Source organism: Lygodium microphyllum, chromosome 1 (genome assembly GCF_053477565.2).
Source record: "Lygodium microphyllum isolate KBCC chromosome 1, Lygodium_microphyllum_v1.1.10, whole genome shotgun sequence".
NCBI classification, from domain to species: domain Eukaryota; kingdom Viridiplantae; phylum Streptophyta; class Polypodiopsida; order Schizaeales; family Lygodiaceae; genus Lygodium; species Lygodium microphyllum.
Genome location: NC_141135.1, coordinates 124,469,193 through 124,613,371, shown reverse-complemented (window position 1 = coordinate 124,613,371; position 144,179 = coordinate 124,469,193).

The following is a 144,179-nucleotide window of genomic DNA, read 5'->3' as shown; positions in this document are numbered from 1 at the left end:
TTTGACATTGTATGGATTTCTGAAAATTGTTCACAAGGATTGCTACCCAGTAGAACTTAACAAGTCTATGTGCCAATGGCAAAACTGTCCTCGAACACGTGAATGCAAAGCTGGTTATGAGATACTATAGATTTTTCTAAACATGGACCTCATGTAATTTACTTAACAAGCAATATAGAGAACTTTGGCATCAAAAATTCGATTTCTTCTTGTTAGCCTCTTTCTTTGCTGCAACTTGAACTCCGTGTTCAACAACTCTTACACGATCTCTACGACATTTCTGGTGAACCCGACATGAAAGCGTTGCATCAATTTTCAGCAAGATGGGAGACTCCCAAGAAGAGATGACAGATGACAATGTCATGAAGCATCTATTTCAGTCATTTACAACCTATATGCAGCAGCAAGCTCACGCGAAACGTGATAGTGATGCCATGGATGCCTTGAAAGCTGTCCAACAAGAGATGAAGCAGTTCAACTGCCAACAAGTTTCAACTTACCTACATTTGTATGAAGAAAAGATGAAGTTTTTTGGGGTTTCTCAAGACGTTTGGAGCCGCTACTTCTTGCGGATCGTGGTTCGGGCGCTTGAAGTCCGAATTTCAAAAATTCAAGGAACACATGCTGGTTGGACAGAGTTTAAGAAGGCATTAAAAGATGAATATTTCCTGGAGGATACAGGTCTTATGAACCACAGGAATTTCTTAGCATGGGTTTCTATGCCTTAGAAGGGACTTTCAATTACCGCCCTTCTACGAGAGTTTGAGAGCCACTATGATCAATTGGATGGAACTAAGCAGCAAGCTTTGGAGATGCAGAAAGTGGAATTATTTTTACAAGATGCTGATGTTGATTTACAGGAAAAGTTGGATGATCTTTTGGAAGATCAAGCTACCAATTCAATTTTAAAGACTGAGTGGAGACATGTCATTGATGCTGTGAATGTGCTTGTTAAGAAGCAGTGCAAGAGGATACGATTGCATCGTAATACATGATCTGCTTCTGAAAAATCCTTGGAGACCTCTACTTCTACCCCTGCTGCAAGTTCTATGCCTAAGCCTACTCCTTCTGTTGTAAATCCACCAGTTCCTGCTGCTCCAGTGCCCTTATCCATAGATAATGTTATTAAAGGCTTGGCAGATTTGACGATAGAGGCAGCCAAAGCTGAAGCTGGGAAGTTAAAAGAGCAACTTATGTCAGTACCTGCTGTAGCACCTACTCCAGTGACTGCTTTTCCAGCTGGCCAAAGAAAAGGGAGACGATGTATTTGGTGTGATAGTACAGAGCACCAAACACTGCAGAGATTGTGATGCTTTTCAGGAAGCGCATAAGAAGAACGTAGTGTTTTGGGGATAAGATGGGAAGATATGGTTGACAAAGATTGGTGCTCCTCTTGACACAAACTTTGGTAAGGGAGGCATGAAGAAGCTCGTTGATGATATGGCTGTGCGATCAACTTATGTGAGTGTTAGAGGAGATGCTTCAACTTATGGAGTCCAGCTTGAGCAGAAATCTGATGGAGACTCTGCTTTATGGTCCTCTGCCTTGGAGATAGTGAGAAGAGGGAAAGTACAGGTATCCACTATGACTTGTGTGGGCTCCAGCATTCGAGGAGAGATGGGATGGGATTCTCCTATTGACAGGTATTCTATTTTTGCTTATATGGCGAAAACATAGGGTTTAGATGCCATGGTTGAGGAAAAGAGAAGAAGAGATGAGGAGGGTCTCAGCACCTCCAAAAAGACTAGAGGGCTGACTTTCTTTCACCACCTGTTCACAGCTCCACCTATGATGAGTTCTCCAGCTCAATCAGGTCCTGAACAACCTATGGGAGACAAGCAGATGAAAGAAAAGAGACAACCAAGAAAGGAGCCAGGATTCAAGCTCTTGTCAGACCTTGATATGCAGACAGATATGAGTAAGATTTTTCATGAAAGAATTTTGAATAGTGAAGTCACTTTTACTGTTGGTGAAGCTCTTGGGATTGCTAGAAGAGAAATACGTGATCAGATGCAGGATCTTTTGCGGAGGAAACGACATGCAATGGAAGGACCTACTTTACAGGGGTTATGGCATGGAGCTCTTGGGGAAGAGCATGAAGATGCAGTGATGGTTGAGAATGCATCTGTCAATCCCTAGTTGGAGAAAATAGTTCAGCCTATGCAGTATGAAGATGATGATACCCCTATCCTCATTCATCGCAACCATTTTTCACACAGTCATTGGGCTAGAGCAACCACTGAGACGGTGGTAAGGATTGGAGAGAAACAGTTTCCTTTGGCTGCTTTAGTTGATCATGGTTCTGAGATTAATCTTATTGCTCGAGGTGTTTATGAGAGTGGCAAGTGGCCTATGGATGCAGAGCATGGTTGGCGCATGAGAGCAGCCAATAATACTTTTGGTGATATGTATGCTCCTTGTTCGAGCATCAGAATTTCTATTGGAAATGTTGAAGAGGATTATCATTGCTTTGTTCAGGATTCTTGCTCTTATCCGATTATTCTTGGACAGCCTTTCATTACAGAAGCAAGAATGGAGACGAAAGTGATGGATGATGGCTTAGCCTATGCACGTATACGCAGTAAAGATGGTATGCGAGCTGTTTAGTTTAGACTGTTGGAGTAAATCATCCGAGAAACAGGGACTCCTTGCGTGAGGTACCACTACCTGCGAAGGAGTTGGATTTTCATTAGGTACCACTGTCTTGCGAGACGCCAGTGGTACGGAGTGGAGAAAAGAGGAGATCTCACCTCCTGACAGCCTGTCTTTCTCCACTAATTTTTATGGTTTTTCTTCAGATAGTTCAGTGAGTTATCAGAAAATTTCAGATTTGTATAGAGCTGCCAGGCAGTACATTGGTCGTAAGGAGAAAGAGTTGAAGACTGCACGTATTTTGCAAGCAGAAGAGCATGTGGATGGGCTGTATGAAGGAACGTCTTATGCAGATACATTGTCTGAGATGGGAAATATGCTAAAAACTGATGTATGTAAGGGTTCAAAGATCATACATGTGCAAACCTTGGATATGTATCAGGAAATTTTTGATTTTATGCTGAAAACAGAGATAGAGGCTGAGAAAACTCAGCAAACCGAATCTATGGCTGATCTTGATCAGCTTTTAGAGTTGTAGAGGGCTGAAACCTTTCAGCCAGTAGAGTTAAATGCTAGAAAAATTCAGCATATAGAGTATGAGGCTGCATCATGGCAGTCCATAGAGCAGAGGGCTGAAACCATTCAGTCAACAGAGTTTAATGCTGAAAAATTTCAGCATACAGAGTTTCAGACTGCACCCATGCAGTCCATAGAGCAAAGGGCTAAAATCTTTCAGCCAACAAAGTTGAGAGTTGCTGAAAAATTGCAGAAATTGCAGCAAAGTAAAGAGTGCCTGACTGATGCCAATGTTGACACGAAGTATAAAACAGTTGATAAGAAGGTTAAGCCGGTTGCAGGGCTGCTTCCTCCTGATAGTGATGAGCAGATAGAAAAAGCTATGAAGAAGCCTATGTTGATAGATCCTACAAATATTGGACATAAATTTACTGCTGAAACTCTTGTTGAATTGAAGATTGGAAATGATGATTTCTTGCTTCCAGTGGAAAAGGAATGTTCTAAAGAGATGCTTGGACGACATGGTAAGGCATTTGCTTTCTTTCCTCATGAAATTGGCTGCATTAGTCCCAAATTGGTTACGCCTATGGTCATCTTCACTGTCCCTCATGTGCCATGGAATATACGTCCTATACCTGTGCCTAGAGCACACTTGCCAAAGCTGATAGAGTTGCTGAGTGAGAAGATTAAGATGGGAATTTTGGAACCCTCTTCTGCGCCCTATTCTAACAGGTGGTTTACTGTACCAAAGAAGAATGGTACCTTGAGTTTTATTCAGGATATGTAGCCCGTGAATAGAGTGACAATCAGAAATGTGGGAATAGGTCCAGTTGTGGATTAGTTTGCTGAGGCTTTTGCAAGATGAGCCATCTATTCCCTAGGTGACTTGTATTTTGGTTATGATCAATTTTAGCTTGCCTTGGAAAGTAGGAATATTACTACTATGCGGACACCTATTGGTCTTGTGAGGATGTGTACCTTGCCTCAAGGTGGCACCAACTCAATTGCTCATATGATAAATGCTATGCATAGAGTTCTACGAGACTATAATCCGCAGTATACCATGCCTTTCCTAGATGATGTGCCTATTAAGGGTTGTGCAGAAGAAGAAAAGAATGAGAGTCTTGATTTGCGAGGATGTAGAGAGTTTGTGGTTGAACACTTGGTTGCTTGTGAGCAAATATTGACACGATTAGAGGAGGTGAATTTGACTCTTTCAAGGCTGAAATCTGTCTTTGCTGTTAATGAAGTCATCATAGTTGGGCATATGGTTGGTTATTATGGCAGGAAGCCTTCATCTGCAAAGGTGGATGCCATAAGCAGGATTGCAAAGTATTGCTCGACTACTTCAGAGGTGCAGAGATTTGTGGGAGCTTGTGTATTTTACATGATTTGGATTCCTCATTTTTCTCACATAGCAGATGTTCTCTATCAGCTGCTTCGAAAGGGACAGAAGTTTCATTGGGATGAGAAGCATTCGAAATCCATGCGTAAACTCAAGAAGCTGTTGCAGTTAGCTCCTACTCTTTGCAAGGTGGATTATCAGTGTGGATGGCCAATCATGTTGACAGTTGATACTAGCCCTATTGACATAGGTTGGGCAGTGGGACAGGATGATGCTGATGGGAATAGATATGCAATCCATTTTGGAGCTAAAGTTCTTAATGAGCGACAGAGAAGATATCCCCAGATTAAAAGAGAGTTGTGGGGAGTAGTCAGTGCACTAAAGTGTGATAAAGGGTATTTTATTAGTGCTTCAGTTGTTGTGGAAACAGATTGTTTGCCGTTGCTTGGCATGATTACTAGCTGTTCGACTCTAGATATAGCAATGCTTTGGTGGATTGCCTACATCAAATCATTGAATCCAAAATTTCGAAACATAGCAGGAAAAGATAATCCAGTGTGCTGACATGCTATCCTAAGTAAGAAATGAGGACGAGGAGTCAATGCTTGCAGAAGATGATGAGACAGAGTTTGCAGCTTCTGTCCTTGTTCATGATTGTCATGTATCTACTGTTGAAGCCTTTATTGAAGAACTCTATGTTGGCGAGTGGCTGCAAATTGGTCAGTATCTGAGTTCATTGACTCGAAGAGCTGATTGGACAGATGATGTATTCAAGAAAATTAGAAGAAAGGCTTATGGGTATTTCTTGAAAGATGGTTTTCTTTGGAAGCACCCAAAGAAGAGAGGCGGCCTACCCTTGAGGGTAGTTTGTGAGGCAGTGATGCACATACAGATTATGCGAGAGTTTCATGAGAGTTCTTGGGCTGGACATAGAGGTGTGTGGGCTACCTATGAGAAAATCAAAGAAAGATACTGGTGGAAAGGGATGTATAAGGATGTATCCCACTTTGTGGAGACGTGCAGGGACTCTCAGCTCTACTCTTTAGTGTGGCATCGTGATGAGTTGCATCTGACCTATCCGCTATGTATGCATTATAAATGGGTGGTTGACTTGGTTACTTTGCCAGTGGGACTTTGGCAGATGAGATATCTTGACTTGGCTAGGGAGGATCTTACAAACTATGTTGAAGGCAGATCTTTGCAGATGAAGACCACCACTATAGTATGTAAATTCTTGTTGGAAGAAATATTTTGCAGGTATGGATGTATAGGCAAGATTACAGCTGATCGTGGAGAGCTAGATGCAGATGAAGTTAGAGATTTTTTCTCACGGCTTCGAATTAAGTTGGCTCTTACTACTGCCTATAATCCAGAGGGGAATGGTACGAGCAAAAGAGGACATCCACCGATAGTTAAGGCATTGGAAAAATCTTGTAGAGGTCGGATTGGTGATTGACCAAGATTACTACCTTTTGCATTGTGGGCAGACCGCTCTACACATAGCATGACCACTGGATATATGCCTACAGAGTTGATGTATGGGCAAAAACCTGTCATGCCTACAGAAATCTATGCTCTCATGTAGAGTGCTCTTCCATGGCAGGGGAATTTATCAATGGAGGAGCTTCTAGCTCTTCGGATTCGTCAACTAGAGAGAAGGGCAGAAGATGTGTAGCTTCTTGCAGTTGATCGTTTGAAGGCAGCCTAATTCAAAAACAAAGATAGGTTTGATTTGAGGCATCGCTTGAGACCTAGAGCCATAAAAGAGGGAGATTGGATTCTAGTCTACGACAATAGCCTAGAGAATTAGCATACTAGCATGAGAAAAATGGTTCAAAGATGGTTTGGACCATATGAGGTGAAACATGTTTTTGACAATGCTACCTATGAGTTGGCTAAATTGGATGGGATGGTATTGAGGGTGCCCAAAGCTGGAAAACGAGTCAAGATTTTCAAGAGAAGAGAAGATGAAGAGTATGCACTTGAAGCATTGGCAGAAGAAGAGCAGGTAGAAGAAAGTCTACCAAAAGAAGTAGAGAATATGGATGATGAAGCTGATGGAGAAACATGTCTACCAAAAACTGATGAAGGACTTGACCTGTTTGTGGACTTGGAAGATCTTGGATAGTTGGCTCATCCGGAGGATGCGTAGGTTTAGAGGGGGTGGATGTCATGCTGCTGCGCATTTGAGCCGTAAACACCTCCATTTTTGTTGTGCATCTGTGTTATCTTTTTGTGTGTGTTTCTGTTTGTGTGCATGTTATGTGTGTGTCAGAAAAATATGAAAAATTGATGCCAAAGGACATTATTAAGTTGTTAATTTCAATGATGAACTCCAAGAAAAATGCAGGATACCGTGGAATCGAAGGAAGGCTTGGGAATTCGCTGTGGATGCTGCAATGAAGTGATTAGCTGTTCATCATTTGAAGCTCATGCTGGTTGGGGTTCTCGACGAAATCCGTATTTGAGTATATTTCTATCAAATGGGCAGTCACTACATGAGGTTGTAGTAGCTCTTTCAGTGAAGAGACAGGATAGAGCTGTTGGTATAAGCCCAAATGATGACATTTGTGCAGAATGTGGTGATGGGGGAGATCTTGTTCTTTGTGATGGATGCCCAGGAGCATATGACATAGAATGTGCTGGTCTATCCTGCATACCGGAGGGAGATTGGTTCTGTTCTCTCTGTCAAAACAATCTTGGGGGAGATAAGAGATAAGTGTCTAGAACAAGTGTAAGCTGTTTCAAAAGTTGGAGGGAAAGATCAAAAGCTTAGCAAACTCAAAATAGCCTTACCGATGCTATGTTGAGATTGGGGGTGCTCAAAATTCAAAGGGAAAATACTGTACAATGGAAGAAAAAAAAGCGGCCGACTCTGCTGACACACTGGGGGGGGGGAGGATTGAAAGGCTGGTGGCCATCAGAGCTGCAGAAAACTTGGCATATGGTGGAGTGAAGGACTTGGACATTGGCTCACTGTCTTCGAGATGTACATCCTCCGAAGGACTTCTATGGTGGGCATTGTTGATGTCTGCGACCAGAACAGGCCGCCAGGGTACAAGGGAACCGAGTAACGAAGCAGCAGGATTTTCTTATTCTATTTTTTTTAAAAGTCAAATACAAAACGGGAAAGAAGGATAGACAATGAAGGTGACGATGGATCTCCGTTGAAGGCATCAAAGATGAAGCTGTCGATGAATGATAATACAACAAATTGGTGACAAAGGACAAGAGACAACAAGATGGCGTAGCAGCAGAAGAATGAGAAGACCGGTGGAATTACTGAGACGACGAGCAATAGCGCATGACAAAGAGTAAGCTCTGTGACATGGAGATGTTCAAAGATTTTCAATCGAAGAAGACGCTGCAATTAGTCCGAGGAGATGGAGATGCTGCAACCAATCGTAAGAAAAGGACGACGATTGCCAGCATGGCCATCGAGCTTGAAGTTATGGCGATCCTATTATGAATGAAAAGTTGTTTCATTATCATAAGAATGGGGTGGCAAACCAGAAGAGGGACTTGGGGTTCTATCCTGTGCAGTGGAAGGTGGTTGTGACTTCAATTGCGACCAAAAAGTTATCACCAACTCTTCAAGCAGATAACCAGGTAGCAAATCTTCAAGATTCAGCATTGTCTTCTGAGCGTTTGGTAGTGCAGTTTCTAGGTGTCGTGTTATCCAGAGATGATTCACAGGCTGACTCTTCTAAAAGTCCCATAGCTGAGCCCTATTAGTCAAAGGGGTGGCATTGAGCTTCTTCATCCCACACTGCTATTGATTTGTACACTATATAGAGTCATCATGTGGCAAGGCATGGTAGCAAATGAATTACTGGAACTAAGATTTCGCCTTACTGATGTTGGTACAGAAATTGGACCCAAATTGGTAGCATCCTTAGCTAATTTTATAGGTTGCAAAATGAATAATGAATCACATTTGGTCATGTTCAGAGGGGTTGCTGCCCACAGCTTCATTGTTTTGACATTGTATGGATTTCTGAAAATTGTTCACAGGGATTGCTACTCAGGAGAACTTAACAAGTCTATGTGCCAATGGAAGAACTGTCCTCAAACACCTGAATGCAAAGCTGGTTATGAGATAGTACAGATTTTTCTGAACATGGACCTCATGTAATTTACTTGACAAGCAATATAGATAACTTTGGCATCAAAAATTTGATTTCTTCTTGTTAGCCTCTTTCTTTGCTGCAACTTGAACTCCGTGTTCAACAGCTCTTACACGCACTCTACGACGACATCACTGGTCATTATGACTCTCACATGGCTACTGACTCATGACTTATTATATTCACACCTATTTACAGTTGGCATAGTTATAGCACCAGTCGACTACTGTAGTTGGTTATTCATTGTTTGACTTAGTAGGCCACTTTCCTTTATGTTGTATCTTATCTAAACTTTGTGTATATTGTAAAGTGTGTGGAAGAAGAAGAAGGAACCAGCAAGAAAACGCTTTGGCCTCCATCTCTCTTCTTGTCTCTTCAGTGAGCTTCTCCTTGTGCATTCTGTGTGTGTTCGGCGCATGAGCAAGTCCCCCCACCACACAATTCTTGACATGGTATCAGAGCTGCGCCACTGAGAGAGGCTGATTTTCGAAGGCTCAAGTGAAGGAGAAGAAGCAAGGTTCGAGCAAGCATGCCACGTGTAACGTTCTAATTTTATTTTCCTCCTTTCACATGTGAACTACTTCTAATAGGGCATAGGGATAGTTTTTTAATATTAAAGGTAAATTTTTTTCCACTCTCCTCTAGCCGACTGTCGAGATGGAGGAAGAGGGGAATAGCAAGAGAGGCCAGCTCCTTGCTGGAGCTAGCCTATATATTTGAGAGGGCATAGGCTGAATCTTATCCCCCCTATATATTTGAGAGGGCATAGGCTGAAGAGAGGCCGCCAGAGATCGGGTGGAAGATGCTGTGCGCCGTCCTATTGCAGAAAGGGAGAGAGTGAGTCTCCTTGTTCAACTTGTGAGGGAGGGAGTGATTGAAGATATGGATGTTGCCGGAAGTTCTACAAGGGAGAGGAAGAGGCGTGAGTCTGATGTTGTGGAATCATTGCTACCGTGAGTTGGAGGAGAGAAGTCGAGCTGATCATCGTTAGGAGATTAGTAAGGGAGTTTGCTGCCATCATCGACGCCTTTCTCCCTTCCACGTGGAGCTTCAAGAAGCCTTGGAAGCTTCCAAGGTTGGGCTTTCCAAGCCCCGTTTCCTGTGCCTCTTGATACCCCCCCTTGCATGATTTAAATCTCCCTTAAACCCCCTTCCTATGGCTTTTTTGGACTACCCCCTCCCCCCCTCGAATTTCCTCCTAAGGCTCTATAAGCCCTTTCCCTCCCAAAAGAAATCAGACCTTAAAGATCTTATTCCCCCCCCCCCCCCCCATATCTTAAACCCCTCCTTAGGCCCCTTCCTGTGGCATCTTGAAACCCCCCCCCCCCCCCGACTTAAAATTCCTCTCTAAGGCTCCCTTAGGGCCTTTACCCCCATAAAAGGATTTTAAACTAAAGTGGTTTTTTCTTCACAAATTCCCCTTAAGGGCCCCAATTAGACCCCTTTTTCCCATGTAAAAATGAGACCTACTCACAGATGGTTTTCACAATACCCCCTTTCCGGATTTTAGACCCCTTTTCGTGGTTCTTTCCTCCTCCACACACCCATCCCTTCAAAGTGTCTCTACGAAGGGAAGCAAAAGGAACTTGTAAAGGACGATGGAACTTAAGAAGGAAATTTGCAAAGCAGCATCTACGATGGAAAGGTTACACTCGCAATGCCTCCTAAAAAAGCCCAAGGCGCAGCTGCGGGAGGATCATCTCCCAGCTTCCACGTGGACATCTCACCCCAAGCCTAGGTTTTCCTTCCTAATGTTTATTTGATGTTGTTGTAATTCAATTATGCAAGGTTAATTGTTGGAAATAGGATATATTTTTGTCCTAAATGCTCACGATAGAGGAACTTAGTCATTAATAGTTTCAATAAAACAAACAAAATAAAGGAAGCATAAATGCATTTCTAGTAAATAGCTTTATGCATTGAAATGGAAAAAAAATTAGATTAACATCCACTAAAATAGTATACTTCATTTAATCCTCGAAGTATCAACTTCATATCGCACTATTGACCCATATCCTCTTCAGAATGAATTATCATGGAAAGTGCAAGGCATGAAAAGACTCTGACGATGCATAACTCTAGGAAATTATCGTTTGTCGGTTGCATAAATTATCAAGTAAAAGGTTTCTTGTTTAGCATGAATTTTGTTCGCAAAGCTATAGGAAGATTAGTTGGAATTAACCTAACCTATGCATGACGTTAAATCGATAAGTTAGGATTGAGAAATCAATTTACGCGTAGACAACGAATCATGTGGAAATGATCACGTAATTATCTTCTAGAGTTAAACAAATTGGCATAAACCTAAAACTCCTAAACTACGGAGTACTCGTTTAGAATGAGTTAAATTCCAAGAAATTCACTAGGAATTAATACATAACCTAATCATTACGTAATACTAAAATTGAAACTCCTATACCCTAAATACTTGCCCACTTTCACTGAAATGTAGGGACAGTGAAACATATTTGGAAAGTGAGCTAGGGTTTGTCCCTAAGAATCTTACAAGATGGAACTTGGAACCCTAGGTCTAACAATGTCCGCCTAATCTAATCAGGAACAGATTGTTTCATGACTCCGTTCAATGAGTAGAATAAGTTTCATAGTTCGATGCAACATTTGTGCAGCAAGTGCGGAGTCATATGATCTTGTGATTGGATCACAAGGGAATGGCCAAATTCTCGCAATGAGGTAGGTAGGTCCTTACGTAAGTTATCTTGCAAGAGGATAAATAATCATCCTAATTTAGTATCTTTCTTGAGTAAAGAAGATTGCTTGGAAGCAATACACCACAATCAATAAATTGAAATAACCTATGAACTTAAGGTTTGACCAAGTGAGGATAATAGGGTATGCCCTAACCCAGGATATAGGGGATCTTGCCAAGTTGCAAGTCATCCCGGATTAAGTGCTGGACGCATTTTAAAGGAAGGATTCATTCCTTAGTAGTTTGCCAATAAAAACGACCAATGGATATGTTTGTGCTTGTTACAGATTTTAGAACACTGTTTGGCTTTGTCTGATCAATGAACTAAAAGATAAATGGATGTCTAATACTTTAGGTTGAAGACCTAAAGGGAGAGGCAGCTTCAGTTACCCCCGACTGCCTGATTGACCCTAGCCAAGGGGGTTGTTAACCGTGCCGGGAAAGTGGACCGAACCCGCTACGAGAGGTCTCTCTGTTGAGCACTACTTAGAGCAGGAGGACGGTTGGGTGCCAGGGGGGCTCTGGCCATAAATTCCTCGCCTTCCGGGCCCTGCACAAGAGGCTAACATGACTCAGGATTGGATCTCGAGGCCCGCATACTAGTCTACGGGCGGAAACTTGGATTAGTGATCCCTGTGGACTGCTGGATAGCCTTCGGGTGGATTGTGTATAAGACTATGGACTGGACTTTTTGTATTTCAAGATAAATATGATAATCTGTTAATAAGGAACTTGTTTGACATTGTTTTTCTATGTCAAGTGATATGATTATGTGAAAGAACTAGTGCCTAAGGGGCTTGATGCTAAAATATATGCTAGGTGGTAGGAAGAAGTGCAACTCAGCCAACAACAACGGAGGGACTTATTTCAAGAACCTCAGATGGAATATCCTAGCACTACAAGCAAAATATCTAAGAACGTGTCTTATGTGACCATTCCTTTAAATCCATTAGTAATGGCAAATCCAAATGTATGAACTATACCTTTAAATCAATACACTTCTATTCTCGCCTATATGATGCAAATGGAAATGCCTTCTATGCCGCAATCTCAATCCCCTCTTGATGAAGCGAAAGTAGCAAATATTATTGCAAAATCTGTGGGAAAGTTGGAGGAATTATGAGTGCATTTCAAGCACCTTTGAAAGATATTTATTCGATAACAACACAGTCTTCTAGTACACAACAATCCTTGAGTAGCTCAACTCCAAACCCACCTAGATCCAATATCTAGTGTGGTGAGTGTCATGGGTATGGTCATGTGGATATAGAGTGTCTAATGCCTTTGAGACTAATGCTTTACCATCCACCATTTTGCACATTTCTCCTTAAGGTAAGGCATCTAGATACAAATTGTTGGCACAAGATAGGTCAACAGCAACAACAAGCTCGTTCAATGCAAATAAATTACAATTACATGGATCGTAGTAATGTAACTTATGCGATTGGACCACCTAATCAACCGTTTAGGCTGAGAAGATTTCCAACCCAAGTTAGACCCCTAGTACCTCAAAATAATTACAATAATGATAGAAACATAGAAAGAGATTCTCATTTTTTGGATATATAATTGTTCTTTTTATAATCCAATGGAGCAAGGGGGACCACAACAGCCTAGGGGACCAATAATTTGTTATCGACGCCAACATGAGGGTCATATAGCTACATATTGTCCAAATGCGCATAAAAATCAGGACTACACTCCTCTATGCAGGAGATGTAGTGGCGAAGGGCATTACGAAGAGGATTTCCCTAAGGGAGAAGATAAATAACCTAATGACAAGGGTAATCAAAATTTTAACGAACCCTCAACCTCATCTGCAAATTTAGTTGAAGTAGAAACAACAAGGCAATATAATGAAGCTAGGTCTAAATTCATACACCATAGGGTGACCTTTAAGACTGACCCCATGATTGGTATGGTTACTAGATCGCAAAAGCAATAACAAGAGGAGCAAGGTCTGGAGGAAGAAAGTTTACAATTAAAAGAAGGAGCGAATGATAAACCTAATTTTACAATTAAAAGAAGGAGCGAATGATAAACCTAATTTTACAATTAAAAGAAGCAACGAAAGATAAGTAAAAAATGACCAGTTAAGGACCAAGCCACTTTTAATCAGGTTGTCAAGCCAACTTGCCAAAAATGACCAAGCAACTTTTAACTAGGTTATCAACCTAACTCCTAAGAGTTATTACACTGAATATGTGATATTGATAACTAATTTCTATGATTTATCTTAGCCTTCCTTAGTATTTACGACACTCGTTCATAGTAGTCTAACTAATCTAACATCAAAAACTCAATAAGTTTACTTAATCTTGCACTTCGTCTCTATCTCTATACTGGACACTTAAATACTAACCCTAGGATATTTATCCCCTCGACAATTAACTTAAAAGCATAAATCCAATAGCTCTATCTAATTCCTTTTATTATCAAATCAACTAACATTTCTCAAAGCTATAAATTCTAATTTTCTTTTAAAGACATTTTCATTTTCCAATATTGGTATGACTTAATACCTCATCCACACTTTTAATTTGCATAAAGTTCAACACATCATATTTTATATTAATAATGTTGAAAGTAATAACATCAAAGAGTAACTGGAGTAGATGTTCACATAGGTGTGACAAATCGTGGAGGTGACGCAACTCCAGCAGAATGACGAGATGGAGACACCGCGTCCATGTCTCCACAGCAACCACCTGAGCCATGCTCCCTTGCACCGCCATGAGAGCGAGGAGTAGCAACTATATCCCGTGCCGACCACAGACTCTTTGTAGTAGCCAGGGACAAGTCAGCTAAGGATGAGATGTCCTTTCTTCGTAGAAAGTCATGGAGGGATATTGTACTTGACAAGGACTATAGGCCACACACTGTAAGAAGTTAAGCACAGACCAAATGGGTTCACGCCATCCATTGCATGATCAAGCTGAAGATTCCATCGCTCTCGGGAAAAGCATGGGAAGGTAGAGTCAATGTGGCTCCATGCACGTGAATCCACTGATATTCATTGAACTCCATCTGTGGACCTATTTTGCGCATGCCACGTTGTCAAGCTCTCCATGCTAGACGTACAAAACATGTGGTTTATGCGGGGAATAAGCGGAAAGTGTCTAAGAACTTTTTGAGGGATGGTTTGCCCTTGCAAGTCGTGTCAATACCTGTGAGCACCACACTTTTGACATGTCTCCATAGTCTCATATTCTCCTCAAAACAATATGCAATCCTTGATACATGCATGGATGTTGTTGTAGTCCATGCTAAGCTTTTGTAAAACATGTCGTGCATCATCAGAAGACTCAGACATGGTATTTGCATGTTGTAATATATGATATTTCAATAACTTGAAAAAAATCATAAAACATCTTGAAAAATCACAAATGTTTTTAATGATATTGTCGAAAAAAAATCAATGAAGCATACGTACAAGGTAACTAAACAACTTGGTCACACTCGCATCGCTCCACCCGTATTTTGCTTGCACACTTAGGAGTGCAAGCAGTGTCTTCAGGCAAGATACTTGGCACCCATCATATAATGGTATGGATGCTTCCTCTCTAAGCGGATCAGAAGTCTCAACATCCATGGGAATCAATGCATCGATCATTGCCTCCATCTCACGCTCCAAGATTGTAGGTAGGTCGGGAAGGCTGCTTGTCTCCTCTAGTATTGGCGGTATAGATTGGGCACTACCTTTAAAGTGGTGGATTGGCTCAAGCACTCCATCCATTGCATGCACATGAACTCTTCTAATTGGCCGCAAAGGGTGCACTCCTCCTTGGGACGAGACGTCACCACCCTAGATAGAAAATTTGCCAGCCACACCTAATCTTCTTGTATATGGTATTCAATTAGCTTGCGAGTACAATGTATGATTGATATTAACTTTTCTTACCGTTTGCTGAAAATCCAAGATCGCCTGATGAATGATCTCATATTGAAACTTGCCGAAGCATCGTACGTGTTCTATAGACAATCGACGTTTTCACGTCTAATTACTAGCTTGCATTGAGAGCAAGGACATGGGACACGCTGATTAAGATACGCCTCATGATCTTGAACAACAAGACCTTCATCGTTTTCCATTTTGTCTACGTTACGACAAATAATTTGTTTTTGTTATCATTCTTTTTTTCTTTCTTGAATTGTTTGAGAAGGGATTTATTCTCTTGTAACTTAGCAAAAAATAACGTATGTGAAGTCTCCACCCACCCACCCATAGATTCACATATATATGTCGGAGTGTTTCTCGTCTTGTGGTGTTGCATCGGACCTCGTCATCACTCTCTCTTTGTTTTTTATCCATTCATTATCTCCTCCCCTTACATCTCTCTCTCTTTTTCTTTCTTTATTATGCTATAAGTATATTCCCTCTCTCTCGTTCCTTCTTATTTCTTCTCTTCCTCCCCCTCTCTCATTTTCTTTAACGATCACGACTCTGACTACGACGAAGACCACGGCCATACTATGGCTACGACTACGACCAGGACCATGACCAAAACTACGACCACGACTATGACTACGACGACCATGACCACGACCACGACCACGACCACGACCACAACTATGACCATGACCATGACCATGACTACCACTACCACTACCACTACCACTACCACTACCACTACCACTACCACTACCACTACCACGACTATGACCACAACTACAACCACCACATTTTCCAGTACCACTACCATGACTACGACCACTATAATAAACAAGAAAAGAAGAAGAAAAAAAAAACAACAACAACTACTACTACTACAATAAAGAAGAAAAAACTACTACTACTACAATAATAAACAAGAAAACCAAACACCAATAAATAAGAAAAGAAAAAAAAACGACTACTACTACTACTACTACAATTAACAATAATTAATTTCCTTATCTCTCTTCCTCTCCCTCTCTCATTTCCTCTCCCTCCCTCACCCTCTCCCTCTCTTTCCCTATTAGGTTGAATGTTTTTTCTCTCTCCTCTCTCTCTCTCTCATTTCCTTTTCTCTTTCTCTTCCTCTCTCTTTTCCTCTCCCTCCCTTACCCTCACCCTCTCTTTCTCTCTTTCCCTATTAGGTTTAATATTTTTTCTCTCTTCTCTCCCTCTCTCATTTTCTTTCCTTTTTTTCTCTCCCTCTCTCATTTCCTCTCCCTCCCTCACCCTCTCCCTCTTTCTCTCTTTCCCTATTATGTTTAATTTTTTTTTGTAACGTGTCCTCTACTATCATCCAGGACACGTCTTAGCAGTCCATCGGAAAGGATGTCTAGAAAACTCCGCCTGGCACTCCCATGGAATGTTACGAGTTTTGCGATCTAGGCCTTCCCGCGTCTGCCACGTAGCGGAAGTATCCTGGACATTCCCACCTAGGATGGACCGGAATTAGGGTTTTCATGATTGGTCATTAGCTAACAGAAACTAGCATCAGACCCGAGCGAACTACTTTACGTAAAAACGCCAGGTTCGAAGCAGATTCACGCTGCACTTGGTTCAAGGAGAATGGGAAACGAGAGGGATGCAAGGCTCAACCTCTTTGCCATAAGGCATAGTCCCATTCTGTTCCTCCTTGAACTCTCTTCATTTGAGGTCTGAATGCTCCTCTGTTCGGGTCACTATAGGACCAAGTTTTTTTACCCCTTGGTCTAGCTTGCACCTCCTGAATTATAGGCGCCGCTCGAATGAGTGCATCCTGAAGATCTGATGGACGCATAGATTCGAGACGGGTATTTACGAGTGGATTTAAGCTCGCACAAAATTTGGACACCTGCTGCGTCATGTCCATCTGTGGCGCATACTTTAAAAGTGAGAAGAATTTAGAGTAGTATGTGTCAAGAGTGAGTCCTAGCTGTTTTAGCTCGTAGAACTCATTCATTTTCTGCGTACGATATGCAGGTGGTAAATATCTTCCTTGCACGGCTTTCTTCAACTTCTCATAGGTAACGGACCCCTCTGAAATACCTTGATCCCTGCACCATTGCTTCCACCAAAGTCTGGCTTCACCTGTGAGCTTTAACTTGGCGAGCATGGCCTGATTGGTAGGGGCAGTACCAACTGCTTCAAAGTAATCCTCCATGGATTCAATCCAAATTTCAGCATCAGTCTGGATGAATCTGCCTCTTCCGTCAAACTCGGGTGGCTTTATCTGCCTGAGGAGGAACTTTTTCTCTTGGGTCATAGCAGTACTTGATGTAGGAGGCAAATTTGGGACCTGTACCTGGGGTTGTGTCTGGATAAAAGTTTTCTAAACATTATTATATGATAATCGACGTTAGCTTATCTTTCATTTTTAGTTCAGCTATCTCGTAAACAATGTAGCTACTTAACTTTTTAACAACTCTTATGCACAGCCAGATATTGATAAAAAGAAGTCTTTGTTTGTATTTACATGGGCATAGCATTTTTGAATACATGTTTCGTGTGATGATAAGCCAATCATTACATTCAGTTTGGGGAGAACAACGTTATATTGCATTTGTCTACAGGAACTATGTAATAATAGGGTTTTGGGTCATGGATCTTTAGGAATCGATAGTTCATTGGAAGTTCAGGATACCCTTTCCGTTGGAATCCATACTTCTCATGGTGGCCCAACATTTTAATCCTGTCGGTTGGGATTACACGGGTTACTTCCTCATATACATATGAGTTCATTTCAACCCTCCGACCTTGAATATGTAAAGTCGAATTTACGTGAGCTTCCACAAAAATGAACAGCTTCACGACTTTCAAGTCTTCCAACCACTTGATCCTCTTTAGGTTGGTCTGTCGATAAGCAAACCGGTGGGCGGCTATATAGTAGATTCCTGAAGACCCAGTCCATCTTCATTCTATGTATAAAGGTGATGGATTATAAATCTGCTCCAGGATGTTCATCATCCCAATTCTTTGTCTATAAACCAGAGAATGCATTGCAGTCATAAACATGACCCAAAATACCAAAAATTTGTTCCACGCTTCATAACTCTCCAAGACAGCATTGAAGGTAAGGAAATGTTTGGACAACAGGAATTTCTTTACTTCATTTTATTGAGATCTCATAAAAACAATTCCGTTGTTGGTCGGCTCTGATACCAACTGTAACGTGTCCCCTACTATCATCCAGGACACGTCTTAGCAGTCCATCGGAAATGATGTCTAGAAAACTCCGCCCGGCACTCCCATGGAATGTTACGAGTTTTGCGATCTAGGCCTTCCAGCGTCTGCCACGTAGCGGAAGTATCCTGACCGTTCCCACCTAGGATGGACCGAAATTAGGGTTTTCATGATTGGTCATTAGCTAACAGCAACTAGCGTCAGACCCGAGCGAACTACTTTACACAGAAACGCCAGGTCCGAAGCGGATTCACGCTGCACTTGGTTCAAGGAGAATGGGAAACAAGAGGGATGCAAGGCTCAACCTCTTTGCCATAAGGCATAGTCCCATTCCGTTCCCCTAAAACAGCATAAATCGGGTAAGACGTAACTCTAGGTCATCATTCTCGTTATTCATTTTGATGATCATCCCGCTGTTCTTCGAGATTTTTGAGAAAAGTTCCTGACTAACCGAGACCACCCAGCCGTAGGACGGACCCATGGCCCATCCTTCGCACTTTCCTCAATCTGTTTTAGTTATGTAATTATCTGACACATTAATTTGACATATAACAATCAGCTTCTTTAATTAATCCTGTTAAGCACTGGTTCCTTCACGTAATCTTATCACGTGACATAGAAAAACAATATCAAGAAAGTGATTTTTTTAACATTTCATCATTTTATCTTTGAAATACAAGGAGTTCTGCCCGTAGGCTTGTCCATAATCCGCCCGAAGGCTATCCAGTAATCCATAGTGATCACTATTCCAAGCTTCTGCCCCTAAACTAGTATGCGGGCCTCGAGATCCAATCTCGAGTCACGTTAGCCTCTTGTACAGGACCCGGAAGGCGAGGGATTTACGACCAGAGCCCCCCCTGGCACCCAAGCGTTCTTCTACTCCAAGTAGAGCTCAACGGAGAGAGCTCTCACGACGGGTTCGGTCCATGTTCCCTTCGCGGTGAACAACCCCTTTGGTTAGGGTTAGGTAGGTAGTCAGGGGTAACTGAAACTGCCTCTTCCTTCAGGCCTTTAACCTGAAGTATAGGTACTTATTTAATTTGTAATTCATAATTCAAATAGAGCCCTAAAATCTCTAGCAAGCACAAACATTTCCATTAATCAACCATGTTGTTTGGCAAACTGCTAAGGAAGTGTTCTTTCCTTTTGAGTGTATCAGCACTCGTTCCCAAGGTGTCTTGTAAATTGGCAAGATCCTTTACATTTCGGTGTAGGGCGTACCTTTATTAACCCAACTTGGTCAACCCTAAAATTACTTAGATATGTTAGTTTCAGTTTTACAACTTTCCTTATTTAGAAGGATATCCAAAAATACGTCCTTTTGCAAGATAACTTGCGTAGGGATCTACCATCCTTGTTGAGGGATTTTACCCTTTCTCCTTGTGAATCAATCACAAGACTAAATGATTTCGTACTTGCTGCGCAAGTCCTGCGATGGAATAATCCGTTTTAGCTCCTTTAAGCTGTCGGGCCTAGGGTTTCTTTTTTTTAAAGAACCTTAGGGACAAACCCTAGTTCTTTATCTTTACGAATTTATTGACCCTACAATAAGGAAAGTAGTCAAGTGCTTAGGGTATGAATATTTCTATGTTTAGATTGGTTTAGTTATCTTTTGGAAGGTAATATTAATCATCTTGTCACGGTTTTGCTATCCTTGTGACAATTTACTTTTCAGTCAATACAGTTCAATTTAAACTTCCGTTTTCCTTACAGATGAACTCATGCCAAATAACAACATTTGCCTTGCTAAGATGTGCAATTAGCAAAGATAACTTTCTAGTAATTTGAGCAACGAAAGAAACCTTTCATGAATTTAATCATTTACAATGACTCGTTGTGAAAGGAATAAGACTAATGGTGCAAGATATTATTTCTACACCTTTAGGACTAAAATATACTACTATAGTAAATGGATAACCTTGCTCATAATTTATAATGCTTGACGCAACTCGAAGGAAACTAAGTTCTATTCATTATCATTCATTCAAATAAGCTAAACTCCTTCATTACAAATAACTCGGACAAATATATCCTATCCCTAACAATTTCTCTTTGCATGATCGACTTAAAAACCGAATTAAAGACAATAAGAAAAACCTGGTTTTGGGTGAGATATCCTCATGGATACCGGGAGATGACCCTCCAGTGGCTACGCCTTGGACTTTCTTAGGAGGCATCGCAGTTGTAGTTTTTCGAACGTGGAAGCAACTCTACAACTTCTCCTTAGAATTCCACCGTCGCTCCCTTGCACCATTCGTCAAAAGTAGTTTTTTTGGAAGGCTCCCTCCTTGAATTCGGGGATTCGAAAGGGTGTTTTAGAATCTTTTACAACTAAGACCCATTGAAGCCATGGGGAAGGCTTAATGGCCTCTGTAAGCTTGCACGAACGGAAATAAAAAGGTATGGAAAAGACACAAGGTGCGGAAGCAAACCCCAAGGAAATATAGTAACCGCAAGGATTATAAGTAAGGTCGAAAGACCTTGGGTTAACTTGGAGGGAAGGGGTTTCAATATGCCATAAGGGAAGGGCTAGGGAAGGATTTAACATGGAGGAAAGAGGGGTGGTTCCAAGGGAAACAACAAAAGGGCTTAAGGATAGGGGTTGAGTGAACTTTAAAATCACAGGGAAGAGATTAATCCCAAAAGAAAGGACTTAAGGGTAAAACATGGGGTTCCAACACCCATGGGAGAGAGCCATATAATGTATTTAGACACGGAGGTGTTGTAGGCTTAAGGGATAAGAGGGGTGATAAGACACAGGGGAAAAAAGTAATAAGACCCTTAAGGCCTTCATGCTTTTAGGGGGGAGTGACTTCAAAGTGAAGGTAAGGGGGTTTAGCACGAGGGTGAAAGGGGGCTTAAGGTTTTTTTAAAAACCGGGGGGGGGGGGGGGGTAATAAGGCCGTCAGTTGACGGGTGAACCTGACAGCAGTGACGGGTGCAAACTGACAGCAGGGCTATGGCTTCGATGGCGTCTCCTCCTTCAGTAGCACCGTGGCATCCTCCTCTGTTCCTTCAGGCGGCACAAGCGCAGCTACTCTCTCCCATGGTAAGATCCCCTCACTCCTCACGTATATCCAGCCCCCCCCTATGGCAGCGCCTCCTCCTAATTAAATAGGGAAGGGGAGAGAGATGCTTCCTCTCCAACGTGTCGCGAGGCATGGCCACAACACCTTGTGAGCTCCCACCGAGGAGCTTCCACATGGTTTCTATTCCTCCCCCTCTAGCACGACTGTCGGCTTGGGGGAATAAGGAAAAAAAATTTGCATTTATCATCAAGAAGTTAATAAAATTGCCTTAACATTATCCCCCTTTCCTATAAGGGATAGTTCACACGAGGAAGGAGATTTAGAACTTTACATTTTTCTCTCTTTTTCTATCTCCTCTCCCTCTCTCATTTCCTTTTCTCTCTTCCTCTCCCTCTCTCATTTCCTCTCCCTCCCTCACCCTCTCCCTCTCTTTCTCTCTTTCCCTATTATGTTTAACATCTTTTCTCTCTTTTGCTCTCTCCTTTCCTTCTCTTATTTTTTTCTATCTCTTGCCCCTCTCTCATTTCCTTTTGCTCTCTTCCTCTTCCTCTCTCATTTCTTCTCCCTCCCTTACCCTCTCCCTCTCTTTCTCTCTTTCCCTATTATGTTTAATGTTTTCTCTCATTTTCTTTTGCTCTCTTCCTCTCCCTATCTCATTGCTTCTCCCTCCCTCTCTTTCTCTCTTTCCCTATTATGTTTAATGTTTTTTCTCTCTTTTTCTATCTCCTCTCCTTCTCTCATTTTTTCTCTCTCCTCTCCCTCTCTTATTTCCTTTTGCTCTCTTCCTCTCCCTCTCTCATTTTCTCTCCCTCCCTCACCCTCTCCCTCACTTTCTCTCTTTCCCTATTATGTTTAATGTTTTTTCTCTCTCCTCTCCCTCTCTCATTTCCTTTTCTCGCTTTCTCTCCCTCTCTCATTTCCTCTCCCTCTCTTTCTCTCTTTCCCTAGTATGTTTAATGTTTTTTCCTTCCTCTCTCTCTTTCATTTCCTGTCCCTCCCTTTCTCTCTTTCCCTATTATATTTAATGTTTTTTCTCTCTTCCTCTCCCTCTCTCTTTCCCTAGTATGCTGAATGTTTCCCTCTCTTTCCTCTCCCTCCCTCTCCCTCTCCCTCTCTTTCTCGCTTTCCCTATTATGTTTAATATTTTTTCTCTCTTCCTCTCTCTCTTTCAAATCCTCACCCTCGCACTCTCTTTCTCTCTCCCTCCCTCTCCCTCTCCCTCTCCCTCTCTTTCTCTCTTTCCCTATTATGTTTAATGTTTCCGTTTCCCTTTCCCTCCCTCTCCCTCTTCCTCTCCCTCTCCCTCTCCCTCTCTCATTTCCCTATTATGTTTAATGTCTCCCTCCCTCTCCCTTTCCCTCTCCCTATCCCTCTCTCATCTCCCTATTATGTTTAATGTCTCCCTGTCCCTGTCCCTCTCTCATTTCCTCTCCCTCCCCCTCTCTTTCTCTCTCCCTCCCTCTCTCTCTCCCTCTGGCATTTCCTTATAGTGATTGCTATACCTTCATATCCTTGTAGTGATTTCTAAAAGCATGGATATAGGAATCTCTACAGTTTCATCACTATTTGCATCACCATTTCCATCTTGCTATCTATATCACTATTAGCAATGGTCATTGCTATCTAAGTTGCTATTAGCAATGCAGATAGTAACACATATAGCGATTGGGATAGTGACACGTGTAGTAAATTAATGATGTAAATAGAAATAGTTATAAAGAGAGAAAAATATTTAGTGGTATGGTAGCTTGATCCAAAGCACCATGTACTAAATAGTATTTTGCAAAACAATCACATATTGAATGCAAATCATCATCAAGACAAGGGTAAAAACTACTTAAAACCCCAAGATTGATAACTCATAAAATAAGTACAAGGATGGTGATGACAACTCATAAAATTGTATGGAACCATGGAGAGGAGAGTCCAAAATAAATATGAAAATCTATCTATAAAAATCGCAAAGTGTGATTTTATACAAAGGATGATATAAATATCTAAGGAATGCTATATGGAAGAGGCATGCATGGATCACTAGACCAAAAGAGAAAATGATGTACGCTTCACGAATCCAAGTGCATGCTACAAATCCTTGCCATCTGAAAGCTTCTCCCAACGTAAAGGAGCATCAAACGGACTCTACAAAATAAACAACCAAATATTAGTCCACCATATAATGCATCACAAAAAAATTAATGACTACAGACAAGAGAGAGGATTGAATTACTAGGCTATCGCATGCATACAATCTCTCAATAAGTATAGTGAGACCGTGTCTCTGTACACATCGAGTCTCCAAACTAGTGGGATCGTGGTTGATTATAGAGTACTGCAAAGAAAATAGAATAACATTATTTAGAAACAAGGTTGTTAGTACAAGTATTATTCCAAATAAAAAAGTGAGAAGAACCAAAAGAAAACTTCAAAATTCCACCAAATAAGTCTGATGGTGGCCACTACTCCTAAGATGATACACAACCCTTGCCTCTAATCATGCCCTCGCTTCCTCCTACTACTGCTGCTATCATTGTTCCTTGGAGAGTCTGTGGCCTCCTCCCAAATTCTCTACCAATCCTTTGTATCTAAACATTCAGGCTTTAAGGTGCACTCTTGATTGCCTTGCATGTGTTTGATCATCTACGTGATATGCTTGGGGAAGTTATTATATGTATATCCTCTACATCGCGTGCATTCAAGGCCTGTTTATAAATATTCTTATCTGTGAATTTTCCATGAATAATACATAACCCTTTTCTATTCAATGTGTAAATAACCCCTTTATATTACACCCTTCTATATGTAAAAAATGTATAGAAATGGTATTTTAAAAATTGTGTTATTTTGAACCCACGTGATGCACACATATATTCATGAGTAACTTACCCGAGGTGATATGTATACACACATATAGTCCATCATCCGCCTAGTCGAAAAAAAAATTTGTAATATATCGAAAACTCGTCATACAAAGATGCCACTACATACTTATTGCTCCTCTCTAATATATTTTGAAGCATTACAAAACATCAAATAGTGTAAGGTGTTTGCTAATATCATCCAGGACATGTCTTAGCAGTCCATCAGAAAGGATGTCTAGAAAGCTCAGCCCGACACTCCCATGGAATGATATGGGACTTGCGATCTAGGTCTTCCCACGTCTTCCATGTAGCGGAAGTATCCTGGTCGTTCCCACTTAGGATCGAGCGGAATTAGGGTTTCCTTGATTGGTCATTACCTAACACAAACTAGCGCCGGACCCAAGCGAACTACTTTACGCAGAAATGCTAGGTCTGAAGCGGATTCATGCTACACTTGGTTCAAGGAGAATGGGAAACGAGAGGGATGCAAAGCTCAACCTCTCTGCCATAAGGCATAGTCCCATTCTGTTCCCCTAAAACAACGTAAATCAATTAAGACATAACTCTAGGTCATGGCTTTCGTTATTCGTTTTCTTTGACTATCATCCCAATGTTCTTTGAGAAAAGTTCCTGGCTAACTGTTGAGTTTGGAAATGACTTGTTTTTTGGCTGATTTTTGTTGTTTTTGAGAGCTGAATGGTTGATTTTATGAGATGATTGATTGGTTTGGAAGTGGTTTGAGAGTGTTTTGGATGATATTGATTGTGTTTGGAAGTTCATGATGGTTTTCAATGGAGATGTGATGTTGTGATTGGTTCTGTATACCTTCTGTATAACTTCTATTTTGTTCTGTTTTGTTCTGATTGTCTTCTGTAAGGAGAGATGGATTGATGATTGATGAAGATTGAGATCTTGTAAAATCTTATTGGATAGTTTTTGAGAGTTTGGAATGGTTTGAGTATGAGTTATGAGGTTTTGATGACCTTCTATAACCTTCTGTAGGTCTTCTGTAGAGCTTTTGTCTCTATATTGTAGCTATTCTGGTACTGTACAGTAACTGTTCTGTATGCTTATGTATGTGTTCTATAGAATGTATGTGTAGCTTGGGAAAGTTTTCTAGCCTTGGAAAGAGGTGAATACAAGTCCAAAAGAGCTAAAAGAAGTGAAAGAAGTAGCTGCTGAAGACTCAAGTGAAGACTGAAGTGAAGTGACAGTAGTGAGCTATGAAAGGACAATGTAGTGGCTCTGGTGACTCTTCATATCAGACATACCTCTTGGGAGGGGTATCCACGACCTAAGAAGGATTATTGAGAGTGATTTTGAGAGATTATAGTGAGGATATGATGTATTATTGATGGAGAGAGAGAGAGAGAGTCAGAGATAGCCAATTCTATCAAAACAGAGTGATTGTATATGAGAGATTGAGAGAGAAGACTATGAAGATATTGAAGATGAATACTATGTGATGTATTTCCATTCAAAGATGGTGTATTCCTTTGCTTTCTTTGTTCTATTAATGGATTTTATGAAGATATTGAAGAATATGGTTGATTCTATTAAATCCATGGGAGATCTACATGATGCTACATGAATATTTGTTGTGCCTGGTGTTCTTTTCTTCATTGTGATTATATGAAACATAATAAACAAGATTTTTGATGTTACAAGATAGATTTTACTGCAAGATAATTCCCTTTTCCTTGGTGTTCCTCTTGGGGCTCCATGTTTTTAGTGCACAGCCAGGGAAACTTACCATCAATAAGCATTAGAAGAGGCTCAAAATGAAGAAAATGGCATTGCCAAGAAGATAAGAATTCAATGGATATTTGTAAAGTTCCTTCTTTCACTGAAGAGTTGAAATTTCTCATAATTAGAGCCACTTTCCACAAGAAGTTCATCCCACGATGGCGGAAACACATCACCATCATGATGCATGCTCTATGTGATGGACAGTTTCCTCTTCCCGTTGAAGCAGCAGAAACTTGCATCTTGGTAGCAAACTGTTTGGGGACTAACTGAAGAGCAAAAATAGAGAGAATGACCATACATGGAAGATTTAGCATTCATTGAGAAGTTTCCAGACATCATCAAATGGGAGATTGTGAAGAAGCTTCAAGAGTCTTGGTCTGTGGAGGTTCACAAAGATAGTAAGGAAAAGAGTTGGAATTTGTTCGTGGATGCTCAACACCAAGATACTTGGGATGCTTGGTGTACTGATAATCTTCTGTTTGTTTAATTAGCAACCCACTGGAAGTTGGTAGACAGAGTGTTCTTTACAACATACACTGTTGAAACCACCATAAGCTGGCATTACCATGATGATGGCACCACCATAATGCTCAGACGTATGCATTTTGATACCTTCAAAACCGAATATCTTCCTCTGTGCAGCAGCATGAAAGCAGAATTCAGAGACGTTGAAAGGTAAGAAGTAGAAGAAATGTTGGCAAGACAGTCCTCCAGAGACTGAAGCCTTCTGTTATCCCTCTGTGGAGCACTAACAACATAGTGGAGCCAACCCCGTGATGAATGACGCAATAAAGAGGCAAGCGTTAGAACGAGTCTAGAGGTACGTAAGAAGAGAGAAAGCAAAAATCAAAGCTGAGAACGAGCTCGCAGCAGAAGCCGCCTTTGACGCCCTTGTGGAACTCTTTACAGAAGTCCCAATGGCACACCAAGCCCTTTCTCCTCCTGCTAGAGGTTCACTTCCAAGCCAGATCCATCCTAGAAATATTGATGACAGGCCAGCGAATGTAGTCCCATTGCCAGTTCTTAAGGGAGAGTATAATGAAAACCCCGATCTTCATGTAGCAGAGTTTATGGTAGCATGTGTGGCTAACAATGCCAGAACCCCTGAGCATTGGTTGGCAATATTCTCTGCCACTTTCAAGGGCGTGGCGTTTCAGTGGTATGAGAGACCAGCAACAGGAACTTTTGGCACATGGGACGACCTAAAGTTGGCCTTCCTCACTAAACTTAGGCGTGAAGGTTTTGAAGAGCAGATGTGAGAGGAATTTATGAACCTAAGTCAATCCTCTGGAGAAAGAGTAGAAGCTTATGTCTCACGAATGGAATCCATCCTGAAGAGATGGACTAACCATAATCTAGATGATGGCATTTAGAAGGGGGTGTTTCTCAGAGGATTACAACTAGAAGTCCGTAAGTTTGTGGAGCTGCAAAGACCAGCCACATTGCAAGCTGCAACAGAAGGTGCAAGACTGTATGATGAAGTGGAAGCTAGATTGGTGATGAATCCAGGAAGAGGAGTCCTACCTCCTCTAATGCCAGGAATGATGTACCCACCAAATGCAGTCCCAGGGATTGTCCCCTACCCCTACCAATAGATGCCCTTAGTATCACAGTACAGTACACCAAATCCACAGTGGCCACAATCAATGCCTCAAATGATGGTTCAACCACAACAACAATGGTCCCAACCAATTTCCCCAATGCCAAATCAGCAACAACAGTGGAACCTTACAAACTAGAGCCAACAGTCAACACTTCAAACAGGAGCTCTGAATCAGAATCAGAACAGAGACCCCTCTGCCCCAGCCCAACCTGTTTATGCAGTGATTACAGAGACTCCTCAAAACCCTACTGCCAGTACCTCAGGAGGAGAAAGCTTGAAGGATTACTTATCCAACTCAGTTGCAAATATTAAAAAGGAGTTGATGGATGTGATTACAGAGCAGTTACAGACGCTGAAAGTGAATACCGCTAGCATATCCAATGTTGCAGGAGCAGGAAGAGATGTGATACAGTCAAATACTTGGTGTGGTAAGTGTCATCAAGCAAGCCATTTAGCCACTAAATATACACGAAAACCAACCATCCTTGGAGCCTTCTATTCCTACTGTTTACGTAAGAACCATACAGAGGATATTTGCTCTCTGAAGGAGATGCATGATAGGAGACGAAAGGAAGAAGACGCAAGATTCAACTTGTTGGAATCCAAAATGACAACACAGGATATTGAACCCAAGCCTAGAGATTTTGGTCCTAATTTTGGTCCAAGAAGGTTTCCATCCCAAAGTTACAGAGGAAGACAGTCTGGCGGTGGTCAGAGATCAAAAGTGGAGTGTTACATATGTCGAGAAAAGGGACACATTTCACCAAACTGTCCAAATCCCAGAAGGTTAGTGGATTACAAGCCCTTATGCAGTCGATGCAAAGGAGAAGGCCACACTGCAAAAGACTGTCCAAGCCCAGCCCCAGTAAAAAACAGTGATACTGATAATCCGGCCAAGGCCCAAGAGCCTACCTCCAATTTAGTGGAATTGAAAGTTGCTGCCATCACACGTGCAAAGAAGAAGGAACCACCTATCCAAAAAGAAAATAATCCTCCTACCAGAATAGTGAAGTTCAATCTTCCACCAGAAGAACAGAACTGATTGGAGCCTGACAGTGCCGTACAGAGCACTACACTGCCACAGAGAGTCACAGAGACAGTTGCAGAGACAGGACCAGAGGTCTAGGAGATAGAAGAGGAGGAAGTGCCACAAGTGGCACAAGAAGTCCCCAAGATATCCCTGTTGGAAGAACAAAGGAAAATGAAAATGGGTGTTGCCCCATTCCCTAACTGGCTAGAGAAGCTAGTGGATCCTATTAAGGAATACGATCTAGTTAGAGATCTAGATACCTTTAAACCAAACCTCACATTTTGATAATTATTGATGTTGTCTCCCAGTTTTCGAAAAAGGTTCAAAAGTATACTGATAAGAAGACGTGGCTTAAGGATTGCTCCCTCAACAACAACAAATTCCAATAAAGCTCCAAAGCCTGTCAAAGAAGTGGACGTGGCTAACGCCTTCTTAGATCCGGGTACCCCAGAGACTGGCGTGTGGATAGAAGGCTGCTTCATTGCAAATGCATTGATTGATGGAGGTTCATCAGTGAACATTATGACAGATGTGACAATGAAGGATCTAGGCCTACAAGGTGTGCAACCCACCCAATGGCTCATTAGACTGGCGGATCAGAGCAGAATCAAGCCTTTGGGCATTCTCCCATATGTGAAGACTACAGTGGCTGGAAAAGATTATTGGCTAACCTATCTGGTGGTGAAGCCAAACTCTTATGGTACATCCTACCCTCTGTTACTGGGTAGACCATGGATTTTTGAAGCCAGAGTAAGGACGGATTGGTTCAAATGAACCTTGACCTTGGGTAGAGGACCCAACAAAGTGGTGTTGAAGCTATATGGTTCTCAAAAAGACATGGATCCACCTCCTTGGAATTATCTTCTGACTCCCCTAATGAGGCTACAGATGGAACATCAGCAGACGAAGATGCTATCAAATAGATCCTTCCCAAGAAAATAGTGGCACGTTCCTTAACAGTGGATACTTTAAGCCGACTCCCAAAAGATGCAAAGCCATTATCAATGGGTGAATACTTCCTACCTGAACCAGGAACGATTTTCGAAATCACTTCTGACAGTGAGATAGAAGCATGGATGTACTGCTCTCCCTGTTACATGGCCCTAGCCGAGCTAGAGACAGAGGCAAAAGATGAAACAGAGAGCCTGTTCTTCTCTTACAGAGCTCCTACAAAGACATAGATAGAGCCAGAGCCAGAAGAGGATGGAGATGAGATTGAAGAAGAAAGTTATGAAAACAAGATGGAAGAGTCTATTCCACCTGCAGAGGATACATTTGAAGAAGAAGTTCCAGAAGCATCAGAAGCAGATGAGCTCATGCTATGGGACAGAATGGTGATGGTACCATTTGGTCTGGTAAATGGATATTCTCATATGCAAAATCTTTATAAGAAATGGTTGCAGAAGACCACGCCATCTTTTAGCAGTGGCTCTTGCCATCCTAACCCATCCTTGCCAAAGAAAGATGATGATGATACACCGTGCCAACAAGCACCAGTCTCACAAACCCAACTAGCATCAGAGGATCCCTGTTATGTGATGTTCCTGGACGCGTCATCAGAAGATGAGTCTTCAAGCCAAGAGGTAACTAATCGTGAAACCAAACCCGAAACGGCTCTAATCCCATTTCAACATCTCCAAGAGCAACCTAAGTCTCCACCAAAAGAAGAAGTTGGGTGTAGTGGAACAAAAGAAGAAGAACAATCCAAAACAACCTAAGTCTCCACCAAAAGAAGGACAGGTCCACCAAAAGAAGAAGTTGTTTTGGATTCAGTGGATATAACCAAGTGTAGATCGCAAAAGAAGACCAATCCAAAAAAACCTTCACCATAGAATGGGGGACCTACACTTACTGAGTGATGCCGTTTGGACTCTGCAATGTCCCTGCTACTTTCCAGCGAGTCATGATGGCTGCATTCCAAAATCATCTGCACGATTTTATTGAGGTATATTTGGATGACTTCTGTGTCTATAGTTTGATCCGTGAACACTCGGGGCACTTGGAACAATGCTTTGACCGATACTGAGAGTATGGGATTTCCCTCAACCCCGAAAAATGCATCTTTGGGGTCTCTTCTGGAGTTCTGTTGGGCCACATTGTCTCTGCACAAGGGATATCAACAGACCCTACAAAGATTGAAAAGATTGCAGCTCTGACAGCACCCACCAACCTCAAACAATTGAGGGGATTTCTAGGCCACATGGGTTACTACAGAAGGTTCATAGCCCATTTTGCAACAAAGGCAGCCTCTTTGCACAAGCTTCTGAGGAAAGATGTAGAGTTTGTTTGGACGGAAGAATGTGACACAGCCTTCAACACTCTGAAGCAGTGTCTGATTGAGGCACCCATTCTACAACCTCCTGATTGGACGAAGGAATTCCATGTACACACTGATGCATCTATTGAAGGCTTAGGCACAGTTCTATGCCAAAAGTGCTCCTCGAAGCTGGATCAACCCATCTATTACGCAAGCCGAAAAGTCACTAATAGGGAACAGAACTATACAGTGACAGAGCTAAGTGCTTGGCAATGGTGTTTGCCCTAGAGAAGTTTCGCCACTATCTCCTGTCTACCCATTTTAAATTTTATGTGGATCACGAGGCCCTGTCCTTCCTGATGAACAAAGCAGACGTGAAAGGACAAATGATGAGATGGCTCCTTCTATTCCACGAGTTCAACTTTGAGGTAATTACCAAACTTGGTCGTTCCCATGTTCTGGCTGATCATCTGTCGCGTATCCCACAAACTATAGACGAGGAGCAGGATGATCCAGACCTCCCTGATGCTTCCCTATTCTTGGTAGAGACTGTAACTCCTTGGTATGCAAACATTGCCAATCTACTAGCAACCCAATAGTACCCTCCTGGCATTTCTAGTCGGGAAAGGAAGAAGCTTATGTTAGAATCAGCCCCCTGCACCCTGCTAGGTGGCGCACTATATAAGAAAGGCAAAGATGAAGTGCTCCGAAGATGTGTTGTAGGAGATGAGATTGGGATTGTTCTGAAGGCTTGCCATGACGAGCCATGTGGAGGCCACTTTGCAGGAGAAGCTACAGCGAGGAAGGCTCTACTAGCAGGTTACTGGTGGCCTACCATTCACAAGGATGCCTATGATTACTGTAAAAGATGTGATGCTTGTCAAAGAATGGGGAAACCCACGAAGACAAGTGCCATGCCACTGCAACCTATCCTTCCTTTAAAGACTTTCGAGAAGTGGGGCATTGACTTCGTAGGCCCAATCGATCCTCCCACTAGAAGGAAGCAGAACCGATACATCCTCATATGTACGGATTATGTCACAAAGTGGTGTGAAGCTAAAGCCCTAAAGCGGGACGATGGTAACAGTGTGGCCCTGTTCATGTACGAGAATATCGTCACTCGTTTTGGTAGTCCCTTAAAGCTGGTAAGTGATAGAGGCACTCATTTCATTAATAAAGTCATGGAAGAGTTGACAGAGTTGTATAAGATCCGCCATCGCAAGTCCACTCCTTACTACCCCAGAGCCAATGGCCAAATCGAAGTCACGAATCAAATCCTCTGCTCCATCGTGACAAGGACAATTGCCGCAAATCGTCGTGACTGGGATGATCGACTTACAGAGGCCCTCTGGGCGTACAGAACCTCCCATAAAGCAGCAACAGGACATATACCCTTCCAGCTGGTGTATGGTACAGAAGCTGTTTTCCATGTTGAACTGGAATTACCCTCTTTGAGAGTGGCTATCAAAGAGCGTTTAGGGGATGATGATTCACTGCAACGCCGTCTCCTGCACCTGGAATGTTTAGACAAAACTCGTAGGATGGCTCTACAGTGCATGGAAGCCACGGAAGCCCGACACAAGGCTTACCATGACAGCTTCATCAAGCACAAGGAGTTCAAAGAAGGTGATTTGGTCTTGGCCTATGATTCACGATTTGGCAACTTTCCTGGTAAGCTCCAACAGCGGTGGATGGGCCCATATAAGGTACTTGGTGTCAACCCTAATGGTTGTGTCCAAGTGCAAACCGTTGATGCCTCTGATGATCCCTTCCTGATCAATGGATATCGTCTAAAGAAGTACTTCCCTCCTTGGGGATCTTGACAATCACGGTCACCTGATCCTTTCCCTCGTTGGCGTGGCACTATCATTCTTATGATGCTACTTCTAATAGCCATTCTTTAGCCACTCCTGATGAGGTGGACGCAACCCTCGGTCCCCTCAGCTCCACCTTCCAGCCCTGATCTCTTATCCTCTATTTTTCACCAGCGACAATGGCGAGATGGGTTCTGACAAGTGATATTTCCACCATTCCCTTGCTTAAATTGACAAAAACAAAAGAAAAAAGAAAAAAATATACATATCGGTCATGGGAGAAAAGGACTTAGGTCCCTGTCATACTAACCTATTCTTCGAGAAAAGGTGGAAACACCCTCGGGAGTAGGAGAAAAAAAAAAGAAAAAAAAATCTGTTATGAGAGAAAAGGAAGCAATTCCCTATCATAGCAGGCCTCGTTCCAAGAAAAGGTGGCAAACACCCTTGGGCGAGAACCTCGCTGTGGAAAAGGTGGCACCACCTAGCATTCCAGAAAGTGGATTCATTAATGGATATCCCCAGGATCCAGTTCCGAAGCTGCCTCCCTTGGTACGCTATGTCCTGGGTCTCTCTGCAGAGCGTCTAACTGTCCTCTAGCAGACGACATGTCCTATCCAACACAATGTTCGATTTGATGGCTACCTCCCTGGGTATGCCTCTTTAACAACTGACGACGCAATCTTCATCGACAAACAATTGAGTGATGTGAGCTTTCATCCTAACCGGATGGGGACGTGAGTATGGGTTGCCCTCTGTAACTATCAACAACGAGTGAGACTGAGGGTGGGCCGAGAGACCAGTCTTTTCCCTTCAAATCAAATGAGAGGTGAGAAGTGTGAATGAAGTGTTGCATGCATGGGATGGGCCTCTCAATGCACAAAGCACGATTTGTTTTTGTGCACTGCACTTTAAGGCTCCCTGGCCTTCCTTCTCGCACCGTATGCCGACACAGGGCGGGATGCATAGTTGCACCATCCAATGCGCACAAGGCATACAACCTTTGCACACATGACGGTGAGGATTACATCAATAGATATCAGGAAAAGACTGCTCTCTTGTATCTATTAGCAGAGCGTGTGACAGGGGGTGGGCTGAGTGTGACTGAAGTTTCTTCAATCAATTATCGAGAGGTGAGATTGAGGGACGTTACGACATGTGGAGTCAGGTATGTTCCCGTTTCCCTATGCACACATGGGATGTGTCTCTGCCGTCATCACAGGACACGCCACCCTGTTCTGTACACTGCACTGTAATGCTCCCTTGCCTTCCTCCTTGCACTTATGCCAGATGGGTTGGACACACTAATGCACCATCAGCTGTGCACCCTAGCATACTCCTTCTGCACCATCCCCCTTGTCCATTCCTAACCTGGGTATGAGATATGGGTTTCAATCCTTATTCCTCGAGTGATATTAGTCATGGGGCGAGTGATAGTTCTTTCATTCTATTTGAGTGACTGTGAGTTGAGTGCAACATCCCTCATCATCGAAAAATTTCCTGCGATTCCTTTAATCAACTACTTCCCTGGGTGCTGCCGCGTGGTCCGTGCCATGAAGGACGAGTGCCGAGAAGATACCTTGGTACCTCCAGTAGTCGACAACAATACAAGACGTGCCAATCAACATTGATCCTCAACAACACAGGTCAAGTTTTTCTAACCCTACCACTTCTGTTTCTCAGTAACGTTCATGTTTTAAGTGTGGGGACATTAGTGGATGGTTTGTGGCGTGGTTCTAGGTCGTCCTTGTTGCTCGGTTAACCCTATCCGTTATGGTTTTAAGTGTGGGGATGTATCCCTGCATGTCTACATTGCATACCCCTCTGCATATACCTCAACCTACTAATGCCTCTCTGCCATGACTTGATTTTACCTTGATGGGGTCCCTTTTCACCCACTCGTTCATTTTCCACCCACCCTTGGGGCTGTTCCCTTGCAGTTTTCATTCATTCCCTGATTTTGTTGTCTTGGCATGTGAATGCACCCTACGTTTACCAAAGTCCAAATCCAACCTTATAGTCATGTTCCTCCCTTTGAACTGACCATTTTTCCTTTTATACCAACCCTCATTCTGATGCACGGTTTTTGAGTTATTAATTTTTAAAGCATTTTGCACAAATTAGCTGATTTTCCATGTGAACGTGCTTTTCTTTCTTCAAAACCATGATCTGACATCATAGCCCTAACAACCACTTTCTCCCTGGCATTTTTCCTTTTTACTCTGTGTCATTCCGATGCACGGTTTGTCCAATATTAATTTTTTAGTTTTTTAAGACTTTTTCGTGCATCTTTTTGACATTTTTCCATGTGAACTTGCCTTGTTTGGCATCAGAATTCCAATTTGATCTGACAGACGTGTCCTCCGTGCCTTCCCCCACATTTTTCCTTTTTTCTCCACCCTCTTTCGCCTTCTGGATTTTATTATTATTAATTTTTAAATGTATTTTCGGGCGTATTTTTTGGTGTTTTTCGCATGTGAACCCCTCCTACTTCTGCCAAAACTGTGTTTTTCCATGAGGACCCTGTACCCCCTCTTCCTGCGGACATTTTTCCTTTCTACTACCTGTAATTCCGGCGAGCAGTTCGTCCAATATTAATTTCCGATCCTATTTTGGGATCTTTGTTTTTGGATTTTTCCCACGTGAACATGTCTCATCTTAGTCCAAACTATGTTTTGATGTGATAGGATTGTCAGGCACGTCTTCTTGCACATTTTCCCTTTTTCCTGCACCTCGTTCCGATGCAAGGATCTTCCGATATTAATTTTTAATTACGTTTTTTGACCCATTTTTTGCATGTGACCGCCCTTCACCCCCCGGAACTCCCGTTGCACATTTTCCCTGTCTTCCCCCTGTCGTCTTGGCCACTTTTCATTTTTATGCCATTTTGTTTTGACAATCGGATTGGGAGTTATTAAATTTTCTTTATTTTTATGTGTTTTCGCGCGTCCCGTGCTGCGCGTGAACGCGTTCGTTTTCGATTTTACGCGTCTTAACGCGCCCCGGTCGCGTCCGCGACCTCCATCCCGACGTTTCAGCTCCCTTTCAATCCCATCACGGCAAATGTTTTTACCCCGCCCCGCGCCTGCACGCAGGACGGGGGTACTCTCCTTCTTGGGCCCCTACCCATCCCATGACCTCCTACCCCTACCCCTACCCACCCTAACCCTACCCCGCCCATTTCCACTACCCCTACCCAAACCCCAACCCTACCCCTACCCCTCCCGCCCGTTACCCCTACCCAAACCCTACCCCTACCCCTCCTGCCCATTACCCCTACCCACCCTGCCCATACCCTCCCGCCCATTCCCCCACCCCCACCTTTCCCTATCCCCTCTCCCGACCCCTTCCCCATCCCAACTGCCTCCCTCTCTCTTTCCCTCTCCTTCTCTGCGTATCCCTCCTCCTCCCTCCCTCCTCTCCCGCCTGTTCTCCACCTCCCACTTCACCTCCTCCATCTTCTCCTCCCTCCCCTCCTCCTCCCCTGCTCCTCCTCTGCTCCCCTCCTCCCCTTCCCTTCCTTCCCCTCCCTCTCCTTCCTCCTCGCTGCAGGTCCCTGCCGTGCCCACCGTGCAGCCGCCGATGGCGCCCCTCACATCGCCGTGCCCGCCATTGACGTGGCCGCCGACTTCCTACACGCCGTCGTGCTTCATCCTGCACACTAGGTGCTTCCTGCTAGGCTCTACAAAGCTCTTAGACTGCTTCATGTCGCGCCCCCTGTCCATGTGGGCTCGTCCACGTGTACCTGCACGGCCCCCCTGTCCCCCCTTTTCCCACCACACCACACCCCCTCACTCCCACACCCTCTCCCTAAGCCCCCCTTCGCCCCCCATTACCCCCCATCACCCACATAAACATATCCCCCCCTACCTAAACCCCCTTCCCACTCTAAACACACATACCTCTCTAAACCCACCTTCCCCCCACTGTATCCCATTCCCACCCACACAAGCCCCCCTTTCCACCACACACATACCCCCACCCCCACACAAGCCCAAACTACCCTTTCCCTATCTCTGCCCCCATTCCCACCAAACATACACCCTACTCCCCCACCTAAGCCCCCCCCTTCACACTAAACCCACCTACCCCCATTCAAACCCCCTTTCCCACCACCAACACCCACCCACCCTACCCCCCCTGTCAACCCCCTATCCTACCCTGCTGAAAAACTGAACCGCAGCATCGACGAACCTCACCCAAGCTCGGTTCCTATGCAGCCAACCACCGCCATCCCCTCCATAAACCCTTGTCCCACCTGCTGCAGACACCCTCGAGATGCAGACACACGTGCAAGTGTGTACACGTGCGTGGGGGCTTGTGATTGTTCACGATTGATCGTGTGCGGGTGCGGGAGTTTGTTCATTGGTTGCGGACACGTAGCTGCCACGCAGCTTATTTCTGGGTATTTTTCGAGATTTTTAATACAACACGCAAAACCTTTTAAAAAAAACCATTGAAAATTAAACAACAACCAACATTAAACAACCTTTAAAATTTTGAAAAAAAATATAGAAACATCTAGACAAATTCCTACTAGTTTTGCAACTAATTGCCTATTTTTTCTAACCTGTCAATTTCCAAAAAAAAATTCAAACCATTTTAAAAATTCAACATTCTTTAAAAAAAATACCCAAACACATGAAAAATTTCATTAAAAATGCTAAAAATTTTCAAATTAATTTTTGAAACATTCCTAAAAATTCCATTAACATATTTACTTATTTTTGGCATGTTTTCTAAGCTGAAAAAATACTTCATTACACACCTCAATTCATCAACTTTAAAAAAAAAACAAAAAAACAAAAAAAACAAAAAAAAACCATACAAAAACAAAACTAAAATAAAAATCATTTTTCATCCACATACCCACTAACCCTCCAGCGAAAAAATCCAAATATTTTTGGATTGAGGAGAGCGCATTCTTTGCATTCACATATACCCCTACTAGGTATTTTCCCTTTTATTTCTTATTTTTTTTCAGCTACCCCAAAATCCACAGTTAAATTTTTAAATGAATCCTACACACCACCATGGCACGTGCATTCACGCTCAACACACCATTTTTTAAATAAAAATGAACCAGCCGTTCACTTAGCACGTGCTAAGTGTGCTAAAGAGGCACTTTAATATTTTTAATTAACATGAACCAGCCATCACAAGAGCACGCGCTAGCAAAAAAAGTGCTCCACATCACCTTAATTTTTAATAAATGAACTTGCATTTAGAGACCCAGTCTGGGTATTGAAGTGCGGGATTCGAATTTAAGCACCGATTTAACCTAATAATTGGTAATTAATTTTTTAAGAAGGAACCGCCGTTTTCTTGATAAGGTTTATCACTTAATAAAAATTCACCCATTTCTTCATGATTTATTAAAATGAACCTTTCATTTAAATTAATTTTTCCCTCACTGCAGTTAATTTTCCTTTTTAATGAACTCATTTCATGGGATGGGTATGCGAAGTCTTTGGAGTTGTCAAGTTGTGGTCTTGATGTGTGTGGATTGTGGTGATGTTTTGGTTCAGTGTCTTTGTTACGGTTAAGGGTACGGTGTGTAGTTTTTTTTTTCTTTATTGCCTGATACGAGGTTTTGGGTGTTTGCATGATGCATAGCATGAAGCTTCCGATCGCATATGTCTAGAGATCATGTTGAATTTTTTATAGGCAGTGGTTTGCTTGGGGATAGTTGGTCGAGTCATGTTTTATTGTTTTGGTTGTTCTCTTATCCTTGGTTTTTGTCTGTTGCTTTGTAGGAATTCTCCTTGTTTGTCGGTTTTTGTGGTGTGTGTATAACCATCTGAATGGCGCCTTCTCACGCTCCTCCCCCTATCCAGTATGTCCCACTAGTCAGTAGGGATTACTCTTCCCTACTCACTTTTGAGCCTCTTACGAAGGCGGGACTAGCTGCTTTTGTGGCTACCTCCTTTCCATTGCTTCCAAAGGATCCATCGTTGTGTGACGAGTTTTTGGCCTTTACAACAAGAAGTCGAGACTCGTCCAGGGTATTTCTATGACTTTGACACCTTGAGGCCTAGAGAAGGCTCTTTCTCTTCCCTCCAAAGGTGAACCCTTTGTTACCACTCGCCAGCTTTTCTTGAATGAAGAGATTTTGAAGCTGTTACAAAAGCAGACAAGGGAACTTCTGGATGTTAAGAAGGTGATCAACTCTTCAGGAGTTTCCTTTTCCATGATCACTGATTCTGTGTGGAAGATGGTCTGTCAATTTCTCTAGGACAGGTTTATGCCTGTAAAAACGCCCTCCCATTACTTGTCCAAAGAGCTTTTCACAGCTTCAAGGATGGTGTTGAAAGGAGTCGCTATTGATTGGAGCACTTACCTACTCACTAAGATGGATCAACATTTCATTAAAGTCACCAGAGGCAATGTTACCAATGTCACCTATGGATCGTATTTGTCTGTCTTCTTGACCTACTCAGGCTTACAGAAGAGTGTGCCTCCACCTCCTCCATCAGATCCAGTACCTCCTCCTCCACCTTCAGATGAGTCAGAACCCATTGATATAGAGAATGATGATTCTTCGCCTCCCTTGGTCATACAGCGCAAACACTTGAAGCGGGTAGCGGATAAAGCTCCTTCAGTTCTTCCTTCAATGCCCATTCCTGCTACCTCTGGCAGTGATCTCCCTAGGTATCTTACATGTAATAACCTATTTAGAGCACATCGAGAAGGTTCGTTGGATATATCAGTTCCCTCACTAAACAGTTTAGTCTCGGGAGATGCAATCCCTTTCCTCTATAAAGACATTCAGAGTTCTATTAAATTACCAAGGGTGGCAGCCTGTGTTCAACAGTTGTATGCTTCCTTTTATGAAGAGTTGATGCAGTCTAAGGACCAGTTGCATAAGGCAACATCCGAGTTAGCCTCTGCTAAGGATACCCTAGCAGATTGGTTTAAGAAGATGGAGCAACAAACCCAACTGGTTGCAACCCAAAGAGATGAGATATCTTCTTTGAAGATTCTGTTAACTGAGGCTCAATCAGAGGTTACTAGCCTTTCAGAGGAGAAGAAGAGGATGTCCATAGAAGCGCAGGAGTTCCAAACTCTTTTAGATGTTAAACTTTCAGCCTTACAGACTACTAATGACACAGTGGAATCATAAGCTTCCCAAATCAAGCATTTGCAAGATCAACTAGCAAAGTCTCAGTCTATTCCTCCAAGCCCTCATGTTCCCTTGATCCCTTCTCTCTCACAGCAAGACTTGGATGCTCTTCAAAGACAGGCTACCTTGTGTCCTTTATTCCAAGATAAAGTGGAAAGATTGCAATCCAGAATGGACTTGTTATGGTCTACATTTGAGCAGTTTCAGGAATATGTTCCTTCGGACCATTCTTTCTTTGTCCACTACCAATTACAAAAGTTGGCATTCTACATGAAGCTTTCCACGATGGATTTACTCTTCCAGCGGATGGCTGGAGTGGGGCTTGGTCTACTGAGTTGTTAGATATGATCAATGCCCCACCCTCATTAGGTGCTACCAATGATCCATGGTGCTCAAAGTTGTAAGACCCCCATTATGAGGAGAAGCCAAGTGTGAGCCCGGACATTGGTGGAGTCCTCACTTGTATATCAGATGAGGTCTATGTGACCGAATGGAAAAAAGGTGACCATTGTGGGTCTAATCTTTGGGTTAGACGGAGTGGTTAAGCTGGTAGCAACTCGAGGCGCATTGCATCGAGTTGCGGTGTAAGGGAGTTAAAAGGGGCCCTTATTGTGGGGTCCGGGGGCCGCGGAAGCAGCCCTTGCCTGGGGGATCCCAGGGGGGCCAGCGGCCCCCTGGCGGGGGTCCGGGGGCAACGCCCCCGGCCTGATGGTAAAGGGAATATTCCTTGGAATATTCCTTGGCCGACTAGTGGAGGCTCATATGGTAGGTCGCGACCTAACGACCTTCGCGGGCTATAAAAGCTAAACCCCTTCGCAGCCACCACTCACTCATCTTTCACCCAGTCAGAGTTGTTGTTCTAGCTAGCCTTAAGCTCTTCACCTATCTTCTGTCTAGATTGACATCAAAGCTTCACACAGTGGAAGTGCACAGGTGGACAGAGCCATCTTTGCATCAGTTGTTTGGAGTTAAAGAATTTACTGATTCTCCTCGTATCTGTTGTGTACTCTCTATCTCTTTCTCAGATTCTATTCGTTGGGCCGTGTAATATTTTACATGGTATTAGAGCCCAGGGGTCTCTAGAGATCGGAGAGCATGCAAGAGGCAAAGGCTTCAACAGCAAAGAGAAACTATGTCGACTCCGGGAAGCGGTTTTGGCACATTAGGAAGCGGTGCAGGAGGTGGTGCTGCTGTACTGGCTATTCAAACACTGAGGATTCCTCCACCAACTTTCAGCGAAGGCAAGTTAGATGGTACAAACTACACCTTGTGGAAGTTCAAAATTACAACTATCCTTGATTCTTATGAGCTTCTGGAGACTGTGCTAGGGACTGACGCAGAACCACAGCCTACCCCCAACCCATCAAATCCTAGTGTGATGATTCCTCCGAATGCAGATCTTCTACGAGCTTGGAAACGAAGGAATGCAGATGCATTGTGTGCCTTAGTTACAAGCTGTTCTGACAGTGTTTTGAGTTTGATTCAGCATACAACCAAAGCGTCAGAGGCTTGGAATGTACACAGGATTCAGTATGAAACACGAAACCAAACAAGGATTCAAAACTTGGAGAATCAACTAGCAGCGGAGAAGTTTGCTGAAGGAGAGACGGTTGAAGCATTCATCACTCGGATTAAGAATCGGTGCGACCAGATAGCTGGTGCTGGGATACAAAAGACTAGCGAAGAGCTAGCTCGGAGGTGTCTTCGGATTTGTCCACAAAAGTTTGATAGACTAGTAACTGCCCTTAATACTCAGGTGAGACCTCAAGCTTTGACTTTTTAGGAGTTTTGTGCATTATTAATGGAGGAGGAGTTGAGGTTGAAAGCCCAAGAAGGAAGCAACAATGGAGATGCTGTATTCTCTGCCAATGCAAAAGGCAAAGGTGTTTCCTCCACCAAAAATGATGGTGACAAAAAGAAGAAGGGCAGCAAGAAGAAGTTTCAAGGAGAGTGCTTCTACTGTAAGAAGAAAGGACATGCAATTGCAGATTGTTGTGTCAAGAAGGCAGATGAAAAGAATGGTACCCTTAAAAGTAAAGGGAAAGAGACAGCCAATACGGCTGAAGCAGAGTTGGAATTATTCATGGCGACCATTGAGGAAGTGTGCTCCTCGGCGCAAGAAGAATCTACCACTGACTCTTGGGTGTTGGATAGTGGGGCCTCCCGTCACATGACCAACAAGAAAGGTCTATACAGTTCTATGCAGCCTCTACAAGAATCCATCACTGTGACGGTTGGAAATGATGCTAAATGCCCTACTGCAGGCACAGGTACTATTTCTTTTGTTGCTGCAAATGGTGAAGTCAAAAAGCTTTCAAATGTGTTGTATGTTCCGGAAATCAGGAGAAATCTCTTATCAGTTGCTGCCATAACTGATCTTGGTCATGAAGTGAGGTTCAAGAAGTCAGGTGCAGAAATTATTGATAGTGCTGGCACAATTGTTGGCAAAGGAGAAAGAAGGAACAACCTGTATAAGCTAAGTGCTCTTACAGCCACTGCTGGAGTGGGCAAAAGTAAGCTTTGGCATGAAAGGTTTGGACACATCGGATTTGCAGTATTGAAGGAGATGCAAAAGCAAGGTATCGTTGCTCACCTACCTACAATAACTAAATTGAAGGAACCATGTGAAGCTTGTATGATGGGCAAGCAACAAAGAAAGGCATTTCCACAAGAAAGCAAGAATAGAGCACAGGCTCCTCTAGAGTTGGTGCATGCTGACTTGTGTGGTAAGATGCCTACACAGGCCTTGGGGAGATCTTCTTATTTTATGTTGATTGTCGACGACTACAGTAGAAAGATGTGAGTGTACTTCCTTCGTGATAAGGCTCAAGCTTTTGGTAAGTTTAAAGAATGGCTAATACTTGTTGAGAATGAAACAGGGAAAAGTGTGAAGAAATCTAGAACAGATGGTGGTGGTGAGTTTAACTCAAAGGAGTTTGAAGGCTTTTGCAAGAGCAAAGGGGTCAAGCATCAATTGACGACGCCTCACACACCTCAGCAGAACGGTGTTGTGGAACGCATGAATCGCACCATTGTGGAGATGGCAAGATGCATGCTAAAGGGCAAGGGATTTCCTAACCATTTTTGGGCTCAAGCTGTTAATACTACAGTCTACATTCTAAATCGGAGCTATACAAAGGCTCTCAAGGGAAAAACACCTCATGAGGCTTACACTGGTAAGAAACCATCTGTCTCACATTTCAGAATTTTTGGATGTGAATGTTATGCACATGTTCCAGATGAGAAGAGAAACAAGTTACAACCAAAAAGCAAAAAATGTATCTTCTTGGGTTATAGTGATGAGCAGAAGGCTTACAAATTATATGACCAAGAGGCAAAGAAGATCATCACGAGCCGTGATGTGGTGTTCAAGGAGGAGTCGCATACAGTGGAGGAGGAGAAGGCAAGTTCTTCCACTTTATCATCAAGCGAAGAAGTAGTCCACTATGAACCTGTCTCGAGAGCTATCCCTATCCTTAAGGAGGAGGAAGCATCATCTTCAGATGATGAGGAAAAAGTTCACCAAGATGACATCACCCCACCGGAAAAGCCATTGCCGCGCTGGGTGAAGCAGCTCTATGACCACAATAATCCTATATCTGCATTTTTTTGAGGAGAAGGCAGATGGACCAAGGAGGTCTCAGAGAATAAAGGAGCAAAGGAGGGCTTCTGCTCACATAGTCAATATGGCCTTGATGGTTGAGATTATGAGAGAAGTAAAGGAGCCAACTGACTTAGAAGAAGCACTTGCAGATCCATCATGGAAGGCTGCTATGCCGGCGGAGTATGACAGCATAATGAAGAATGACACTTGGGAGCTAGTGGATCGACCAGCAAAGCGGAAGGTTATTGGCACCAAGTGGATCTAGAAGGTAAAGTACAAGGCTGATGGTACCTTAGAAAAGTACAAAGCTAGACTGGTTGCCCAAGGATTTTCACAAGTTGAAGGGTTTGATTTTCAAGAGTCATTTTCCCCAACTGCTAGAATGACCCCTATTCGCACGGTACTTGCAGTGGCTGCCCATGAGAAGTGGCCAGTGTACCAAATGGATGTTAAATCAGCGTTCTTAAATGGTGACCTCAAGGAGGAGGTGTACATGGCTCAGTCACCAGGGTTTGAGGCTCCCCATTCTGAGAACAAAGTGTGTAAACTGAAGAAGGCATTGTATGGGCTGAAACAAGCCCCCAGAGCATGGTAGCAGCGGATAGATAGGTTCTTTTTAAACCTAAACTTCAAAAGATGTGTCTCAGATGCTAACTTGTATGTTTACAGGGATGGTAAAAAGTCTGTAATGATTGTCTTATATGTGGACGACCTTCTTATTACAGGTGACTATGAAGATATGATCAACCAAACTCAAAAGGCTTTGAGTTCTGAGTTTGAAATGACAGACTTGGGCTTGCTGCACTATTGTTTGGGGATTGAAGTCTAGCAAGAGCTAGGAAAGATCTTCATCTCTCAGAAGAAGTATGCATGGGAGATCTTGAAGGCATTTGGCATGACCGAGTGCAAGGAGATAGCTACACCTATGGAAGTGAATGCAAAGTTATCCGTCGAGGATACATCAGCACTAGCAGACATTGGGAGGTATAGGAGGTTGGTCGGCAGTCTGATCTACTTCTGTAACACCAGATCAGATATCAGTTTTGCTGTTGGTGTTTTGAGCAGGTTCTCAAACAAACCTCATGAGAGTCATTGGAAGGCTGGGATGCGGGTGCTCAGATACTTGAAGAAAACTCTTGACTATGGTATCACATACAGTTTCAGAACTTCTATTGTGGGGAACTGTGACTCACATTGGGCAGGAGACATTGATTCTAGGAAGTCAGTTTCTAGTTATTGTTTCTCTTTGGGTTCAGGAATTTTCTCTTGGATTAGTAAGAAGCAACCAACAGTGGCATTGTTTTCTACCGAAGTAGAGTACAAGGTAGCTTATTTTGCTACATGTGAGGCCGTATGGTTGAGAAGCATTCTATGGCAGGCATATGGGAGTGCAGGATGAAGAACCAACTATGCTGAGATGTGACAATCAGAGTTGCATCGCCATTGCCAAAAATCCAGTGTTTCATGCACGCACCAAACATATAGAGATCCAGTATCACTATGTGCGTGATTTGATGGAGGATGGGATAGTGGAATTGGTCTACTGTCCAACAGAGGAGAATGGAGCAAATATCTTCACCAAAGCACTTACGAAGGATGTGCTTCAAGTTCATCTTCAGAGACTCGGCATTGGGCCGAGGAGATAGTTCACCTATGGGTGGACATTGAGGGGGGGTGTTAGATATGATCAATGCCCCACCCTCATTAGGTGCTACCAATGATCCATGGTGCTCAAAGTTGTAAGGCCCCCATTATGAGGAGAAGCCAAGTGTGAGCCCGGACATTGGTGGAGTCCTGACTTGTATATCAGATGAGGTCTATGTGACCGGATGGCAAAAAGGTGACCATTGTGGGTCTAATCTTTGGGTTAGACGGAGTGGTTAAGCTGGTAGCAACTCAATGCGCATTGCATCGAGTTGCGGTGTAAGGGAGTTAAAAGGGGCCCCTATTGTGGGGTCCGGGGAATATTCCCTGGCCGACTAGTGGAGGCTCATATGGTAGGTCGGCGTCAGCGACCTAACGACCTTCGCGGGTTATAAAAGCTAAACCCCTTCGCAGCCATCACTCACTCATCTTTCACCCAGTCAGAGTTGTTGTTCCAGCTAGCCTTAAGCTCTTCACCTATCTTCTGTCTAGATTGCCATCTAAGCTTCACACAGTGGAAGCGCACATGTGGACAGAGCCATCTTTGTATCAGTTGTTTGGAGTTAAAGAATTTACTGATTCTCCTCTTATCTGTTGTGTACTCTCTATCTCTTTCTCAGATTCTGTTCGCTGCGCCGTGTAATATTTTACAAGCTTCACCTAGTTGATCTTTACAAGCTTCACCCAGTTGCTAACAGAGGTGGTAAGAATGGTGTTTGAAGATTCTGTCATGACAGATACCATGTTGATGTCATACATGTATCTACGAGGAGACTTGTTGATTCCAGATGAGGTGGATATGGCTTGGTATGTGGGAGACGTGGTTCTACAAGCTGTTTTGTATGTCAACCATTTGGAGTTGCGCATAGATGACATGTTCCAAAGTTACTCCTCCAAATTGGCTAATTGTCCTGATAATTCATGGCATACCATGATTGATTCTGTGGTCCTGAATCAAAGACAGAACACAGCCCCTACCTATGCCTAGAGTACTAATCAACTGAGGGTGGATCTCTTAGCTTATCTTTCAAAACATAATCCATTTGATTCTACCTTTTTTGATGCCTATCATAGAAGATCTCTCTTCGGATCTTCTGTTCCTACCCTCCTGTATTACCAACAAATGGCTCACCAATATGATATATATCTTTCCCTTTGTCAATCTAATTCCACAACTATTTTACCTTCATCTTTTCCTCAAATTTCCATTTTTACATACTGCTCCTTTATTGAGGATAGAGTATTTTTCCCTTCTCCACCATGTCCTTCTCCATCCATTCATGTACCTTCTACCTTTCCTATTTATCAGTTAACACCCTTTTTAAGTGATTCCCTCCAAATTTTAGCTATTCCTTCTTTAAATCATTCTTCCTTTTATGATTTTTCCTACCCCTCACTTCATCCACTTTTCCTTATTCCACTTCCCTCTCCTGCCACTTCTATATCTCAACCACCTCAGTTGGTTAGTGACTATGACGGGTTTGATCATCAGATTTCTAGAAGAAGGGGATGGAGCTCGAATGATTCCCTTACAGGACCTCAGATCAACTGGCCAATAATTCCAGGAAAATGGACAGCTGCTAGTCAAGCATATCAAAACTATATTCATTTTGCTCAGTAGTATTTACAGTCTGCATATCCTTCATTGAGATTAACTGCTCACTTTGCTTGGTATCTGGCGTATATGCATAGGCATTCTCATAATGATTCAAATCCTATTCCAAAGTTGTGCATGAATGTCAATGTGAGCATTGATTCCTAGCAGCTGGATATATTGTATTTTCATGCCCTTTGTTTGCCTAGCAGATACCTTGCCCTCTTGGAAAGGATGTGCTGTCTTCAGTTTTTTCAGAATCCTCCCAAAACATTTTTAGATGAATCTTTGTCTATGGATTGTTTCCGAAATCATCAATATTTCAAGAGGGATCTTCTTCATTGATACCTTTTCCAATGTATGCTGGATGATTTTTAATGAAAATCTCTCTTTTTGGAGGAGTCATTCAGATGGTTGTGTTGTATGTAGTGTTTGTGTTGTGAGTTCATTTATGTAAAAGGAACGTGGTGGTTTCCTATTGGATTGGATTTCATGCGAGCTACATTTTGAAGAATTGTGGTGATGGGGTCGTGGTTGGATGGTTGAAGATGCTTATGTAGAAGAAGAAGAAGAACACTCTTATATCCTTTACAAGTTTGTTGTGATTTTTAGTTTGATAAGAAGTGTTAACGTATAAAGGGTTTTCCTTTCGTTGTATTTTTATATCAGATACAGGTTATAAGTTGGGGTCGTGGTTGGCTGGACTATTTTTGAAGAGATATTGAAGATCAAAGTTGAGCTTTTGAAATGAACTTGTATTCCCTTTTTTCTGGGTCGCGAGGATGCTTCCTTATTAAGTATGGGGATATGTTGAGTGTGGAAATGACTTGTTTTTTGGCTGATTTTTGTTGTTTTTGAGAGCTGAATGGTTGATTTTATGAGATGATTGATTGGTTTGGAAGTGGTTTGAGAGTGTTTTGGATGATATTGATTGTGTTTGGAAGTTCATGATGGTTTTCAGTGGAGATGTGATGTTGTGATTGGTTCTGATTGGTTCTGTATACCTTCTGTATAGCTTCTGTTTTGTTCTGTTTTGTTCTGATTGTCTTCTGTAAGGAGGGATGGATTGATGATTGATGAAGATTGAGATCTTGTGATAGCTTATTGAATAGTTTTTGAGAGTTTGGAATGGTTTGAGTATGAGTTATGAGGTTTTGATGACCTTCTGTAACCTTCTGTAGGTCTTCTGTAGAGCTTCTGTCTCTGACTGTAGCTGTTCTGGTACTGTACAGTGATTATTCTGTATGCTTCTGTATGTGTTCTATAGAATGTATGTGTAGCTTGGGAAAGTTTTCTAGCCTTGGAAAGAGGTGAATACAAGTGTAAAAGAGCTAAAAGAAGTGAAAGAAGTAGCTGCTGAAGACTTAAGTGAAGACTGAAGTGAGGTGACAGTAGTGAGCTATGAAAGGACACTATAGTGGCTCTGGTGACTCTTCATATCAAACATACCTCTTGGGAGGGGTATCCACGACCTAAAAATGATTATTGAGAGTGATTTTGAGAGATTATAGTGAGGATATGATGTATTATTGATGGAGAGAGAGAGAGAGAGTCAGAGATAGCCAATTCTATCAAAACAAAGTGATTGTATATGAGAGATTGAGAGAGAAGACTATGAAGATATTGAAGATGAATACTATGTGATGTATTTCCATTCAAAGATGGTGTATTCCTTTGCTTTCTTTGTTCTATTGATGGGTTTTATGAAGATATTGAACAATATGGTTGATTCTATCAAATCCGTGGGAGATCTACATGATGCTGCATGAAGATTTGTTGTGCCTGGTGTTCTTTTCTTCATTGTGATTATATGAAACATAATAAACAAGCTTGTTGATGTTACAAGATAGATTTTCTTGCAAGAGAATTCCCTTTTCCTTGGTGTTCCTCTTGGGGCTCCATTAACCGGGACCACCCAACCGCAGGACGGGGACCTATGGCCCATCCTCTGCACTTTCCTCGGTTTGTTTTAGTTATGTAATTATCTAACACATTAATTTGACATGTAACAACTAGCTTCTTTAATTAATCCGTTAAACACTGGTTCCTTCACGTAATCTTATCACGTGACATAGAAAAACAATATCAAATAAGTTCTTTATTAACATATCATCATTGTTATCTTTGAAATACAAGGTGTTCCGCCCGTAGGCTAGTCCATAATCTGCCCGAAGGCTATCCAGTAATCCACAGTGGTCACTATTCCAAGCTTCTTCCCGTAGACTAGTATGCGGGCCTTGAGATCCAATCCCAAGTCACATTAGCCTCTTGTGCAGGACCCGGAAGGCGAGGGATTTATGGCCAGAGCCCCCTGGCACCCAAGCGTCCTCCTGCTCCAAGTAGAGCTCCACAGAGAGACCTCTCACGGCGGGTCCGGTCCACGTTCCCGGCGCGGTCAACAACCCCCTTGGTTAGGGTTAGGCAGGCAGTCGGGGGTAACTGAAACTGCTTCTCCCTTCACGTCTTCAACCTAAAGTATAGGTATTCATTTAATTTGTAATTCATAATTCAAACAGTGCTCAAAAATCTCTAGCAAGCACAAACATTTCCATTAAATCGACCGTCTTGTCTGGTAAACTGCTAAGGAATTATTGTTTCCTTTTGAGTGTATCCGCACTCGTTCCCAAGGTGTCTTGTAACTTGGCGAGATCCTTTATATTCCGGGTTAGGGCGTACCTTATTAACCCAACTTGGTCAACCCTAAAGTTCATTAGATACTTTAGTTTTCGGTTTATAAATTTCCTTATTTAGAAGGATAATCAAGAATACATCCATTTGCAAGATAACTTGAGTAAGGATCTACCATCCTTGTTGAGGTTATTTACCCTTTTGTCTTGTGAATCAGTCACAAGACTACATGACTTCGTACTTGATGCGCAAGTCCTGCGTTGAAATAATCCATTTAAGTTTCTTTAAGCTGACGTAAGTCGAACCTAGGGTTTCTTTTAAGAACCTCAGGGACAAACCCTAGTCCTTTATCCTTACGAATTTATTGACCCTACAATAAGAAAAGTAGTCAAGTGCTTAAGGTATAAACATTTCTTTGGTCTTTAAATCATTTCCGAGGCGTATTTTTCTCTTCAGCATGGTATTTCTTAGTTTAGATTGGTTTAGTTATCTTTTGGAAGATAATATTGATCACCTCGTCACGATTTGTTATCCTTGTGATAATTGATTTTTTAGTCGATGAATTCAATTTAACCTTCCTTTTTCCTTGCAAACGAACTCATGCCAAATAATAATCTTTTCCTTGCTAAGAAATGCAATTAGCAATGATAACTTCCTATTAATTTGAGTAACAAGGAAAAAAAAACTTTCATGAATTTCATGATGAATTGTTGCTAAAGGAATAGGGTTAATGGTGCAAGATACAATTTGTATACCTTCAGGATTTAACTGAAATATACTACTATAATAAGTAGATGATCTTGCTCGTAATTCTTTATAATGCATGATGCTATTCGAATGAAACCATGTTCTATACATTATCATTTGTTCAATTAGACTAAACTCCTTCATTGTAAATAACTCAAAAAAATATATCCTATCCCTATCAACTTCTCTTTGCCTGATTGATTTAAAACTGATTTAAAACCAAGAAGAAGAAAAAAAAAACCTGGTTTTGCGGTGAGATATCCACATGGATACCAGGAGATGATCCTCCCGCAGCTACTCCTTGGACTTTCTTAGGCGGCATCGCAGTTTGATCGTGAAGGCAGCTTTTGCTCTTTCTTCTGGATTTCCACCGTCTATCTTTCGAGGCAAGAAGTCGTTCAAAAAGTTGACCACCATAAGGAATAATAAGACCTCTAAAATCCTAGCTTCTTCGGAGAGAAAAAGGTTTGTAAGCTTAAGGGATAAAGGGTCTATAGGATATAATCACAGTGGAAAAATTATGTGTGAGCGTGGCTTCATAAACATCTATGAAAGCCCTTGGGATATATTTGGCAATGGAATGGAAGGATTTGGGAGTTTTCAAACCCTAAGGTAAAGTTGAAAAATAACACAAGGTTTTATAGTTGGGGAAAAAGCCGTGTACGGAGTTTAGAAAGGGCTTAGGAGTACACAAAAGAAAAAGAACATATGGGGGTAAAACAGGGGTCAAACACAAGACGAGACTTATGGTTTTAGGCATGGGGATTAAGGGTTTACTCTTCCTAGAGTATGGTGAATTTTAAGGGACTTAGGTTTAATGCATCACGGGAAAAGCTTTAACGTAACCGGGAAAGGGGTTAATTGTACCTCAGAAAAGGGGTTAATGCACCACGTGAAAGGGGGCTTGGGAGTTTAAAAACTGAGGAAGGGGCAATGGAAATTCACAGGAAGGGATATGAGGGGGTGAATGGGAGCTTGATTAGCCCCCCCTTAGGAAGCTTCTACAAAGAAGCTTCCTTTATTACGTGGCAAGAGGGGGGGGGAGACAATTTGGCGAGGGGAGAAAACGAGAACCCTGACGGTGGTGCTATGGAGAAGGAAGCTGGAGGTGATGGGCGGCAGCGACGGCTGGTGGCAGCAGCATCAGGTGGCAGAAATTGGGCAAGGCGGCGAATATGTTCTCTCCTCTTCCTCTCCCATTATCCGTGTGGCCCTCCCTCTTGAAATAGGGGAGGGGAGGCAATCCTTCCCCCCTTACCTGTCAGCATGCATGGCGAGGGAGCCAAGCAAGCTCCAGCGAGGAGCTTGCTGGCTCCTCCATCCCCCCTCACACACGCCAGCTCGAAACGCCACTGTGGGGGCGAAGATTTTCTTTTTTTTTATATCTTTGATATATTACAAATAGACACTAAATAATGAAATATTGGGGTTACTTGTTATCAAGGTTAGGAAAAACCTAGCAAATCTTATGCCACTCATGGGATTTCGACCCTGATAATTAGTCATCTTTAGAAAATGTTGGCCCCTGAGGAAACATATCATATCTGTGGAGGTGCAGATAGACATGATAATTTTCTTCACCATGTTCTCTTCTTTAGTGTATAGGACCCAAGGAGCAAGAGGTAGTTGCAAGCAATCATGAGAGCTCAAAGCACCTCCATCTTACCTATCTTTTTCAAATCCATTCGTGCCTCTACAGTGTCTCTTTTTCCTGTGATATGGTCCCATAATAAGCTGCCCAAATTTTGAAAATTATGCATGGGATCCAACAAATGGTTGATTTGTAGGTGGGTCCAATATGGCAACTCTTAGAAAACTAAGAGCCATTGCATTTTATGGGACCTAAAATGGACTGACATTGGCTATGGCACTAGCGAGACCTCATGCATACGATAGACAACCGCACCACATGGCCTCGCGGGTAAGGAGCATCTAAACCTCACTTTGCACTAAATGCTTATGATGATTTTACGTTTGTATCCAATATGTAGTCCAATGTTCACCTTCCCTTCTCCTCAGAGGGAGATCCCATAACATATAGACATAATGCCTCGTAATACACACATAGGGAAGCACCTCTCGGCTAATTGTCGTGGCTCCATTGCGACTCTCCTACACCTTGGGGATTGGCCCCAAGATGCGTTGCTAACACATATAACATCCGCACAAACTCCACTTTTTCATATTTCAGCATTCCAGGAGATTTTAATTTGCCTCACAAAACTTTCCCCAATGGAAGGACCTATCTAATCCTACAGCTTAGGTTTCCTGTCCTCTCAGTGTTGTCAAAGTTTATCAATCAATTGCAATGCATTCCAGGAGATACCACGTGGCATGCTTGATGTAAGGTGTATGACGATTGTGCACAACCATTTTATGATTAAAAAAACTAGCCATGTGAGATGCAAAAAACAACCCTTTCATGAATTTTAACTAGGCATTACGTACTGCGCAGCTTGAGAGACTAGTATCGAAACTTCAGTGCTACTAGTCACCTATATTTAATTATGGAACGATCCCTAAATGCTATGTACAAAAAGAAAAATCATAATTTGTATCTTTTCAGAAATTAGATTATCACACAAACTTTATCCCCCCCTCACCGTTTAGGTGTTGTTGCGATGCATAGGTGTAAATGGTTGTTTTGTGTCATTTTTTAATGTTAAAAACAATAAATACGTATTATAACACAAAGGATAAGGCCAGACTAAGGCTTATTTAACCTCATGCTTTAACCTCACCAGATATTCACGTACATAAATCTTATTTTTTCATATTTTTTGAGCGCGAAAATTCCAAATTTCTCTATTTTTCACTATTTTTTTCTATTTATTATTCATGAAAAATAGGTATTTTCTGATTTATTTGTATTGGCTTATCCTTTTGACTGAAACTTAGCATTTTCCTTGATTTTATCCAATTTCCATTCCTTTTCTCAAACTCAAAATCGAAAAAAACCACTAATTTCCATTAAAAATGACATTTTACGGGTTTTAAAGAATTAATAACAACTCTAAATCATCACAAGTTCTACATTTCTATAGTTACAACCCTCAATCATGATGCAAAAAAGGTTTAAACAAAAATTCATTGCTTATGAATAACATTTGGACCATGAAACAACAAAAACAATCAAATTTCTTTGTAAAATTGGAGCATACCGCGTGTCTTGGGTGTTGTGGGTTTTTTAATAATTATTTTGAGTAGCCCATAGACTGACCAGAAACCATTCTTCAGTTCTGAACCTCTTTCCTTAGCTTCCACTTCATCTTGAAGCAATCCGATCACAGTCGGACAAGCATTCTTCAGCCCCTCTTCTTCTTGATTTCTTGCACATGAATAGCCTCTATGTAGGAGAGAGAAGGAGGAGAGAGAAAGACTAGTTTTTGTTCTCCACAACCAAGCACCCAATTGAGGAGCGGAGACCGATGATGGGAAGCGAAGATAGAATGTAGATCATGTATCTCACGAAAAATACGCAACCCCTCCTCCCCCCCACGATTTTGAATTTTGGGCTCCCAAAGGGAGCCCTAAAGGGTCACACCCTTTGGACTCTCCTAAAGTCCATTTCCACCTTTGGCCTTTTGGGCTTGGCCGCCCGGGCACTCTCTTTTCCATGTCTAGTGTCTGATTCTTGGTCTAAAAAATCCTGGGCATTCGTCTTGAAGTCTTCCACTGCTGGGCATCTCCCAAGATCTTGTCTCGCATGCCAAAAAATTATGAAAATTCTCTGACCGCCATGTAGTAGCTCTTTTAAGCATTTCTCAGTCGTTGCTGCTTAAAATAGTACTGATTGCCAGTGCTGCCTTCAACGAAGTCTATTTTTTCCCTGATATTCGTAAATTTTGGCTATTTTTAAGCCCTTCTCGGCATAAAAAACTATTTCTCATTGGTGACCACGGTATAGGGTGACTCAACTCGTCGAATCCCACGAATAGATTTGCACAGAAACAAAAAAAAGGAGCATCAAGTTGATACAAAAAATACACAACCTAACACATCACAACTCATACCCTACTCCCTAACAAAACCAAGGCATGAAATCCACGAGGAGTAGGCCTAGCATAATCTGACAGAAAGTCTGAAGCCAGTCACTAACCAACTGTTGCAACACGACCAAACTAAAAGAACTATCAAAGAGATCATCCTAAGTGGTGGTCTGACCTACCTACCTAACTAACGACAACTCAATGAGGAGCTCCTCCTAGGTGAGAATTCATATAGCCTGATCAAAAGGTATTATTATTTTTAGCACATTACTCTTCTTTTAGGTTTTTATTTTTCCATACTGGGGTATGTAAAAAGGAGGAAGTTGAGCATAGTGACCCAAGGAGAACAGGGCATCGGCCTCAGGTCCTCTCTCGGTACCCAAGAATCTACCAAGCCCTCGCAAGGCGACATTGAATCCTTTTTTAACTCTCACTTTTATTTTTGCTCCAACCTTATTTTATTTTCTTCTTTTATGGCAAGATGTCACCCCAAGGAAGGCAAGGTATCGGCCCCAGATCTTGTCTCATCACCACAAACCTACCGGGACTTCACAAGGTGATGAACAACAGCTCAAGGATTTTTATTTCTTTCCTTTTCTATTTTTATAAGGGTTAGAACCCCTTTTTACACATGTTTGTATGTATATATATTGTCTAGCTTCACAACTAGCAGGAACTCCTAGAATGGCCACCTAGCATGTCAACAGAACAGGGTCACTAGAAATACCATCTAAAACATGTCTTTCAATACCTTGTAGGAGGCAATGACTACTCAGACCTCCCCCAAACATAACTGACCTAAACCTGGGACTTCATGCCTTGATTCTCGATCCCCAACAATAAAGAAAATCCTCACCCACACATATATCATTAATTGCTTAAGGCAAAAACTAGAAAATAGGATGAAACCACCTGGAATGGCCACAAGAAGCTTCTTCATAGAAAAGGCTCCCTCCAGCGACTTCATCAACCCGTATGGTGCAATCACTAAAACAACAAAGCATTAAACGTACCTACACCAAACAGAGATAGGGCCCTCTTGGCCTAAAGAAATAACACATTTCACTACAAACTAACTTGCCCTCTTGGCCCAAAGAGATAGATTACTAAAACTTGAAAACAACTGGCCCTCTTGGCCTAAAGAGATAGAATATTAAATCCTGAAAACAATTAACCCTCTTGGCCTAACAAAATTAGAAATTAACTACTTAAAGCAACTAGCCCTCTTGGCCTAACGGAATTATAAAAAAAAGCTCATAGAGATCCCTCCTTGAAAGAAGGTGGATATACGCAAATACACTCCATTCAAAGGGAAAAAATAGGGCTCTCAACCTTAAATTAAATGCATCAAATTATGGCCCATACCTCCTACATATGTAGCAAGAGTCGTACGCATAACATGTATTCTGATCAACCTATGGGTCCTAGATAACAATGGTAGATGGGTCTTGGCTACTCATTGCATTACCCACATCAACCATCGCCTACCATATCATGCATGGTCATCTTCATAAGCAAAATTAGCTAGGACCATAGTTGAAAAAGAGGTCATCTTCATAAGCAAAATTAGCTAAGGAATCCGCAAATTGATTCCAATAACGTGGAATCAGCTGAAGAGATATACTCTCAGATTCATCAAGTAGGGTTATAGCAGTTCGATGATACATACGAAGGAGAGGATTCTGGATTGTATATGTCCTATTGAGTTGTTTTAAGATGAGCTGGGAATCCCCTTTTATTAACAACTGCATAATACCACCTTTCTTAGCAATATTCAATCCCATAATCAGGGCTTAATACTCGGCCATGTTGTTAGTGAATCCTACCCTGAGGTGAGTAGCTAATTTTATTGTAACTCTACATCGGGAATCTCAGATAACTACTCCCATACTTCCTTTTCTATTAGGACCCCTGGACACTCCATCAAAGTATAATGTATACGTCCATAATGGGTTTACATAGCCAACCATCAAGAACTCTGGGCCTATTCGTAATTATGATAGTCAAAGTTCAATATATTTAGAGAATGGACCGATGGCTCCATCGCACCTTCTTCATTAAACTCAACAGGGATTCTTGTCAAGATTTGTAAGCAGTGATGGCAGAAAACTTTAATTTCCCACAAAAAGGTACCTCTTCTTGCTCAATCACTTTATATCCCTTGCTCCACTAGATAAGCCTCCCTTGATGATAACTTTGTGCAAGATATGGGTGCTCCAAATAAGGGATTAACTGTCCCATCAACTAATTTAAGCTCTCCTCCAGGTGTCAAATCAACCCCAGCATGGACCTGCAATGCATTTAACACGTTAGCATACTTAGAAATAATAAGGTTTAATCTTATTAAGATTAATCTTATTCTAAAATTCAACCCCTTGTAGATCAGCTAATAGAATTGTGGACTTATTTTTACCCTTCCAAACTATCTTGTAAGGGCCATCCCATTGAGGTTCCAACTTTCTTGAAAATAGCTCCCTATGTGCATCGTAATATATAACTAACTACCCCTTTTTAAAAGTATATTTCTTTGCTTTCAAATCATGCAACTGTTTCATCCAACGTTTAGCTACCTCCTGGTGCAATAAACTCTGCAATTTGAGCTTGTCCAAGTGGTGTAACAACTCCAAAACGATAGATAAAACCATTTTAGAAGGAAGAAAGGGAAATTTTTTAATTCCCTCCTTCTCCCCCAGTCAACGTCGTGCTGGAGGGGAAGTAGGAAGGCCACGAAATGCACGCTGGCGCCCGTATGGGTGCTGGGGCCATGCGTGCCACTAGGTAAGAGAGGGAGGATCCCCCCTCCCCTCCTATTTAAAACAAGATGTGAGGAAGACGAAGGGTGTGAGTGAGGGCCACCATTCTGAAACACTGAGGGAGAGAGAGAGCTTGATGGAGGGTTTAGCCATCGCCGCTACCACCTCTGCACCGACGAGGGCTACTAAACGCCGCTGCCAATTCTGCCAGTCAAGGGTTGCCAAACCTCGCCACTGCCACCATCATCCACCGTCGACAGACGACCTTATTAGCAGCCCCCCCCTGTAACGTGTCCACTGGAATCATCCCGGACACGTCTTAGCAGTCCATCGGAAAGGGTGTCTAGAAAGCTCCACCCGGCACTCCCATGGAATGTTACGGGACTTGCGATCTAGGTCTTTCCGCGTCTGCCACGTAGCGGAAGTATCCTGGCCGTCCCCACTTAGGATTGGCCTGAATTTGGGTTTTCCTGTTTGGTCATTAGCTAGCAGCAACTAGCGTCAGACCCGAGCGAACTACTTTAAGCAGAAACGCCAGGTCAGAAGCGGATTCACGCTGCACTTGGTTCAAGGAGAATGGGAACGAGAGGGATGCAAAACTCAAACTCTCTGCCATAAGGCATAGTCCCATTCCGTTCCCCTAAAACAGCGCAAATTGGGTAAAACATAATTCTAGGTCATTGCTTTCGATGAACCTCCCGCTGCTCTTCGAGATTTTTGAGAAAAGTTCCCGGCTAACCGGGACCACCCATCCGTAGGACGGACCCATGGTCCATCCTCCGCACTTTCCTCGGTTTGTTTTAGTTATGTAATTATCTAACACATTAATTTGACATATAACAATAAGCTTCTTTAATTAACCCTGTTAAGCACTGGTTCCTTCACGTAATCTTATCACGTGACATAGAAAAACAATATCAAACAACTTCTTTATTATCATTTCATCATTTTATCTTTGAAATACAAGGAGTTCCGCTCGTAGGCTTGTCCATAATCCGCCCGAAGGCTAACCAGTAATCCGCCAGGGATCACTATTCCAAGCTTCTGCCCGTAGACTAGTATGCGGGCCTCGAGATCCAATCTCGAGTCACGTTAGCCTCTTGTGCAGGACCCGGAAGGAGAGGGATTTACGGCCAGAGCCCCCCCTGGCACCCAAGCGTCCTCCTGCTCCAAGTAGAGCTCAACGGAAAGACCTCTCGCGGTGGGTTCGGTCCACGTTCCCGGCGCGGTCAACAACCCCCTTGGTTAGGGTCAGGCAGGCAGTCGGGGGTAACTGAAGCTGCCTCTCCCTTCAGGCCTTCAACCTGAAGCATTTAGATATCTTTTCATCCTTTAGTTCCTTGAGCAAATAATGCAAATAGTGATTTCTAAACTGTTACAAGCACAATCAACTCCAGTGGTAGTTTAATTTGGCCAACTGTTAAGGAGGGGATCCTTCTCTCCGAATGCACCCAGCATTCGATCTGGGATCAATTGCGACTTGGCAAGATCCCCAAGGGTTTGTTTGTTCACCCTTTTTTCCTTGGGTTAGGGTCATACCCTGCTAATCCAACTTAACCAATACCTTAGGTTTTATTAATAGTAAATCGTGGCGACCATGTCGCTCTAATTTATTGATTGATCATTTGCTTCCAAGCAAATACCTAACTTCCCTTTACTTGGCAATTTTTCCCCAAGAAAGGTGATGTGGCAGGATGATTACTCATCCTCTTGCAAGTTAAACTTGTGCAAGAACCTGCCAACCTCATTCCAAGGAATGGCAAAACTTTCTTGTGATCAAACCACAAGGCTATGCGACGTTGCAACTTGTTGCACAAGTGTCGCCTCCATTCCAAGAGATCATTTCACCCATTGAATGGTGTTTTCTGGTCAAAGAATTATGATTAGACTCGAAGTAGGGTTTAGGGTGTCTTCTTACCCACCCCAATCCTAATTGCACTAGACCGACAACGTTCGGTCCTAGGGATTCCAACTCAATCCAAGTTCTAGCACTAGGTCGAATGATCCTTAGGGTAGAAACCCTAGATCATTATTTGCGTGCGCGTCCCATTGGCTCAACTTTCCGTGAAGGTGGGTAGGACCTTTGGGTTTGAGGACTTCGACTTGGGATCCAAGTACGATACTTGGCTACATCTCTAACGTGCCAAGCCCTAGCTAGTACTTGAGGTTTTTATTGAATCGGCTAGTTATGCCTATACGAAACCCTAACAGTCATGATACCACAAATGACTTGGGTAAATTGACCTACTTGTCTTATGACAAGGACAATTCTTTCCTAGAGACGTTAACTTGATCTAAAGGAGAAAACTAGTTGCAACATGTCACAATTCACGTAAGCACGCGATTCATTGCTTCTTTGTACCACTAAATTCCCAATAACCCTAACTTTTCTTGTTAAAATCAAATCGCATGATAAATTCCAGAATAAGTTCTATTGAACCTACTAGGTCTTACGTTCAAGGATCATGCCCGCAATTCTTTTTCTAAGCTTTTAAGATTTCATGCTTTTAATGAACCATGCAGCCTTTCCCTAAATACACTCTTGATGAATGAAATTCTTGCGTGTGACGAATGTGCAACATGCAATCCTTTCCTAACTACAATATAGTTAAATGAAATTCATGCCAATTGAAGCTAGAGTTAACCTATTTCATGCAAGCTCAAAGAATCATTTCCATGCTTTGCTATTTCCTACGGGTGTTAACAACTTTCCCTAATGAATCATTACAATGAAGATTTGCCTAAAAATGGGACATGCGTTTAATTTTTCCATGTCTAGTCAAAGGTGCACTTAATAATTTCGACCTTATAATGATAGGCAATAGGTTTCTAGGCTTATCACTTTAAAATGGATGACAGGGCAACATACTATCAAGGACATTAAATGGATAGACAATTTCTTTATATGAAAAATACCAATGATCAATTTTATGTCATGAACTAATTCTAATAACTGCTCAAATAGTCGATTTAATTCCAGTTGCATTTAACTTGACTAGGTGATTTTGAGCAAGCATAGGGGCTTCCTAATCCATGAAGTTATCGTGACTAATGCAATATTTTTGCGTGGAATCAAAATTAGTAAAAACCTGGACTTGTGGGCTCGGGTAGATATCCACATGAATATTAGGAGAAGAACCTCTCGTAGGCGCGACTTGCGACTTCTTGGGGGCCATCGTGGGCGTAGTTATGGAATTTCGAGTTGCCTTTGCCCTTACGATGAATTTTCTCGCCTTGGTATGCAGCCTTGAGATCTTGCCCTTCTCCCTCGTATGCAAGAGATACCTTCATAGAACTGCGGATCTTTTAGTAGGCCGGGCTTGTGAGACTTGGGCTTGAGGGATTTGGAGCTTTGTGAGGGGGTTTGCGGAAAGCCTCTTACGAATGGTGCTTGCGGGAATGGAGGATTTATGAGCTTCTTTAGAAAAAAAAAACCCCGGGTGGCTAGGAATGGACTTATGGATGGCTTGTGGGAATGGGGTCTAAGGAAGCCCCCTTAGAAGCTTCCTAAAAGAAGCTTCTAGGAGCTTCTGACTACGGACAGCAACCACGTGAAAGAGGGAGAGGGTAATAAGGAAACGTCGTGGAAGATTAGGATGATGTTTATGGTAGCTCGGCTGTCAGCGCTGTAGGCGGCGGCGTCCCTTAGTCCGGCAGCGATTGGCTTCCACGACAGCGGCGTCTCTAGCACGACATCTTCCGAGTCTCTCTACTCCACGCAACACGGCAGCACGACGTCGTCTTCCCAGTCCCCCCTCCTTCGCGGCAGCCTCCTCATGGCCCTTCTGCGGCAGCCTCCTCATGGCCCTTCCGCGGCCTCTCAGCTTTTCCCACCACCCCCATTCTCACCCCTTAGAGGGGGTATTTATAGGAAGGGGGGTAAGGTCTCCCTCCCCCACGTGGTGCCTGCATGGATCCTCTTCCTCCACCTCTCCTATTTCCCAACATAGCCCCCATCCTCTTCCCTTAGTCACGCTTCGGCTGGGGGAAAGAGGAAAAAAAAAATTGAAATAAATCTAATATTATCCTCTTAACCTCCCCCCCAAGAGGAGGTTCATACGAGGATATGCAGGTTTCTTTAAACCATTAGTCGTCGTTTCTGCCACTATCGTATACAATCGCACTGTCCTTAACATAATGCTAGCATTATCATTTGCCCGAGACTTCACACGGCCTCGTAACATTTTCAACGGGAATATTACACCCCCCCCCCCCCCCCCGCGTGGAAGGCTTCTGGAAGCTTAGAAGCTTCCATGGGGGGGCCTTCTTAAGCCCCCTTTTTCCTTGACTTTGGATTCACACACCCCTCCCCGTGTTTAAGCCAATTAGACCCCTTTTTAAGGGATTTTAGGGTTACCCCCTTCGAGTTGTCTTTAAAGGCCCTTAGGCTTTTTCCCGCATTTCAAAAGGTATAGCCTTTAAAGGCTACTTTTTCCCCTTGGAAGTTCCTCCCTTAGGATTCTATACGGCCATTTTCCCTAAGAAAAATTGTCCTTAGCCTTTTCTTCCCCGTATGCAAAATACCCTTGGGACTTTGTTTTTTCCCCACTCGAAAAAGAGAAGAAGAGTGTTGAAGGATTTTTTTTTTAAACACCTCCCTTTCCCACTCAAAAACCCTCATAAGGGATTCCACACCTCATTATTCCCCATTCCTGTGAGTCCTTACAAAGGCAATTAAGCCTTCCCCATGGCTTAATAGGTCTTAGTCGTGAAAGATTCTGAAACACCCCTTTTGAATTCCTGACTTCAAGGAGGAAGCCTTCTAAAACTACTTCGACGGATGGTGCAAGGGAGTGATCGTGGAATTCCAAAGAGGAGTTGTAAAGCTGCCTCCACGTCTGAAAGACTACAACTGCGATGCCTTCTAAGAAAGTCCAAGGCGCAGCCACTGGAGGGTCATCTCTGAGCATCCACATGGATATCTCACCCCAAACCCAGGTTTTCCTTCCTAATTTTTATTTGATAGTGTTGTAATTCAATCATGCAAGGTTAATTGTTAGAAATAGGATATATTTTCGTCCTAGTTGTTCACGATGAAGGAACTTAGTCATCAATACTTTTAAATGAAACATGCAAATTAAGAAAGCATAAACACATTTGTAGCAAATAGCTTATGCATTGAAATGAATTATAAGACTAGATTATTATTCATTAAAATAGTATGCTTCGGTGAAGCCTAGAAGTATAAACTGCATCTTGCAATATTAACCCATATCGCAAAGAATCATCATGGAAAGTGCAAAGCATGAAATGATTCTTACGATGCATAAACTCTATGAAATTATCGTTGTCAACTGCATAAATTAGCAAGAAAAAGGTTGCTTGTTAGCATGAATTTTATTCACGTGATTATAGGAAGGTTAGTTGGAATTAACCTAATCTATGACTGACCTCAAACTGATAAGTTAAGGTTGAAAAATCAATTTACGCATAGACAACAAATCATGTGGAAGTAATCTCGAAGTTATCTTCTAGAGTTAACCAAATTGGCATAAACTTAAAGCACCTAAGCCATGGAGTACTCGTTTGGAATAAGTTAAATTCCAAGAAATGCCTATACCCTAAATACTTGCCCACCTTCACTAAATGTAGGGACAGTGAAATGTAATTGTAAAGTGAGCTAGGGTTTGTCCCTAAGAATCTTACAAAATGAAACTTGGAAACCCTAGGCCTAATGACTTCAGCCTAGTAACCTAAAAGAGATTGTTTCGTGACTCCATATTGTCATAGTTCGAAGCGACACTTGCGCAACAAGTGCGGAGTCATATGATCTTGTGATTGGATCAGAAGAGAATGGCCAAGTTCTTGCAATAAAGTTGGCATGTCCTTAGGCAATTTATCTTACAAGAGGATGAATAATCATCCTAATTTAGTGGTATTTCTTGAGTAAAGAGGATTGATTGGAAATTAAAGACTAGCCGATAAAGTGAAGTAACCAATAAACTTAAGGTTTGTCCAAGTCAAGATAATAGGGTACACCCTAACCCAGGATATAGGGGATCTTGCCAAGTTGCAAGTCATCCCGGATCGAGTGCTAGATACATTCGAAAGGAAGGATTCATTCCTTAGCAGTTTGCCAACAATAAAAATGATCAATGGAAATGTTTGTGCTTACTACAAATTTTAGTGCAGTGTTTGGCTTTCTTTGATCAATGAATTAAAAGATAAATGAATATCTATACTTCAGGTTGAAGGCCTAAAGGGATAGGCATCTTCAGTTACCCCCGATTGCCTACTTGACCCTAACCAAGGGGGTTGTTATCCGCGCCAGGCAAGTGAACCGAACCTCCCGTGAGAGGTCTCTCCGTTGAGTGCTACTTGGAGCAGGAGGACGGTTGGGTGCGAGGGGGGCTTTGGCTATAAATCCCTTGCCTTTCGGGTCCTGCACAAGAGACTAACATGACTTGGGATTGGATCTCGAGGCCTGCATACTAGTGTACGGGCGAAAACTTGGATTAGTAATCCCTGTGGATTGCTAGATAGCCTTCGGGTGGATTGTGCATAAGCCTACGGGCTGGACTCTTTGTATTTCAAAGATAAATATGATAGTTTGTTATTAAGAAACTTGTCTGATATTGTTTTTCTACGTCAAGTGATAAGATTACGTGAGAGAACCAGTGCCTAACGGGTTAATTAAAGAAGTTGATTGCTACATGTTCAACTAATGTGTTAGGTAATAACTAAAACAACCCAAGGAAAGTGCGAAGGATGGGCCATAGGTCCATCCTACAGAAGGGTGGTCCCGATTTTCCGGGAACTTTTTTCAAATTCACGATGGACAACAAGAAGATTGTCAAAGAATACGAACAACAAAAGCGTTGACCTAGAGTTATGATTGAACCCGATTTACGCTATTTTAGGGTAACGGAATGGGACTATGTGTTATGGCAGAGAGGTTGAGCTTTGCATCCCTCTCGTTTCCCAATCTCCTTAAACCAAGTGCAATGTGAATCCACTTCGGATCTGGCGTTCCTACGTAAAGTACTTCGCTTGGGTCCGATGCTAGTTGCCATTAGGAAATGACCAATAGGAAAAAACCCTAATTCAGGTCGATCCTAAGTGGGAACGGCCAGAATACTTCTGCTACGTGGCAGACGCAGAAAGCCCTGGATCACAAACCTCGTAACATTCCATGGGAGTGCCGGGCAGAGCTTTCTAGACATCCTTTGGGATGGACTACTAAGACGTGTCCTGAAGATATAAGTGGACACATTACAGTTGTATCAGAGCCAACCAACAATGAAATTGTTTTATGAAATCTTAATAAGAAAAAGTAAAGCAAATGTTGATGTTCCAAACATTTCCTTACCTTCAATGTTGTCTTGCAGAATTACAAAGCGTGGAACAAGTTCTTGCTATTTCGAGTCATGTTTATGACTGCAATGCATTCTCCGCATTATAGACAAAGGGTTGGGATGATGAACATCCTGGAGCAAATCTATAATCCATCACCTTTTTACATGGAACGAAGATGGACATGTGCTTCAAGAATCTGCTATATAGCCACCCACTGGTTTGCTTACCTAGAAACCAATCTAAAGAGGATCAATTGGTTGGAAGACCTGAAAGTTGTGAAGCTGTTCAATTTTGTGGAAGCTCACGTAAAATCAACTTAACATATTCGAGGTCGGAAGGTTGAGATGAACTCATATGTATATGAGGAAGTAACCCGTCTAATCCCCGCCGATAGGATTTAAGTGTTGGGCCGCCATGATAAGAATGGATTCCAATGGAAAGGATATCCAAAACTTCCAATGATATACCAATTCCTGAAAATCCATGACCCGAAACCATATTACTATACAGTTCTTGTAGATAAATGTAATACAATGTTGTTCTCCCCAAACTAAATGTAACAGTTGGCTTATCATCGCAAGAAATGTTGTATTCTGAAAGGGCTATGCCCATATAAATACAAATAAGATTTCCTTTTATCAATGTCTGATTATGCATGAGAATTGATAAAAAGTCAAGTAGCTACATTGCTTACGTAATAGCAAAATTGAAGATGTAATCAATAACGATTATCGCATAATAACGGTAAGAAACCTTTATCCAGGCACAACCCCAGGTACAGGTTCCTAGTTCACCTCCTACATCAAGTACTACTGTAATCCAGGAGAAGAAGTTCCTCCTCAAGCAGATTATGTTGAGATATCGAGATCCACTCGTGATACGCCAGGGTGACCGTTGTGTATTTATGTCACCGACTTGTCAGTTGCAGATGCGGTTAGTACACCGTCCATGAATAATAGCTACATGACAGCTATCCTTATCTACTCTAGTTCGTGGCTCAGTTAGTATGCCACCTTAGTTAGTTGAGTTTGGTTTGAGACCCATATATAGGGTTCTTCTATTTCTTTGAATGAGAGCTCTTTTGGCTTACACAACTAAGAAGAGGAAAACTGTTTTCAGCCTCCATCTCTGTGTGTATTCCCCCATTGTGCAAGCAAGAAAGCTTCAAGTGAGACTCCTTCCTTCTCTCCCACAATCTTGACATGGTATCAGAGACTTGTTTGTGGTAAGGACCTCAAGAAAGCAAGCCAAGCTCGCGGTGTTCTGGTAAGAGGAGCAGTGTTGCTTTCATTTTCTGTTTTGGGAGCAGATCTCTGTAGGTAGCATAGTCAGAAATTGCAAGAGTGGATTGTCTCAGGTTGAGACACCCTTCACGGTGAAGCAAGAGGGCAGTATATGCTGTTTTTTTAATTTGAGGCCATTTCGGGGCCTGTTTTGGAGGCGGAAGTTTTCTGTACGCACTCAGAAAAAAGCCAGTTTTATGCTGTGCAAGCACTGTTGTACAGGTCGGTGAAAAGTTACTGTAGAAATTGCATCGTATGCCTGTGAGCAGAGACATTGGGAGTTACAAAATCATCATTGGTTCCTGTTTATGCAAAATCGTCACTAGGAAGTGACTGTGTGGTCAAATACCACTTTCGCCAATTTTGCAGATTTGCCCTTGTGAGGGTGAAGCTGTGTTTTTTGCAGTGAGAGAATTTTTTGCAGTGTTCTATAATGGCATCTGATTCTCTTTCACAGATTGTAACCGAAAAGCTTGACAAGAACAACTTCCAGGCATGGAAGTTTAGAATGACGAATTTCCTTATGGGAAAAGGATATTGGGAATTTGTTGCAGGAAATGAAGAAGAACCAGTTCTTCCTGATGTTCCCAATCAACAGCAAATGGAGGCATTCAAAGCATGGCATGAGAGAGCCAGGAAAGTTATGTACTGGCTGTCTATCAGTATTTTAGACTCTATGATTGTGCATATTCAGGATGCAAGTACGCCACAGGAGGCATGGGATACTTTGTCAAAAATGTATAGCACAAATACGCAAGCCAGGAAAATGCAGCTCAAGCAAGAGTTGCATAATGTGCAAAGAGAAAGTATGAGCATCAATGACTACCACATGAAGGTGAAGAAGATTGCAAATGCACTTGCTTCCATTGGGTCGCCAGTGGAAGATGATGATTTAGTTTTTGTGACCTTGAATGGTCTAGGAAAGGATTATGCACAGTTTCAGACATCCATTTCAGTTCGTGAAAGATTTCCTGATTTTGAGGAGTTGATTGCTCTTCTAATTTCTGAGGAGTAGAGAAATGGTGGTGCATCCTCTTCAGGAGGAACTTCAAAAGAAGTTGTCTTCTACTCAAATGCTGGAAGAGGTAGAGGCAGAGGTAGAGGAGGCCGATTTGGAGGCCGTGGTAGAAATCAGAATATGCAGCAAACTCAAGAAAACCAGTCCTATGGAGGAGGACGTGGTAACTCAAGAGGCAGGGGGAGCCAAAGAGGTCATGGTGGATGGCAAAGAGGCCAAAATGCAAACAGTAATGTTGAATGCTACTACAGTGGTAAAATGGGTCATATGGCTAAAGACTGCTATAAAAAGAAGAATGACATCATGAATGGAAAACTGCAACAAGGGAATTATGCATCTTCTAATAGACAGGGTGATGATAGAAATGAGCATTTGTTTATGGTGCAGCACATGAACAATTCTGTGACAAGTGCATAAGAAAGCAATGATGTATGGTATGTTGACTCAGGTGCATCAAACCACATGACAGGTCATGCAGAATCAATGGAGGATGCAAGAAAAATGGAAAAACTAGGATTTGTGGAGATGGTGATGATACTACACATCCTATTGTGAAGATTGGAAAAATTCCTTTGTCTATGCAAGATGGGAAAAAGATATACCTGTCTGATGTATTTCATGTCCCGAATATCACCAAGAATCTGGTTTTCGTTGGTCAAATAGTTGAGCAGGGCTTGCAGTCAGATTTAATCCTCATGGATGCTTTGTTGAGGATATGAAAAATAAAGGTCGCTTGATAGCAAAAGGAAAGAAGAAGGGTAGAATGTTTACGTTGAATGCAGACATGTGTGAATTGAGTGCAGCAATGTTTGCACATGGGACCGGTGTAGTTGCAGATATTGATATCTGGCATAAACGCATTGGTCATGTTAATGTACAGCGACTTAAATCAATGCAGGCCCAAAATATTGTTGCAAGATTGCCAAAATTCAAGGTTGTAGAAATGCATAAGGTATGTGAAGCCTGTCAATTTGGAAAACAGGCAAGGAAACCATTTCCTCCATTGAAATTAATCCACTTTGATGTGTGGACTACTAAAGCTGCATCTCTTGGAGGCTGTCATTATTTTGTCACTTTTATTGATGACTATTGCAGAAAAGTTTGGGTGTATTTTATGAAAAAGAAAAGTGAAAATTTTGGTCATTTCAAAACTCTTAAAGCTATGGTTGAAATAATTTTTTCAATTTACGTGTAGGATATCAAGAGTTTTTAGTCAGTGCGGGATGTCAAGCCAGACGACCAAGATTTTTCAGAGCTTGAATCGGAGACCGGACAAGGAAGTGGCTACAAATTGGCAAGATATGAAAAGGTGGACATTTGAGAGGACCAAAAGGGGTGCCCTTTGGAGCCTTTGATCCCCCCCCCCCCCCCCCCCAAGTTTTATGAAGAGGCATGAAACAAAAATGCAGAATCGTGGAGGAGATGAAGACGTCTGATGGCACCGATTTTTATGCTCCATCCATGAGGATGGAGATTCCTGGCTGTGAGCAACCCATGGAATTGACAATGGGGCTGAACTTCTCTCTCTTTGTTGATCTTATCACTTGTCTTTGCGCGAGCAATGGCTGTGTGGATGAAGAGAACAGATTCTAGTCTTTCTCTCTCCTCACTCTCTCTCTTCTCTATGGGTTATTCATGTGTGCCATCTTGATGGAGGAACCGGGGAGGGAGAATGAAGAAAATGGTGATGGAGATTGATAGAGATGCTGAAGATTGAAGTGCAGCATTGGATTGAGAGAAATGGAGGCTTTGTTTTCTGGTTATGCAATCATTCAAAGCGTCTCGAGTTACACAAAAACACGGTATGACCATTTTTATGAAGAAAATGAAGGATTTTTTTATAGTTTATGATGATAATTATGTTCTTATTTCATGAAAATTTTTTTGTGGGTTGTTTTCATTATGATTAATTGTTTATATAAAAAATATATAGTTTTGCAATGATTTACATGCTTTATTTAATTCTCGTAAACCCGAAATGCAGTTTTTAAGTGGCAAAATGGTAGTTCTTCCGTTTCGGGTGGTGGAAAAGTGTTCTCATGGGAAAAATATGGAAGATAAATTGAATGTTGGTATGCTGAAGTGATTGGAATAAGAAAAACTAGAAAATAGCATATTTTATTTTCAAATAAGTGAAGAAAATAAGGGAAAAAATAGAAATACGGCTTGGAAAAATAAGGAAAAATATAAGGATTGTTTTTGGATGTATGGTAGTAGCAGAGCATGGGGTTTATCCTCAGTTTGCCCTATCTCTTTGTCAAAGTTTGTGATTTATTGCTTTTTATACATGAAAACATGACAAAACGAACCTCTACACCTATGCAACGAAAGCAATACCTAAACGTAGGGGGTTGAGATGTTAGAATGGTGTGATTTTGCGTGCTGATTGTTGCTGATTTTATAATGCATATCATGATATAGAGTCCGTGGTATTTTTTAGTAAGAGGGTAGTAGCACGAGTGTTATATCGGTGCTATCCTTTCATCGCTGCAATGGGTCAGCGAATAAGCATTAAAAGCCTCATTGTGCACAAGCACGTTGCTGATTTGAAAATTATGGTTGAGCACTTTAAGATCATTCACATTGCATGTGCATGAAACCATGGTATCAGAATAAAAAACTTGGATACATAGCACATGTTTTCAATGACAATGACCCACGTTGAGTGTGAAAACGCATCCTAAGCCGTAGGATAGACATTCATTTCTTGGGGGATTATTTGGAAAGAAAACATGGTATCTCCTAGAGATGTTTGAAAGAAAGAGTGGAGTTTGTTCGTTTGTTCTATATGCTGAGCAGTGCATCAAGGGGCTAATCCCTGCGATGTAGGAGAGCTGCAGTGGGGCCATGGTGTTTCTATTGAGAGGTTGCCTCCCATGTATGTGATTATTGTGGCATGGCCAAAGTGTACGGGTTCTCCCTTTGTGGAGTTTATAGAAAGGAAAATGTTGGACTATAAAACTATAAAACTATAAACGCATAGATTAGGCTTTAGGGTAGTTTGTCCTTTAGCAATAGATTGACGGTTCTGGTCCGCAAGGCCGTGAGGGTGTGTTTGTTTGTCATGAGCTTGAGGCCCGGCTAGTGCCATAGCTAGTGCATGCCCATTTCAGGTCCCATTAGTGGTGCATTTGCCAGGAGCTTCCAAAAAGTGGTCGTTCTTGAATCTAGGGTTATTAGGGACCAAAAAGTTGATTTATGTCCTCTGACAAGGACCGTCAAGCAAAAATACAAAAATCATAACGTGCTGAGAGGGCTAGACGGCGGTTGAAGATTGTAAGTCACTATTCTCCTCAAAGAAGTAGCCCGATATGCATAAGAGATAGTGGTCTTAGTAACCAAACTACTGCACATAGTCCTTTAGGTGCAGGAGGAAGCACAAGTTCTTCCTCTCTTCCACCAAGTCAACCCACTTCAAGTGGGGGTGTGATTCCTTTAGTTCAAACTCCTATTGTTAATCCGATTGTCGCCATGACACAACCCATTGCAATTCCTGAAGGAATACCAGATTTTCTAGATTTAGGAGTTCCTTTGCACATTTTAATGGGTTAGCTAAAGAAGATGTGGAGTTTCACATTTGTGAATTTCAGAGATTAATGTTTAATTACCGTATCCAATATAAGGGACATCTTCTGATGTTCTTTAACATGACATTAAAAGGAAGGGCTGCGGTATGGTATTGTAGCATAGAGACTGGAACCATCACTACAATTGATCAATTTTATGTAGCTTTTCGAGGAGAATATGCCCCTGAAAGAGATGGCCAATACTAGTTGCATGTTTTGAATGTAACACGGCAAGACCCCCATGAGAATGTGAAAGCCTATGCCAAGAAGCTTAAGGAAGTATTTCGTAAGTTACAAACTTACATTCCTATTCCATCGGTTTCCCAATCGCAATACTTCTTGCATGGATTGGATTTCAATATTCAGGTACAATTGAGTAGTGTGGCTTTGGCTGATATAGACACCGCCATAGCATAGGCAGAAGGAGTAGAGTCACGAATAGAAACGGCCTACTCCTCTCGAATAAATATTAATGTGGGTTTAGTACTTGGAGGCAATCTACCATTGATAAATGGAAGTCATGGGATGCCTATGAATAACCCTAATGGGAGAGGAAGCATGGTTCAAAATATACATTTGCTATTAGCTCCTCCTAGTGTGACTATGCCTATGGCTAGTCACTTGGCTCCATCAAATGTTGGAGGCCAAGTTTCGAACCCTAATGTTGTTCCTAAGAGTCAACAACCAATGCACAATCAAATTTTTAGGCCAATGGAACGACGAATAAACGATCAAGGCTATGAGTCGAGTGCATCTAATTTCCTTGGCGAAGTTAAGGATATGATGAAGCATTATACCGACATGATTTCTGAACAATATTAGAAAATAACTGTTGACCTCAATTTCCTGAAGAAGCAATAGAATTTGATAGGGAGTCGATGCCCTGAAGAGGGTGGTCCCTCAAGATTCAGATGTAACTGGTGTGGTGGACAACATTTCCCTAGAAACTGTCCAAATGTTAAATGTGATATTTGTGGGAAGTTGGCCACTTAGCTGCTACCTGTTGGAGTAAGATTAGTTCCCTCCAACAAGGGAGTAAACAGCCAGGTCAAGTTAATCATAGAGCGCAAGGTAATAACCAAGACAAATATTGCAAAGGGGAAAGACTACTATAGAAGAGTTGCCACAAGGCAATGGAGTTAGCCTTATCGAGGTTGTACATGTCAATGCCGCTGAAACCTCTAACCTATGAGCCGTGACAAGAGGTCAAAAGGCTAAAGAGGTTGACAAAGATAATGCAAAACCGATTGAGGGAAACCTTAAGCAAGGGGATAAGGGGACGCAAGTCCTGAATCTTGGCATGGAAGGGAGATCTCTAAGGCCTATTGACAAAAAATTCGATCCTAAGAAGGATGAGAAAGTGCCAAGAAAGAAGGAAAGAACTAAAAAAGAAGCATCAAAGCCGGTCCCAAAACCAAAAGAAAGGATGGTTTGGCGTGAAAAGTGAGCTTTGGCTACCTATCATGATTTTGATTTAGCAAGTTCTCTTTGCGAAGTCAAACCAGATGTAAACCTCTTATAGTTGATTAAATTTTCTCCAAGAGTACGCAAGGAATTCAAGAAGATCGTGCGTATTGGGTATATTGTAGAACTTTTAAGCATAGCACGAGTAGGGGAAGATTGGTTTGATCATGCTGAAAAGAATTTCCCTAGGGTTCCAGCATACGTGGATGGAATATTAGTAGAGCATGCTATTGTAGACATTGGGTCCTCCATCAATATCATGAGTTTAGAGTTGATGGATGTTACAACTATATATATCATCTCTCACTTGACTTGGGTCTCACCTATATATACTAACTCTACATCAATATGAATCATTCTTTGGGAGCATGTCTTGTGTATCTCTCTCGTACTCTCTCTCTCTCTCAACATGGTATCAAAGCTATGGATGCGTAGCAACAACAAGGAAGATAAATTGTTTCATTGTTTATACTTGATTGAATTCTTTGTACAAGTGATGATTTGATACATGAACTTATTCAAATCAGAAGTATTAGTTATTTTGTTCAAATTAGAAGTATAAGGTGCGTAGCTCTCGTCGTGCTCTCGAATCCTGTCAAAACCGCTTGTCAATCGGAGTTCTGTATCAAAAGTTATGACAGTTCAAGATTCAAGATAGCAATTCTGCTCGAATCTATGATTCTTTATTTAAAATTGTATTTGTAATTATAGTTTGTTAATCCCCAATTACAGTTTATTAATCGCTCGTCTTCGTTAATGATGTTGATTATGACAAGCAAACATCTTGCTATTTTTAGTGATGTTTTATTATCGTTCACGTTCTTTGCTCAACCGATATGTTGATGATACTATTCTTGTGTCAAATAATATTGCTTTCTTGGATGCTATGAAGAGGCTTTTATCGACTGCATTTGAAATGGTGGATCTTGGTGAGATACATTCTTGTTTCGGTATTCAAGTTCAATGACACCGACAACAAGGCATTCTTCTTCTTCGCTAGACAAAGTTTATTAATGATATTGTTAAGAAGTTTGGGTTGACAAATGCGCACTCTGCCAACACTCCCATTCTTTCAAGCTCTACCAAGGGTACATCTACAACACACAATGAAGAATCAGCCATTCATCAACCTTTTGCTAATCTTGTTGGTTGTCTTCAATTTATTGGTTTAAACACAAGACCAGATATTTTATTTGCAGCTAAATTTTTGGGATAGTATCTTTCTTTCCCTTCCACTATTCATTGGAGTGCTGCAAAACATATTCTAAAGTACCTTAAGGGTACTAAGGAATTTCGTCTTATTTATCGTCGTTGAGAGGATTCTTCTTTATCTTCATAAACTTCTCTTGACCTTATTGGATATACAGATGCTGATTGGGCAAGTTCACACTTATCCATGCGATCTACAAGTGGGAATTGTTTCTTTGTAAATGGATGTTTGGTTTCTTGGTCCAACAAGAAACAACGATGTGTTGTGATTTCTACAACTGAAGCTGAATATGTTGCTGCATCATTAGCAGCTCGTGAGCTAGTTTGGCTTCGACAACTACTTACAGATTTGGGATAGCCTTCATCGTCTAGTAGTACACTTCTTTGATGCGATAACCAAAGTGCTATTAGTCTTACCAAAGACTATATACAACATAGTAAATCAAAGCATATTGCTATTCAATATCATTATGTTCGACATGAAGTCAAGAAAGGTTCCATTATGGTGGAGCATTGTCCCAGTGATCAAATGGTTGCAGACATCTTCACAAAAGCTTTTAGTGAAGCTCGCTTTAGCTCATTAAGACATGCACTTGGTATTGTTCCAAGTTCTTGTTTCACTGATTGAGGCATGTATCATTGTATTCAGGAAAACTTTATAGTAAATCATTTTTGTATCCTAGGTATGTGTAGGGGCTCCGGTTTTTCCCTTGCTCTCCCTAAGGGTTTTTTTACTCGCAGAGCCAGAGACCTTTCTTTGAGTGGGGATGTTACAACTATATATATCATCTCTCACTTGACTTGGGTCTCACCTATATATACTAACTCTACATCAATATGAATCATTCTCTCGGAGCATGTCTTGTGTATCTCTCTCATACTCTCTATTTCTAATTACAGTTCATTAATCCCCAATTATAGTTTATTAATCGCTCGTATTCGTTAATGATGTTGATTACGACAAGCAAACATCTTGCTATTTTTAGAGATGTTTTATTATCATTCATGTTCTTTGCTCGATCGAAATAGCACTTTTCTTATACGTGTCATCTCGTCTTGCACGTTATGCCTCTCTATTTCGGGCTTTCTTTTGAGTAACTCAATACTTTCTGTCATTCTTACATGCATATCCCTATTTTGATTGTCATGCTGTAACGTGTCCACTAGAATCATCCCGGACACGTCTTAGCAATCCATCGGGAGGAATGTCTAGAAAGCTCCGCCCGGCACTCCCATGGAATGTTACGGGACTTGCGATCTAGGTCTTCCCGCGTCTGCCACGTAGCGGAAGTATCCTGGCCGTCCCCACTTAGGATCGACCTGAATTTGGGTTTTCCTGTTTGGTCGTTAGCTAGCAACAACTAGCGTCAGACCCGAGCGAACTACTTTACGCAGAAACGCCAGGTCCGAAGCGGATTCATGTTGCACTTGGCTCAAGGAGAATGGGAAACGAGAGGGATGCAAGGCTCGACCTCTCTGCCATAAGGCATAGTCCCATTCCGTTCCCCTAAAACAACGTGAATCGGGTAATCGGTAATTCCAAGTCATCGCTCTCGTTACTTGTTTCGGTGATGTTGAACATCCTTCTGTTCGTCGAAGACTTTGAGAAAAGTTCCCGGCTAACCGGGACCACCCATCCATAGGACGGACCCATGGTCCATCCTCCGCACTTTCCTCGGTTTGTTTTAGTTATGTAATTACCTACCACATTAGTTTGACATATACAAACATCTTCTTTGATTAACCCTGTTATGCACTGGTTCCTTCACGTAATCTTATCACAGGACATAAAGAAAACAATGCCAAACAACTCCTTTATTATCATTTTATCCTTTTATCTTTGAAATACAAGGAGTTCCCGCCCGTAGGCGTATTCATAATCCGCCCGAAGACTATCCAGTAATCCACCAGGGATCACTAATCCAAGTTTCCGCCCGTAGACTAGTATGCGGGCCTCGAGATCCAATCCCGAGTCACGTTAGCCTCTTGTGCAGGGCCCGGAAGGCGAGGGATTTACGGCCAGAGCCCCCCCTGGCACCCAAGTGTCCTCCTGCTCCAAGTAGAACTCAACGAAGAGACCTCTCGCGGCGGGTTCGGTCCACGTTCCCGGCGCGGCTAACAACCCCCTTGGTTAGGGTCAGGCAGGCAGTCGGGGGTAACTGAAGCTGCCTCTCCCTTCAGGCTTCAACCTGAAGTATTTAGATATATTTTCGTCCTTTAGTTCATTGAGCAAACAATGCAAACAGTGCTTTCCAAACTGTTACAAGCACAATAAATTTACAATGGTCGTTTAGCTGGCAAACTGTTAAGGAGTGACTCCTTTTCTCCGAATGCAACCCGCATTCGATCCGGAATCAATTGCAACTTGGCAAGATTCCTATCATTCTTGGGTTAGGGTCATACCCTACCAATACTTTAGGTCTTGTTGTGGTAGATTCCAGCGACCATGTCGCTTTAGTTTATTGTCTGGTCATTTGCTTCAAGGCAACTACCTAACTTTCCTTTTCCTTGGCAATTATTCCCCAAGAAAAGTGAGTAACAGGATGATTACTCATCCTCTTGTAAGTTAAATTCTTTTAATAACTTGCCAACCCCATTTCGAGAGATGACAAAACTCTCTTGTGGACAAATCTCAAGTCTATACGGTGTTGCAACCTTTTTGCACATGTGTTGCATCATTCCACGGGATCATTCCACCCATTGAATGGCGTCCTCCAGCCACGGAATTACCTCTAGCTGAGTAGCAGGGTTTAGGGTATCCTCCAACCCATTCCTCATTATGTTGTCCCATGGTCCTAGAAATTTGCAACTCCGTCGGAGTTTCATCATTCGAACGAATGATCCTTAGGATAAAACCTTAGATCATTTTATGCATGAACATCCAATTGATTCGACATTTCGTGAACGTGTGTAAGATCTTTGGGTTTGCGGTTTTAGACTTGGCAACAAGTGTAAAACTAGGTCGAAATCCTATTGCACTTGGCACTTGGGATACCTATCATATCGACTGAGCCATGCCCATATGAATCCTTTGTGTTTTAGGTTACTTAGACAACTCAATATACTTGTATTGCGACAAGGATGAACCTTCTAAAGGTAATAAACTAAATCTAATGGAGAACAATAGTTACAACTACACCAATACGCGTAAACATGCGATTTATTGCTTCTACGCATCACATGGTTCACGATAACTTTATCTTTCCTTGGTGTAGTAAAAATGCATGATAATCTGGATACTAACTTTTCCTAAGACCTATTAATCATGCCTACAACCTTGTAGTCTATACTTTCGAATCTTATGCTTTGACGAACCATGCAACTTTTCCTAAATGCGGCTTCTGATGAATGACGTCTTCGCATGATGACTATGCAATACGCAACATTCTCCTAGCTATAATGTAGTTAACGAAGTTTATACCAAGCTAAAGCTAGTGTTAACTCATTCCATTTTACAAGTCCATAGATCATTTTCGTGCCCCTCTATTCCTTTTCGAATAATGTCTTATGGGTGTTAACTTTCCCTCATGAATCATTACAAGGAAGATCTATCTAAAAATGGGACATGCCATTAATCTTTCCATGCCTAGTAAAAAGGTGTACCTCAATAATTTCAACCTTGTAATGAGGCAACAGTTGTCCTAGGCTCGTCGCTTTTGAATGCACAAAAGGAAACTTACTAATAAGGTCCTGCAAATGCATAGACACCTTATGCTCTTTTCATTAACTCCATTGAACGTACCAATGATCAATTGTCATATCTTAAGCTATCTCTAATAAATGTTCAAAATAGCCAATTCATTTTCCAATTGCATTTAACTTGACTAGTTGAATTAGAACATGCATGAGTGCTTCCTAATTCGTGAAGTTATCGTAAATAATTCCAATACTTTTGTGTGGAATCCAAATAGATAAAACCTGGACTTGCGGACTCCGGGAAATATCCACGTATGCTCGGGGTGAACCTCCCGCATCGCACCTTGTGATCTTTCTAGAGGCCATCGCGAATTCGATCTCCAGTTAGCCTTTGTGGATTTCAACTTTTTGCCTTGGCTTGCAGTTTTTATGACCTTGGTCCGTCTCCCTTGTATGCGCAATTTTCTTTGAGATATGGCTTCCTTGACCGAAGTTCCGACTTGCGGAATTTGACTTGGGAAGGCCTTAGGGTTCTTATGAGGTCCTTTGGACAATGGAGGTTTGAGAACTTTAATCCACCTTGAAATTCCGGGTTTAGGAAGGATTTTGTGGGCCTTACGATGATGTTCGCGGAAAAGGGCTCTTGCGAATGGGCCTTGCAAGAATGGAGACTTTAGAGTTCTTCTTCTCCTTCCCTAAAATCCAAGGACCGGCCTTGTAAGTGATTAGTGGGAGGGGCCTTTATGGGCTTCCTCTCTTATTTTTCAAAATCCCGACCCATGGATGACTGGTGGGAAGGGGTTTTGTAGCCTCCTCTTCCTCAAAGTCCCGGGATGGACTTATTGGGTGATTGGTGAGAAGGCTCGTAGCTTTCTTCCCTTCAAAGTCTCGGGGGGGGGGGGGGGGGGGGGGGGGGGGGGTATGAATGGGCTTTATGGGGATCTTGTGGAAAAGGGGGCTTAAGAAGCCCCCTTAGAAGCTTCTGGTTGACTGCAGCAACGTCGAGGAGTGGGGGAGGGGTCGTGATCCAGGCGGGGCGGCGGACTATGGCGATCTGGCAGCACGTCGGCTGCAGCACATCCAGCACGGCGACGGCGACGGCGACCTCTCTCTTCACAGTGACCTCCTTCCAGCACGGGCCTCCTCAGCACGCCCCTTCACCCCCTAGCTAGGGGGTGTTTATATAGGCATGGGGGGGGTGGGGAAGAGGGCCTCCACACACGTGGAGGACTCCCCCTCATGCAGTCCGACTTTACTCCACCTTGGCCATCCCCCCTCCACACTCCCTCTCTCCCAGCCATGCATCGGCTGGGGGAAGGGATAATAATTAAAAAAATTTGCCTTGAATTTATCCCATTTTCCCTTCTCAAGCGGTTGTTTCCATGCGGCTTTTTCGGTCTTCAACCCCGGCCATGGTGTGGATGAGGTTACCAATAATTACGAGGTAGGGAATACCCTTGCACACGGTTTACACGGCGTGCGGTAAGTTAATATTTACGGTACGCGGTACGCGGAAATATTACATTCTCTCCCCCTTAGAAGAATCGAGATGTCCTCATCTCGAGGTAAACTGGGGATATTGAAGATTGGGAGAGCTTTCATCCATCCAGGTAGCATCCTCTATGGGATAATCTTTCCACTGGACGAGGCATTCTTTCAAGGTTCTAGATCTCAATTGTCTCTCCCTGACATCTAAAATCTTTTCTGGTCTTAGCTCAAGGACTCCTTGACTAGGCATTACAACTTGTTGGTCATCAAGTACATGATTAGGGCTAGGTACATACTTCATTCTTCAATAGACTGTTATGGAATACATTATGAACCTTTAGGTTTTCAGGGAGTTGCAATTTATAAACATTAGATCTTAAGCACTTGAGGATCTTGTATGGTCCACAATACCTTGGACTTAGCTTCCTGCAATCTCCTAAGGATAGAGAACTCTTCTTTGGGCATACATGAATGAAGACCATGTCTCCTTCCTCAAATATTCTATCTTGACACTTCAAATCTGTGTATGCCTTCTGTCTATCCTTCGCAGCTTTGATGTCCCGAGAAAGTGAAATCATGAGCTTCGCACAATATCTTCTATTTAAATAACTGGCTTGTTGGTATACATAACCTTGTTCTGTAGTAAATACGTCCATTGTCAACAGAAAATTCATGATACTTGGCCTGTAACTTCAGATTCTGATCCTTGGTAGATATTTCTTTTATCATTGCTTGGTAGGCTAAGTCATGGCATGCTTCCTCTCTAGCTAGTTCAAATATTAGGTCGTTTGGCATGGACACCTCTGTGGCTAGAGATCTAGCTATTGATAGATTTTGCAAGATTAGAGAATTAAGGAATGCCTTGCGATTGAGTGCATCAACAACTACATTCTTCTTTCCAGGTCGGTACTTGATCTTAAAATCATATTCCTCCAATACTTTAATCCATCGACGTGGCCTCATGTTGAGCTCGTTCTGGGAAAAAATCCATTTGAGGCTCTTATGATCGGTTACTAGAGTGAACTTATTTCCCAACAGATAGTGTCTCCAAAGCTTTAGAGCATGGATGACAGCTAATAACTCTAGATCATGCGTAGCATAATTCTTTTCGTGACTCTTCAATTTCCTTGAAGAATATGCTACTAGATGACCTTCCTGCATAAGAACACCCCCCAAGGCAAGAATGCTGGCATCAGTTACTACCTCGAACTCCTTATTGAAGTCAGGAAGTTTTAGAATAGGTGCTGATACCAAACATTGCTTCAATTGGTCGAAGCTATTTTGTTCAGGAGTTGACCATGTAATAGAAGTCTGCTTCTTTAGTAAGTCGGTAAGAGGTGCTGCAATCAAAGCATAGTTTTTGATAAAGATCCTATACCATCCTGTCAAGCCAAGAAAACTACGTATCTCTTTGACAGATACTGGTATTGGCCATTCAAGCACATCTCTGACTTTGGCTGGATCTACTGATATTCCTTCTGATGATACTATGAATCCTAGATATTCAATCTGACGTTTGAAGAATGCACACTTCTTCATTTTCGCATACAACTTATGAGACCTCATTGTCTCCAACACAATCCATAGTTGAGGTTCATGATCTTCTTCCTGTTTAGAATAGACTAAAATGTCATCGAAGAAGACAAGCACGAAATCATCAAGATATGGTCTAAAAATATCCTGCATTAATCTATTGAAGGTGGCAGGTGCATTTGTAAGCCCGAATGACATAACCAAGAATTCAAAGTGCCCATATCTTGTATTGAAGGCCGTTTTTGGAATATCCTCATCCTTGATCCTGATTTGATAGTAACCTGACCTGAGATCAATTTTGGAGAGGATCTTTGCACCTTGAAGGCGATCAAGAAGCTCATCTATTCTAGGAATAGGGTACTTGTTCTCGACCGTTGATTGATTCAACCCATGGTAATCAATACATGGTGAAGTGTTCCATCTTTCTTTTCTGGAACAGTACTGGTGCTTCCCATGGTGAACTGTTAGGACGGATGTAACCCTAATCTAGTAGTTGCTTGAGTTGTTCCTTCAACTCAATTGCTTCCGATATAGACATTCTAAAGGTTCTCTTCACAATTGGCACAGCTCCTATTACTGGCTTGATCTCATGATCTACTTCTCTTTGAAGCGGGAGTTCTGTTAACTCTTCAGAAACTACGTCCCCGTATTCCTTTAGCCAAGTGACCAAATCACTTTACTTCAATACTCATAGTCAAGACAATCGTTGATTAAAAAGTTTTATTCCATTCATATCAGCATAGCCCTTTCAGGCACAATTATTTCTTGGGGCAATGGAACAAGTTAATACATTAATTCGAGGAGAATAAGATATTGTTGCATTCAGCTACAGGAACTGAGTAGTAGTACGGATTGGGGTCATCGATTTTCAGGAATCGATAGTTCATTGGAAGATTAGGGTATCTTTTCCTTTGATATCCATTCTTCTCATGACGTCCCAAAACCTTGATTCGGTCGGCAGGGATTCTTTGAATCACTTCCCTGTACACATACTTATTCTGGTTAACCCTTTGACCTCCAACCTGTAGGGTCGCGTTTGCGTGAGCCTCAATAAAGACGAACAGCTTTACGATCTTCAAATCCTCCATCCACTTGATTCTCTTCAAGTTAATTTGAAGGTACACAGGTTGATAGGCAGTTATGTAATAGATCCCTATAACACCCATCCATCTCCATTCCACGTACACAGGCGATGGATTGTAAATGCGGTCTAGGATGTTCATCATCTCAACCCTTTGTCGATAATCCGTGGAATGCATCGCGGTCATAAACATGACTCAGAACACTAAGAACTTGTTCCATGCTTCGTAATTCTGCAAGACAGCATTGAAGATGAGGAAATGCTTGGACAGGAACAATTTCTTTACTTCATTATTAATGAAATCCCATGGAAAAAAATTCCATTCTTGGTCGGCTCTGATACCAACTGTAACGTGTCCACTAGAATCATCCCGGACACGTCTTAGCAGTCCATCGGGAGGAATGTCTAGAAAGCTCCGCCCGGCACTCCCATGGAATGTTACGGGACTTGCGATCTAGGTCTTCCCACGTCTGCCACGTAGCGGAAGTATCCTGGCCGTCCCCACTTAGGATCGACCTGAATTTGGGTTTTCCTGTTTGGTCGTTAGCTAGCAACAACTAGCGTCAGACCCGAGCGAACTACTTTACGCAGAAACGCCAGGTCCGAAGCGGATTCATGCTACACTTGGCTCAAGGAGAATGGGAAACGAGAGGGATGCAAGGCTCGACCTCTCTGCCATAAGGCATAGTCCCATTCCGTTCCCCTAAAACAACGTGAATCGGGTAATCGGTAATTCCAAGTCATCGTTCTCGTTACTTGTTTCGGTGATGTTGAACATCCTTCTGTTCGTCGAAGACTTTGAGAAAAGTTCCCGGCTAACCGGGACCACCCATCCATAGGACGGACCCATGGTCCATCCTCCGCACTTTCCTCGGTTTGTTTTAGTTATGTAATTACCTACCACATTAGTTTGACATATACAAACAGCTTCTTTGATTAACCCTGTTATGCACTGGTTCCTTCACGTAATCTTATCACAGGACATAAAGAAAACAATGCCAAACAACTCCTTTATTATCATTTTATCCTTTTATCTTTGAAATACAAGGAGTTCCCGCCCGTAGGCGTATTCATAATCCGCCCGAAGGCTATCCAGTAATCCACCAGGGATCACTAATCCAAGTTTCCGCCCGTAGACTAGTATGCGGGCCTCGAGATCCAATCCCGAGTCACGTTAGCCTCTTGTGCAGGGCCCGGAAGGTGAGGGATTTACGACCAGAGCCCCCCCTGGCACCCAAGCGTCCTCCTGCTCCAAGTAGAACTCAACGGAGAGACCTCTCGCGGCGGGTTCGGTCCACGTTCCCGGCGCGGCTAACAACCCCCTTGGTTAGGGTGAGGCAGGCAGTCGGGGGTAACTGAAGCTGCCTCTCCCTTCAGGCTTCAACCTGAAGTATTTAGATATATTTTCGTCCTTTAGTTCATTGAGAAAACAATGCAAACAATGCTTTCCAAACTGTTACAAGCACAATCAATTTCCAATGGTCGTTTAGCTGGCAAACTGTTAAGGAGTGACTCCTTTTCTCCGAATGCAACCCGCATTCGATCCGGAATCAATTGCAACTTGGCAAGATTCCTATCATTCTTGGGTTAGGGTCATACCCTACCAATACTTTAGGTCTTGTTGTGGTAGATTCCAGCGACCATGTCGCTTTAGTTTATTGTCTGGTCATTTGCTTCAAGGCAACTACCTAACTTTCCTTTTCCTTGGCAATTATTCCCCAAGAAAAGTGAGTAACAGGATGATTACTCATCCTCTTGTAAGTTAAATTCTTTCAATAACTTGCCAACCCCATTTCGAGAGATGACAAAACTCTCTTGTGGACAAATCTCAAGTCTATACGGTGTTGCAACCTTTTTGCACATGTGTTGCATCATTCCACGGGATCATTCCACCCATTGAATGGCGTCCTCCAGCCACGGAATTACCTCTAGCTGAGTAGCAGGGTTTAGGGTATCCTCCAACCCATTCCTAATTATGTTGTCCCATGGTCCTAGAAATTTGCAACTCCGTCGGAGTTTCATCATTCGAACGAATGATCCTTAGGATAAAACCTTAGATCATTTTATGCATGAACATCCAATTGATTCGACATTTCGTGAACGTGTGTAAGATCTTTGGGTATGCGGTTTTAGACTTGGCAACAAGTGTAAAGCTAGGTCGAAATCCTATTGCACTTGGCACTTGGGATACCTATCATATCGACTAAGCCATGCCCATATGAATCCTTTGTGTTTTAGGTTACTTAGACAACTCAATATACTTGTATTGCGACAAGGATGAACCTTCTAAAGGTAATAAACTAAATCTAATGGAGAACAATAGTTACAACTACACCAATACGCGTAAACATGCGATTTATTGCTTCTACGCATCACATGGTTCACGATAACTTTATCTTTCCTTGGTGTAGTAAAAATGCATGATAATCTGGATACTAACTTTTCCTAAGACCTATTAATCATGCCTACAACCTTGTAGTCTATACTTTCGAATCTTATGCTTTGACGAACCATGCAACTTTTCCTAAATGCGGCTTCTGATGAATGACGTCTTCGCATGATGACTATGCAATACGCAACATTCTCCTAGCTATAATGTAGTTAACGAAGTTTATACCAAGCTAAAGCTAGTGTTAACTCATTCCATTTTACAAGTCCATAGATCATTTTCGTGCCCCTCTATTCCTTTTCGAATAACGTCTTATGGGTGTTAACTTTCCCTCATGAATCATTACAAGGAAGATCTATCTAAAAATGGGACATGCCATTAATCTTTCCATGCCTAGTAAAAAGGTGTACCTCAATAATTTCAACCTTGTAATGAGGCAACAGTTGTCCTAGGCTCGTCGCTTTTGAATGCACAAAAGGAAACTTACTAATAAGGTCCTGCAAATGCATAGACACCTTATGCTCTTTTCATTAACTCCATTGAACGTACCAATGATCAATTGTCATATCTTAAGCTATCTCTAATAAATGTTCAAAATAGCCAATTCATTTTCTAATTGCATTTAACTTGACTAGTTGAATTCGAACATGCATGAGTGCTTCCTAATTCGTGAAGTTATCGTAAATAATTCCAACACTTTTGTGTGGAATCCAAATAGATAAAACCTGGACTTGCGGCCTCCGGGAAATATCCACGTATGCTCGGGGTGAACCTCCCGCATCGCACCTTGTGATCTTTCTAGAGGCCATCGCGAATTCGATCTCCAGTTAGCCTTTGTGGATTTCAACTTTTTGCCTTGGCTTGCAGTTTTTATGACCTTGGTCCGTCTCCCTTGTATGCGCAATTTCCTTTGAGATATGGCTTCCTTGACCGAAGTTCCGACTTGCGGAATTTGACTTGGGAAGGCCTTAGGGTTCTTATGAGGTCCTTTGGACAATGGAGGTTTGAGAACTTTAATCCACCTTGAAATTCCGGGTTTAGGAAGGATTTTGTGGGCCTTACGATGATGTTCGCGGAAAAGGGCTCTTGCGAATGGGCCTTGCAAGAATGGAGACTTTAGAGTTCTTCTTCTCCTTCCCTAAAATCCAAGGACCGGCCTTGTAAGTGATTAGTGGGAGGGGCCTTTATGGGCTTCCTCTCTTATTTTTTCAAAATCCCGACCCATGGATGACTGGTGGGAAGGGGTTTTGTAGCCTCCTCTTCCTCAAAGTCCCGGGATGGACTTATTGGGTGATTGGTGAGAAGGCTCGTAGCTTTCTTCCCTTCAAAGTCTCGGGGGGGGGGGGGGGGTATGAATGGGCTTTATGGGGATCTCGTGGAAAAGGGGGCTTAAGAAGCCCCCTTAGAAGCTTCTTGAAGAAGCTTCTAAGAAGCTTCTGGTTGACTGCAGCAATGTCGAGGAGTGGGGGAGGGGTCGTGATCCAGGCGGGGCGGCGGACTATGGCGATCTGGCGGCACGGCGGCTGTAGCACATCCAGCACGGCGACGGCGACGGCGACCTCTCTCTTCACAGCGACCTCCTTCCAGCACGGGCCTCCTCAGCACCCCCCTTCACCCCCTAGCTAAGGGGTGTTTATATAGGCATGGGGGGGTGGGGAAGAGGGCCTCCACACATGTGGAGGACTCCCCCTCATGTAGTCCGACTTTACTCCACCTTGGCCATCCTCCCTCCACACTCCCTCTCTCCCAGCCATGCATCGGCTGGGGGAAGGGATAATAATTAAAAAAAATTGCCTTGAATTTATCCCATTTGCCCTTCTCAAGCGGTTGTTTCCTCGCGGCTTTTTCGGTCTTCAACCCCGGCCTTTAATTCTCGACGTGGAGGCCTCATTTTTGAGCGTGCATGGTGTGGATGAGGTTACCAATAATTATGAAGTAGGGAATACCCTTGCACACGGTTTACACGGCGTGCGGTAAGTTAATATTTACGGTACGCGGTACGCGGAAATATTACAGATGCGTCTCAACTATGCTCGTCTTGATCATGGTTTGTAGATTTTGCGATCTGATCTTATTTGTATTCTCTCGACATACAGGCATGGCCAATTGTGTAATTGTTAAGAGATATCCGTCTCTAGCCAACGTTCGGTTCCCTTCTTCCAAGGACAAGGCTTTCCTCGGTGGGAAGCAAAGATGATGCTAATTCTTGAAGGTGACGAATTATTTGATATTGTTTTGGGCAACCTTTCTTGCCCAATTCAACCTATTGATGTGATGAATAACAATTCTGTGATTACTGATGGTCCATTATTTGAACAATGGAAAAGTGATCATACTGATTGGATTCGTCGTGACAAAGCGGCTCGTCGTTATATATTGTTTGCACTTCCTGATTCACTTATGTTGGATGTCTTTCATCTGGAAACCTCTCATGCTGTTTGGGAGTATCTTATCTCAACCTTTGAGAAGAAATCGGTCACCGAAATTTTATATCTCCAAACTTGTTTGAAGAATCTTCAATATAAGGTTCGTACTTCTATGCACTCTGATATCGAGGCTTTACATCAAAAGGGAGGAAAAATATTTTATTATTCTTGCTCTATATGTTGATGATACTATTCTTGTGTCAAATAATATTGCTTTCTTGGATGCTATGAAGAAGCTTTTATCAACTGCATTTGAAATGGTGGATCTTGGTGAGATACATTCTTGTTTGGGTATTCAAGTTCAACGACATCAACAACAAGGCATTCTTCATCTTCACCAGACAAAGTTTATTAATGATATTGTTAAGAAGTTTGGGTTGACAAATGCGCACTTTGCCAACACTCCCATTCTTTCAAGCTCTACCAAGGGTACATCTACAACACGCAATGAAGAATCAGCCATTCATCAACCTTTCACTAATCTTGTTGGTTGCCTTCAATTTATTGGTTTAAACACAAGACCAGATATTTTATTTGCAGCTACCTTTTTGGGACAGTATCTTTCTTCCCCTTCCACTATTCATTGGAGTGCTGCAAAACATATTCTTAAGTACCTCAAGGGTTCTAAGGAATTTGGTCTTATTTATCGTCATCGAGAGGATTCTTCGTTATCTTCTTCAACTTCTCTTGACCTTATTGGATATACAGATGCTGATTGGGCAAGTTCACACTTATCCATGCGATCTACAAGTGGGAATTGTTTCTTTGTAAATGGATGTTTGGTTTCTTGGTCCAGCAAGAAACAATGATGTGTTGCGATTTCTACAACTGAAGCTGAATATGTTGCTGCATCATTAGCAGCTCGCGAGCTAGTTTGGCTTCGACAACTACTTACAGATTTGGGACATCCTTCATCGTCTAGTAGTACACCTCTTTGATGTGATAACCAAAGTGCTATTAGTCTTACCAAAGACTATATACAACATAGTAAATCAAAGCATATTGCTATTCAGTATCATTATGTTCGACATGAAGTCAAGAAAGGTTCCATTATGGTGGAGCATTGTCCCAATGATAAAATGGTTGCTGACATCTTCACAAAAGCTCTTAGTGAACCTCGCTTTAGCTCATTAAGACATGCACTTAGTATTGTTCCAAGTTCTTGTCTCACTGATTGAGGCATGTATTATTGTATTCAAGAAAACTTTATAATAAATCATTTGTGTATCGTAGGTATGTGTAAGGGTTTTTTCACTCGCAGCAAGAGACCTTTGTTTGCGTTGGGATGTTACAACTATATATATCATCTCTCACTTGACTTGCGTCTCATCTATATATACTAACTCTACATCAATATGAATCATTCTTTGGAAGCATGTCTTGTGTATCTCTCTCGTACTCTCTATTTCTAATTACAGTTCATTAATCCCCAATTACATTTTATTAATTGCTCGTCTTCGTTAACGATGTTGATTATGACAAGCAAACATCTTCCTATTTTTAGCGATGTTTTATTATCGTTCACATTCTTTGCTTGACCGAAATAGCACTTTTCTTATATGTGTCATCTCGTCTTGCACGTTATGCCTCTCTATTTTGGGCTTTCTTTTTAGTCACTCAATACTTTCTGTCATTCTTACATGCATATCCCTATTTTGATTGTCATTTGTGTCAACTATGCTCATCTTGATCATGGTTTGCAGATTCTACGATCTCATCTTATTTGTTTTCTCTCGACATAGAGGCATGGCCAATTGCGTAATTGTTAACGGATATCTGACTGGCCAGCGTTCAGTTCCCTTCTTCCAAGGACAAGGCTTTCCTGGGTGGAAAGCAAAGATGATGCTAATTCTTGAAGGTGACGAATTATTTGATATTGTTTTGGGCAACCTCTCTTGCCTAGTTCAACATATTGATGTGATGAATAACAATTCTGTGATTACTGATGGTCCATTATTTGAACAATGGAATAGTGATCATACTGATTGGATTCCTCGTGATAAAGCGGCTCGTCGTTATATATTGTCTGCACTTCCTGACTCACTTATGTTGGATGTCTTTCATTTGGAAACCTCTCATGCTGTTTGGGAGTATCTTATCTCAACGTTTGAGAAGAAATCGGTCACCGAAATTTTATATCTCCAAACTTGTTTGAAGAATCTTCAATATAAGGTTCGTACTTCTATGCACTCTCATATCAAGGCTTTACATCAAAAGGGAGGAAAATTATTTTATTATTCTTGCTCTATATGTTGATGATACTATTCTTGTGCCAAATAATATTGCTTTCTTGGATGCTATGAAGAATCTTTTATCGACTACATTTGAAATGGTGGATCTTGGTGAGATACATTCTTGTTTGGGTATTCAAGTTCAAGGACACCAACAACAAGGCATTCTTCATCTTCGCCAGACAAGGTTTATTAATGATATTGTTAAGAAGTTTGGGTTGACAAATACGCACTCTGCCAACACTCCCATTCTTTCAAGCTCTACCAAGGGTACATCTACAACACACAATGAAGGATCAGCCATTCATCACCCTTTTGCTAATCTTGTTGGTTGCCTTCAATTTATTAGTTTAAACACAAGACCATATATTTTATTTGCAGCTAACTTTTTGGGACAGTATCTTTCTTCCCCTTTCACTATTCATTGGAGTGCTGCAAAACATATTCTTAAGTACCTCAAGGGTACTAAGGAATTTGGTCTTATTTATTGTCGTCGAGAGGATTCTTCTTTATCTTCATCAACTTCTCTTGACGTTATTGGATATACAGATGCTGATTGGGCAAGTTCAGACTTATCCATGCAATCTACAAGTGGGAATTGTTTCTTTGTAAATGGATGTTTGGTTTCTTGGTCCAGTAAGAAACAACGATGTGTTGCAATTTCTACAACTGAAGCTGAATATGTTGCTGCATCATTAGCAGCTCGCGAGCTAGTTTGGCTTCGACAACTACTTACAGATTTGGGGCATCCCTCATCATCTAGTAGTGCACCTCTTTGATGTGATAACCAAAGTGCTATTAGTCTTACCAAAGATTATATACAGCATAGTAAATCAAAGCATATTGCTATTCAGTATCATTATGTTCGACATGAAGTCAAGAAAGGTTCCATTATGGTGGAGCATTGTCCCAGTGATCAAATTGTTGCAGACATCTTCACAAAAGCTCTTAGTGAAGCTTGCTTTAGCTCATTAAGATATGCACTTGGTATTGTTCCAAGTTCTTGTCTCACTGATTGAGGCGTGTATCATTGTATTCAAGAAAACTTTATAGTAAATCATTTTTGTATCGTAGGTATGTGTAGGGGCTCGGGTTCTTCCCTTGTTCTCTCCAAGGGTTTTTTCACTCACAGCAAGAGACCTTTGTTTGAGTGGGGATGTTACAACTATATATATCATCTCTCACTTGACTTGGGTCTCACCTATATATACTAAGTCTACATCAATATGAATCATTCTTTGGGAGCATGTCTTGTGTATCTCTCTCGTACTCTCTATTTCGAATTAGAGTTCGTTAATCCCCAATTACAGTTTATTAATTGCTCGTCTTCGTTAATGATGTTGATTATGACAAGCAAACATCTTGCTATTTTTAGCGATGTTTTATTATCGTTCACATTCTTTGCTCGACCGAAATAGCACTTTTCTTATATGTGTCATCTCGTCTTGCACATTATGCCTCTCTATTTCAGGCTTTCTTTTTAGTCACTCAATATTTTTTGTCGTTCTTACATGCATATCCCTATTTTGATTGTCATTCGTCTCAACTATGCTTGTCATGATCATGGTTTGCAGATTCTGCAATCTCATCTTATTTGTTTTCTCTTGACATACAAGCATGGCCAATTGCGTAACTGTTAACGGATATCTGTCTCGCCAACGTTCGGTTCCCTTCTTCCAAGGACAATGCTTTCCTGGGTGGAAAGCAAAGATGATGCTAATTCTTGAAGGTGACGAATTATTTGATATTGTTTTGGGTGACCTCTCTTGCCCAGTTCAATCTATTGATGTGATGAATAACAATTCTGTGATTACTGATGGTCCATTATTTGAACAATGGAAAAGTGATCATATTGATTGGATTCGTCGTGACAAAGCAGCTCGTCGTTATATATTTTCTGCACTTCCTGACTCACTTATGTTGGATGTCTTTCATTTGGAAACCTCTCATGCTGTTTGGGAGTATCTTATCTCAACATTTGAGAAGAAATCGGTCACCGAAATTTTATATCTCCAAACTTGTTTGAAGAATCTTCAATATAAGGTTTGTACTTCTATGCACTCTCATATCGAGGCTTTACATCAAAAGGGAGGAAAAATATTTTATTATTCTTGCTCTATATGTTAATGATACTATTCTTGTGTCAAATAATATTGCTTTCTTGGATGCTATGAAGAAGCTTTTATCGACTACATTTGAAATGGTGGATCTTGGTGAGATACATTCTTGTTTGGGTATTCAAGTTCAAGGACACCAACAACAAGGCATTCTTCATCTTCGCCAGACAAGGTTTATTAATGATATTGTTAAGAAGTTTGGGTTGACAAATGCGCACTCTACCAACACTCCCATTCTTTCAAGCTCCACCAAGGGTACATCTACAACATGCAATGAAGAATTAGCCATTCATCAACCTTTCACTAATCTTGTTGGTTGTCTTCAATTTATTGGTTTAAACACACGACCAGATATTTTATTTGTAGTTTACTTTTTGGGACAGTATCTTTCTTCCCCTTCCACTATTTATTGGAGTGTTGCAAAACGTATTCTTAAGTACCTCAAGGGTACTAAGGAATTTGGTCTTACTTATCGTCATCGAGAGGATTCTTCTTTATCTTCTTCAACTTCTCTTGACCTTATTGGATATACAGACGCTGATTGGGCAAGTTCACACTTATCCATGTGATCTACAAGTGGGAATTGTTTCTTTGTAAATGGATGTTTGGTTTCTTGGTCCAGTAAGAAACAACGATGTGTTGCAATTTCTACAACTGAAGCTGAATATGTTGCTGCATCATTAGCAGCTCGCGAGCTAGTTTGGCTTCGACAACTACTTAAAGATTTGGGACATCCCTCATCGTCTAGTAGTGCACCTCTTTGATGTGATAACCAAAGTGCTATTAGTCTTACCAAAGATTATATACAACATAGTAAATCAAAGCATATTGCTATTCAGTATCATTATGTTCGACATGAAGTCAAGAAAGGTTCCATTATGGTGGAGCATTGTCCCAGTGATCAAATGGTTGCAGACATCTTCACAAAAGCTCTTAGTGAAGCTCGCTTTAGCTCTTTGAGATATGCACTCGGTATTGTTCCAAGTTCTTGTCTCACTGATTGAGGCATGTATCATTGTATTCAAGAAAACTTTATAGTAAATCATTTTTGTATCGTAGGTATGTGTAGGGGCTCGGGTTCTTCCCTTGTTCTCCCCAAGGGTTTTTTAACTCATAGCAGAGACCTTTCTTTGAGTGGGGATGTTACAACTATATATATCATCTCTCATTTGAATTGGGTCTCACCTATATATACTAACTCTACATCAATATGAATCATTCTTTGGGAGCATGTCTTGTGTATCTCTCTCGTACTCTCTCTCTCTCTCAACAATGGAGAGGTTGGGTCTAGGCATCCAAAAAGATAGCTCCACCCTTCTTAGAATGGCTGATGATAGTCTAAGGCAACTAGAAGGTTGCGTTACTAAAGTCTGTGTTATAGTTGCAAGTGTAGAATGCTTCTTGGACTTTAGGATAATAAGATTTGCAGGACGTTCTAGCTATCGAGTCTTGCTAGGCAGGCCTTGGATCTTATGAACAGACTGTCAAGTGGATATACTCGCCGGTCAAGTAGTTCTAGGTAGAGGTGCTAAGCGAGTAATAGTCGATGCTTACCCTGAGTCTCCTCAGAGTGAGAGAGCTCTTTACCCTCTACTAAATAAGAAATAGCGCAGATGATCCATCTGGTAGTGAGACGTCATCGAGTGATGAGTCTAAAGAGGGGTCCACTACAGAGGATATTTATAAGATAACTTTAAATGAGCCAATAGAGCCGCAAGATAGGATAAGAGACGCAGATGTGATTGAGTTGGACCTTGGCACGCCGAATGATTCACGGCCAATTAAATTAGGTTCCATGCTCAATTCAGTAGAAAGGGAGGACTATGTGTCCTTGATTCAAGAATTCCGCAATATCTTTGCTTGGAGTTATGACAAGCTGAGAGGTATTCCTCCTAGACTGGCTGTTCATACTATTCCTGTAAAAGAAGGCAATCGTCCTGTGCGTCAGACGGTAAGGTGTATGCCTTTTGAATTGAGGGATGGGGGCTGTTTGAAGAGTTACAAAAGTTACGAAAAGCTGGTTTAGTTTTCCCTGTACAGCACACAGAGTGATGTTCAATAGTTGTCATCAAGAAGAAGAAAAACAACCAGATTGGACTATGTGTAGATTTTAGAGAGCTGAATAAGAAGACGGTTAAGGATTACTACCCATTGCCATTTATTGACCAGATTTTGGATCGATTAGCAAGTAGGGAAATATATTTGTTTATGGATTTCTTTGCAGGTTACAACCAGATGGCAATTGCAGAAGAGGACAATTTGAAAACGACTTTCATTACTGCCTTTGGTACTTTTGTGTACCATGTGATGGCCTTTGGATTGTGCAATGCACCTAGATTATGGAAATGAACAACAGACAAGACCTTTGGTGACATCTCCCCAAATGAGCTGAAAGTATTTATTGATGACCTGGGGGCATCCACTATAAGGAAAATGATTTTGATTATTTTAAGAAAGTGCTTTGAGCGTTGCAGATAATTTTGTATCGCTCTTAACCCACGGAAGTGTGTCTTTGGAGTGCCTTATGGGCTACTGCTAGGCCATGTGGTTAGTTCAATAGGGATTGCAACCAAATGACCCTGAAAAGATCAAGGTTATAGTCGCTATGAGTCCACCACGCACTCCAAAAGAGGTACATAGCTTTCTATCATCGATAGGGTACTATCAGAGGTTTATAAATGCCTTGTCAAAAAGGACATTGCCATTAACAAATTTATTATCCTTTAGCTGTCTATTTGAATGGAGCAACCCTTGTAAGGTAGCTTTTGAGGATGTGAAATAGGAGCTAGTAAAAGCACCAGTTTTAAAAGCACCTAATAGAGATGAGGTATTCTACATATTTACAGTAGCCACCATGCATAGTATTAGCTGTTGTTTAGCCCAAATTTGGGAGGAAAAGTGGTATCATCTGATAGCTTTTGCTAGTAAAAAATAAGGCATATCAGAAATTAATTACACCTACATGGAGAAGTTGTGCCTTGAAATGATCTTTGAGACTAAAAAATTCAGGCACTACATCCTCTATGAGAAGGTAGTTTTCTATACGAGGGCCGAAGGGCTTAGATTGCTTATGAACAAGCTTCGGCCACCTGATCATTTGGCAAAGTGGTTAATCACTTTGTAGGAGTTCGATTATGAGATTAAGAGTAAGCCACCGAGGTTGCAAGGGATTGTGGAATGCCTTCTGGATTTTGGGGAGCCAAAAGAGACTTTGATTGAAGGAAGTGATATCGAAGAAATGTTTAAAATTGATACAGCTTCTATTCCATCTTGGTATGTTGCTATCACGCATTATCAATCAACGGGAGGGACTGGAGCTGGTTTATCAAAATCAGAAAAGAGGAAAATCAGACAACAGGCTTTGAATTTTTCCTTGATCGCAAGAACACTATATCAGCAGGGTGTTGATGATATCTACTGCTGATGTGTGATGCCTGATAAGGTTCCTTTCATCTTGGAAGAGTGTCATGACTCTACATGTGGAGGGCACTTCACTAGACAGTTGATGGCACAGAAAGCTTTAAGAACTAGATATTAGTGGCCGTCCATCTTCCAAGATCTCTTTGAGTACATTAAGAGATGTGATACCTGTCAAAGACATGACAATAGAGAGAATAGAAAACGCCCACTTACACCTATCATGGCTATCGTTCTGTTTGAGAAGTGGGGCATTGATTTTGTGGGTCCTATCACCCCGTTTTCTACTACCTAGAAGAGGTACATTATAGTAGCAACTGATTATTTTACAAAATGGTCAAAAGCACGGGCGACGAGGCAGGACAATGCAAAAGAGACTGGAAGTTTCCTTTTAGAGCAGATTATCTGCCGTTTCGGTCCACCGAAGGAATTAGTGTCGGACCGTGGAACCCATTTTTTGAATAAAGTGATCAAAAGCTTGATTGGAGCTAGGCAAATCAAGCACAATAAAACGACCCCTTATAATTTGCAAGCAAATGGACAAGTCAAAAGTACTAATAAGCAACTTGTGGGTATCTTGTCTATAATAATCTCTGAGAAGAAACAAGACTAGGACAGGAAGTTGTATGCGGCAGTATGGGCGTACAATACAATGTTCAAATGAGCTACCGGCCATACTCCATTTAAATTAGTTTATGGAAAAGAGTGTGTGTTACCCCTGGAAATTGAGTTGCCAACCATACGGTTTGCAATTAACCACTTTTTGGGAGATGAGGATGCACTCTTTGAACGTTTCATGACCTTAGCCCACCTGGATAAACTGAAATTGCAGAGCTTATTACATGAGGAGGTAGCTAAACGTCGGATGAAGTAGTTGCACGATCTTAAAGAAAATAAATATAGCTTTAAAAAAGGGAAATTAGTTATGTACTATGATGCGCGTAGGGAGCTATTTCCAAGAAAGTTGGAACCTAGATGGGATGGCCCCTACAAGATTGTCAGGATAGGAAAAAATAGGTCTACGGCTCTACTAGCTAGTCTGCAGGGAGTAAAATTTAGAAATAAGGTTAATCTTAATAAGATTAAACATTATTATTTCTAAGTATGCTAATACGGAAAAATGCATTGTAGGTCCATGCTGGGGCTGATTTGAGACCTGCAAAAGAGCTTAAAGATGGTTGATGGGGCGGTTAATTCCTTATTTGGAGCAAAGATACCATTAGGGGAAACTTATTTGGTGGAGCAAAGGATACAAAGTGATTGAGAAAGAAGACATAACCTTTGTGTGGGAGATCAAAGTCTTCTACCATCACTGCTTACCAATATTGACAAGTATCCCTGTTGAGTTCAATGAGGAAGGTGGGATGGAACCGTCAGTTCATCCTCTAAATATGTTAACTTTTGACTATCATAATTACGAATAGAGGAGTTCCTAATGGCAGGCTGTGTAAACCCATTGTGGACATACACATTATATTTTGACAAAGCGTCCAGGGGCCCTAATAAAAAAGGGAGTGTTGGAGTAGTAATCCAAGATCCCCGATGTAGAGTTACGATGAAGTTAGCTGCTTATCTCAGGGTAGGATTCACTAACAATATGGCAGAGTATAAAGCCTTGATTATGGGATTGCATATTGCCAAGCAAGGTGGTATTTTGTGGTTCCTAGTAAAAGCGGATTCCCAGTTGATCCTGAATCAGCTAGATGGGACATACATAGTGCGGAATCCCATTCTTTGTATGTATCATTGAAATGTGATGACCCTACTTGAGGAGTTTGAGAGCCTGTCTTTTCAGTTGATTCCAAGTTACTGGAATCACTTTGTGGACTCATTGGCAAACCTTGCTTATGAAGAAGACATTTTCTTCAACTGTGGTCCTAGTTTGGATATTGCTATCAATAATGAGGCAAGATCCTGTTGCTTGTGGGGAATGTTATCAGAGCATGCATTATATGGCACGCGATGGTTGATATGGGTGATGCAAAGAGTAGCCAAAAACCAATCTACCATTGTTATCCGAGACCCATAGGCTGATTAGACAACATGTTATGCGTACTCCTCTTGCTATATATGCAGGAGGGATGGGTCATAATCTTATGCATTTAGTTTAGGGCTATGAGTCCTATTTTTCCTCCTTGGACAGGAGTGTTAAGACTGAGTTGACACCACACCTTAGAGTTATGTATTAGGAGTTTAGAAGTCAAGTTAAGCCTTAGGGTAAGTCAGATATGAAGGGGTGTAAGTTTTTGGAATGAATAGTCATAAGTAAGGGATGTGAGGAGTTATCAATTCCCGAATGTAACTGTTCAAGTCAGAGCGCATATGCGGGTGTAGATCATGTCTGCGCGTCTGTTTGTAAGCAGAAACTGAAGTTATGAAGAACAGTTCAGAGTCAGATATTGTTTCCCTGTCTTGAAGTGGTAAAATGTTTTCAGTATTCATGTTATTTATTGCTGAAATGAAGTCAGATGGTTCTGTAAAGGTGTACTGTAATGATGGAATGTGTGTATGAAAGTTATATGAAGTCAGTGCAGTCAGAAAGTAAGTCAGTTGGATTTAGAAATGTCAGGTAGAGTAGTTTTTCAGGGAGTAAATCGCAGGCAGTAAATTAGCCTGTAACAAGGAGCATATTATTGTATATCTATACTCTTTCGGGGAGGGATGTGTAGATGCTATTCTGTTTTATTTCATTAGGCCAAGAGGGCCGATCACTTTTTGTAGAGAAATGCTTTATTTCATTAGGCCATGAATGCCAGTTATCTATTTAGTACAGGTGCGGTTAATGGTTTCTTGTTTTAGTTCTATGCTAGACAGGTTCGAAGAAGAGCTTGGAAGGAGCTTATGTCGGTGGAAACTTCTTGTGGCCCTATCCAGGTGATATCTCTCCTTTACGAGTCATGTGTTTTTATGCTATATGTGTCTATGTACTTGTAGGGGATTTTCTTTTCTTGTTGGGGACCAGCGTCCAAGGCATGAAGTCCCAAGTTTAGGTTAGGTATGTCTAAGGGAGGTCTGAGTAGTTGTTGCCTCCTGTAAAGACATTGCCAGGCATCAAAAGACCTGTTTTAGAAGGTAGTCCTAGTGACCGTGTTTTGCTAGCGTGCTAGGCAGCCGTTCTAGGAGTTCTTGTTAGTTGTGAGACAGTTAGAGAAGCCTGCTAGAGGAAAAATGATGATGATAAAGATGAAAACAACCCTGAATATCTAAAAGAAAATAAATATATACAAAGGTGTGTAAAAAGGGGTTCTCACCCCTATAGAAATAGAAAACGAAAGAAATGAAAATTTATAATCAGTTAATCATCGCCTTGCGGAGGCCTGCTAGGTTCCTAGGGACAAGTCAACGACCTGGGGCCGATGCCTTATCTTCCTACAGGTGGCATCTCGCTGGAAAAGAATAAAGTAAGGAAGGTTGGAGCGAAAATAAAAGTGAGTGTCAGAAAAGGATTAAGTGTCGCCTTGCAAGGGCTTGGTAGGCTCTTGGGTACCGAGACAGGACCTGAGGCGGATGCCCTCTTCTCCTTGGGTCACTAAGCTCAGCTCCCTCCTTTTTACATGCCCGAGTATGGAAAAATAAAAACATCAAAGAAGAAATGTGCTAAAAGACAATACTTCTTGATCAGGCTATAGGAGTCTTCGCCTAGTAGGAGCTCCTCGTTGTGTTGTCCTTAGTTAGGTAGGTAGTTTAGACCACCACTTAGGGCGACCTCTTTGATAGTTCTTTTTAGTTTGGCCGTGTTGGAGCAGTTTGTTAGTAACTAGCTTGGGACCCTCTATCAGATAATGCTAGGCCTACTCCTTGTGGATGTCATGCCTTGGTTTTGTCAGGGGGTAGGGTGAGCATTGTGTTGTGTCTTAATATGTATCTATTTCGTATAAGCTTGATGCTTCCTTTGGTTGTTTTGTGGAGATTTGTTGTAGGATTCGATGGGCTAAGATGCCCTATCCCATGTTCACCAATGAGAGAGGAGCTTTGAGCCCAGGATGTGCCTAAAATTTGCCAAAAAATCCAGAATTTAGGGGAAAAATATTTAACATCGAAGGCGGCGGCGGCAACTAGGATGATTTTAAGCACCAAGTAAAATATGGCTTTTAAAAGGCGCCCGAGCAACACTTGTGGATTTTAGATAATTTTTCCAACTACCGTGCGAGATGTCAGGAGTTTTCAGTCAGTGCGGGATGTCAAGCTGGATGCCCAGGATTTTTCAGAGCTTGAATCGGAGACCGGACGAGGAAGTGGCCACAAATTGTCAAGATATGAAAGGTGAACATTTGAGAGGACCAAAAGGGGTGCCCTTTGGAGCCTTTGACCCCCCCCCCCCTTCGAAATTTATGAAGAGGCATGAAACAAAAACATGGAATCGTGGAGGAGATGAAGACGTCTGATGGCGCCGATTTTTGCGCTTCATCCATGAGGATGGAGATTCCTGGTTGTGAGCAATCCATGGAATTGACAATGGGACTGAACTTCTCTCTCTTTGCTAATCTTATCACCTGTCTTCGTGTGAGAAATGGCTATGTGGATGAAGAGAACAGATTCTAGTATTTCTCTCTCCTCCCTCTCTCTCTTCTCTTTGGGTTGTTCATGTGTGCCATCTTGATGGAGGAACCGGGGAGGGAGAATGAAGGAAATGGTGGTGGAGATTGATGAAGATGCTAAAGATTGAAGTGCAGCATTGGATTGAGAGAAATGGAGGCTCCATTTGCTGGTTATGCAATCATTCAAGGCGTCTCGGGTTACGTCAAAACATGGTATGACCATTTTTATGAAGAAAATGAAGGATTTTTTATAGTTTATGATGATAATTATGTTATTATTGGATGAAAATTTGTTTGTGGAATGTTTTCATTATGAATAATTGCTGTATATCAAAAAATTCTTGTTTTGCAATGATTTACATGCTTTATTTAATTCCCGTAAACCCGAAATGCGGTTTTTAAGTGGCAAAATGGTAGTTTTTCCGTTTCGGGTGGGGAAAAAGTGTTTCCATGGGGGGAATATGAAAGATAAATTGAATGTTGGTATGCTAAAGTGATTGGAATAATAAAAAGCAAAAAATAGTATATTTTATTGCCAAATAAATCAAGGAAATGGGAAAAATAAGGGAAAAAATAGAAATACGGCTTGCAAAAATAAGAAAAAATATCAGGATTGTTTGTGGATGTATGGTAGTGGCAGAGCATGGGGTTAGCCTCAGTTTGCCCTATCTCTTTGTCAAAGTTTGTGATTTATTACTTTTTATACATCAAAACATGACAAAATGAACCTCTACACCTATGCAATCAAAGCAATACCTAAACGTAGGGGGTTGGGATGTTAGAATGGTGTGATTTTCCTGATGATTGTTGCTGATTTTCTGATGCACATTATGACATAGAGTCCGTGGTATTTTTTAGTAAGAGGGTAGTAGCACGAGTGTTATCTCGGTGCTATCCTTTCATCGCTACAATGGGTTAGGGAATAAGCATTAAAAGCCTGATTGTGCAGAAGCAGGTTGCTGATTTGAAAATTATGGTTGAGCACTTTAGGATCATTTAGTTTGCATGTGCATGAAACCATGATACCGGAATAAAAAACTTGGATGCATAGCACATGTTTTCAATGACAATGACCCACGTTGAGTGTGAAAAGGCATCCTAAGCCGTAGGACAGACATTCATTTCTTGGGGGATTATTTGGAAAGGAAACATGGTATCTCCTGGAGACATTTGAAAGAAAGAGTGGAGTTTGTTTGTTTGTTTTATATGTTGAGTAGCGCATCAAGGGGCTAATCCCTATGATGTAGGAGAGTTGCAGTGTGGCCGCGGTGTTTCTATCGAGAGGTTGCCTCCCATGTATGTGATTATCGTGGCATGGCCAAAGTGTATGGGTTCTCCATCTATGGAGTTTATAAAAAGGAAAATGTTGGACTACAAAACTATAAAACTATAAACACATAGATTAGGCTTTAGGGTAGTTTGTCCTTTAGCAGTAGATTGACACTCCTGGTTTGCGAGGCCATGAGGGTGTGCTTGTCTGTCATGAGCATGAGGCATGGCTAGTGCCATAGCTAGTGCCGGTCCATTTCACGTCCCATCATAGTCTAGCCCTTGTAAAGGCCAATATGACTAATAACTAAGAGAAGACCCAAAAATTGGTCTCTAACTTGTTAGAACTAGAAGTTTTTGTAGTAGCACATGCTAAGAAAAGAGAACCATCCATTTCAAAAGAGATCATTTTTGCCACCCCAAAGCTGGGAAGTTCAAGCTCCCAATAATAGAGTCATATGATAGTACAATACATAGCAATCCATTGCTATAGATTGATACAAAGATAATTAGAGAAGTAGGACCAGAGGTCTAGGAGACAGAAGAGGTGGATGTACCTCCCATGATAAAGGAAGTGGTGATGCAATCCTTGTCTCAAATGATTGTTCAATCATGATAATAGTGGACTCAAACCATTCCCCCAATGACAACTCAATAATAGTAGGGGAATCCTACAAACTTGAAGGAGCAACCAACACTCTCAATAGAAGCTCTAAATCAAAGTCATAACAATGGACTGTCTATACCAACCCAACTAGTTTATGTAGTGATTATAGCCTAGACTTTCCGAAACCCTACTATGAGTACTCCGGGAGGAGAAAACTTGAAGTACTATTTTTTCAATTTAGTTATAAGCATCAAAAAAGAGCTCATGAATGTGATTATATAATAGATATAGACACCAAAAAAGAATACCGCTAGCATATCTGGTACTAAGGAGGCAGAAGAGATGTGCTGCGATCAAACACATAGTTTAGAAAGTGCCATTAGGCAGGAGAAGTATCCTTGGAGCCTTCTGTTTGTATTGTTTAAGAAAGAAATACACAGAGGATATCTCCTCTCTGAAGGAGATGCATGAAAGAAGGATGAAAGATGAGGAAGAAAGGTTAAATCAACTATAACCCAAGATGACAGTGCAAGTTATTGGCCCAAAACCTAGAAACTTTGGTCCTAATTTTGGTCCAAGGAGGTTTCCTACCCAAAGTTACAAAGAAAGATAGTCTAGTTATGGATAGAGATTAGAAGTAAAATGCTATATATATAGAGAGAAGAGTCACATCTCCCCAAAAATATCGTAACCCTAGAAAGTTAGTGGACTACAAGTCCTTATGAAGTCCATGCAAAGCAAAAGGCCACATTGAAAAAGATTATCCTAGTCCAGCCCGTGTAAAGGCTAGCATGACTAATAACTAGCAGAAGACCCAAGAACTTGTCTCTAGCCTAGTATAACTAGAATTTGTCATTGTAATGCATGCCAAGAAAAGAGAACCAACCATTTGAAAAGAGAGTGCTTCCCTTTGCCAGACTAGTAAATGAATCTCATCATATGCAGAAGATTTATAAGAAGTGAATTAAGAAAAATAAGTCTTCCTTTAGTCATGGCTCTTGTTACCCTAAGCTACCCTTCTTAAGAAAGGATGATGATGATGCACCTTCCCAACTAACACCAATCTTGTAGTCCAGAAAAAATATAGATGGTCTATGCTATGTGACATTCTTGGATGCATGCTTAGAAGATGATTTTTTGATTCAATAAGTAATTAATTCTCAAAACAAATCTGAAACAACCTTAATACCATTTCAGCATTCCAATGAGCCAGACTAGAGTCCCAAGAGGAACACTAAGAAAAATAGGTTAACTACTACAAGAAAGTCAATATTATCACACCAAGTATATTCTTTATATTTTAATCAACCATAAGAAGAAAAACAACACCAATCATAGCGTCATAGAGCATAGAAATTCTCACAGATTTATCACCACAAATCTTCAACATATTCTTCATATTCTTTATAAAATCCATCAAAGAACCACAATGACACAAAAAAAGATTAGATTTGAATGAGATTCATAACATAGTATCCATCTTTTATCATCTTCATAGTCTTCATAGTCTTTCTCTCAATGTAGATACAATGTTTCTTTATGAAAATTGACTATCTCTCAAACTCTCTCTCACATATGCTCTCTCTCAATAGTAAATTAGAATAATCAATAATTACTCTCAATAATCCTCTCTTGGTTGTGGATACCCATCCAAAGAGATATGTCTAATATGAAGAGTCATTTGAGCCACTACAATGTCCCTTAAGAGCTCAGTATTGTCACTTCAGTCTTCAGTTCAAGTCTTCTTTAGCTACTTCTTCCAACTATTTCAAGCTTGTACTCTTTGTCTTCCAAGATTGTAAAACATTTCCCAAGCTAATCATCCATCCATTAGAACAGATATAGAAGCAAACAGAGGCTTATAGAATAGAGACAAAAGCTCAATATGAAAAAGAACTTCTTGACATCAATAGAATACATAAAAACTAAACACCTCAAACCAAAACCACTTCAAACCATCTAAAATCATCCAACACACTCTTAATCACTCCTTAAAAGAATAAATAAATATCCCAAACTCACAAAAAGAAAGAAAACATGTTAAATCAAAGGTAAAACAAACCCTATTAGAACTAAACAAACATATTATGGAACCTATCAGAACATCAGATCTCAATCCAACACAATAATGAGATTCTCAAACATACTCAAACCATCCAAACACACTTCAAAAAACTTTCAACACATCCAAAATCAATTAGTAAACTCCTATAATCAACCATTCAACTCACAAACTAACAAAAATCAACCCAAAAAACAATTAATTCAACCCTTAACATATCCCCACACTTAATCAAGGAATGTCCTTGTTGCAAACTTGAAACAACGAAGAATACTAAGCCCAAAAATTAGCTCAACACTCCCTTCTAGAAATTCAACCAATTAGCATCTACAAAAAAACCTTGACACCATCAATCTCTAAACTAACCTGGATCTAGTAAACATATTGATGAAAGGAAAACACCTTAAAGCATAAATCAATTCTTAGTTTTCAAAATATAACCTTAAAATTTTGGTAAATGATATAATAAGTTCTTCCATTTCTTCATAAGTCTTTAAAACTTTAAGCCAATCCATAAATCAACATCTTCAAATCATTTTCGATCTCTTGAACCATACCTCCAAATAAACACAAATCAAACTGTAATATATCTCAAATATTCTTTTTCCTCTCTTGGCGGCGGGTCGAGCTGTCTCGGCAGCTCTATTTTTTTTCAAATATTCTTTTTCCTCTCTTGGCGGCGGGTCGAGCTGGAGGGAAGTAAGGATTTAGTAAGGATAGCAAGCTCCTCGTTGGAGCTTGCATATCCATATTGTCCATGCAGGGCGACACGCAGTGAGGGAGGAATTCCCTCCCTCCCCCTATAAAACCTTGGCCCATAAGAGGTAGGGGAGGAGGAAAAAGCTGAAAATTACCACTGTCCCCACGCTGTGAAAGGAGAGGGTTAGGCTAAGGGTATAATGTAGAGGGTCGTCATTGAAGGAGAGGGGGAGGGAATCCTGAGACTGCCGTGAGGGAGTGCCATCATCCAGTGCGCCAAGCTTGAGGGAAAGGTTGGACGTGAAAGGGAAAAGCCGCCTCCACCACAGCCAATACCGCATCCCTCAGTCGCACGCCCTCATCGCCTCCCAGGACACGCCAGTTCGCGGACGCCATCACCACGCCAAATCCTTTCTCCCTTGCCGCGTGAAGCCATGGAAGCTTCTAAAGAAGCTTCTAAGGGGGGGCCTAGTTAAGCCCCTTTCACCCCTTGTGTTCCCTTTTTGTCTCCCCCCCCCCCCCCCAACCTTCCCAACCCACCCCCCGTGTTTTAAAGGGTCATAAGCCCCTTTTTCCCCTATAAAGGGTGGCTTAAAGGTCCTACTATTACACCCCCCGTGTTTTTAAAAAAAAAGCCACTTAGCCCCTTTCCTTAAGCTTTTTTTTCGTATTTTATAAATCCTCAACCACACCCCCTTGTGTATTAACCCTTAAACCCCTAACCCTTCGCTTGGGAACCACCCCTCTTTCCTCCGTATTTATACCTTCCCTAGCCCTCCCCTTGTGGCGTATTGAAACCCCCTTTTAAGTTTGACTTAAGGGTCCTTCGACCTTATTTATAACCTTTACGGTTACTATATCCCCTTAGAAGTTCTCTCCTGCACCTTGTGTTTTTTCCATCCCTTTTCGTTCCTCGTTTGAGCGAGTCATTAAAAGACCATTAAGCCTTCCCCATGGCTTCAATGGGTCTTAATCGTAGAAGACTCTGAAACACCCTTTTGAATTTCCCTGACTTCCAAGGAGGGAGCCTTCCAAAAACTACTATCGACAAGCGGTGCAAGGAAGCGACCATGGAATTCCTAGGAGGAGTTGTAGAGCTGCTTCCACGTTCGAAAAACTACAATTGCGATGCCTCCTATGAAAGTCCAAGGCGTAGCCGTGGGAGGGTCATCTCCCAGTATCCATGTGGATATCTCACCCCGAAACCAGGTTTTTCTTCTTGGATTTAATTTGGTTTTAAGTTGATCATGCAAAGAAAATTTATTAGGGATAGGATATATTTGTCCAAGTTATTTGTAATGAAGGAGTTTCGCTTATTTGAATGAATGATAATGTATAGAGATTAGTTTCCTTCTAATTGCATCAAGCATTATAAATTACAAGCAAGACTATCCATTTACTATAGTAGTATATTTTAGTATAGAAATTATATCTTGCACCATTAGTCTTATTCCTTTCGCAACAAATCATTGTAAATGATTAAATTCATGAAAGGTTTCTTTCGTTGCTCAAATTACTAGGAAGTTATCATTGCTAATTGCACATCTTAGCAAGGAAAATGTTTGTTATTTGGCATGAGTTCATCTACAAGGAAAAAGGAAGTTTAAGTTGAACTGTATTGATTGAAAAGTAAATTGTCACAAAGATAGCAAAACCGTGACAAGACGATTAATATTACCTTCCAAAAGATATCCAAACCAATCTAAACATAGAAATATTCATACCCTAAGCACTTAACTACTTTCCTTATTGTAGGGTCAAAAAAATTCGTAAAGATAAAGAACTAGGGCTGTCCTCGAGATCCTTAAAAAGAAACCCTAGGCCCCACATACGTTAGCATAAAGGGTCTAAAACGGATTATTCCATCGCACGACTTGCGCTGTCGAAGAGTTTTCAAAAGCCAAGTCGCGACCACAGAGGTCCTTGATTAATTTCAGGATAGAAGATCAATTAAGCAAGAACAGGATATCCAGGATAGTATGTCCATTCTATTCTTCACACAATGAACCACGAACACAACAGGTCAAGACAACACTTGCATTGTCTCCTGGGTTTTAAGAAGCATGGCAAAGGCAGGTTCAAAGCAATACCCTCACAAAGGCAGCAACACTCATTAAGCAAGCTAAGAGGATTGAATGAAAACCATTTCATTCTAAGGTAAAGGGTGTATCTCTGAGGTAAAGGGTGTAATTAAAAAGATAAGAATATTGACAGAAGGGTAACATCAGTCCACATTTGACAGGGACAGAATTTGCAGTCCTTATAACTCTTTGCTTCCCTAATACCCTTTCTGTAAACCTGGTCCTTTATCATTAAGCTTTCCATGTTTCTTTGTAGACTATACGACATTTGACCTTGGCCATGAATCTTTAATATCAACACGTTTCTGTAACAGCAATTGCCCAGTGGACTTTTGTTTGTAGTAAAGAGAAAAGTTTTCCATATGCACCATCAGCTTCATACAGGACATAATCTGAATGGCCTTTGCTTAGAAGGTCTTTGTACTTCTTCCATCCGATATACTTCACCATCAAAACCTCTGACTCCTTCATATAGAAAACACAGGGGAGAACAGGGGAGGAAACAGTGGACGAATGTTTGGTATCGAGAAAGGAAAAAGAAGCTGATGACGTTCTCTGATCTGTAAGGGATGCTAGTAAATATCAAGCACAGGGCACATCTCTGCTGAAGACACTTCACCTATATCTGCCAAGAGAGAACTGCAAGAATAACTGGTATGTTCAAGCACAGGAGTTTCTTCAAAAGGGAATCGATAGGCTTTCCACAGGTCATTCCAATTGTGTCACATAAATTTTCTTCTATTCATCAGTTTCCCACAGGACAGGCATTGCCAGTAGCAGCGACCGACTGTTCCTTCTCGAACACCAAGCAATTGATATGGTTGATGCCTCAGGCCCCCGTGAGTAATTCTCTTCTTGGTAACACAGATATGCCCCGACAAGGATTCCAAGGATCCATCATAGCGTGTTAAATAGCAGTCTCACCGGTGAAGAAGCTTGTCATAGAACATCAAAGTCATGGCAGGCGATGGAGAGCAAGAGGCAATCCTGTGTTGATGGATGATGATGGAAGCCATAGGAACAGAGCAAAGTAAGCCGCCGAGAAGGGAGAGCATGTTGCCGCTTCCACGTTGTGATGGGAAGGCGATTTGCGCCTGCAATTGTCCTGACGATCGTTCCCTTTTCAAGGAATGCCCTTTCGTCGATTGATGGAAGGATAAGAAGGTCCACTCCCATTGTGTCACAATGCCCTCGATGCCTTTATCACAGTAATACTTATATGACCATCCAAAGAATGCATCCAAGTCACCAATAGCTTCAAATTTTGCACTTTCTCCTCGAAGAAGATCCCTCGGATCCTCTGGCAACCTTTGATAATCAGAAAGCTCAACCTCTATCTGTCCTTGTCCTCGTAGCCAATGATCTCCTTGATTTTCTATGCAGCATTAGCAGCTGCTGTCTCAAACTGCCGTTGTGCTTCCTTCATACTTTCTCCTCTCCGTTTTCTTCCGCATCGTCCGCCTTCCTCGTCTTCCATTCTTGCTCGACAGGTTCGGCGACAGGCCTGTCCATCCTCAGTTAAAATGCTCCAAACTCCCGTTTTTTTTTTCCCAGTCAGGATCCCCCAATCATTTTTTTTTGGTACCTTTTGCCATAATCGATCCTAGTAAAGTGGCCTTTGTTTTTAGCATACTCTATATAAAGAGTATTAACCAGGAACAGTTTTTGCTACAATGCCATGTAAGCGTTAATTTTTTAGCACTATAGGCTTCACACCTCCAAATAGGGTGCTCAAAATACTCTGCATGTGGTGTATTGCACACAAATGAAAAGGAGTAGGCTTAATGTTGTTCCCACGAGAAGAGCAACAATGCCTACAAACATCTGTGAACATGTGATTCTCACTTTCAAATGCTGCCAATCCTTGTTGCACCACACCTCGCATCTGGGAGAGAGCCTGCTGAGTAAACTGTAGCTGGCCACGATCTTGAGCCTAAAAGTTTAGATCAGAGCTGCAACTTGTCAAACCAAAATCCTAGTAAGTCCACCATAGCAACATAGTGCTTCATAGTAGGAATAGTGCCATATACCCCAGTCATGGACTCAAATAGCTGAATTCCCTTGTCAACATAGCCAAGGATAAGGGAACTCCAAAAATACTCATTACGTTGTGGCATGCAGCCAAACATGTGCTGAACATCAAGCAAGCTCCCACATTTGGCATATTTATCCATCAATGTACTTCGATTTGCATCTCTTGGAAATAGTTTAGTACTTCCTCACAAAACCTGTAATCGGCATATCTTGAAATAAGTGTAGCCCATGAGATTTCATCTCGAGTTACCAATCTATCAAAAACTCCCTGTTCTTCTACGTCCCATTTAGCATACATGTCAATCAGAGCATTATTGATTAATTCCTCTTGCTCCAAACCCTCTTCACTATATTTCCCACATAGAATGAAAGAGCAAACATAACAACTAAGTATGTACAAAGTATCAAATCACACACACAACTTTTGGGTGGTTTTCACACCTCGAATGCGCAGTAATACGACAGCGTAGCAAGTACGAAATCATTTAGTCTTGTGATTGATTCATAAGGAGAAAGGGTAAAAACCCTCAACAAATATGGCAGATCCCTACGCAAGTTATCTTGCAAAAGGACGTATTTTTGGATATTCTCCTAAATAAGGAAAGTTGTAAACTAGAAACTAGCATATCTAAGGAACTTTAGGATTGAGCAAGTTGGGTTAATGATAAGATACTTGGCAGTGTGGTGACTTTCACTATTTCTGAGGTTTTGGGCATCTCGAAAAGAGAGTTTCAGGATCAGTTTCAGGAGGTCCTGAAGAGGAAAAGACATGCATTGTCTACCACTGATACACAGGGAGTTTTGATTGGGGAGTTGGATGAGGATGAGGATGAGGTTATGGTTGAAAATGCTTATGTTTTTCCGCAGAAAGAGAAGAGGGTTCAGCCTATGCATTATGCTGAAATTGATGAGCCTATCTTGATACCGCGTAATCACTTTTCGCGGAGCCATTGAGCTAGGGCAACTACAGAGATGATGGTAAAGATTGGAGAGAAACAGGTGGCTTATGTTGCATTGGTGGATCATGGTTCAGAGATTAATCTCATAGTTCGTGGAGTTTATGAGAGTAACAGATGGGCTATGGATGTAGAGCATGGGTGGCGTATGAGAGCCGCCAATAACACTGCAGGTGATTTGTATGCTGCCTGTCCTAGTGTTAGGGTTTCTATTGGTGATGTAGAGGAGGATTTTCATTTCTTTGTGTAGGATTCATGCTCTTATCCTATAATTCTTGATTAGCCATTCATCACAGAGATGCACATGGAAACAAAGGTCATGGATGATGGATCTGCTTATGCACGAATTCGCAGTAAAGATGGTATGAGAGCAGTTCAGTTTATGACTGTGTGTGTGAACCATGTTAGAAACAAGGATACTCTCAGACATGCAACTTTGCCCACTGTGAGGGATTCGGGTTTTCATTACGTACCGCCGTTTCGCGAGACGACGGTGGTACAGAGCAGAGGAGATTGGAGTTCTCGCCTCCTGGCAATGGTGTTTTCTCCTCCGGTTAGATTTTCTTCTATTCATCAATTTCCCACAGGACAGGCATTGCCAGTAGCAGCGACCGACTGTTCCTTCTTGAACACCAAGTAGTTGATATGGTTGACGCCTCAGGCCCCCATGAGTAATTCTCTTCTTGGTAACACAAATATGCCCCGACAAGGATTCCAAGGATCCATCATAGCGTGTTAAATAGGAGTCTCACCGGTGAAGAAGCTTGTCATAGAACAGCAAAGTCATGGCAGGCGATGGAGAGCAAGAGGCAATCCTGTGTTGATGGATGATGATGGAAGCCACACGAACAGAGCAAAGTAAGCCGCCGAGAAGGGAGAGCCTGTCGCCGCTTCCACGTTGCGATGGGAAGGCGATTTGCGCTTGCAATTGTCCTGACGATCGTTCCCTTTTCAAGGAATGCCCTTTCGTCGATTGATGGAAGGATAAGAAGTTCCACTCCCACTGTGTCACAATGCCCTCGAGGCCTTTATCATAGTAATACTTATATGACCATCCAAAGAATGCATCCAAGTCAGCAATAGCTTCAAATTTTGCACTTTCTCCTCGAAGAAGATCCCTCGGATCCTCTAGCAACCTTTGATAATCAGAAAGCTCAACCTCTATCTGTCCTTGTCCTCGTAGCCAATGATCTGCTTGATTTTCTGTGCAGCATTAGCAGCTGCTGTCTCAAATTGCCGTTGTGCTTCCTTCATACTTTCTCCTCTCCATTTTCTTCTGCATCGTCCGCCTTCCTCGTCTTCCATTCTTGCTCGACAAGTTCGGTGACAAGCCTATCCATCCTCAGTTCAAACGCTCCAAACTCCCGTTTTTTTTTCCCAATCAGGATCCCCCAATCATTTTTTTTTGTACCTTTTCCCATAATCGATCCTAGTAAAGTGGCCTTTGTTTTTAGCATACTCTATATAAAGAGTATTAACCAAGAACAGTTTTTGCTACAATGCCATGTAAGCGTTAATTTTTAAGCACTATAGGCTTCACATCTCCAAATAGGGAGCTCAAAATACCCTGCATGTGGTGTATTGCACACAAATGAAAAGGAGTAGGCTTAATGTTGTTCCCACGAGAAGAGCAGCAATGCCTACAAACATCTGTGAACATGTGATTCTCACTTTCAAATGCTGCCAATCCTTGTTGCACCACACCTCGCATCTGGGAGAGAGCCTGCTGAGTAAACTGTAGCTGGCCAAGATCTTGAGCCTAAAAGTTTAGATCAGAGCTGCAACTTGTCAAACCAAAATCCTAGTAAGTCCACCATAGCAACATAGTGCTTCACAGTAGGAATAGTGCCATATACCCCAGTCATGGACTCAAATAGCTGAATTCCCTTGTCAACATAGCCAAGGATAAGGGAACTCCAAAAATACTCATTACGTTGTGGCATGCAGTCAAACATGTGCTAAACATCAAGCAAGCTCCCACATTTGGCATATTTATCCATCAATGTACTTTGATTTGCATCTCTTGGAAATAGTTTAGTAATTCCTCACAAAACCCGTAATCGGCATATCTTGAAATAAGTGTAGCCCATGAGATTGCATCTCGAGTTACCAATCTATCAAAAACTCCCTGTTCTTCTACGTCCCATTTAGCATACATGTCAATCAGAGCATTATTGATTAATTCCTCTTGCTCCAAACCCTCTTCACTATATTTCCCGCATAGAATGAAAGAGCAAACATAACAACTAAGTATGTACAAAGTATCAAATCACACACACAACTTTTGGGTGGTTTTCACACCTCGAATGCGCAGCAATACGACAGTGTAGCAAGTACAAAATCATTTAGTCTTGTGATTGATTCACAAGGAGAAAGGGTAAAAACCCTCAACAAAGATGGCAGATCCCTACGCAAGTTATCTTGCAAAAGGACGTATTTTTGGATATTCTCCTAAATAAGGAAAGTTGTAAACCGAAAACTAGCATATCTAAGGAACTTCAGGATTGACCAAGTTGGGTTAATACGATACGCCCTACACCGGAATGTAAAGATCTTGCCAATTTACAAGCCACCTTGGGAACGAGTGTTGATACACTCAAAAGGAAAGAACACTTCCTTAGCAGTTTGCCAAACAACACGGTGGATTTTAGGGCTCTGTTTGAATTATGAATTACAAATTAAATAAGTACCTATACTTCAGGTTAAAGGCGTGAAGGAAGAGGCAGTTCTAGTTACCCCCGACTACCTGCCTAACCCTAACCAAGGGGGTTGTTCACCACACTGGGAACGTGGACCGAACCCGCCGCAAGAGGTCTCTCCCTTGAGCTCTACTTGGATTAGGAGGATGCTTGGGTGCCAGGGGGGCTCTGGCCGTAAATCCCTCGCCTTCCGGGTCCTGCACAAGAGGCTAACGTGACTCAGGATTGGATCTCGAGGCCCGCAGACTAGTTTACGGGCTGAAGCTTGGAATAGTGATCCGTAGGGATTACTCGATAGCCTTTGGGAAGATTATGGACAAGCCTACGGGCAGAACTCCTTGTATTTCAAAGATAAAATGATGAAATGATTTTTTTTTAAAAGAACTTGCTTGATATTGTTTTTCTATGTCACGTGATAAGATTACGTGAAGGAACCAGTGCTTAACTGGATTAATTAAAGAAGCTGATTGTTATATGTCAAATTAATGTGTTAGATAATTACATAACTAAAACAAACCAAGGAAAGTGCGGAGGATGGGCCATGGGTCCCTCCTACGGTTGGGTGGTCCCGGTTAGCCGGGAACTTTTCTCAAAAATCTCAGAGAACAGCGGGATGATCATCATCATCAAAACAAATAACGAGAGCGATGACCTAGAGTTACGTCTTACCTGATTTACGCTGTTTTAAGGGAATGGAATGGGACTATGCGTTATTGCAGAGAGGTTGAGCCTTGCATCCCTCTCGTTTCCCATTCTCCTTGAACCAAGTGCAACGTGAATCTGCTTCGGACCTGGCATTTCTGCGTAAAGTAGTTCGCTCGGGTCTGATGCTAGTTGCTGTTAGCTAATGATCAATCAGGAAAACCCTAATTCCGATCGATCCTAAGTAGGAACGGCCAGGATACTTCCGCTACGTGGCCGACGCAGGAAGACCTAGATCGCAAAACCCATAACATTCCATGGGAGTGCCGGGCGGAGTTTTCTAGACATCCTTTCCGATGGACTACTAAGACGTGTCGTGGATGATACTAGTGGACATGTTACAATTGGTATCAGAGCCGACCAACAACGGAATTGTTTTTATGTGATCTCAATAAAATGAAGTAAATAAATTGTTGCTGTCCAAACATTTTCTCACCTTCAATGCTATCTTGCAGAATTATGAAGCGTAGAACAAGTTTTTGGTATTTCGGGTCATGTTTATGATTGCAATGCATTCTCCCCTTTATAGTCAAAGAATTGGGATGATGAACATCCTAGAACTGATTTATAATCCATCACCTCTTTACATAGAACGAAGATGGACGGGGTGTTCAGGAATCTACTATATAGCCGCCCACCGGTTTGCTTATCTACAGACCAACTTAAAGAGGATCAAGTGGTTGGAAGGCTTGAAAGTCATGAAGCTGTTCATTTTTGTGGAAGCTCACGTAAATTCGACTTTACATATTCAAGGTCGGAGGGTTGAAATGAACTCATATGTATATGAGGAAGTAACCCGTGTAATCCCAACCGACAGGATTAAAGTGTTGGGCCGCCATGAGAAGTATGGATTCCAACGGAAAGGGTATCCTGAACTTCCAATGAACTATCGATTCCTAAAGATCCATGACCCAAAACCGTACTATTACACAGTTCCTATAGACAAATGCAATACAATGTTGTTCTCCCCAAATTGAATGTAATGATTGGCTTATCATCACACGAAACGTTGTATTCAAAAAGGCTATGCCCATGTAAATACAAATAAAGACTTCTTTTTATCAATATCTCGATGTTCATAAGAGTTGTTAAAAAGTTAAGTAGCTACATTTTTTACGAGATAGCTGAACTAAAAAATGAAAGATAAGCTAACGTCGATTATCATATAATAACGTTAAGAAAACTTTTATCCAGGCACAACCCCATGTACAAGTTCCAAATTCGCCTCCTACATCAAGTACTGCTGTGACCCAGGAGAAGAAGTTCCTCCTCAAGCAGATAAAGCCACCCGAGTTTGACGGGAGAGGCAGATTCATCCAAGCTGATGCTGAAATTTGGATTGAATCCATGGAGGATTACTTTGAAGCATCTGGCACTACACCTACCAATCAGGCCATGCTCGCCAAGTTAAAGCTCACCGGCGAAGAAATTGAAGAAAGTTGTGTAGGGAAGATATTTACCACCTACATATCGTACGCAAAAAATGAATGAGTTCTACGAGCTAAAACAGCTAGGACTCACTCTTGACGCATACTACTCTAAATTCGTCTCACTTTTAAAGTATGCGCCACAGATGGACATGATGCAGCAGGTGTCCAAATTTTGTGCGGGCTTAAATCCACCCGTAAATACCCATCTCGAATCTATGTGTCTATCAGATCTTTAGGATGCACTTATTCGAGTGGGGCCTATAATTCAAGAGGTGCAAGCTAGACCAAGGGGTAACAAAACTTGGTCCTATAGTGACTTGAACAGAGGAGCATTCAGACCTCAGGGACAAAGGAAGAAAGTAAGGATAAATAACGTCAACAACTTTGTTCCTACTCAAAGTAATAGCTGAAACCTTCGTTGTTTCCACTGCAACGAACCCGGTTACTTCAAGAGGCAATGTCCCAAGCTCAGTGGAGGACATTGTCAAACGCCTTTCCAAGGTGCAGGCCGCGGTCAAGGAGCCGTTACCCGTGGAAGAGGAAGAACCGCTTGCATTGCCAATAGGCAAAGATGCGAAGAAGAAGAAGAGCAAGATCCGACTATGGAAGCTGAACTCAAAAAAGTGATAGTCCATGCCGCTTTACACAAGAAAGGGCCGAATTGCCAGTTCTCAGTGATTCAGACACCATTGGACTATCAAGGTAAAGGTTTCAAAACCTTGATTGATTGTGGTAGTACACATTCCTTTACCTCACCAGCATGTGCAAAAAGTTTAGGAATAACCACAGTAGAAGCACCTACCCTGCTTGTGGAGTTGGCAAACGGTCGTGAGGTAACTTGTACTAGGCAAACTGCTAAGGTGGAATTCTTTCTGGGAGGAAAGAAGACTTCAGTCAAATTCAGAGTCATGAATTTAGGTATCCATGAGTGTATACTCGGGATGGATTGGCTTAAGCCCAACGACACCCAGATCCACTGTGGAAAGGGTCAAGTTTCCTTTCAAAACTCTGAAAGGGAATTTGTCACAACTCAAGGTGAGGCAGGAGTGCCAAGAATCCAATTAGCCAAAGTATCTCGGATCATAAAAGGAGTCGAAAAAGGATTACTCGTTTACCTGATCAAACTGAACAAGTTAGATCAAAAGCAAGAGTCTCATGAAGGACCTTCTTGGCTAAAGGAATACGCTGACGTATTCCCTGAGGAATTGATTGAACTTCCAAGAGAAGTAGATCATGAGATTAGGCTAGTGCCTGGAGCTGCACCAATTGCAAAGAGACCTTATAGAATGTCCATACCGGAAGCAATTGAGTTGAAGGAACAACTCAAGCAACTGTTAGATCAGGGTTACATCCGGCCTAGCAAGTCACCGTGGGGAGCTCCAGCACTATTCCAGAAAAAGAAAGATGGGACACTTCGACTATGTATTGATTACCGAGGGTTGAATCAATCAACAGTCAAGAACAAGTATCCTATTCCTAGAATAGATGAGCTTCTCGATCGTCTTCAAGGTGCAAAGATCTTCTCCAAGATTGATCTCAGGTCAGGTTACTATCAGATAAGGATCAAGGAAGAAGATATTCCAAAGACGGCCTTCAATACAAGATATGGGCACTTTGAGTTCTTGGTTATGTCATTCGGACTTACAAATGCACGTGCCACCTTCAATAGATTAATGCAAGATATCTTTAGGCCATATCTTGATGATTTCATGCTTGTCTTCTTTGATGGCACTTTAGTCTATTCTAAACAGGAAGAAGATCATGAACCTCAACTTTGGATTGTCCTTGAGACAATGAGGTCTCATAAGCTGTATGCAAAAATGAAGAAGTGTGCATTCTTCAAGTGTCAGATTGAATATTTGGGATTCATAGTATCATCAGAAGGAATATCAGTAGACCCAGCCAAGGTTAGAGATGTGCTTGAATGGCCAATACCAGTATCCGTCAAAGAGATACATAGCTTTCTTGGATTGACAGGATGGTAAAGGGTCTTCATAAAAAACTATGCTTTGATTGCAGCACCTCTTACAGACTTACTAAAGAAGTAGACTTCCATTACATGGTCAACTTCCAAACAAAATAGCTTCGACAAATTGAAGCAAAGTTTGTATCAGCACCTATTCTAAAACTTCCTGACCTCAATAAAGAGTTCAAGGTAGTAACTGATGCTAGCATTCTTGCCTTGGGGTGTGTACTTATGCAGGAAGGTCATCCAGTAGCATACTCTTCAAGGAAATTGAAGAGTCATGAAAAGAATTATGCCACACATGATCTGGAATTACTAGCTGTCATCCATCCTCTAAAGCTTTGGAGACACTACTTGTTGGGTAACAAGTTTACTCTAGTAACTGATCATAAGAGTCTCAAATGGATTTTTACCCAGAACGAGCTCAACATGAGGCAATGTTAGTGGATTGAAGTATTGGAGGAATATGATTTTGAAATCAAGTACCGACCAGGGAAGGAGAATGTAGTAGCCGATGCACTCAGTCGCAAGGCATTCCTAAATTCCCTAATCTTGCAGAATCCATCAACGGCCAGATCATTGGCTACAAAAGTATCTATGCCAAACAACCCTATACTTGAACTAGCTAGAGAGGAAGCATGCCATGATTTGGCCTACCAAACAATGATAAAGGAAATATCTACCAAGGAGCAAAATCAGAAGTGGCAAGGTAAGTATCAGGAATTTTCCATTGATAATGGACTTGTCTACTACAGAACAAGGTTGTGTATACTAGCAAGCCAGTCACTTAAGCAGAAGATATTATGGGAAGCTCATGATTCCCCTTTCGGAGGACATCCTGGCTATGCTAAGACTCTTAATGCAGTCATTGGGAGAGGCTTAAAGGTGACATTCTCAAATATGTCACCAAGTGTTTATCTTGCCAACGTATCAAAGCCGAACATGTCATGATGCTAGGTAAACTGCAACAACTTGACATTCCCCAAATGAAATGGGAATTCATCAGTATGGATTTTGTTGTGGGCCTACCCCAAGTCCAAGGAGGATACAATTCCATTATGGTTGTGGTTGACATGCTTACCAAGGTTGCACACCTGATTCCAGTAAAGACAAACTATAAAGCCTCCGACATTGCAAGATTGTTTATTAAGGAGACATTCAGGCTACATGGGTTACCTAGAAGAATCATTAGTGATGTAGATTCTCTCTTCACATCACACTTCTAGAGAGCTATCTTTCAAGCTATTGGGACTCAACTCTATTTTAGCACCACTTACCATCCCCAAATGGATGGCCAAACAGAGCAAGTAAATCAAATCATCGAAGATATGCTTAGGGCAAACTGCTGTCAAGAGCCGAAGAGGTGGATTCAATACTTGCCATTAGTTGAATTTGCCTACAATGCTTCTTACCAGCAAAGCATTCTGATGACTCCTTTCCAAGCATTGTATGGTCATGATTGTCGAAGTCCCCTAAACTTTTTCTGATCCAACCTTAAGAATTGAAGCATCAAGATAGATGTTGGAAGACATGGATGATCAAATAAAGTCAATAAGACAGGACATCCAAGCGGCCAAGGATAGACAAAAGGAATACGCAGATTTGAAATGTCAAGAAAGAGTCTCCGAAGAAGGAGACATGGTCTTCATTCGTGTACGCCCTAAAAAGAGTTCTCTATCCCTAGGAGAATGCAAGAAGCTAAGTCCAAGGTATTTAGGGATGTACAAAATCCTCAAATGCCTAGGACCCAATGCTTATAGATTGCAACTCCCTGAGAACCTAAAGGTTCACAATGTATTCCATATCAACCTATTGAAAAAATATGTACCCAACCCTAACCATGTACTTGATGACCAACAAATTGTAATGCCTAGTCAAGGAGTCCTTGAACTAAGGCCGGATAGGATCTTAGATGTTAGGGAGAGATAGTTAAGATCTAGAACCTTGAGAGAATGCCTCGTCCAGTGGAAATATTATCTCGAGGAGGATGCCACTTGGGTAGATGAAGGCACTCTCAACCATCAATATCCTCAGTTTATCTCCAGACGAGGACATCTCAAATCTTCCAAGGGGGAGAGAATGTAATATATCTCAAATATTATTTTTCCTCTCTTGGCGGCAGGTCGAGCTGTCTCGGCAGCTCTATTTTTTTTCAAATATTATTTTTCCGCTCTTGGCTGCGGGTCGAGCTGGAGGGAAGTAAGGATTTAGTAAGGATAGCAAGCTCCTCGTTGGAGCTTGCATATCCATATCGTCCATGCAGGGCGACACGCAGTGAGGGAGGAATTCCCTCCCTCCCCCTATAAAACCCTGGCCATAAGAGGTAGGGGAGGAGGAAAAAGCTGAAAATTACCACCGTCCACACGCTGTGAAAGGAGAGGGTTAGGCTAAGGGTATAATGTAGAGGGTCGTCGTTGAAGGAGAGGGGGAGGGAATCCTGAGACTGCCCTGAGGGAGTGCCATCATCCAGTGCACCAAGCTTGAGGAAAAGGTTGGACGTGAAAGGGAGAAGCCGCCTCCACCTTAGCCAATACGGCAGCCCTCAGTCGCACGCCCTCATCGCCTCCCAGGACACACCAGTTTGCAGACGCCATCACCACGACAAATCCTTTCCCCCCTGCCACGTGAAGCCATGGAAGCTTCTAAGGGGGGGACCTAGTTAAGCCCCTTTCACCCCTTGTGTTCCCTTTTTGTCTTCCCCCCCCTCCCCTTGTTTTAAAGGGTCATAAGCCCCTTTTTCCCCTATAAAGGGTGGCTTAAAGGTCCTACTATTACACCCCCCGTGTTTTTTTTTTAAAGCCACTTAGCCCCTTTCCTTAAGCTTTTTTTTCATATTTTATAAATCCTCAACCACACCCCCCTGTGTATTAACCCTTAAACCCCTAACCCTTGGCTTGGGAACCACCCCTCTTTCCTCCGTATTTATACCTTCCCTAGCCCTCCCCTTGTGGCGTATTGAAGTTCCCTTTTAAGTTTGACTTAAGGGTCCTTCAACCTTATTTATAACCTTTACGGTTACTAATCCCCTTAGAAGTTCTCTCCTGCACCTTGTGTTTTTTCCATCCCTTTTCGTTCCTCGTTTGAGCGAGTCATTAAAAGACCATTAAGCCTTCCCCATGGCTTCAATGGGTCTTAATCGTAGAAGACTCTGAAACACTCTTTTGAATTTCCCCGACTTCCAAGGAGGGAGCATTTTGAAAACTACTATCGACAAGCGGTGCAAGGAAGCGACCGTGGAATTCCTAGGAGGAGTTGTAGAGCTGCTTCCACGTTACAAAAACTACAATTTCGATGTCTCCTAAGAAAGTCCAAGGCGTAGCCGCGGGAGGGTCATCTCCCGGTATCCATGTGGATATCTCACCCCAAAATCAGTTTTTTCTTCTTGGCTTTAATCCGGTTTTAAGTCGATCATGCAAAGAGAAATTGTCAGGGATAGGATATATTTGTCTGAGTTATTTGTAATGAAGGAGTTTAGCTTATTTGAATGAATGATAATGTATAGAACTTAGTTTCCTTTGAATTGCATCAAGCATTATAAATTACGAGCAAGATTATCCATTTACTATAGTAGTATATTTTAGTATAGAAATTATATCTTGCACCATTAGTCTTATTCCTTTCGCAACAAATCATTGTAAATGATTAAATTCATGAAAGGTTTCTTTCGTTGCTCAAATTACTAGGAAGTTATCATTGCTAATTGCACATCTTAGTAAGGGAAATGTTTGTTATTTGGCATGAGTTCATCTGCAAGGAAAAAGGAAGTTTAAATTGAACTGTATTGATTGAAAAGTAAATTGTCACAAGGATAGCAAAACCGTGACAAGATGATTAATATTACCTTCCAAATGATATCCAAACCAATCTAAACATAGAAATATTCATACCCTAAGCACTTGACTACTTTCCTTATTGTAGGGTTAAAAAAATTCGTAAAGATAAAGAACTAGGGCTGTCCCAGATATCCTTAAAAAGAAACCCTAGGCCCGACATACATCAGCACATAGGGTCTAAAACGGATTATTCCATCGCAGGACTTGCACAGAAAGTAAGAAATCATTTAGTCTTGTGATTGATTCAGAAGGAGAAAGGGTAAAAACCCTCAACAAATATGGCAGATCCCTACGCAAGTTATCTTGCAAAAGGACATATTTTTGGATATTCTCCTAAATAAGGAAAGTTGTAAACCGGAAACTAGCATATCTAAGGAGCTTTAGGATTGACCAAGTTGGGTTAATAAGGTACGCCCTACACCGGAATGTAAAGGATCTTGCCAATTTACAAGCCACCTTGGGAACGAGTGCTGATACACTCAAAAGGAAAGAACACTTCCTTAGCAGTTTGCCAAACAACATGGTTGATTAATGGAAATGTTTGTGCTTGCTAGAGATTTTAGGGCTCTGTTTTAATTATGAATTAGAAATTAAATCAGTACCTATACTTTAGGTTAAAGGCCTGAAGGAAGAGGCAGTTCCAGCTGCCCCCGACTACCTGTCTAACCCTAACCAAGGGGGTTGCTCACCGCGGTGGGAATGTGGACCGAACCCGCCGTTAGAGGTCTCTCCGTTGAGCTCTACTTGGAGTAGGACGCTTGGGTGCCAGGGGGGCTTTGGCCATAAATCCCTCACCTTTCGGGTCCTGCACAAGAGGCTAATGTGACTCGGGATTGGATCTCAAGGCGTGCATACTAGTTTACGGGTGGAAGCTTGGAATAGTGATCCCTAGGGATTACTGGATAGCCTTCGGGCGGATTATGGACAAGCCTACGGACGGAACTCCTTGTATTTCAAAGATAAAATGATGAAATGTTTTTTTTTAAAAAGAACTTGCTTGATATTGTTTTTCTATGTCACGTGATAAGATTACGTGAAGGAACCAGTGCTTAACAAGATTAATTAAAGAAGCTGATTTTTATATGTCAAATTAATGTGTTAGATAATTACATAACTAAAATAAACCAAGGAAAGTGCGGAGGATGGGCCATGGGTCTGTCCTATGGTTGGGTGGTCCCGGTTAGCCAGGAACTTTTCTAAAAAATCTTGAAGAACAGCGGGATGATCATCATCATCAAAACGAATAACGAGAGTGATGACTTAGAGTTACGTCTTACCTGATTTACGCTGTTTGAGGGGAATGGAATGGGACTATGCCTTATGGCAGAGAGGTTGAGCCTTGCATCCCTCTCGTTTCCCATTCTCCTTGAACCAAGTGCAGCGTGAATCCGCTTGGGACCTGGCGTTTCTGCGTAAAGTAGTTCTCTCGGGTATGACGCTAGTTGCTGTTAGCTAATGACCAATCAAGAAAACCCTAATTCTGGTCGATCCTAAGTGGGAACGGCCAGGATACTTCCGCTACGTGGCACACACGGGAAGACCTAGATCGCAAAACCTATAACATTCCATGGGAGTGCCGGGTGGAGTTTTCTAGACATCCTTTTTTATGGACTGCTAAGACGTGTCCTGGATGATACTAGTGGTCACGTTACACAAACACACCCACATACTAACACATAACATAGAGAAATTCGAATGATACCCTAATAAGGAAGAACGAAAGAGAGAGATTACATTAAAGATCAATCCATCAATTATATACATCAAAATATAATCAATGAAGATGTTTCCTTTAAACGCTTGATGATTTTGGAACCTATCCATAGAAAGAGATTCATCTACAAATATCTTGAGAGGATTTTGAAAGAATTGCAAATAGCACATCCTCTCCACAAGGATAATATATATGCTCAGAAGACAAAGATCATGAAAATACAAGATATATAATTGATGGGGATTAATATCCACATTGGCATTTTAGCACAGCATTCGGACCTAATTGAGATCATTATGAGAGTATCAATGCATGTACGTTGGGTACCAAGAAAAATGACAGTTAATCTAGTTGAAGGAATCGTAGATTGATGATGGATCCACAGAAAATGCAACTAATTCTAATAATCTTGGATAAGAGTGTCCCAATCCTCTGAAAATATAGGCCACGTAATCTCGCTACAAGATACAAGCCTCACACGAACATTCAAAGTGATGAAAATTTTCATTAAAAAAATTACCCTCGTCATCGCTAAAAGCATTGATATAAAAGTCTCTACAAAATCCTCATAGAAAGTGTCACTATTTGTGATGCTTTGCGAGGTGGATAGTTACAGCAATAGCGACACGTTGTCAAAGAGATTGTGCGAGAGCTGCAGAACACGGGGTTCAAGATATAGCAAGAAATGAGGCTAACAAGAAGAATTCAAATATTGGAAGTCAATGATCACTATATTCCTTGTCATAATCATAGAGTTACAACAAAGAAACTGAGCAAATTCAAGTTCTTGATAAGCTGTCATGAACAGTTTTTGTATTTCAACAAGTACAGCATCAAGTAAAGACTTGCTTGTGGTCGTTCAGCTGTAGCATGCCATGTTTGAAGATGAAAATTCTGTCGAGAGGTTTACTGAGAATGAGATCAGGGTTACTGAAATTTCAGCCTAAACAGAACCTTTGGGATATTTGATCACGAGGAAACTGGAGGATCTCCAGCAACACGAGCATTCCAATAGGCTAAAATCATTGTACCCTTTGTAGCAATTTTTGCACCATCACTTGAGCAATTTCAAAAGACAAGCTTTTGCTGAGTGCATCAAGTACAGGACAGGTGGGCTTGCTCAGCAGCACTCAAACAAGTCCTGTTGAACAATTATAAACAAACCATTCTTCGACTGTCCAAAGCCTGCTGAATTTCCAGTGGCATCAATGCATGAAGCTCAAGTGGCATGTCATAGTTAGCATTCACAACTCGCATGTACAACATTGATCCTGCTTGGAGGCTGGGTACATTGTGTCTAGTGGCACCCTCTAATGCAAAGATAGGAAGAGTTCCATAGCTTGGACTTCCAATATCAATGGTAAAGCTCTCTGAACATCATCTACTTAAATTAAACCGCGTGATTCCAGCACAATCCAAGTGCTCTGCCTCGGCACACAACCTGGTTTTACCTCTGCCTGAGATACAAAGACATTGAACGGATTGAAGGTGATGATTTCGAAGTGGATTCTCTGGACAGTTTAAGCATCTACGATTTTCAAACGGAATCTTCTGCTGAATCTTCAAAGGTCAATTTGCCTTCGATTGTTGAAGAGCCCCAGCAAAGGAACTTGGACGAACTTTTCTGCATTGTCACTGTAAGGAGATTCTATCTTGATTCATCCAATCGTTTTATGACAACTTTTCCCGTATTTGATCCTCCTCTGGTTCTCTGCAGCGTATGTCTACCTCGGCACAGATGCTGGCAACAGGCAGTCGGAAACTGCTTCCCTAAAAAATCTGTAACAGGGCAGAAATCTACAATGATAGGTCGATCAACGGAAAAAAAAAATGTCCAGTCATCCCTTTCAAAGCAGTTGATGCATGTCCTTCTTCTCGGAATTGTACACAAACATTACCCACCATATGATTAGTCAAATTGTCACAAAAATTCAGATTCTCCAATTCTCCATACTTGCTCATGATGCCACGATTGTACGAGTCCTTTTTGGAATTACAGGACGAGAGGGCGTGAGATAGAAGAAGATGAATTTCAAGTCAAGATATTGGAGATCAAGAACCCGAAAGTTTATTTCCATGTCATCATGATGAGATACAATGTTTACATGAATTCAGACTCCGAGATCTCCTCTCGGCAAAGAAGTTCATACCCTCTTCATAACCCTTTTCGTTGACAAGCTAATGACACACACCTCGGAGTATATCTTCAATCCACTTGTGAACTCTATTCTCTGCTTGTTTTCTTCAGGTGCATAAAATTACAGTATCCACTTCGATTACATGTATTTTCCTTTGCACGTTGCCTCCCTCGCTCTCCTCTGTTTTTGCCTTCCTTGCACTTTCAGTCCAGCGTTGATTCATGCCAGGGAAGTAGAATCAACAGCGCTCTCCTTGATTCCCCTTTCTGTCTTCACCACGATGATCCGCAGGTCTTCAATCGAGTCCCCATTCCTGATTGGTAGATTTCCCAAATTCATCAATCAATAAGTGACCAGATTCTGGTTCCACAATGGAGGGCGTTATGAACAAAGATTTGGTCTTGAAAATCATGCACATGAGATGATCGAGGAGCCTCTCGAGTGCCAGAAAATCATCGTTGTGCAGATGAAGATATTACATTCGACCTTCAAGCCTCGTCCATATTGCTGTAACGCAAATTCTCTTTTTTCCAATCTGCCGCTCCTTCTTCCTCTTCCCTCCACAAGCCTTCGATTACCCTCCTGCGCAAGGTTTTTCCCCACACGATTCCCCCGAATTAGAGCTTTCTCCTTCCCCTTTAGCATTGCTCCCCTCTCCTTTCGCCACAGAAAGCCCCCAAAAAGAAGGAACCTCTCCTCTCATTCAAGCGCAGCCCGCCACTTTACCTTTTTCAAAAATATACCACTCCCTCTTTTCTTAGCTTTTTCCCTCATCCATTCGTGACCTCCCCTACTTTTTCTCTCCTTTCCTCCCCAATCTTAGATGCTGATTTGCTTTGAAAGCGAACTTGATGTCCTTCATAACAATACCACCTGTCCTATCACTTTTATGGCCCCCATACATGTACCAATAGGCAAGAGTGCGTGGCGTCAACCACCTAATAATAAGCCTGGTAATTTCTCTCGGTGCTCCATTACAAGTTTCAGCTTTACCTTTTGAACTTCTTGTCCCTGATCAGTGTGCAATGCATTTAAGGGAATATATACATTGGATGCAGATTATTAAAATGCACCACACAAACAATGAATCACACGCAGAAATTAACACAAATGCACAACAAAAATGGAGGTGTTCACGGCTCAGATGCGCAGCATCACGACATCCACCCCCTCTAAACCTGCGCATCCTCCGGATGTGCCAACTATCCAGGATCATTCAACTCCACAAACAAGTCAAGTCCATCTTCTGATTCTAATAAACCTGTTTCTCCATCAGCTTCATCATCCATGTTTTCCGTCTCTTCTGCTTGCCTTTCTTCTACCTGCTCTTCTTCTGTCAATACTTCAAGTGCATATTCTTCATCCTCTCTTCTCTTGAAAATCTTGACTCGTTTTCCAGCAATAGGCACCCTCAATAACGTGCCATCTAATTCAGCCAGCTCATAGGTACCATTGTCAAAAACCTTTTTCACTTCATACGGTCCAAACCATCTTTGAACCATTTTTCTCATGCTACTATGCTGATTTTCTAGACTACTGTCGTAGACTAGAACCCAATCCCCTTCTTTTATGGCTCGAGGCCTCAAGCGATGCCTTAAATCAAACCTGTCCTTATTTCTGAGACGGGCTGCCTTCAAACGATCAACAACTAGCTGCACATCTTCTGTCCTTCTCTCTAGTTGACGAATCCGAAGGGCTAACAGCTCTTCCCTTGATATATTCTCATGCCACGGAAGAACACTCCAAGTGAGAGCACAAATTTCAGTAGGCATGACAGGTTTTTGCCCATACATCAACTCCGCAGGCATGTATCCAGTAGTCACACTATGTGTAGAGCGATCAGCCCACAATGCAAAAGGAAGTAATCTCGGCCAATCTCCAATCCGACCTCTACAAGCTTTTGCCAATGCTTTAACTATTGGCGGATGTCCTCTTTCACTTTTGCCATTTCCCTCTGGATTGTAGGCAGTAGTAAGAGCTAATTTAATCCCAAGCCGTGAGAAGAATTCTCTAGCTTCATCAGCATCTAGCTCTCCACGATCAGCTGTAATCTTGCCTATACATCCATACCTGCAAAATATTTCTTCCAACAAGAATTTACATACTGTAGTGGTGGTCTTCGTCCGCAACGGTCTTCCTTCAACATAGTTTGTAAGATCCTCCCTAGCCAAGACAAGATATCTCATCTGCCAAAGTCCCACTGGCAAAGTAACCAAGTCTACCACCCACTTGTAATGCATACATAGTGGATAAGTCGGATGAAACTCATCACGATGTCGCACTAATGAGTAAAGCTGGCAATCCTTGCAAGTCTCCACAAAGTGAGAAACATCTTTATACATCCCTTTCCACCAGTATCTTTCTTTGATTTTCTCATAGGTAGCCCACACACCTCTATGTCCAGCCCATGAGCTCTCATGAAACTCTCGCATAATCTGTATTTGCATCACTACATCACAAACTACTCTCAAGGGCAAGCCTCCTCTCTTTCTTGGATGCTTCCAAAGAAAACCATCTTTCAAGAAATACCCATAAGCCTTCCTTCTGATTTTCTTGAATTTATCATCTGTCCAATCAGCTCTTCGAGTCAATGAACTTAGATACTGTCCAATTTGCAGCCACTCATCAACATAAAGCTCTTCAATAAAAGCTTCAACAGTAGATACATGACAATCATGAGTAAGGACAGAAGTAGCAAACTCTGTCTCATCATCTTCTGCAAGCATTGACTCCTCATCCTCATATCTCGCTCTAGAAAGCATGTCAGCAACTGGATTATCTTTCCCTGCTATGTGTCGAAATTCTGGATTCAATGATTTGATATAGGCAATCCACCGAAGCATCGCTATATCTGGAGTCGAGCAACTAGTAATCATGCCAAGCAAAGGCAAACAATCTGTTTCCACAATAACTGAAGCTCCGATAAAATATCCTTTGTCACACTTCAGTGCAGTGACTACTCCCCACAATTCTCTTTTAATCTGTGGATATCTCCTTTGTCGCTCATTAAGAACTTTAGCTCCAAAGCGGATAGCATACCTATTTCCATCAGCATCATCCTGTCCCACAGCCCAACCTATGCCAATAGGGCTAGTATCAACTGTCAACATGATCGGCCGTTCACACTGATAATCCGCCTTGCGTAGAGTAGGTGCTGATTGCAACAGTTTCTTGAGCTTACGCATGGCTTTTGAATGCTTCTCATCCCAATGAAATTTCTGCCCCTTTCGAAGCAGCTGATAGAGAACATCTGCAATATGAGCAAAATGAGGAATCCAAATCATGTAAAATACACAAGCTCCCACAAATCTCCGCACCTCTGAAGTAGTTGAGCAATACTCTGCAATCCTGTTTATGGCATCCACCTTTGCAGGAGAAGGCTTTCTGCCATAGAATCCAACCATATGCCCAACTATGATGACTTCATTAACAGCAAAGACAGATTTCAGCCCTAAAAGTGTCAAATTTACCTCCTCTAATCGTGTCAAAATTTGCTCACAAGCATTCAAGTGATCAGCCACAAACTGTCTACATCCACATAAATCAAGACTTTCATTCTTTTCTTCTTCTGCACAACCCTTAATAGGCACATCATCTAGAAATGGCATAGTATACTGCGGAATATAGTCTCAAAGAACTCTATGCATAGCATTCATCATATGAGCAACTGAGTTTGTAGCACCTTGTGGCAAGGTACACATCCTCACAAGACCAATAGGTGTCTGCATAGTAGTAATATCCCTGCTTTCCAAGGCAAGCTGAAACTGATCATAACCTGAATACAAGTCACCTAGTGAATAGATGGCTCGTCCTGCAAAAGCCTCAGCAAATTCATCCACAACTGGACCTGTTCCCACATTCCTGATTGTCACTTTGTTCACGGGCTGCATATCCTGAATAAATCTCAAAGTACCATTCTTCTTTGGTACAGTAAACCACCTGTTAGAATAGGGTGCAGAAGAGGGTTCCAAAATCCCCATTTTAATCTTCTCATTCAGCAACTCTATCAGCTTTGGCAAGTGTGCTTTAGGCACAGGAATAGGACGTATATTCCATGGTACATGAGGAACAGTGAAGATGACCATGGGTGCAACCAATTCGGGACTAATGCAGCCAATTTCATGTGGAAAGAAAGTAAATGCCTTACCATGACGTCCAAGCATCTCTCTAAAACATTCTTTTTCCACTGGAAGTAAAAAATCATCATTTCCAATCTTCAATTCTGCAAGAGTTTCAGCTGTAAACTTATGTCCAATATTTGCAGGATCCCTCAACATAGGCTGCTTCATAGCTTTTTCAATCTGTTCATCACTATCAGAAGGAAGCGGGCCTGCAACCGGCTTAACCTTCTTATCAACTGTTTTATATTTTGTGTCAACCTTGGCATCATTCAAGCACTCTTTTCTTTGCTGCAATTTCTGCAAATTTTCAGCATCTTTCAACTCTGTTGGCTGAAAAATTTCAGCCTTTAGCTCTATGGACTGCATGGGTGCAGCCTGAAACTCTGTATGCAGAAATTTTTCTGCATTCAACTCTGGTGGCTGAACGGATTCAGCCCTCGGCTCAATGGACTGCATAGACGCATCCTGAAACTCTGTATGCAAAAATTTTTCTGCATTCAACTCTGTTGGCTGAATGGATTCAGCCCTCTGCAATTCTGTTAGCTGATCAAGATCAGCCATAAATTCAGTTTGCTGAGTTTTCTCAACCTCTAACTCTGTTTGCAGCATAAAACCAGAAATTTCCTGAAACATATCCAAGGTTTGCACAGGTATGATCTTTGAACCCTTGCATGCATCAGTTTTCAGCATTGCTCTCATCTCAAACAATGTATCTGCATAAGACATCCCTTCATACAATCCATCCACATGTTCTTCTACTTGCAAAATACCTGCATTCTTCAACTCTTTCTCCTTACGACCAATGTACTGCCTGGCAGCTCTAGGCAAATCTGAAATTTTCTGATAACTTACCAAACTATCTGAAGTAAACCCAACAAAGTTATTGGAGAAAGACTGACTGCCAGGAGGCGAGATCTCCTCTTTTCTCCGCTCCGTACCACTGGCGTCTCGCAAGACAGCGGTACCTAATGAAAATCCAACTCCTTCGCAGGTAGTGGTGCCTCACGCAAGGAGTCCCTGTTTCTCGGATGATTTACCCCAACAGTCATAAACTGAACAGCTCGCATACCATCTTTACTGCGTATCCGCGCATAAGCTGATCCGTCATCCATCACTTTTGTTTCCATTCTTGCTTCTGTAATGAAAGGCTGTCCAAGAATAATCGGATAAGAGCATGAATCTTGAACAAAGCAATGATAATCCTCTTCAACATTACCAATAGAAATTCTGATACTCGGACAAGCAGCATACATATCACCAGAAGTATTATTGGCGGCTCTCATGCGCCAGCCATGCTCTGCATCCATAGGCCACTTGCCACTCTCATAAACACCTCGAGCAATAAGATTAATTTCAGAACCATGATCAACTAAAGCAATCAAGGGAATTTGTTTCTCTCCAATCCTTACCACTGTCTCAGTGGTTGCTCTAGCCCAATGACTTCGTGAAAAATGGCTGCGAGGAATGAGAATAGGGGTCTCATCATCTTCATACTGCATAGGCTGCACTGTTTTCTCCAATTGCGGATTAGCAGAAGCATTCTCAACCATCACTGCATCATCATGCTCTTCCCCAAGAGCTCCATGCCATAATCCCTGTAAAGCAGGTCCTTCCATCGCATGTTGTTTCCTCCACAAAAGATCCTGCATCTGATCCTGTATTTCTCTTCTAGCAATCCCAAGAGCCTCTCCAACTGTAAAAGTGACTTCACTATTCAAAATTCTTTCATGAAAAATCTTACTCATATCCGTTTGCATTTCAAGGTCTGACAAGAGCTTGAATCCTGGCTCTTTTCTTGGTTGCTTCTTTTCCTTCTGCTTGACTCCCATTGGTTGATCGGAACCTGTTTGAGTTGGAGAATTTGACATAGGTGGAGCTGTAACAGGTGGTGAAACAAAGTCACCCCCTCTAGTCTTTTTGGAGGAGCTAGGACCCTCCTCATCTCTTCTTCTCTTTTCCTCAACCATGGCATCTAAACCCTGCGTTTTAGCAATATAAGCAAAAATAGAATACCTGTCAACAGGAGAATCCCATCCTGTTTCTCCTCGGATGCTAGAGCCCACACAAGTCATAGTAGAAGTTTGAACTTTCCCTCTTCTCGCTATCTCCAAGGCAAAAGACCATAAAGCAGAGTCTCCATCAGATTTCTGCTCAAGCTGGACTCCAAAAGCTGAAGCATCTCCTCTAACACTCACATAAGCTGATCGCGCAGCCATATCATCAACAAGCTTCTTCATACCTCCCTTACCAAAGTTCGTGTCAAGAGGAGCGCCAGTCTCTGTCAGCCATATCTTCCCATCTTGTCCCCAGAACACTACATTCTTCTTACGTGCTTCCTGAAAAGCATCACAATCTCTGCAGTGTTGGTGCTCTGTACTATCACACCAAATACATCGTCGCCCTTTCCTTTGACCAGCTGGAAAAGCAGTCACTGGAGCAGGTGCTACAGCAGGTACTGACATAAGTTGCTCCTTTAACTTACCAACTTCAGCTTTGGCTGCTTCAATCGTCAAATCTGCCAAGCCTTTAATAACATCATCTACAGATAAGGGCACTGGAGCAGCAGGAACTGGTGGATTCACAACAGGAGGAGTAGGCTTAGGCAAAGAAGTTGCAGCAGGGGTAGAAGAAGAAGTCTCCAAGGATTTTTCAGGAACTATTCCTGTATTACGATGCAATCTGACTCTCCTGCGCTGCTTCTTGACAAGAGCATTCACAGCATCAATAACATGTCTCCACTCAGTCTTTAAACCTGAATCAGTAGCTTGATCTTCCAAAAGATCATCCAACTTTTCCTGCAAATCAGCATCTGCAGCTTGCAAAAATAACTCAACTTTCTGCATCTCCAAAGCTTGCTGTTCAGTCCCATCCAACTGATCATAACGACTTTCAAACTCTCGCAGAAGAGCGGTAACAGAAAGTCCCTTATTAGGCATAGAAACCCATGCTAAAAAATTCCTGCGATTCATAAGACCTGTATCCTCCAGGAAATATTCATCTTTTAATGCCTTTTTAAATTCAGCCCAACCTGCATGTGCCTCTTGAATTTCTGCAATTCGACCTTCAAGAGCACGCACCACGATCCGCAAGAAGTAGCGGCTCCAAACATCTTGAGAAACTCCAAAAAACTTCATCTTTTCTTCATATAAATGCAGATAAGTTGACACTTGCTGGCCATTAAACTGCTTCATCTCCTGTTGGACAGCTTTCAAGGCATCCATAGCATCACTGTCTCGTTTTGCATGAACTTGCTGCTGCATATACATGGTAAATGACTGAAACAGGTTCTTCATGACATTATCATCTGTCATCTCTTCTTGCGAGTCTCCCATCTTGCTGATGACGCAGCACTTTCACGTCGGGTTCACCAGAAATGTCAAAGAGATTGTGCGAGAGCTGCAGAACACGGGGTTCAAGATACAGCAAGAAATGAGGCTAACAAGAAGAATTCAAATATTGGAAGTCAATGATCACTATATTCCTTGTCATAATCATAGAGTTACAACAAAGAAACTGAGCAAATTCAAGTTCTTGATAAGCTGTCATGAACAGTTTTTGTATTTCAACAAGTACAGCATCAAGTAAAGACTTGCTTGTGGTCGTTCAGCTGTAGCATGCCATGTTTGAAGATGAAAATTCTGTCGAGAGGTTTACTGAGAATGAGATCAGGGTTACTGAAATTTCAGCCTAAACAGAACCTTTGGGATATTTGATCACGAGGAAACTGGAGGATCTCCAGCAACACGAGCATTCCAATAGGCTAAAATCATTGTACCCTTTGTAGCAATTTTTGCACCATCACTTGAGCAATTTCAAAAGACAAGCTTTTGCTGAGTGCATCAAGTACAGGACAGGTGGGCTTGCTCAGCAGCACTCAAACAAGTCCTGTTGAACAATTATAAACAAACCATTCTTCGACTGTCCAAAGCCTGCTGAATTTCCAGTGGCATCAATGCATGAAGCTCAAGTGGCATGTCATAGTTAGCATTCACAACTCGCATGTACAACATTGATCCTGCTTGGAGGCTGGGTACATTGTGTCTAGTGGCACCCTCTAATGCAAAGATAGGAAGAGTTCCATAGCTTGGACTTCCAATATCAATGGTAAAGCTCTCTGAACATCATCTACTTAAATTAAACCGCGTGATTCCAGCACAATCCAAGTGCTCTGCCTCGGCACACAACCTGGTTTTACCTCTGCCTGAGATACAAAGACATTGAACGGATTGAAGGTGATGATTTCGAAGTGGATTCTCTGGACAGTTTAAGCATCTACGATTTTCAAACGGAATCTTCTGCTGAATCTTCAAAGGTCAATTTGCCTTCGATTGCTGAAGAGCCCCAGCAAAGGAACTTGGACGAACTTTTCTGCATTGTCACTGTAAGGAGATTCTATCTTGATTCATCCAATCGTTTTATGACAACTTTTCCCGTATTTGATCCTCCTCTGGTTCTCTGCAGCGTATGTCTACCTCGGCACAGATGCTGGCAATAGGCAGTCGGAAACTGCTTCCCTAAAAAATCTGTAACAGGGCAGAAATCTACAATGATAGGTCGATCAACGGAAAAAAAAATGTCCAGTCATCCCTTTCAAAGCAGTTGATGCATGTCCTTCTTCTCGGAATTGTACACAAACATTACCCACCATATGATTAGTCAAATTGTCACAAAAATTCAGATTCTCCAATTCTCCATACTTGCTCATGATGCCACGATTGTACGAGTCCTTTTTGGAATTACAGGACGAGAGGGCGTGAGATAGAAGAAGATGAATTTCAAGTCAAGATATTGGAGATCAAGAACCCGAAAGTTTATTTCCATGTCATCATGATGAGATACAATGTTTACATGAATTCAGACTGCGAGATCTCCTCTCGGCAAAGAAGTTCATACCCTCTTCATAACCCTTTTCGTTGACAAGCTAATGACACACACCTCGGAGTATATCTTCAATCCACTTGTGAACTCTATTCTCTGCTTGTTTTCTTTAGGTGCATAAAATTACAGTATCCACTTCGATTACATGTATTTTCCTTTGCACGTTGCCTCCCTCGCTCTCCTCTGTTTTTGCCTTCCCTGCACTTTCAGTCCAGCGTTGATTCATGCCAGGGAAGTAGAATCAACAGCGCTCTCCTTGATTCCCCTTTCTGTCTTCACCACGATGATCCGCAGGTCTTCAATCGAGTCCCCATTCCTGATTGGTAGATTTCCCAAATTCATCAATCGATAAGTGACCAGATTCTGGTTCCACAATGGAGGGTGTTATGAACAAAGATTTGGTCTTGAAAATCATGCACATGAGATGATGGAGGAGCCTCTCGAGTGCCAGAAAATAGTCGTTGTGCAGATGAAGATATTACATTCCACCTTCAAGCCTCGTCCATATTGCTGTAACGCAAATTCTCTTTTTTCCAATCTGCCGCTCCTTCTTCCTCTTTCCTCCACAAGCCTTCGATTACCCTCTTGCGCAAGGTTTTTCCCCACACGATTCCCCCGAATTAGAGCTTTCTCCTTCCCCTTTAGCATTGCTCCCCTCTCCTTTCGCCACAGAAAGCCCCCAAAAAGAAGGAACCTCTCCTCTCATTCAAGCGCAGCCCGCCACTTTACCTTTTTCAAAAATATACCACTCCCTCTTTTCTTAGCTTTTTCCCTCATCCATTCGTGACCTCCCCTACTTTTTCTCTCCTTTCCTCCCCAATCTTAGATGCTGATTTGCTTTGAAAGCGAACTTGATGTCCTTCATAACAATACCACCTGTCCTATCACTTTTATGGCCCCCATACATGTACCAATAGGCAAGAGTGCGTGGCGTCAACCACCTAATAATAAGCCTGGTAATTTCTCTCGGTGCTCCATTACAAGTTTCAGCTTTACCTTTTGAACTTCTTGTCCCTGATCAGTGTGCAATGCATTTAAGGGAATATATACATTGGATGCAGATTATTAAAATGCACCACACAAACAATGAATCACACGCAGAAATTAACACAAATGCACAACAAAATTGGAGGTGTTCACGGCTCAGATGCGCAGCATCACGACAACGTGTACAGAAATTAGTGACGCTAATAGCGACAGTTAAAGAGAAAAAAATTGTAGCACAATAACTAGCACCATGTGGTGTATAATATTTTACAAATAAATTACATATTGGGTATGCAATGGTCATCAAGACATACCCCAAAATCTACGTGAACCCACAAGATTGATAATTCATAGAATAAAAACAATACCATTGATGAAAATTCATGACATTACATGGAAACATGGAGAGGGAGAAGAGCCATACAAACATGAAATTCTATATGTAATTATCGCAAGATAGAATTTTATACAAAGGATGATAAGTGCATCTAAGGAATAGTACATGGAAGATGCATGCACAGATCATAGGACCAAAAAACAAAAGGGTATACACTCTACCATTCCAAGCACAAGCTATAGATCCTCACCATTAGAATGCTCGTCCCAACGAAAAGGAGCATCCAACAAACTCTACAAAAATGAACAACTATACATCAGCTCACCATATATAATGCTTTTTAAAAAAATAGTAACTACAGACAATAAAAAAGATTGACTTACTAGGCCGCCGCGTGCATATAGTTTATCGATGAGTGCAACGAGACCATGTCTCTCTATATATTGAGTCTCCAAGCTGGTGGAATCACGGTTTGTGATGGAGTGCTAAAACAAATAATACAATTGTTAGAAACATGATTGTTAGTACAAGTGATATTGTAAATAAGAAAGCGAGAATAACAAAAGAAAAACTTTTAAAGTCCTCTAGATAAGTCCTCTGGCTGCCACTCCCTATTTGATGCATCACCCTTGCCTCCAATTGTACCCTCCTTTCCTCCCCTTGCTGCTATCACCCCAATGTCTCTTAGAGAATCTGTAGCCTCCTCCCTAAGCCTATACCAATCATCTACATCTAACCACTGAGGCTTTGAGCTGCCACTCTTGAGTGTGTCGCGTGCGTCCCAATCGTCTAAGTGACATGTATGTATGGATACACTCTATCAACCATCCAGCACAAAACCTCTCTACCGTAGTATGTATCAGAAACTCCTTGTGCGAGGATACCAGCTTCCTAGGTATATTCTTCCAATGGTCCAAGACATTGTGCCTAAAAACTTGTTGGCATGACTCTCTCATGCGAGACATCACCCTCCTCCCCTCACCACTCATGATCACAACACCTGCCCTGTCATCTACGAGGTATCCATATCCCTTTGGGGTATATCTAAGGTATGTCTGCTCCCATCTATGACCATGCTCTTGGGATAACCAAGAGACCTCTGTATATTTGGTGTACCCACAAGGGTAGGATCTCTTGGAGTAGCACCTAAATAGTGTTGACCAAAACTCGGAGTCATTGGAGTAGATCTCCCCACAGGTGTGACAAACCTTGGAGGTGACAAGTATCCACTAGAACAATGAGACAAAGACACTGCATCGGTGCCTCCACAACACCCACCTATGCCACCCTCTCTAGAACCTATATGAAAGCAAGGAGTAACACCTCTATCTGGAACCAATCGCAGTGTTGTGTGCTACACGTACACCATGTAAAAAAAATCTAGAGTGTGGCTTCCTTTTAGATTTAGAGATCCAATGCCACTTTAGGCATTAGTGTTAGTGTCCATGGTTCAAAATATTAGATTTTTTTGGATAAGTTTCTAGTCAAATTTTGATATTCTAGATATTATCTATTGTAAAAATCCATAAAACTATAGACAACTTCTAGATTAGGATGACATATAAAAGAAAGCATGTAGCTTTCAGCCAATTTGAGAGGACTTTATGTAAAAAGAGAGATTGACGAAATCACGTGATGCATGATCCCTGTTTTGAGGTAGTGAGCAACGCTTCAAAGTGGAAGATGAAGGAGTGATCTAAGTGAATTTTGGCTAGGTTACTCATCGTATTTAACTCCCCTTTCAGAGCTAATGGAGGCATCAGATTGGCGATCTGAGCAGCATAGAGGAAGGTATTATTTTGTACACGTTTTTGTCTATTAGAGTTGTATTTTCTCATAATGCTAAAAGAAATTGAGAGGCTTCATCTCTGTTGGTATTCTTCTATGTTTTCTAATTATTTTTGGGAGTATTATTCTACATCTTGAATCTCTTTGAACCCCTTGTCTTTCGTCTACTCCTCTCCCTAAATCTACATTCACCCTGCTATCTCTTATCTTCAAGAACTTGACTTGAAACCTTCAACCCTTCTCTTATCTCTACCATCTCCGAAGCAAAAGCTCTTGAACCCCAATACATTCTTCTCTTGCCAAACCCTTGTTGTGAACCTGATGTAAAGGTCGGTATAAGAGAACTCGAAGATGGGGGATTCTTTAGGAGATACTCTACAACAATTGATGCGCATACTGCAACAGACTCAGCAACAACAAATCCAAATGTTGCAACAACAACAAAGGCAAGATGAAGAGAATATTGATTCCACAGCTATCAAGGCCCTAGAGGAAGTTGGGTGAGAATTAAAACAATTTAATGGTCAAAATGTCTTTATTATTATTTACTTGTATATCGAAAAAATGCTCTTCTTTGGTGTACCACAACATGCATGGAGTCGCTATTTTGCCAAACTAGCCACACATGGTCTTCAAGAGAGAATCCATGGTCTTTTTCAGTAAGATGCAGACTGGGTTGCATTCAAAAAAGTCCTATGCAAAGAATTCTTCTTAGAAGACTCTGGCCTTATGACGAAGAAAAGTTTCACTGAATGGGTTGAAAAACCCAACAAAGATTTAGCTGCAACAACTCTATACCATGAATTTGAAAGCAAATTTGGACAACTTGATGCTGAAGACCAACAAAGTATGAAAGGTCAGAATATTGAATTATTCCTTAAGGCTATAGATCCCATTCTGCAAGAGAGACTTACTGATAGGCTAGAAGATGCTACCTCCGAATCAAGACTCAAGACTACATGGAGAGATGCTACTGATGCAGTTAACATGATTGCCCGAAGAGAGCAAATGCAACTAAGATTGGGCTCTACTTCAACTTCAACAACTCCATTGATGGAGCTTGTTCCACCTTCAAAATCCCCTATTCCTTTGACTAATCAACCAACTCTTTCTTCTTCTATTCCTTTTAAAAATGATGTAATGAATGAACTCATTAAAAGCATGTGCGACTATAACCTATCCACCTATTCCATTCAGGACACTTCTTAGCAGTCCATCGGAAAGAAGGTCTAGAAAGCTCCACCTGAAACTCCCATGGAATGCCACGGGGTTTGCGATCCAGGACTTTCTGTGTTTGCGCAGAAGTATTCTAGCTGTTCCCACTTAGGACCAACCTGAATTAGGGCTTCCTCTACTGGTCATTTCCTAAACGGGAACTATCGTCGAACCCCAAGCAAACTACTTTACGCAGAAATGCCAGGGCCGATGCAAATTCACGCTGCACTTGGTTCAAGGAGAATGGGAAATGAGAGGGATGCAAGACTCAACCTTTCTACCATAAGGCATAATCCCATTCCGTTTCCCTAAAATAGCGTAAACCGGGATTACTATAATCTAGACTCGAGGCCAGCGCCCTTGCTATTCATTTCCTTTGAAATGATCTTCTTGTTGTCCACCATGATTGAGAAAAGTTCATGGCCAACCGGGACCACCCATCCGTAGGACGGACCCATGGCCACATCCACCGCACTTTCCTCAAGTTGTTTTAGTTGTCTAATTACCTATTACATTTAGTTGGACATGCATCAAGCAGCTTCTTTAATTAGCTCGTTAGGCACCGGTTCCTTCACATAATCATAGCACTTGACATAGAAAAGCAGTATCAAACAAGTTCATTTTCAATAGGTTATCATATTTATCTTTGAAATACATTTTTAAAGTCCAGCCCGTAGGCTTATCCATAATCTTCTCGAAGGCTATCTAGCAATCCAAAGAGATTATTAATCCAAGATTTCGCCCATAGACTAGTATACGGGCCTCGAGATCCAATCCCGAGTCACATTGGCCTCTTGTGCAAGGCCCGGAAGGTGAGGGATTTATGGACAGAGCCCCCCTAGCACCCAAGCATCCTCCTGCTCCAAGTAGCACTCAACGGAGAGATCTCTCGCGGTGGGGTCAGTCCACCTTCCCGGCGCGGCTAACAACCCCCTTGATTAGGGTCACGGAGATAGTTGGGGGTAACTAAGGCTGCCTCTCCCTTCAAGCTTTCAACCTAAAGCATTAGATATCTCTTCATCCTTTAATTCCTTGAGCAAACAAAGCAAACAATGTTGTTTAAACTGTTACAAGCCCAATCATTTCGAGTGGTCATTATTTTGGCCAACTGCTAAGGAGTGAATCCTTCTCTCTAAATGCACCCAACATTCGATCCTAGATCAATTGGGACTTGGCAAGATCCCCAAGGGATTGTTTGTTAACCCTCATGTCCTTGGGCTAGGGTTGTACCCTATTATTCCAACTTAACCAATACCTTAAGTTCCACTAATAGAAAATATGTTGCTCCAATTTATTGATTGGTCCTTTTCTTCCAAGTAGATATCTAACCCCCTTATCTTGGTCACTTTTCCCAAGAAAGGCGCTATATCAGGATGACTACTCATCCTCTTGCAAGATAAACTTGTGCAGCAATCTGCAATCTCATTCCGAGGAATTGGCCATTCTCTTGTGATCAAACCACAAGATCATGCAACTTTGCAACTTGTTGCACAAGTGTCGCATCTAATCCATGGGACTATTTTAGCTATCGAATGGTGTTTTCTAGTCACGGAATGATGATTAGATAGAAAAAAGGGTTAGGGTGTCTTCATATCCAATCCATTCCTGATTGCACTAGGCCCACATCGTCGGTTCTAGGGTTCCAACTCAATCCAAGTTTCATCTTTTTAATCAAGCAATCCTTAGGGTAGATAACCCTAGATCGTTTCTTGCAAGTATGTCCTATTGTCCCTACATTCTGTGAATGTGGGCATGTATTTAGGGTATGAGAGTTTCATCTTGGCAATAAGTGTGACTAGGTCACATCCTCAACATGCTAAATCCTAGTTAGCACTTGGGATATGTTGCATCAATTTCACCATTCCTAAGCGAGTCCTTTGTGGTTCATGTGTTTAGGGTAAAACAATATACTTGTCTATTTATGAAGATATTGTCTTGATCAAAGAGAAGAAAAACTAGTTGCATTACGATACCATACACGATTCATTGCCTACGTATAGTTAGATCTACAACCCCTATGTAACGTGTCCACTAGTATCATCCAAGACATGTCTTAGCAGTCCATTGAAAAGGATGTCTAGAAAGCTCCGCCCCGCACTCCCATGGAATGTTACGGGATTTGTGATCTAGGTCTTCCCGTGTCTGCCACGTAGCGGAAGTATCCTGGCCGTTCCCACTTAGGATCGACCGGAATTAGGGTTTTTCTGATTGGTCATTACCTAACAGCAATTAGTGTCGAACCCAAGCGAACTACTTTACGCAGAAACGCCAAGTCCAAAGCGCATTCACGCTACACTTGGTTCAAGGAGAATGGGAAACGAGAGGGATGCAAAGCTCAACCTCTTTGTCATAAGGCATAGTCCCATTCCGTTCCCCTAAAATAGTGTAAATCGGGTAAGACATAACTCTAGGTCATTGCTTTCATTGTTCGTGTCCTTTGACGATCATCCGGCGGTTCATTGAGATTTGAGAAAAGTTCCCGGCCAACCGGGACCACCCAACCGCAGGACGGACCCATGGCCCATCCTCCGCACTTTCCTCTATTTGTTTTAGTTATGTAATTATCTAATGCATTAATTTAACATGTAACTATTAGCTTCTTTAATTAACCCGTGAAGCACTGGTGCTTGTAGACTAGTATGCGAACCTTGAGATCCAATCCCGAGTCACGTTAGCCTCTTCTGCAGGTCCCGGAAGGGGAGGGATTTATGGCCAGAGCCCCCCTGGCACCCAAGCGTCCTCCTGCTCCAAGTAGAGCTAGTAGAGCTCAACGGAGAGACGTCTCGCGGTAGGTTCGGTCCACTTTCCCGGCACGGTTAACAACCCCCTTGGTTAGGGTCAGGTAGGCAGCCAAGGGTAACTAAAACTGCCTCTCCATTCGGGTCTTCAACCTCAAGTATAGATATTCATTTAATTTGTAATTCATAAATCAAACAATGCTCCAAAGTCTCTAGCAAGCACAAACATTTCCATTAACCGATCTTGTTGTTGGCAAACTACTAAGGAATGATTCTTTCCTTTCGAATGCATCAGCACTTGTTCCAGGGTGTCTTGCAACTTGGCAAGATCCCTTATATTCTGGGTTGGGGCGTACCCTATTAACCCAACTTGGTCAACCCTAAAGTTCATTGGATACTTTAGTTTCAAATTTTTAACCTTCCTTACTTAGAAGGATATCAAAGAATACATCCTTTTGCAAGATAACTTGTGTAAGGATCCGCCATCCTTGTTGAGGGTATTTAACCTTTCTTCTTATGAATCAATCACAAGACCATATGACTTCGTACTTGCTACGCAAGTCCTGCATCGTAATATGCGATGAAATAATCCCTTTCAGTTTCTTTGAGCTGACGTTTGTTAGACCTAGGGTCTCCTTTTATTATTTTCTTTAAGAACCTCAAGGACAAACCCTAGTTCTTTTACGTTATGATTTATTGACCCTAGAATCAGGGAAGGTGGGCAAGTATTTAAGGCATAAACATTTCTTGGATTAAAAATCATTCTCAATGCATATTTCGCAGTATAGGTATTTTTATATTAACTCGGTTAACTTTTAGAAGGTAATATCGAGATCACCTTAACATGATTTGTTATCTATGTGACAATTGATTTTTCAGTCCTAAACTTTATTGCTTTGAGGTTAGGTAAATTCAACTAATCTTCCTTTTTCCTTGCGAACAAAACTCATGCCAAATAAACAATCTTTTCCTTGCTAAGATATGCAGTTAGCAATGATAACTTCCTAGAGTTTAAGCAACGTAAGAAACCTTTCATGATTTTCACCTTCTATGATGATTCGTTGCAAAAAAAAGAATAGGGGTTAATGGTGCAAGATGTAGTTTTTAGGCCTTCACGATTTAACCGAAATATACTACTATAGTGGGTAGATAATCTTGCTCGTAATTCGTTTCAATGCATAATGCTATTTGAAGGAAAACTATGTTTGTGCTTTATCCATTTTGCATGTTCAACTAAACTAAATTCCTTCATCGTAAATAACTAGGACAAAATATATCTTATCCCTAACAATTCATCTTGCATAGATTCGAGACGGGTATTTACTGGTGGATTTAAACTCGCACAAAATTTGGACACCTGCTGTGTCATGTCCATCTGTGGTGCATACGTTAAAAGTGAGACGAATTTAGAGTAGTATGCATCAAGAGTGAGTCCTAGCTTTTTTAGCTTGTAGAACTCGTTCATTTTCTGTGTGCGATATGTAGGTGGTAAATATCTTCCCTGCACGGCTTTCTTCAGCTTCTCCCAGGTAACAGATCCCTCTGCAATCCCTGGATCCCTACACCATTGCTTCCACCAAAGTCTGGCTTCGCCGGTGAGTTTTAATTTGGCAAGCATAGCTTGATTGGTGGGTGCAGTACCGGCTACTTCAAAGTAATCCTCCATGGATTCAATCCAAATTTCAGCATCAGCCTAGACGAAACTACCTCTCCCGTCAAACTCGGATGGCTTAATCTGCTTGAGAAGGTATTTCTTCTCCTGGATCACAGCAGTACTTGATGTAGGAGGCGAATTAGGAACCTGTACCTGGGGTTGTGCCTGAGTAAAGGTTTTCTTAATGTTATTATATGATAATCAACGTTAGCTTATATTACATCTTTAATTCAGCTATCTCGTAAACAATGTAGCTACTTAACCTTTTATCAACTCTTATGCACAGTCAGACATTGATAAAAAGAAGTATTTATTTGTATTTACATGGGCATAGCCCTTTCGAATATAATGTTTCATGTAATGATAAGCCGATTGTTACATCTAGTTTGGGGAGAACAACGTTGTATTGCATTTATCTACAAGAACTGTGTAATAGTAAGGTTTTGGGTCATGGATCTTCAGGAATTGGTAAGTCATTGGAAGTTCAGGATATCCTTTCCGTTGGAATCCATACTTCTCATGGCGGCCCAACACTTTAATCCTATCGGCGGGGACTACACAAGTTACTTCCTCATATACATATGAGTTCATCTCAACCCTCTGACCTCGAATATGTAAAGTCGAATTTACGTGAGCTTCCACAAAAACGAACAGCTTCACGACTTTCAAGTCTTCCAACCACTTGATCCTCTTTAGGTTGGTCTGCAAGTAAGCAAATTGGTGGGCACCTATATAGTAGATTCCTGAAGCACCTGTCCATCTTCGTTCCATGTACAAAGGTGATGGATTATAGATCTGCTCTAGGATGTTCATTATCCCAATCCTTTGTCGATAAAGCGAAGAATGCATTGTAGTCATAAACATGACTCGAAATACCAAAAACTTGTTCCACGCTTCGTAAATCTGCAAGACAACATTGAAGGTAAGGAAATGTTTGGACATCAACAATTTCTTTACTTCATTTCATTGATATTTCATAAAACAATTCCGTTGTTGGTCGGCTCTGATACCAACTGTAACGTGTCCACTAGTATCATCCAGGACACATCTTAGCAGTCCATCAGAAAGGATGTCTAGAAAGCTTCGCTCGACACTCCCATGGAATGTTACGGGATTTGCGATCTAGGTCTTCCCACGTCTACCACGTAGCGGAAGTATCCTGGCTGTTCCGACCGGAATCAGGGTTTTCCTGATTGGTCATTACCTAACAGGAACTAGCATCAGACCCAAGCGAACTACTTTACGCAGAAACGCTAGGTCCGAAGTGGATTCATGCTGCACTTGGTTCAAGGAGAATGGGAAACTAGAGGGATACAAAGCTCAACCTCTCTAATATAAGGCATAGTCCCATTCCATTCCCCTAAAACAACGTAAATCGGGTAAGACATAACTCTAGGTCATTGCTTTCATTGTTCGTGTCTTTTGACGATCATCTCGCGGTTCTTTGAGATTTGAGAAAAGTTCTCGGCCAACCGGGACCACCCAACCGTAGGACAAACCCATGGCCCATCCTCTACACTTTCCTCGGTTTGTTTTAGTTATGTAATTATATAACACATTAATTTGACATGTAACAATCAGCTTCTTTAATTAACCCGTTAAGCTTATCACGTGACATAGAAAAACAATATCAAACAAGTTCTTTTATTAACATATCATCATTTTTATCTTTGAAATACAAGGAGTTCCGCCCGTAGGCTTGTCCATAATCCGCCCGAAGGCTATCCAGTAATCCACAGGGATCATTAATCCAAGCTTCTGCCCGTAGACTAGTATGCAGGCCTCGAGATCCAATCCCGAGTCACATTAGCCTCTTGTGCAGGACCCGAAGGCGAGGGATTTATGGCCAGAGCCCCCCTTGGCACCCAAGCGTCGTCTTGCTCCAAGTAGAGCTCAACGAAGAGACCTCTTGTGGCGGGTTCGGTCCATGTTCCCGGCACAGTCAACAACCCCCTTGGTTAGGGTTCGGCAGGTAGTCGGGGGTAACTGAAACTGCCTCTCCCTTCACGTCTTCAACCTGAAGTATGGATATTCATTTAATTTGTAATTCATAAATCAAACAGTGCTCTAAAATCTCTAGCAAGTACAAACATTTCCATTAACCAATCTTGTTGTTGGCAAACTGCTAAGAAATTATTATTTCCTTTCGAATGCATCAACACTCATTCCAGGGTGTCTTGCAACTTAGCAAGATCCCTTATATTCTGGGTTGGGGCATACCCTATTAACCCAACTTGGTCAACCCTAAAGTTCATTGGATACTTTAGTTTCCGGTTTTTAACCTTCCTTACTTAGAAGGATATCAAAGAATACATCCTTTTGCAAGATAACTTGCATAAGGATCCGCCATCCTTGTTGAGGGTATTTAACCTTTCTTCTTGTGAATCAATCACAAGACCATATGACTTCGTACTTGCTACGCAAGTCTTGCATCGTAATATGCGATGAAACATTAATCCCTTTCAGTTTCTTTAAGCTGACGTTTGTCAGACCTAGGGTCTCCTTTTATTATTTTCTTTAAGAACCTCAGGGACAAACCCTAGTTCTTTTACATTAGGATTTATTGACCCTACAATCAGGGAAGGTGGGAAAGTATTTAAGGTATAAATGTTTCTTGGATTAAAAATCATTCTCAATGCATATTTCGCAGTATAGGTATTTTTATATTAACTCGGTTAACTTTTAGAAGGTAATATCGAGATCACCTTAACATGATTTGTTATCTATGTGACAATTGATTTTTCAGTCCTAAACTTTATTGCTTTGAGGTTAGGTAAATTCAACTAATCTTCCTTTTTCCTTGCAAACAAAACTCATGCCAAATAAACAATCTTTTCCTTGCTAAGATATGCAGTTAGCAATGATAACTTCCTAGAGTTTAAGCAACGTAAGAAACCTTTCATGAATTTCACCTTCTATGATGATTCGTTGCAAAAAAAAGAATAGGGGTTAATGGTGCAAGATGTAGTTTTTAGGCCTTCACGATTTAACCGAAATATACTACTATAGTGGGTAGATAATCTTGCTCGTAATTCGTTTCAATGCATAATGCTATTTGAAGGAAAACTATGTTTGTGCTTTATCCATTTTGCATGTTCAACTAAACTAAATTCCTTCATCGTAAATAACTAGGACAAAATATATCTTATTCCTAACAATTCATCTTGCATGATTAAATTAAAATCGATATAAAACCAAGAAGGAAAAACCTGGTTTTGGGGTGAGATATCCCCATGGATACTGGGAGATGACCCTCCCGCAGCTACTCCTTGGACTTTCTTAGGCGGTGTCGCAATTGTAATCCTTCGAACGTGAAGGCAACTTTACCCTTCTTTTTCGGAATACCACCACCGCTTCAATACTCTTCTTGTTTCTTTCGAGGCAAGGAGCCGTTAAGGGATTAACCACGAGAAAGGGGTAACAAGACCTTTAAGTTCTTAGCTTCTTCGGAGAGGGAAAGGTTTATAAAGCCTAAGAGAAAAAGGGTCTATAGGGTATAATCACGGTGAAAAGGGTGTGTGTGAGTGTGGTTTCACAAACATATATGAAGGGCCTTGGGAGATCTTTGGGCACGGGAGTGAAAGGACTTCGGGGTTTTCAAACCCATGGGGGAAAATTTGAAAGGTAACACAAGGGTTTATAGCATGGGGAAAAAGGTGTGTAAGGAAAAAGGGGACATGGGGGTTAGAAAGGGGCTTAGGGGGTGTGTTAAGAAAATAAGAATATGAGGGGGGGTGAAACACGGTGTTTCAAATAAAAGAAGGGACTTATAGATTTAGGCACCCGGGGGGGGGGGGGGAGGGGGGGGGATTTGTGGGTTATGAGACCAAGGGGTGTGGGGGTTTAACGGCCCCACAGGAAGGGGTTAAGGGTTTAAGACGAGGGTGGGGTAGAAGGATTTCTAAGGGGGTAAAACCGGGAGGGGGTGAGAGGGTAAGGGAAGGGTATAGGAAGGGGGGCTTGAGGGTTTAAAAAACCCGGGGTGAAAGGATTCTAAGGTATAGGAAGGGGGGCTTGAGGAGCCCCCCCTTAGAAGCTTCAAGAATCTTCATGAAGCTTTTGTAGCCATGTGGGGGGGGGTAGTGTGCAGGCGGCGGTGGCTTGGCTTTATCCTTCTCTCTCTCCCTCGACGTTCAGCACGGCGATGGCGTCAAGCAGCAACAGCACTAACTTCGTCTTCAGTCTTATCTCCTCTCCTTCAAGCGGCCCCCCCTTTTGGTTAAATAGGGAAGGGGAGGGAATCCTCCCCCCTCAACGTGTCAATGGGCATGCCACTGGAGCCGAGCAAGCTCCAGCCGAGGAGCTTGTTGGCTCCTCTATCCCCTTCCAACACGATGCACCGCCACGCGAGAGGGAGAAAAAATCAAAATAAATATTTGATATATTACACCCTAACTTTTTTGGTTAAGATGAAAGTGTATGTTAAGTTATGGCATAATTTCCATTGATGCATTCACGATTCATACTGCTAAGATTTTAGGGTTTATGTTAAAACAAACCATGCAACCTTTTCCTAGTTTCATTTATGAATGAATTATTCGTATGCTGAATGAGCATTACACAACCTTTTGTAACTACTTACGTAGTTGATTGAGATTTATGCCAACTCACTAGAGTTTAATCTACTTCATGCAGCCCTAGAATCATTTCCATGCATTGCAAATTCCTAGGATTGTTAGCAATTTTTTTAATGAATCATTACAAAGAAAGAGATGTCAAATAATGCGGCATGCGATTTAATCTTTCCATGCATAATCGAAGTGTACTACAATAATTTCGA